The following is a 144179-nucleotide window of genomic DNA, read 5'->3' on the forward strand; positions in this document are numbered from 1 at the left end:
CAAAAAAAAAATCAGGAATGCCAAAATGGGGAAATGGGGCTTTGGGATGGAAGGAAGTTGCTACTTAAATTTTGATTTTAGTCCTTTTTTGGCCCTTTCCTTTATCCCTGGCTGTTTTTTACTCCTTCTAGACATAATCTTGCTAATTTGTCATCCAGTATCATTCCCCCGCATCACTGCTTCCTGGGTACCCATGATCTATTGTTCTCCCCTGCTCCACACACACACACATTTTCTGCCTAGGTGTTTTCTGTATTTGCCTATATCTTTCCTCTTCAATGGCTGAGGCTTCTTTCTCCCTCCTTGCATCTCCTCAGTGCTCTTACATTCTTTCTCTCTAGTAAGTGCTCCTTACCTTCTGTGAAAGACCCCCTATAGCCTTTTAATCTCCAACAGACATTCTTTTCCTTCCCTTCAGTATTTAAAATTCATTTCTGTTAAAAAAAAAAAAAAGTTGACAAATCCAGCAGACTGTGGGACCCAGGGGATTTCTCCTTCACAGCCCACTAAAGTCCAAGCCAATGCACTCTAAGACCCAAGAGGTCTCTGCATGCCAGTCTGATGGATGCTGCAGCTGTTCCCATTTGCAGATCTGACTAGTGCCAAGGCTGAACATGTATTCCAGAGACACACATGACACTAACACAGCTGTCCACACAGTGCCTTTACTGGCACCCACATAAACACCAACAGCACACACATAAAACAAGCGCTGACAGCCAAGCCTTATTCCTCCTCTCTGGCTGATCAGGATTGAAGTTCACTAGTGGAAATACAAACACCCTCACTCTCAATTCACAAGCACATCCACATTCACAGATCCCTTGAGTATTATCACAGGTTCTAAACCCATCTAATACCCATGCCCACACCCTGGTCCCCTTACCCATTTACTGTCTCAGACCTTGGGTCTTTCCAGATGCAGGCTGCCTCCTACTTGTTGGCTAGTCCAGCTTGACCTTTGCTAGAAAATTACACACACACACATACACAGAATTGAGGATCCTTAGGGAAACATATACACACTCTTGCCCCTCCAGGTGCTAACACAGACCTACAAGCCCTATGGCCCATGGTCCCTTCTCTGGTTGCTGCCACTTAGATCTCACACATAGACACACAGAAGAGAGAGTGATATTGCACAGAAAATAGTTAAGAAGAAGATAGGATAGGATATTTAATAAGAAGATAGGATAGACCGCAGTGATGAGAAGCAGAGTTCAGCCAGACAAACATACTGACCATCAGCTTACTTATACATAACCAGCCCCTTTTATCCCTCCTTCTCTCTATTTTTCTATGCTTGCACTTTCCTCCCCACCTCCCAGGGAAGATGATAAGAAGATTTTGAGTCCCTGAGTTTGGGGGTGGGGATAATGTAAATGAGTTAGTGTTCCAGATGGGCTCGGGATTCGTCAATAATCACGCCAGAATGAGGTGACTACATCGAGCATTTATTCAGGTGAAAGCACATCAAAGAGGGAAAGTATGGATAACTACTCACGAGGTGATACCTGCTGATCTGGGCCCGAACATCCTCTCGAGCTGGCAGATCAGAGAGAGAGAGTTGCTGACCGGCTCCCACGGAGACAGCGTAGGCCTCAGAGTTGGGAGTTTCTTCTCTCCCCCCGCTCTCTCCGCACTGTCCACTTTTATGCCCGGTGCATCCTGGCACGTAGGGTCAGTACGACCCAGGAGGCAGGCTGGGGGGCGGACGAATTCCGCCTCTATTTGCGCAACTCTCCCCCACTGGGTGCGCAGGCGCGCACACCAGTCGGGGGTCCCAGCCCTCAATTCGAGGGTCCTGCCTTCCTCCTCTTCTTCCTCATTTCCGGGTGTTTGACCTCCAAAGCTAGTTTGGAGGACGTCTGTGGTTAAGTTGACTACAAGCCCAGCCGAGCGGCCGGCTTCAACAGGTTTTTGGAGGGGGCTGCCTGTGAACTGGGCTGAGCAGCTGCATCCGTGCTCCTTATCGCTCAGCCTAGGCAGGCAAACATCTTCTTTCCCAAGGTCTGGCCTCTTCTTCTCACAGGAGATTTTTATGACTCTACAGATCACAGAAATTTCCATCTCCAATACAGTAAGGGAATTAGATCTTGTTTAGAGAAGATGTGACTTGGAGGACTCACCAACTCATCTAAGTTATAGGCAATGGAAAATTCCTACTACAACCCTATATATCTTATTCAGCAGTTGACAAGCCCTTGATAAAGCAATGGACTGCAAATCTTTTCTACATCTCATGGCTGTATGATTGTCTTTAATCATACTGTGCTGATTGAATGTCTGTTCTTTGTTGTGGTTCCCATGTAAACCTGCAGAGTTCTCTGCTTCTCAAATCTGTTGTCCATCCTTTGAGAAATGAGCTGCTCAGCTGCCTTTTGTCAGTGCCTCAGAATCCATTTTAGGACATGGTTTCTGTTCCTTTCTAACCTCATGGTTGTCTTAGCAGTTGCTTCTGTTGAACTTCAACCTGCTCCCACTGCCAAGCACTGGTTGTCTTTCTATGTTCTTACTGATTAGCGTTATTGCCCTTTATTTCCCCAGAGAAGCTCCTCACAGCTGTCACTGAGAACACTGACATTTATCAGCAAAACCAGTTTTAACTTAAGTTTCTGTCATCAAGGCAAGAACTCTTGTGGTTGCGGCAGCTTGTCTGGGCTACGTATAGTACACTCGGGAGGCTCCTGTCTTCATTTCCTTGATGGGCTGAAGCTTTATGGAGATGTGCATCAACAGGTACAGCTCTTGCTGATCAGCACTGGATCTATATCATTTGGGGTAGCATTTTGTCTGCTTTTGCTTTGCCTGAAATCTCATTCAGTGTTGAGCCTTTACATTGTATTAATGTGTCTCCTTGTCCTGAGGATAATAACCCAACCAGTCTTGAGAGAAGCACACCTATGTCAGAGTCCAGTATTCTCTGACCGGGTTCTTTTAGATATTCCACATATGGAGAGTTTAAAATATAATACAAAATTTACTTATTTGAAGTTGCACAGGATTTTGATTTAGCAGAGTGATACAACAACACACTTAAACAGATTACACTTAACGGAGTATAGCAACTGCAATATGCAGTTGAATCACAATATTAACATACTTTATGTTGGGCTGAGCCACGTATACACTCCCCAGGCTACTCTGGCTGACATTTATAGCTGTGAGGTCTCCAACGCTGAGTCTGTGCCCCATATCTTATCATCTTATGCCTATGTTCCTCTGTGCCGCATTCTGTGTCTTCATTTCTCAAGGCCCCTCCTATCATACCAGGCATGCATTTTGTCATGTTATAGCTGTAAATAATCTAATTCTACATAGCAATAATGAGAAGTCATTCTATCTACATAAACTATTCTCATATTATGTAAAGATAAACAAAAGTAAAACAAATTATTTGTAGACACATGGTCAATTCGAGAAATTGCTGTCACAGCTAAATCACATAAAACAAAGTTGCAGACAGGTCCAGAAAACTTTGGGCAGAGCAAGCCTGACAAGCCTCAGTCCTGAGGCCTTACAAACTCAGTACAAAGCCGACCCATTGCTTGGTTTATTAAGTGTTTCACATAATTCATATAAGAATAAAACTGTTATAATCGCAAAATTGCTTTTATAATGTGTAAAGCCTAGTTCGGAATTCTTGTAACTGAAGAAAAGTATCCAACAAATTCCATGACAAGGAATATGTTTGTTCCTTCATCACCCTTTGAATCCGATAGAGTGAGCCATACACACCTGTAGGTTATGGCTAGCACCACTACTGAGTGGTTGGACAATCTTCTGATTGTCTCAGGCTGTGACCCCTAAAGTCAATTCTCTTCTCTCCAAACCCTTCTCTACTTGCATAGTTACAAAGACCTTGGGTCTTGAAGTATATTAACTCAGGAAAACTGACCTGTTCTTTCAGCCTAAAATTCAGTCATTGAAAACAATTCTGTCCAAGAGACAATGGAGCTGAAAAGATGGTTTAAATCCAGTTTGCATTTTGGACTGGAAATTTTTCAAAGGTTTTGTTTGTTTTTTGCCTTGAAGTAGATATCTATTCTAGCACCTGACCTGTGACCTAAAATATCTGCTGGCAAGCAAGAAGTTTGGATGTTTGATGTTCTACATTTGACAAACAGAATACAGTGGCAAGCAGAATTTACTTCAGCCAAATAAATAAAAAACCTAGCTCCTAATGGTCTATAGAATGTTTGTGTGTTCTGAAGTAAGTGTGGCATGGTGAGTAAAGAGCTGTCACACACCTCCTTTCAAAGCAGAGTTTAAGGATGAGGAAAATGGGAATGGGACAAGCAAAAGTAAGTTGTTTGAAGTAGGCTTTTTGAGGAAAAATAAGTGTGAAATTGGTTTTAAGGTATTGCTTAGAAAACATTTAGTCTGCTTTATAAAATTGGTTCTTTGTGTTCATGGAAAGGCCCTCAGAAATAGTATCTGTGAGCCAGGTGTGGAAGTCTATTCTTCCAGCAGCACAGGCAGAAAAAAGGAACAACTTCCCAATGGTTTAAATAAACCTGCATTGATCATCTTCCCCCACAATATATCTTTCTGCAGGGTTCGCATAGGTGAACAGCCAGCTGAGGCGACATCTTGAAAAAGTACTGTCAAACATGGCTTGTGGGTATAGTCAAGTGAAATGGTGATCATCCCTGTTCCCCAGCTGCCTGCTCTTCTCTGCCACAGGTTACGGCCCCCTCAGCAGAGATGGCTGAGCAGGATGCATATTTATTACTGAGTCTCAGCAGATTGCTAACTATATTAATTTAAACTATAAAAGGGGCAGGGCAGTTGACAGTGCTGCATTTAAACTGTAAACTGCAGCAGTACAGGAGATGAGTATGAACACTTGTAGGTACCAGGTGTTGGTATACTCAGACCACTTTTTTTAGGAGAATAGATTTTTTTTAAAAACATCTTTTGCAAGATAGTAGAAAACCTTAAACCTTGTCTCGTACACACAAACAGAACTATTCCGAATCCAGAATTCTTGTGCATTTAAATGCTTTGAAGGATTACTGTTAAATTAAAAAAAGAGTGGGATTAAAAAGGAACTATAATGGTACCACCTTAAAAAAACAAACAAACAAAAACTCTTCCATCTCTAACATGTATTTACTGTTGTTGGAAGTAACTTGTCATTCCTTTTTTTAAAAAAAAAATAGTTTTCTTGATAGATAAACCGATACATTTCACAGAATTAAAGAATGGTTGTGATTGGAAAGGACCTCTGGAGATAATCGAGTCCAACTCCCTGGCTCAGAGTCACCTAGAGCATGTTGCCCAGGATAGTGTCCAAAAAGCTTTTAAATATCTCCAAGGATGGAGACTCCATAACCTCTCTGGGCAACCTGTGGCAGTGTTCAATTGCCCCCAAAGTAAATAATTTTTTCCTTAGGTTCAGATGGAACTGTGTTTCAGTTTGTGCCCATTGCTCCTTGTAGTGAGAAAATGTGCAAAAGATCTGGTGAGTCAGTGACTGGTAGAGTACATGGTAGCAGTCAACATCTAACTGCTTCACAGACAGTAGTTTCTCAAGGCTAGCACAGCTGAGATATAAGGAAATAATTCTAGTAGATTTAAGGGGCCCTTAGAATATAAGTCGAGTTCCACCTGGGCATCTGACTCCATCAATGACCCCTCTATGTGGTTCCTGGGGCTCCCAGTGCAGTTTGGAGTGCAAGACCTTTATCCAACACTCTCTTGCCCACCTTGTGGTCACGCCTCTCATCCTATCACTGGGTACCACCAAAAAGAGTCCAGTCCCATCCTCTTTATGCCCGCCCTTCAGTTATTTATACACACTGATAAAATTTCCTCCACAGTCTTTTCTTCTCCAGGCTGAACAGTCCCAGCTCTCTTAGCCTCTCTTCATATGAGAGATAGTTCATTCATCATCTTTGTAGCCCTTCGCTGGACTCGTTCCAGAAGCTCCATGTCTCTCTCGTATCGGGGAGTCAACTAGACACAGAACTCAAGATGTGGCCTCGCCAGGGCTGAGTAGATGAGAAGGATCACTTCCCTTGACCTGCTGACAATGCTCTGCCTAATGCACACCAACATACCATTGACCTTCTTGGCAACAAGGGCATATTGGTGGCTCACAGTCAACTTGTTGTCCACCAGGACTCGCAGCTCCTTCTCTGCAGAGATGCTGTCCAGCATCCCCTCATCTACCCAGCTAGTCATTCCATCATAGAAGGCTGTCAGGATGGTTAAACATGATTTCCCCTTGGAGAATCCATGCTGACTACTCCTGAGCACCTTCTTCTCCTTCACATACTTAGAGATGACATCCAGGATGAGCTGCTCCATCATCTTTCCAGGGATGGAGGTGAGGCTGACTGGCCTGCAGTGCCTGGATCCTCCTTCTTGCCCTTTTTGAAGACTGGCCTGACATTGGCTTTCTTCCAGTCCTCCGACACCTCCCCCGTTCTCCATGACCTTTCAAAGATGATTAAGAGCAGCCTAGCAATGACTCCTGTCAGCTCCCACAGCGCTCTTGGGTGCATCCCATCAGGGCCCATGGACTTGTGGATGTCCCATTTGCTTAAATGATCTCTAACCCAATCCTCCTCAACCAAGGGGAAGACTTTCTCCCTGGTCTCGAGGGTGGAGGATTCCTGAGGGCTGGTCTTAGCAGTAAAGACTGAAGCAAAGAAGGCATTCAGCATCTCTGCCTTCTCTGCACCATTTTTCACCAGGGCCCCTTCCCCATTCGGCAACAGGCCCACATTCTCCCTAGTCTTCCTTTTGTTACTGATGTATTTAAAGAAGCCCTTCTTGTTGGCCTTGACATCCCTTGCCAGATTCAATTTCAAATGGGCCTTGGCTTTCCTAGTCCTATCCCTGCATTTGACAGTCAGTAGCTATATTACCTTGCAGTAATCATCTAATTTCCCCCTTTCCTTGTGGAGAGAAGCATCTTGAGTTATGAGGAAGTTGAGAAAACACTTTCAGGTATGTGAACATGAAGCTGGTGTGGTTCCTGGCTCTACTCTCAACTCAGCAAGGACACACACGCACGCACACACACACACACACGGACATTTCAAATGATGTCATCAACCTTTCTTCTCAGAAGGGACAATTACTCATTAAAATGCTTTTAAGATGTTGGTGGATGGAATTGCTGTTTACCTGCTCACCGGCCTTGTAGAATTTTAAAGGAGACCAGAGTTTGTGTTAAAAAAAAAAAGTTTTGCTGCATCATAAAATAGTTTATATATTTATAGTAATATGTGGGATTCCTGAAGGCCAGTGGTCATGCTGTGAGCAAGCCAGATAAGGGCAGAAGGGCGCCAGACCTAGATGAAAGGGCAGAAGGGCGCCAGGCCTAGCTGAAAGGGTGGAAGGACTGCTGACTAAGAGATAAGGAGATCTTGCGGAGAGTCAGATAAGGAGGCAAAGAGTTGAGACAAACAAGTAGAGGGGGACGGTCGTTAAATGTGAGGACACGTGGGCACTGTTAGTTAGCCTCTGTTAGTTAGCCTATCACACTGTATAGTTAGACGCATGGACGCGGGGTCTTGACCAATCATTGTAAAGAAGCGCTCGCATGTACGGGGAAATCTTGCATAGAATTTCGTTGATGCAAATAAGAGCTAACCTATCCTGAGCTCAAGCTTTGCAATATGCATGAACCTAATTAAGCTATGTATAAAAGTGCACACTGAGTGTTCAATAAACGAGTCTTGTCGATGACCATATGGTGTCGCAGTCTCCCTTTCTCCTACAAATGGTGACCCCGACGTGATGCAACGAAGGGCAATCCTCTCTCGGACAGAAAAGAAATCGGGAGAAGGACGCACCACGGTGGAGAAAGTAGGAGTTGGGTCCTCTGCAGCCAGGACGGTGCAAATCCGCCGAGCAAACGCTGGAAGGACGGCACCCCCGAAGATCATATAGATGGTTTCGGGCCATACGCGCCACCGGAGCCTGGAGAGCTGCAACAGCGCGCTGACGTCAGGAATGGATAGGCAAGTGGCGTATGAATTATTTACCCGTACCTTACAACAATGTAACGTACAGGGAATTGACTTAAAGAAAGAATTACCGGGATTGTTAGCATGGAGGTACGCGAAGAGTTGCTTTATTGTCCCACATACAGTGCATGAATTATCGGAGTGGCGAAAACTGGGTGATAAGCTATGGGATGCAATGTTAGATGATGATAAGACCATGGTGAAGCAGGGATTGTGGAAGTCCTACGGAAATTTGGTGAATAGGCTTGTGCAATCCCTGGAGCAAGCTACTGATGAACAGGCCCTCTGCAAGCTTTTGATCTGGTGCAGAGAGAATGGGTTCAAAGCCGAGCCCCACCTAGTATTCAAATCCGATGTGAAAGCAAAAAGCAAAGTGGCCGCCGGAGTCACGGCAGCCTTTGCAAGCACTTCAGGACCGGGACCACCACGCCACCGACAACCGCTGGTGTTTGGAGATCCATCGCCAAAACCCCCCGACCTGCACCTGCAGCACCTGCACCATCTGCGCCCCCACTTCCGGACCCCCTGTCGAGCCTGAGGAACAGCCCGGCTGGGTCCAGGACTTGTTGAATCGCCTTGACAAATTAGAGAAGGGGGCCGGGGAAGAGAAGGCGAATGAGATCAAGGAGACTGACGTTGCTGAGGGCTTGACAACAGCCAGGGGGGAGGTGCAGGGGAATTTGATCTGTCTTTTAAAGTGGGGGTTGAAGAATTGTAATGCTTTAAGTGAGGACAGAAACCGTTATTAGGGCTATTATTTCTGTTTGCTATGTTCGTCTTTATTATGTGTTGTGTCCTTTGTATAATGATGCTGACACGAGGTATGGTTGAAAGGAGGAAATTTGTATGATCTGTAGAGTCATAATGGGATCTTGAGAAAGAAGATGTTTGCCTGCCCGGGAACTGCAAACATCCACTAAACTAGTTTGAAGGTCAAACACCCAAGAGGAAGATGAGAAAGGCAGGACCCTCAGACTGACGGCTGGGACCACTTACTGATATGCGCATTTGCGCACCCAGGAGGGAAGGTTATGTGACTGAAGGCGGAGTTTGTCCGCCCCCCAGTCTGCCTGCTGGCACGTACTGGCCCTACGTGGCAGGATGCACCGGGCTTAAACAGACAGTGCAGAGAGAGGGGGGGGGTGAGACTCCTAATACTGAGATCCACGTTGTCTCCGCGGGGACGCCCGCCGAGTTAGGAGCCTGTCAGCAACCCTCTAATCTGCCAACTCGAGAAGATGTTCAGTCTCAGTATCCTGCCGACAAGTATTACCTCAAGAGTAGTTATTCATACATTGCTTATTAAAGATGCTTTCACCTGAATAGAGGCTCGCAGTAGCCACATTGTTTTGGGTGATTATTGCCAAATCCCAAGCCCATTCGCACCTAATTGGCGACAAGGATCGGCTTTGGCAATTGAGACAGTGGAACTCACTAGTGAAGTGCACAGCTACGTGAGGTCGTGCCACTCGACAGAAACTATGTTTTTGCTGTTTGTATGTGTAGTCTTTAGATCTTTATTGTATAATATATATCAGCAGAGAGGACTGATTAAGTCCTATTATTAGCACACGGTCATGGTTGCGAGGAACTAGAGGGAATGTGCTGTATGAACCTTTCTGATCATTCAAATTCCATACATAAGCAATTGGAACAATTGCATGAATTGACTACACATTTACAGCACGATACAGGATTCGGCCTTGACAACTGGATAAAAGGTCTCGGTTTGGGCCCATGGCTAACATCAATTGTGCAACACTTAATTACCATAGGGATTGTGTTTATTGCAATTTTGCTTCTTGTACCATGTATCTTTAAATGCTTGCAAAACATGCTTACGCGAATAGTTAATCAAGAGTGGAATACAAGCTTAGTAGCCCAAAAAGAAAACGGGGGAAGTGTAGAGAGCATTGTTCAAACCTGGTTAATGGAAAAAGGACATAGCCAGGCAGAGCTGATACGGAGGGCTTAAGTAAGACAAAGGACAGAGTTTCCTTGAGATAAAGAAGTTGATGCAGCTGCACAAAACAAAGGCAAACAGGAACCGGTTTGATACCGGAAGAATGAAGAACCAAAAGCTGAAATACTGGCTACAAAACAAAAACAAAAACAAAAACAAAAACAAAAAACAAAAAAAAAGAGGGGGAGAATTGGGAATTTTTTAAATTTTTTGATTTATAGATATTGGAACCAGATGGGTGCCAGCGAAATGGGTGAGACCTTGGCTGGAAGCAAACGCGCCTAGATCAGATGTAGCAGGCAAGCAACCAGTACCCTAGCTGTGGAAAGTGTGAGCCTGCAGAAGGAAAACATGGGAGGAAGAAGTGTTACTGTTGTTATTAGCTGTATGTTGTAGCTTTTAGGAGGTAGTATTGCTTTTAACGCTATTATAGGGGTTAATGCTGCTTTTAGCGCTAATGGATATGTTATGCTTTTTAGGCAGATTGTTAATTATAACCAAATCAAGAGTTGTTGGCTTTGTGGAACAGCAGATCAACTCGATGCACCGGTGTTAGGTATTAAGTGTTGGGATGGTGTTGTTGATCCTATGTTGCATTCTACTAGTTGTGCCTTGCTTATTGAAATGTGTATCAAATATGATTGAGAATGCTGTAAAGAAGGTTTGGCTGGCTACAATCACTGAGCAAAACGGGTTTGATGATTCCACTAATCTTGTGCATTTTGGTGGTCGTTCCCTGCCTGATTAAGTGTCTGAGACAGACGGTAGACAAGGCGATCAAAGACATATTTTGGGTGAACCATCAAGAATCCTGGCTTGCTCAAAAACAAGAAGGGGGAATTGTGGGATTCCTGAAGGCCAGTGGTCATGCTGTGAGCAAGCCAGATAAGGGCAGAAGGGCGCCAGACCTAGATGAAAGGGCAGAAGGGCGCCAGGCCTAGCTGAAAGGGTGGAAGGACTGCTGACTAAGAGATAAGGAGATCTTGCGGAGAGTCAGATAAGGAGGCAAAGAGTTGAGACAAACAAGTAGAGGGGGACGGTCGTTAAATGTGAGGACACGTGGGCACTGTTAGTCAGCCTCTGTTAGTTAGCCTATCACACTGTATAGTTAGACGCATGGACGCGGGGTCTTGACCAATCATTGTAAAGAAGCGCTCGCATGTACGGGGAAATCTTGCATAGAATTTCGTTGACGCAAATAAGAGCTAACCTATCCTGAGCTCAAGCTTTGCAATATGCATGAACCTAATTAAGCTATGTATAAAAGTGCACACTGAGTGTTCAATAAACGAGTCTTGTCGATGACCATATGGTGTCGCAGTCTCCCTTTCTCCTACAGTAATAGTTTATATAGTTAATAGTTTTATTTTAAAATACTTTATTACCTGCTAAGTTTGGTATTTGGACTAAAATGGAAGGCTAGAGAATGATGCTGATTTGACTAGTAGGATTAACTTTCCCTTAAAGGACTAAGACTAGGTATCCTAAACTAGAACTCCCCTGGCTCCCTCTGTAATCCAGATTGTGGATGATTGTAGATTGATTCCCAAATTGTGTTATATTTCCTACCAGTGGCATGCAAGCTATTTTGACCCAACAGTCAGCGGCCTCCTTCATGCTATTTTGCTGGTATCTCATGAACATTTGGGAATCCTCAATCAAAACAGTGTGGTCTCGTCAAAAAAAAAAAAAAAAAAGTAAAAGATGAGTAATTGTTCTTTCTCCTCAGTTCCGTCAGGGAGGGAGAGACACACATGAAGTGACAGACCCAAAGTTACAGAGGAAATCTGTGGCAACACTGAAGTTTCAACTTGAGCCTATCTCAGATTCTGGTCAGGTTTCCTTCCCTGGGACAGATTGCCCTGTCTTCTTGCATATGTTGCAGCAGGGCTCTGACTCTGCAACCAGACTTTCCTGAAATGCAGGCTGTGAAGCATAGCTATGTCACCTCTCCAAAAAGCACTGCAAGTTTCTCCCTGCTTGTGCTGGTGAAACAGATTTCTCCTTGCACCCTGCCAAACTCCCAGAGTCCATTACGGGAAAGATCCAATTCAGCATGATTCTAGGTTGCAAATATGTACTTGTGAGGATTTATGGTGATGAGGGACGTCTGAGACCAATCCAGGAAGTCAATCTGCAGGTCAGATTCAGGTTCTGTGACTGCTGGATCATAACTTCTGGATTGATCGATGGGCTGAACTGTCTTTATCCCCTCGGGTCAGGATGCTGCCTACTTGTACTTGCAAAATTAATAACAACCCAACATGTGCCGGTCAAGACAGAGACCAAGTAATTCTTCCTTTTCTTTTCCAGGATATCATTACCCCAGAATGTTGGAAAATTTTAGCTGGAGCCAAGGAGTCTCCTATACTGAGCTCGAGCATCCACAAGGGTTGCTAGCTTTCTGCATAGTGTGTCTTGTAATCATAACTGAAATTGTTCTTGATTTGGGAAATTTCAGGACTTCATGAGTTTTACACCATTTGGCCCAGGATTTTCTTTCAGTTCAGTATCAAACAAGTCAGCCTTGTGGTATTGCCAAAATGTGATAAATTGCTCCAATTGGGAACAACACAATTGAGTCAGACACTATTGGCCAGTTTACATTTCCCTAAAAATAGGCTGTCTGTGCCATAATCACCGCATAAAATACACATCAGTAAGTGTAAACTTTGCACCTCGTGATGATTGCTGTATTGCCTCTGGTGACACTCTGGCTGGTTTGATTTGGGCCTGCAGTGATCGAAATATGTATGCCTCCTTATGGTCTGGATTACCTGAACTCCAGTGTACCTTGGGCCTTCCAACATTGTGCCCCATGTGGAGGAAGACTACCCTCTGACCCCACTGGATGGCTCGAGCAAAACGGGCAAAATCAGAACTGTCGGGACATGTAGAGGGGTGTCAGAACCCAGGAGCAGCTACCTGCATGGCCTGGGGAATTGAACGACTTTTTGGATTTGGGCGTGCTACTGTACGAATGCGATTATGGTTAAGTAAGCTAGCCTATCAAGTAGAAAAATTAGCTAATGCCACCGATACTAGTATACAGTTGCTCAACCATCAATTACAAGCCACATCAAAAATGACTCTTGAGAACTGCATGGCACTGGACTTGATGCTGTTAGACGAAAATGGACTTTGTGGCTACCTAAACCTCTCCAGAATCAACTGCTACATTTATATCCCTAATGTTACACAGGTCCTCAACATCCAACTAGACAAGATGCGACAGGTGGCTAAAGACATCCATGAACTCTGGGAATCAATGAACACTAGTTGGCTGATGGAGGTGTTTAGTTGGTTTGGATTTGGTGTCACTGATTGGATCCAAAGTTTAATAGAGTATGTGGCGATGATCGTTGTTATGATAATTATCATAACTATGGCAATATCCTGTGTAAAATCAGCTATAATGAAAGTTATTAACATAAAGGTAACTGGAGTCATGGAGTGGATACATAAAGTTTGTTACAACCATTACTTACTATTGCAATTGCAGTACTTGCTTTATGTATTCTTATTAAATGAAAATGGTAAAACTATACTCCCTCCCACCCCTTTGTAATTCTCCTCTTCTAATGTACCAATGTGCAATCGCTCGCTTAATTGCATCGTGTTTTAGCCATGTAATATTAACACCTAAATGCCCTCACGTGACGCTTGAGTGACTATAGTCACGGGACGGATTATGTGAAAAAATTACTCTAGAAAGGGGAAATTAGAAAAATAAATAGGGCCTAACAGAAGTTATGGCATTATAGAGGCTTGCTTGGGGTGAGAGACAGTTACCACTTCCAGGATGGTTGGTATGTATGGAATCTACCACTCCATGATTCCCTCAGCAACACAATCTGCCCTCCTAGCACATGCTAATAAGAGTAAATGAAGAGTGCAGCAGAATGGAGACACCATCGTCAAACTCTGTTGTACTCCCTGCAGAGGTGGCGACCTGCGCATTTGTACATTTGAAGCTAGCTAAAAACCCCACGCTGTAGTAGAGACTTTCCTGTATGGACATGCAAAACCTGCTTTGTAAATGTTGCATTTGAATAAATCATACTATTCACGAACTTGACTACTTGTTTTGAAGGCAGTCGGACCTACAGTCAACAGACTGTTTGTGAATCTGGTGCTGCCATTCGGGCCTATAGTTTTCACAGTATTTGGTATCCCTATTAAGAGATGTGTCCAGCCGCCCCCAGTCCCTCTAACCTCTGAGGATTGGCTGGAATGCAAGGGGATTCATCACATACTAAATTTGTCCCCCCTTCAAACCTAAACACCATGATGGCAAAGCATGTCTACAGTGAAGCCAAGCTGTAAATCAGGGTCTGGATCAACAGGGCCCACAACCAGACATGGGCACAGCTGTGCCCCTGAGCTAGAAACCAACACTGCTACAGCATAGTGGAGTCCAACACTGAAGGCCCATGGGCTATTTGGGGTGGAGGGGCACAGTTTGGAGTGGTGGAGTTCCAGATGAGGTTGGTCAGAGCCAGCAAACATGAGGGTATTTCTAGTTGTCTGTAGAAGACCTTATCTATTTCCTGATCAGGTGGCCTGTGCCCATGTTAGCCTGCCTCTTAATCCTTACCCATAAGATCTCAGACAGCCCATCGTCCACCTCTAGGTAAAGCTCCATGCATTCCAGCTGCTCTCTCACAGAAAGGGCCACTCCCCTTCCTCCCCTTCCTGATCTGTCCTTCTTAAAGAGACAGTAGCCATGCATTGCAGCATTCCAATCTTGTGAGCTATCCCACCACTTCTCTGTGATCCCAATGAGATCATACCCTTGCAACTGCACACAGCTCTACTTCCCCCTGTTTATTCCCCATGCTGCATGCATTGGTGTACAGGCACTTCAGAGAGGCACCCAAGTATGCCAATTGCCCAGAAAGGATGCAAAAGTTTTCTCCATACTCTTGTTTTGTAGGCACTTCCTTGCCTGCATGCAAATGTTTGAGGTAATCCCACACATTATGTCCACTTCCAAGATAAAATGTTACTTATCAGTAGCTGTAGCTTTCCGTGTGTCCCTTCCTTCTGCTATTGGGCTACTTATAAAACCCTGTCTGTGATACAATTGCATCAGAGTTTTGCTTTCAGAACTCAGGACTCTTTTCACTGACTGCGATAACTGATTGGTAGTGCTTTGTTAATCTCATGCAGATCTGACACTCACTGACTTTATAGAAGGTTCCAGAAGCTCAACGGGGCTGCTGAAGGGAGGCCCAACCTGAAAGGCAAACATGTAGGGTCAGCATTCCTGTGTTAGGTATTATTGCGGACCTGTTCTTCCCTCCCTCTCCTTTTTTGTCAAAGAGGATTTCCATCATGTACATGTCTGTTCTTGCAGTTAACATTGAATATAATTGAAGAATCTCTGACAATGCAAAAGAAGATAAGTATTCAAGTCACTCAGGAGCTTACCAGGTGACTTTGGCTCAATGTTCTGTCTGCTCTTTCATTTGTGACTGTTCATTTCAGCAGCTCTATTGCTAAAGAATGAAGTCTGAGATGTCTTCTAGTGTACACAATTGTAATAAAATGTATTTTACACTGCATGTCTGTTTGCACTCTACATTCTTTGTAAAGTAGGACCTAATTAGAATCCTTGATATTTCCTTCTGGAAGCAAGAAAAGATATTTTAAAGAGGATAACTAGATGCTAGATATTTGAATATGCCTCTGGTGATTTAACTTGACTCCCTCCTGGATGGTGCAATCCTTTTAAGAGCTGACTCCTGAAATTTCACTCACATGGTGATGTTAGGGATCAGTGAACAAGAAGTGACTCCTGTATTTGACAGATTTTGTCCCCAAATAGAGAAATGCAAATAATAAAAATCAGTGAAGCTCTACCCTAGGTTACTTTTGGCTAAGAGTGTCCAATATTCAGGGCAGAGGGACTAATGCATAGCTGATTAACGGAACCAGAATCAGAAATGGATGTTTATACAAAACCATCTGGGGAAGCAAGTGAACCACGAACTTCACACTGTCCTATATTCATTATTGTAGCTTGTAAAATATGATGAGGGTTGAAGCTGTGTATAGGACAATGTAATGACAGATGAAATATGAATACAGTGAAAATGGTACACAAGGCTTGGTACATAGCTGACATAAATGGGATGAGTTGCATCCATTTAATTTGGTTCCTAAGCTTGCAAGGATTGAGCACTGGACTCACGACAACCTCTTTGAAAATAAAGTCAGGAAATCTTGTAGTTAGCTAAAGAGGTGCGAGACAAGTGTTCCTTTGCCTAGTGTGCTTTGGTTCACCAAAACAGATAGGCAGCATTCTGACAAGTTTCATTATGGTATCCTTACATCTGGCATCTCAGTTTCATATCAAATTTGTAACTTATATTAAAAGAAAAAATATAGGAAAAGGGCACAAAGTACTGTATTCAACTAGCCTGGGGTTATCTGTTTATAAAACCTTCACTCCTACAACTGAGCATCAGTGCATATAGCTTTGTAAGTAATACAGGAGGAAATTTTTTAGAGCCCTTCTTTCCTGATGGCTTTATATTTCCCATGTAGTCTGCTCCCTCTTCCCAGTATTTGCTCTGCCTCTGATCTCTCCATTCTTGCCTTTGATTTTGTGCAGGTTACCTGTAGGTGTATCTGAAAACTGAATTGTTGGAACTAATTTGGTAGTGTGAATCATTTCTGCATCTGTAAGCATATTCATAATAAAAAAAATCTTACCTGTGTTATGTATATGCATATTCTGATATTTCATTAGATGAATGACAATTGATGGTCATAGAGAATATAAGCTCTCTAGCTGAATTGCACTAGTTTGGGAGGTAACTTCCTCCTTGGATTTAATGCAATATTTAATAATTTGGGTTTGAAGGGTCAGCAGGTTTATATGAGTAATGCAGTATGTTACAGACAGTTTTCCTCTTACTGGAATGGCTAAAAGTTGTGAGAAACAAATGTCCCAGATGCAGAACACATAGGAACAAGTGAACCTAGTGCTGATTTTTTCAGCAAAAATCTTATGAGCAGAGGTGCTAGTAAGGATAGGTGAATGTTCTTAGCAGATAAACCAGTTTCTCCATCTATAAAACAACACTATCCTAAAGCAGTATGATATTTTCTGATTACAAAGACTACATAAAGATATCAGTTGCCAACATGCCCTGCCTATAGTCTTTATTCATTCACCAAGGGAAAGTCATGTTTGACGAACCCAATAGTCTTCCACGATGGGATGACTGGCTGGATGGATGATGGGAGAGCCATGGATGTTGTCTACCTTGACTTCAGCAAGGCTTTCAACCCCATCTCCCATAACATCCTCATGGGGAAGCTCAGGAAGTGTGGGTTAGATGAGTGGACAGTGGGGTGGATTGAGAACTGGCTGGATGGCAGAGCTCGGAGGGTGGTGATAAATGGGGCCGAGTCTAGTTGGAGGCCTGTGGCCAGTGGTGTCCCGCAGGGGTCAGTACTGGGCCCAGTACTGTTCAACTTGTTCATCAATGACTTGGACGAGGGCACAGAGGGCACCCTCAGAAAGTTTGCAGATGGCACCAAACTGGGAGGAGTGGCCGACACTCCCCAGGGCTGTGCTGCCATTCAGAGAGCCCTAGACAGGTTGGAGAGTTGGGCAGAGAGGAACCTCATGAGGTTCAACAAGGACAAATGCAGGGTCCTGCACCTGGGGAGGAATAACCTCATGCATCAGTACAGATTAGGGGTTGACCTGCTGGAAAGCAGCTCTGCAGAGAGCTATTTGGGAATCCTGGTTGACAACAAGTTAACCATGAGTCAACAAGGTGCCTTCGTGGCCAAGAAGACCAATGGGATCCTGGCCTACATCAGGAGGAGAGTTGCCAGCAGGTCGAGGGAGGTGATCGTCCTCCTCTACTCAGCTCTGGTGAGGCTACACCTGGAGTATTGTGTGCAGTTCTGGGCTCCCCAGTAGAAGAAGGACATTGAGCTTCTAGAGAGGGTGCAGCGTAGAGCCACAAAGATGATTAAGGGACTGGCTCTTTTGAAGAAACTCGTAACCAGCGATTGTTCCAGCTGTTTCTACAAATCAAAAGAGCTGTGAGGTGGCGTTTGACGGCATTCTGTGTCATCCATGTCCGGAGTCATCAATGGACACTAGGTTTGGGAGAGGGTAACAATCGGGCTGACCAGTTAGTGAGCTTGGTGCGTGAACATGGGCCACTGAATCGTTTTGAAATCGCCCGAATTGCTCATGAACAGTTCCACGCTAATGCCAAAGGCCTGACCTGGATGTATGATATAACTGTATCCGATGCCTGTGGAATTGTGCAGGCCTGTCCCCAATGTAGTCATCATGGGCCAGGTCTGGGCATTGGTGTGAACCCCAGGGGGCCTGAAGGCATTAGAGATGTGGCAAATGGACATCACACATGTACCTGAATTTGGACGCCTCAAGTATGTCCACGTGTCCATAGACACCTACTCTAAGTTTGTGTGGGCCACAGCGCAGACCGGTGAAAGGGCCCTACATGTCTGCAGGCATCTAACCACATCTTTTGCAGTCATAGGCTCGCCCGAGCACATCAAGACGGATAACGGTCCGGCCTATGTCAGTGAGTCTGTCCGATGCTTTCTGATGCTTAACCTGATAGCCTTCTATGATGAAGTGACCGGTCAGGTGAGGGAGGCCCGAGTGAGGGGCCGAGAACCAATCGGAGCGACCGTTTGAAAAAACGCGCCTCCGTGAGTAGGAGGCGGGGCGGGCCAAGGAGGGGGGAAAGTAGGCGGGGCTGGAGCCCAACGAAAAAGTACCGGAGCCCGGAAGTGACCAGTCAGTCGAGTTCCGGCTCTGACTCCGGCTCCGGCTCCGGCTTGGACACTAATGAGGATGAGTGGCCCACAACTGATTCAAATTTAAGGAAGGAGAAAAAGAAGGTAAACAGAACTAAGAGCCAAAATATTTCCATTCGAATTAAAGAAAAACCGCGAAAGGAAGAAACCCCTCTCACGGACTGGAGGGAAATAAAGATCACGTGTGCTGAGTGGGCCCCATCGACCGCGCTAGCGTTCCCAGTCTGGGTGACGGAGGCGGGACAGAGGGTCTACTCGCCGATAAACCCTAAGGATGTGCAAACGATTGTTAAGGCAATTGCGGATAAAGGGATTAATTCTGCCATGGTCTCAACCCTCATAGATGGTATCTTCGGGGGGGGCGATATGCTCCCGTTTGATATAAAGCTAACTTGTAGGCTAATCTTTGATGGAGCAGGGATGATCGTTTTCAGACAAGAATGGGAAGACAACTGTACGAGGTATTTAGCCCAAGTAACTGGGGCAGATCATCCATTACACGGCTCCAGCCTGCAGCGGTTAATGGGTAAAGACCCAGCATTGATCACCCCCCAGGCGCAGGCCCATGGCCTGGGGGCCCATGAAGTTATGGCAACTACTCGTGCGGCCAGAGAAGCTATTCGCACAGCCTGTAGAGTCGTTGCCAGACCATCACCATGGTCCTCAATAAAGCAAAGTGAAAGTGAGAGCTTTACGCAATTTGTAGATCGTCTCCAAGCAGCGGTCGGCTCTTCGGCCCTGCCTGCGGAGGCAAAAAGCCCAGTCGTAGCGGAATGTTTACGCCAACAATGCAGTTCTGCAACCAAAGAAATCCTGCGATCATTGCCGGTAGGGGCAAGTATCGCAGACATGGTTAAGCATGTTGCAAAGGAAGAGCATCTGACCCCAATTCAGGTGGCTGTTCATGCCGCAATAGCCAACGTAATGACATGTTCTAAATGTGGCCAGGCAGGCCATGTTGCAGCAAACTGCCCTTGGCTGGGGGACTCGCTGGCAGCGCTCCCCGCATGCCAAGATCGACCCAAAGGTCACTGTCAGGAAAGATGGCAGAGTCAAGTGGTGCCCGCTTAAGTCTATTAAACCAGACCTTCAAAATAAAACTAATGAAAATTGTGAGTTTCTGTTCACAGGACCGGATCATCGGACGCCCTGGTGACAGGCGTCCCGCCCGAGCCTGTGAGTTCCACACCGACCGAATCCAGAAAACAACAAAACAGCCTTCACAAGAGGGGTCCGCGATGCCTTTGCGTGATCTTAATTTTGCAGCTTGTCACTATAGGACAGGTAGAATCACATCAGCCCTTTAAATGGGTACTTGAACAGATGGAACAATCTCGAGCAATTAGTACAAAAGTAACTACAGGGTCACCAATTTTCAGTGCCATGCCTTGCCAACCAGCACCCGTTGAACCCAAACGCAGCTGGTACGAAAATTGGTTCACCGGTTCGCTGTGGTTAACCACCCTGATATCCACCTTGATAGGGCCGATAGCAATGATCATGATGACACTAATCTTTGGACCCTGTATGTTGAATAAACTCATGCTGTTTGTCAAGAGTCATCTAGAGAAGGTTAACATCATGTTAGTGGAACGCCGACAATGGCTTTAAGAATATATCCACTCAGTATTACCCTCAAGTTATCCCAAGGTACACCCTATTCCTACACCCCCGGTATTACCTGTCATCCCCTACCTTCTACACTTTGTGCCTTATGTTTTTATGTCAAGTTTATGATACATAATTTTAAGATTGTTATAAACTATAAGAATAGAATAATATAATACTAAGAATAAGTAAGAGTAATATAATAATAAGAGTAAGTAATAAGAATAAGATAATAATGAGAATAAGTAATTAGAATAAGATAAGAATAAGTAAGAATAAGATAGTTATATTTTAGCTAGTTTTGTTATGCATAGGGAGGGGGGAGATGTTGCAGATAGTTAGGGTCCGGCGGCCGGAAGATATCGCGCTGTACGGAAAGATAGGGTCCCTAATAGCCAATAGTGTTTAGTCTATGATGTAAGCAGACGGATGTGACGTTGTAAACCTTAACTATATAACACCTTGTTACCCATCAAGAAACGCCATTTGCAGCATCCCCATATTGGTGTCTGTGCTCTTTGGCCCAGGTACGGGTTGGACGTGCCTGGCCGCCTCGGCGGACGGAGTCGATTGCCGTTGTCAGGCAAATGTGAAATGAGTGCATGGTGCTGCTAATGCCTGGGTCTTGTATGTGCTTCCCCTATTAAAAAGTTACCCAAATAACTAGTGTATGATAGATTGTATTGGGCATAAATTGCAGGGTTTCAGTAGCAGGGGACTGCAAGGGCGACCTCTGAGAGAGGAGATTATGAACTGCCCTGGTCCAGTCATAACCAGTTCCCGCCAGCTCTGAAACAGATGAAAATAACACATTGTGTGCTAAAACTTCAACCAGTTAGAAGAGGACACGGTGCCTCTGCTCAAATATATTTAAGAAAGAGCATCAGCTGCTGTCAGGGCCGTGAGAGCACTAATAGACCTTAATGGTCCTGACCAGTTTCCCTTGCCTCCACGCAGCCTATGGGCCCAGGAGTTCTATTTAAGCTCAGTCCTAGACCTTCACTCACTGCCTGAGCTATATTGGAGGGGTACTGATCCCTAGCTTAGGCACAGTCATGCCTATTCCTGGCCATGAGTGCCATTGAGCCAGGTCCCAATTGGTGGACTGATTTTCTGGCTTGACCTTGACCTTGGCCCTGCTTTGTTACTATGGACCTGCCTGGTGATCACTGGATCTGATCATACTCCTGACCTATGGATTGACTTCCTGGCCTGATCTTGGGCTTGCCTCATCACCATGAAATTGCCTTATGATCTAGCCTCTTGGTTGGACCTAGCTACCACTTCTGGACCTGCCCTGATTACCTCATTTGGGTACTGTGGGACTCGGTCCTGAACAGTGAGTCCTCTTCCCTTCTGGCTATTTCCTCTTTGGCTGCTAGCTTCCTTTCCCTTAAGGAACAACTGGCCCTTGATGCTCCCTGACAGTTATCTCAGGCGTTCTCAAGCCCTGAGCTGAGCATGATGGAACCTGGTCTGTGGCCATGCAGGACCTTGCCCCTACAAACCCTCTTTTGAGGGATTTTCCCCTGGGCTCTGAACTCCTCACACCACTGACTTTACTTAGCCCCAGGCTCCTAAGTGAATCTTCCTTGGGCCCACTCAGTCTCTGGGGCTTGTGAGGGGCAGACTGGATGCCTACATACCCAGCCCTAAGTTTTCTATGCCATGTTCCTTTCCCATTTCCCTGTCCCTGCCCTGGCTCTGTGTTCCCTGAAATAACCTGCTGATATTCCCACAGCAATCAAAACATTCTACAGCAAGTCCCTGTGAAATGTTGCAGTTTGAAAGCCGTAGTGGTAGTGGTGGTGGTGGTGGTGGGGGGGAAGGAGATATCAAATCAATATCGGATTCACAAACAGTCCATGGACCGTAGGTCCGATCGCCTTCCTAGGAGCGAATCGAGTTCCCAAATAGTGTCATCACCTATAAGCTTGACTCTGGCAGTATCGGATTCACGAACAGTCTGTCAACTGTAGGTCCGATTGCCTCCCCCCAAACAAGTACTCGAGTTCACAAACAGTGTGATTTATTCAAATGCAAAATTTACAAAGCAGGTTTCAGATGTCAGTACAGGAAATTCTCTACTACAGCATGGGGTTTTTCACTAGCTCTGATGTACAAATGTGCAATCATCACTCACCCCAGAAGATGGGAGAGGGCTCTCAGTCTCGAGTCTCCTCAGGAGGCACGCCAGTCCAAGGGGAGGAAAGGGAGATCAGCCCATCAACTGACCCAGGAGTTACGATGGTTTCTTCCCTCCTCCTTTTCATCCTTAGTTCACCTTTTATACTTTTCTTTACATTCAGGTGGAGCTTGAGTGACTAGAGTCATACTTAATATTGTTATTGATTGGTGAAAAAGTTTCTTGCTTTCATTTAAAGGTACAGTCAATAGAAAATCTAGAGTGCATGCTCAGTGAGGGGTGGTCGTACCTCGGAGGCAGGTAGCTTTTGGGATGGAGGTGTGGTTTTGACATTATAATGAGCAAAGTTCATCTGAAAGGAGTGATTTGCCACCTTTGCTGGCTTAGCACTGGACATGTTATCGTATATCTCCCATTAGACAGCCACTGTGCGGCTTATCAGCAGGCCCGCACTGGGAGTGCAACAGGGTTTGGCCGCAGTGTCTTCACTCCGCTCCATCCTCCATTACTCCTCTTTGCAACTGCGAGGAGGGCAGATTGTGTTGCCTAGGGAACTGTGGAGGAGCGGAGTCCGTGCGCTGCGCACCAGCCATCCTGGAAGTGGCAACTGTGTATCACCCCAAGCAAGCTTTGTAATGCCAAAACTTCTGTTAGGCCCTAGTTTTCCTCTCAGTTCCTGCTTTCAAACAATTCTTCCACAAACAATTCTTCCACAGTCCCTTCTGACCTTAGATCTCTGTAAGGTGTGAGGATGCACCTTGATGGGAGGGGAAACTGTTGTCAGAGTCCTGGGAGCACTAATAGACCTTACTGGCCTAGATAAGCCTCAGCCTGAACCTTTGCCCACGTCATCTGCCCATGGACCCAGGAGTTCTATTTAAATTCAGCCTTGGGCCTTCACTCCCTGCCTGAGCCAGGGGTCTCTAGTACTGGTCTCTAGCTTAGCCACAGTCATGGCTGTTCCTGTCTATGGTCCCTATTGATCCTGGGCTCCAAACTGTGGATTGATTTCCTGGCTTGACCTCAACCTTGTTTCATCACTGTAGATGACTTCATCACTGCCTGGTGATTGCTGGACCTACTTGTAAACTTGACCTGCGGATTGCTTTCTTGGCTTGACCTGCTGTGCATAGGCCAATTGATAGGCACTACTTATATGCTTCAACATGTTAACATTCTAGGTGGAGAATCTGGCTGTCCCAGTGACTCTGTCAGTCAGTTTTGCTGTAGGTTAAGGAATTGACTAAATTAGAAAATGATTCTGCACATGCAGGAATAGTCACATAGATGTTTTGTACGTAGCTGAGATTATAGTTAAATCATGTTTTATATATAATTTAAGATAATGAAGAGAAACTGCTGATCTGGAAACTGCACATGCTGGAGTGCTCACAGAGGACCATGAACTGGATTATAAGAATTCACCAAAACAGTTTCACCTGATCTAGTTGAAGACACTATTTCAAGGATCCTAGCTATAGATTCTGGACAGTCTTTTTTTCCAGGTATGCAGTGTTTGTCTCTGGAAACATTAGGGCTGAAAAGAAACAGGTGTACAGTTTCTAATTTCCACATATAGGCAAGTATATCTTGAATCCTAAGTCCAGAAGGTAGGCAGAAGGCCCCTCTTGCAAGGTAGCATATACCTCTATAAGCAAAGATTTTTGCAGTCATTCGTGATAAAACTGAGAACAGAATTTTGATATTTGACAGAAAGGACTCACCCACTTAGATGCACAGCCCTTGAAACTAAATACTACAAATCTATAGTGTTAACATATGTGTGTGTGTATATGTGTGTTTTTTTTTTCAACCATACCACAGACTTAGCATCTGGATAACTTCGTCCATAGCGCTGAGCACAGACGCTAAAGTACTGATATACGCTGTGTTTAAGACTCAGTGGATGGTGAAGCATCTTCTAGGGATGTGCCACATTGAACAGCCTATTTCGATTTACCTTCTTAGCCAAAATAGAAAACTGTATTGAGGCTTAGTCTTTGCGTGTGTGTGCGTATGAAGGTGGGGGCGGGGGGGGGGGGGAGGATGTGCAGATATGCAACTAGATTATATAGAAAACATGTATAATATGCATAATAGGAAAGGTAGATTGCTCTGGAAAGGTTAATTTTTGAGTACTTCACAGAATCACAGAATGGTTATGGTTGGGAGGGACCTCTAAAGATGATCTACTCCAACTTCCCCTGCTCAAGAAGGTCGCATCCAGGAGGGTTTTGAAGATCTCCAGAGAAGGAGACTCCACAACCTCTCTGGGCAGCCCGTTCCAGGGCTTGGTCACTCTCACAGGAAAGAAGTTCTTCCTCGCATGGACATGGAACCTCCTGTGTTTTAATTTGTACCCATTACCCCTTGTCTTGTCGCTGGCCACCATCGAGAAGAGTTTGGCCCCGTCCTCTTTACAATCTCCCCTCAGGCATTTGTACATATTGATCACATCCTCTCTCAATCTTCTCCAGGCTAAACAAACAAACTTGCCTAGTCTTTCCTCATAAGATAGATGCTCCAGTCCCTTAATCGTCTTTGTCACTCTACGCTGGAACTTCTCTAGAAGTTCCAGGTCCCTCTTGTACTGGGGAGCCCAGAACTGCATACAATATTACAGGTGCGGCCTCACCAGAGCTGAGTAGAGGAGGAGGATCACCTCCCTCGACCTGCTGGCAACTCTCCTCCTGATGTAGGCCAGGATCCCATTGGTCTTCTTGGCCACGAAGGCACCTTGTTGACTCATGGTTAACTTGTTGTCAACCAGGATTCCCAAATAGCTCTCTGCAGAGCTGCTTTCCAGCAGGTCAACCCCTAATCTGTACTGATGCATGAGGTTATTCCTCCCCAGGTGCAGGACCCTGCATTTGTCCTTGTTGAACCTCATGAGGTTCTTCTCTGCTCAACTCTCCAACCTGTCTAGGTCTCTCTGAATGGCAGCACAGCCCTGGGGAGTGTCGGCCACTCCTCCCAGTTTGGTGCCATCTGCAAACTTTCTGAGGGTGCCCTCTGTGCCCTCGTCCAAGTCATTGATGAACAAGTTGAACAGTACTGGGCCCAGTACTGACCCCTGCGGGACACCACTGGCCACAGGCCTCCAACTAGACTCGGCCCCATTTATCACCACCCTCTGAGCTCTGCCATCCAGCCAGTTCTCAATCCACCCCACTGTCCACTCATCTAACCCACACTTCCTGAGCTTCCCCATGAGGATGTTATGGGAGATGGGGTTGAAAGCCTTGCCAAAGTCAAGGTAGACAACATCCATGGCTCTCCCATCATCCATCCAGGCAGTCATTCCATTGTAGAAGGCCATCAGGTTGGTTAAATATGGCTTCCCCTTGATGAAGCCATGCTGACTACTCCTGATCAGCTTCTTTTCCTTGACATGCCTAAATATGGTCTCTAGGATGAGGTGCTCCATCACTTTTCCGGGAACGGAGGTGAGGCTGACCGGCCTGTGGTTTCCCAGCTCCTCCCTCTTGCCCTTTTTGAAGACTGGAGTGGTGTTGGCTTTCTTCCACTCCTCCGGCAGCTCCCCTGCTCTCCATGAACTCTCGAAGATAATGGAGAGTGGCTGAGCAATAACTCCCACCAGTCCTCTCAGCACTACTGGGTGCATCCCATCCAGGCCCATAGATTTATGGGTGTCCACTTTGGCTAAAGAATCTGTAACCCAATCCTCCTCGACCAGGGGAAAGTCTTCCTCTCTACCGGTTATATCCTTGTCTCCGGGCTCTGTAGTTCATGGGGACTAGCCTTAGCAATAAAGACAGAAGCAAAGTTGACATTTAGTAACTCTGACTTCTCTGCATTCTCTGTCACCAAGGCACCCTTCCCATTCGGCAGCGGACCAATGTTTTCCCTAGTATTCCTTTTGCTGTGGATGTATTTATAGAAGCCCTTCTTGTTGCCCCTGACATCTCTCGCTACCTCTAATTCCAAATGGGCCGTGGCCTTCCTCGCTGCATCCCTGCATTCTTTGACAATGTTCCTATATTCTTCCCATGTGGCTTGGTCTTTCTTCCACATTACGTATTCTCTCTTTTTCTCATTAAGGTTACCCAGCAGCTCCTTGGCCAACCACACAGGTCTCCTGCTCGCCTTGCTTGACTTCTTTTCTGTAGGAATGCACCAATCCTGAGCTTGGAGGAAGTGGTGCTTGAATATTAGCCAACTCTCCTGGACCCCCTTTCTTTCTAGGGCCCTGGCCCAGGGGATTCCTCCAAGGAGCTCCCTGAAGAGGACAAAGGTAGCTCTCTTGAAATGCAGAGTTCCAATCCGACTTCTTGCCCAGCTTCCTCCTCGCAGGATCGTGAATTCCACCATCTCATGGTTGCCGCAGCCAAGACTACCCCCAACCTTCACATTTCCCACTAGACCATCTCTGTCTGTTAGCATCAGGTCTAGCACTGCCCATCTCCTTGTTGCCTCATCAACCACCTGCATCAAGAAGTTATATGCAATGTTCTGCAGGAACCTCCCAGACTGTCTGCTCCTAGCTGTGTGATTCCATAGAATCATGGAATCATAAAATCCTTTAAGTTTGGAAGGGATCTCTAGAGATCATCTAGTCCAAGCCCCCTGCACACGCATGGTCACCTAGAACACGTTACACAGGATTGCATCCAAGCGGATTTTGAAGATCTCCAGAGAAGGAGATTCCACAACCTCTCTTGGCAAGCTGTTCCAGTGCTCCGTAACCCTCACTGTCAAGAAATTTTTCCTCAAGTTCCTGTGGAACTTTGGGTGCTTCATTTTGTGGCCATTACCTCTAGTTCTGTCGGTGGTCAACACTGAAAAGAGGCTGGCCCCATCCTCCTCACTCCCTCCCCTGAGATATTTATAGACACTGTTAAGATCCCCTCTCAGCTTTCTCTTCTTCAGGCTGAACAGGCCCAACTCTCTCAGCCTTCCCTCATATGGCAGATGTTCCAGGCCCCTGATCATCCTCGTGGCCCTGTGCTGGACTCTCTGCAGCAGCTCCACATCCCTCTTGTACTGTGCAGTCCAGAACTGGACACAATACTCCAGATGTGACCTCACCAGGGCTGAGCAGAGGAGCGGGATCACCTCCCTTGACCTGCTGGAGATACAACTTGTCAACTTGTCATCCACCATGACGCCCAGGTCCTTCTCTTCAGAGCTGCTCTCCAGAAGGTCAGTCCCCAGCCTGTACAGGTGTCTAGGGTTATTCCTCCCCAGGTGCAAGACCTTGCACTTGACCTTGTTGAATTTCATGAGGTTTTTCACCGCCCAGTTGTCCAGTCTGTCCAGGTCCCTCTGGATGACAGTGCAGCCCTCTGGGGTATCGGCTACTCCTCCCAGTTTCATATCATCAGCAAACTTGCTGAGGGAGCACTCTGTGCCTTCATCCAGGTCATTGATGAATAAATTGAGCAGGACTGGACCAAGGACTGACCCCTGGGGGACATCTCTAAATACAGGCCTATAACTAGACTCTGCGCCCCTGATCACCACCCTCTAGGCTCTGATTCAGCCAGTTCTTAATGCACGTCACCATCCACTCATCTAACCCACACTTCCGGAGCTTGCTCAGGACAATGATGTGAGGGACGGTGTCAAAAGCCTTGGTGAAGTACAGGTAGATGACATCCACCTCTCTCCCCTCATCTATCCAGCTAGTCATTCCATCATAGAAGGCTATCAGGTTAGCCAAGCATGACTTGCCTTTGGTGAATCCATGCTGACTACTCCTGAGAACTTTCTTGTCCTCCACATGTTTGGAGACAACAGCCAGGATGAGCTGTTCCATCACTTTTCCAGGGATGGAGGTGAGGCTGACTGGCCTGTAGTTGCCTGGGTCCTCCTTCTTGCCTTTTTTGAAGACTGGCCTGACATTGGCTTTCTTCCAGTCCTCTGGCACCTCCCCTGTTCTCCAGGATCTTTTGACGATAATGGAGAGCGGCTTAGCTATGACATCCGCCAGCTCCCACAGCGCTCTTGGGTGCATCCCATCAGGGCCCATGGATTTGTGGGTATCAATTCTCCCTAAGTGCTCTTTGACCCAATCATCCTCCTCTACCCAGGGCAAATCGTCTTCTCTCCAGGAATCTTTCCTTGTTTTTGGGGTCTGTGATTCTAGAGGGCTGTGCTTGGTAAACACTGAAGCAAAGGCGGCATTCAGTTACTCTGCTTTTTCTGTGTCTTTCGTGACCAGGGCACCCACCCCATTCACCAGCGGACCCACGTTTTCCCTAATCTTCCTTTTGCCATTGATATATCTGAAAAAGCTCTTGTTATGTTTAACATCCCTTGCCAGATTTAATTCCAATTGTGTCTTGGCTTTCCTTGTTGCATCTCTTCATTCCCTGACAACATTCCTATATTCCTCCCAAGGAGCCTGTCCTTTTTTCCACTTTCTCTATAATGCCTTTTTCTGTTTAAATTTTACCAGCAGCTCCTTGCTCATCCATGTAGGCCTCCTGCCCCCTCTGCCTGACTTCTTACACACAGGGATGCACTGTTGCTGAGCGTGGAGGAAGTGCTGCTTGAATACTGACCAGCTCTCTTCATCCCCCTTTCCTTCTAGAGCCCTAGCTCATGGGATTCTTCCAAGGAGGTCTCTGAAGAGACTAAAGTTGGCCCTCCTGAAGTCCGTGGTTGCAAGGCTACTTACAGCCCTGCCACCTCCTCGTTGGATCCTGAACTCCACCAACTCATGGTCACTGCAGCCGAGGCTACCCCTCACCTTCACATCTCCTACAAGTCCCTCTCTCTTTGTTAGTACGAGGTCCAGGAGCCCACCTCTCCTCGTTGGCTCCTTCACAATCTGCGTCAAAAAGTTATCATCAGTGCACTGCAGGAACCTCCAGGACTGTTTGTCCCTGGCTGTGTTGTCCTTCCAATTGATGTCAGGGTAGTTGAAGTCACCCCTGAGAACCAGGGCCTGTGACTGTGAGGCAATATCCAGTTGACTATAGAAGGCCTCATCAACTTCTTCATCCTGGTCAGGTGGCCTGTAGCAGACACCCACCACAGTGTCTCCCACATTAGCCTGCCCTCTAATCCTTACCCATAAACTCTCAACTCACTCATCCTCCACTCCCAGGTTGAGCTCCATGCATTCCAGTTGCTCTCTCACATGAAGAGCAACTCCACCACCTCGTCTTCCTAGCCTGTCCTTCCTAAAAAACACATAGCCTTCTGTGACAGCACTCCAGTCGTGTGAGCTATCCCATCATGTCTCTGTAATTGCGAGGAGATTATGATGCCAGGACAGCACACAGATCTCCAGTTCCTTCTGTTTATTCCCCATGCTTCGCGCATTGGTGTACAGGCATTTAAGGGAAGTAATGGAGCTTGCAGATTTCCCAGGAGGGGTGAAAGAGGACCCTCTATAATCATCTCCTATCCTCACTTCCCCACTCCCATGCTCTCGCTGGGCGTCTTCTGACTTTGGCTGCATGCCAATGTTTGCCCTGTCCGTGTAACATTCCCCCTCCCCCTTCTTGTCTAGTTTAAAGCCCTCCTAACCAGGCTGGCCAACCTCACATTTTCAACCTCGCATTTTCAACCAGACCATCTCTCTTTGTTAGTACCATGTCCACCAGTGCCCTCTCCTCATTAGCTCATCTATCACCTGCATCAGGAGGTTATCTGCAATGTTCTGCAGGAACCTCCCAGACTGTCTGCTGCTAGCTGTGTGATTATCCCAGACAGACTTCACGGTAGTTGAAGTCCCCCATAAACGGGGGGTTATAATCTTGCCTTTGTAATCTCAGTGTTCAGCTATGTGGTGTGAACTTAACTTCAGTTCCTGCTTTGCAAACTTGTCCTCATGCACTGTCTTTCAGCAAAGCTTTCAGTTGAAGCATTTGATTTAGACAACCCATTGAAAAATTGCTAATATCTTGTCACCAGCATTCTCGTCTCCTGTTTAAGTTTCACAGTAATTGGTGGACTTAAAGCTTCAATTTCTGGAGGCATGTCATTTTTTGGTTAAAACAACATGCTTCTGGAGAAATCTTCAAATATGATATAGCTTTAAACATTGAAATCTGAAGGTATATAAGCTATCGAGAATGTAAATCTTATTAATTATTCTCATTATTTTGAAAAGTTCAACTCATCTTTACAGTCTGGGAGATGTTAGTACTGTTGGGAATTGGACACCTGTTTTCTGAACTCATAGAGTGTGAGTGTTTTAGAGTAGATGTGGATGTGAGCCATTTCTGAAGTCTGCATATGTGGATGGGGGAGTATTTGGGTCCTGGAGAAGCTGCACAGAAGAAGTACAGAAATCGGAGGGTTGCATGCATGAGTTTAATGTTGGGAGATTGTTCTGGTGCCTTTTTGTATTGGGAATAGAGCACTAGGAGTGGTAAGTTCTCTGTATGAAGGTCATTGTTGATCAGAACAAAGGACCCCGTTTCTTTACAAATAAGGGAGTTAGTTACTCCACATTCTTTAGCCAGCAGGACCAGGGAGTACAGGCAGAGAGGTTGTGCTGTGCATATGAGATTGGGTACAGCTGACCTCAGGGGAGAACAGGAGGGGGGCAGAGAGTTACTTCTCAACAAATGACCAACCAGGGAGGGGGAACATATCAAGGAGCAACATATGTTAGGTAGGCCAGGAAGTCTGTAACTTCTGAGTACCTTAGCCAATGGGGAAAAGGAGAGGGCTTACCTCATTCAGGAAAATAGGATAAAAGGAGGCTGTGCCCTCCAGTAATTTGAGAGACCACATAGTGGTATGCCCTGGTGGACTCTCCCTTTATTTGAATAAAGTTTTAGGACTCCTCTCTCTCCTTTGTGGTCATTCATCTCTTGACAGCAAGATTTTCCGCACAACCAGTGCAAGATCTTTGTGATAACTACATCTGCCATTAACTGGTGTAATTGTTACAGGGATGAGCTGACCAATTAGCAATTAGCACTAATGATCCCATATTCAGGGGATGAATGGGGGAAATATTGCAAGATAAATATAGTAGGAAGCCCACAGAATCAGAAACTGAGTACCTGTGATTAGTCTCCTTACCCTTATTAGTCTCCTTATCGGGAGGAGACTGAATAATGTTAGATACACCTAGAGGGATCTATGTAACAAAAGGGAGAGGAATAAAAGGAAACAGGAATCTGAAGAAGGGTAAAAGAAAAAGGATAGGAAGGTGTGGGATGTCCTGCAGTACCTTCCCCCACCTTATCTTCAAAACCCAGAGGAGGAAGAAGACCCAGCAGGAGCTGCTGCTCCTGCCCCCTCTGCACCTCTTGCTTCTAGTGATAGTGAAGAACAGGAGGGACAGGACATTTTGTCCTCTTCAAAAACAAGAAAAGGAACCCAATATGAGGTGCCAAAAGCCCCCAGAGCTCAGACAAAAATTTGGCAAATGCCTCTAGGACAGGTTCCATTGCAGGGCAGGTGGGGCTCAGGACGCAGCGGGGGTGGGGGGGCGTTGGATTTGTGATTATGCCCCTGACCACCCTAGATATAAGGGGATTAAAGAAAGAACTGGCCCCTTATTTAGATGATCCTATAGGAGTGGGGAAAAAGGTAGATGAGTATCTAGGAAATGCAAATTATACTTGGAAAGATTGGGATTTTCTTTTAGGAATTCTATTTGTACTCTAGGAAAGGAGGATGATCTTGGAAAAAGCTCATCAATTATGGGAGGACAAGCACCCGCAGGTGGGCCAAAATGCAATAAAGGCACCCACTGTGGAAAAGACGGGCGAGTGCATTTCATCCAGACGAGTGCATCTCATCCAGACGTTATTAGTAAATGTGGGGGATAAATTTGAGATGCATGAATTTCTTTTTGCCCCAGATTGTGTGCAATCTCCTGGGAAGAGATTTCATGGCTAAATTGGGAATGCAAATCATTATTGCAGGGGATGATAAAGAAGCTAACATTATTGTAACTTTGTGCAAAATGTCTGATAAAGCTTATGCTGAAATGAACTCAGAAGTGTGGGCAGTTCCAGAAAAATACAGAAAAATGGACATGGCAATTACTTTAAAGCAACCAGGCCAGGTAGCCTTTAAATTAAAAAGCAGTATCCTATTTCATGAGAGGGAAGGAAAGGGTTACAACCTATTATCGAGTCCCTGCTGGGAGCAGGCCTTTGAATGGGAACAAGAGGAGGGAGGAAAAAACAATAAAACAACAGTTGACATGGACAGTCCTCCCTCAGGGATACACCGAGGCACTGGTCCTATTTGGACAAGCTTTGCAGAAAATATGGAAGAAATTTACCCTACCCCCAGGAGTTAGGTTATTGCAGTACATGAATGACTTGCTCCTATCAGGGGAACAGGAGGGGGTGGTGGAGCAAACCACTGTGAAGTTGCTCAATTTTGCAGGGGGCTCAAAAAGGGCTTAGGGTGTCTGAAAATAAAGCATAAATGGTGGAAAGAAGGGTCAAATATTTGGGGCACATTTTGATCAGAGGTTTATGATGTATTGACCCAGAAGGAATTTAGGGAATTTTAGAAGTACCGTCACCCAGGACTAAGAACTATAACAATTCCTATGGCTAGTAGGCAATGTGTGGCCAGAATAGTGTCTTGTAAAATCTGAAAGGAAGCCCAGTTGGTACAGAACCTGCCTGACTCCTCTGTCTCCTTTGTGGACATTCGGTTCTTGACAGTGAGATTTTGTGCACATTGTTGATGGAATGCTTTGGGGGGGTTGTGCTATTGTGTTATTCCTGTGTAAAGTAGGTAGGCTGTGGTAGGGAGAACTTTCCTTGTGTGTTGCAAAAGTGACTGGCTGTATGTGTGAGGAGGATGTTAGAAGGGCTATGCAGAGAATGTCTGTCCCTGTTTATGATGTTAGATTTGTGACAGGGATGAGTGTCCCTGTATGTGGAAAGGTGCACATTTGAGGAGGATTGTGCTGTGTGCTTGTCTTTGTATGTGAAGGCACAGGTTTGGAGCAGTGCCTGGGGTACTTGTCCCTGCATATGGAGAAGGCTAAGTGGGACAGGGAGAAAGCATGTATTGAACAAGGGCTGCAAAAGCTGCAGGTAGTTATTTCTGGGTAAATTCACCCCTCACTCATTCACTCCCATTTTGACAAAAAAGAGTGCACAGAGATGCAACTTAAAGAAAGCATGTACATGATGGAGCAACACAGGGTTGGGAGTCCCACAGGGGCCACCCTAGGGAGGAATGCAGAGTGCAGCAGAGAGGCATCCTTCTCCCCGACCCTCAGGGGCACCCGAGAAGACACTGACCCCCTTCAGCATGCACATAAAGGAGTGGGATTGGAGGAATGGCTAGCGCGCAACCAACCCCGTATGTCGAGGGAGGGAATATAGATCTGTGCATGTGAGTACACGCAGTGCGCATGCGCTGTATGCATGACTTTCATTCAGCCGCACTCGGCTATTTCCGTCTCTTTGTTTTAAACTCTGAGTTGGAACTTGAGTGGGGGAGGGGAGATAATTTTTTTACTCTTTTCCCCCATCCCCCGACAGGGGAAGGGAAAAAATAAAAGTGGAGCTGTAAAAAAAGAAGGGGAGGGGGCCGGAAATCAACCTTACCCCGAAGAAAAAAAGATCCCTTCCAGTGGCTGGATACAGTGTTGTTTTTCATTTTGCCTGTTGTCGTTGCTGTCAGGTTAGTCTGTCGCCCTCCGGACCTGGGGGCGGGGGGGGGGGGGGGGGCGGTGGCGACACCAGCTGTTTCTTCTTCGGATGTGGGTGTATGGGGCACGTGGGGAAGTGCTGTGCTTGAACTTTTCATATTGCAGAAAATGTTCGTCATTGTGTCGGTGGGTTCGGTGGTATTGTAATAGAGAGTAAAGTCCCCCTGGCCCTGAACACATGAGTCTTCTGCTGGCCGTAGGAGTTGGAAGGGCTGTGTATGCGCACCTCTGCATCTCTTTGTTTTCTATCCTTAAGGATAGTTTCTCTCCTGGCCCTTTATTTTATTTCCACCCTTCCCTTTTTCTCTTCCAAATGTTAAGCTTAAGCTTTCTGGGTTGTGGAGGGGTGGGATTGCTTCCTTTTTTTTTCTCGGTGCCTAGTCAGCATTCCACTGCACCCTGCCTAGATGTCCTCGTCCTTAAGTTTGCAGGGAGAAGCTCTTTCGCCACTATTAATGGATTTGCATGGATTAAAGCACCACTGCTGGGATGAGGGGAGGAAAGAAAATTGTCTCTAGTCAACTAAAGACTGGAGTGGTCTTATTCCTTGCTAAATGAGCTCAGTTGTATGGATGTGGTGCTTCAGTACTGTGTATAGCTTATAGATTTTAAAGCCCCATGAGAAATAGGAGCTGAAGTTGCACTAGTAGTTAAACCAAAGAATAGTAGTAGATTTATATATATATATATATATATATATATATATATATATATATTTGTGGTTTGCATCGAGGTTTCGTCCATTCCTGCCCCCAAATATTTGTTGAACCAGTGTAATTTTCTTCTACTGCCAAATTCTGGTTATTTTTCTACAAATGTTGAGTTCACCAGTGAATTGTAGTGCTATGGAATAATGTGGCAGTTGGTCTCTTGTTCAAGAGTAATTGATGTCACTTCAGACTGTTTTGTGAATAAGCTTCAGGAGGCTCAATACCCTAATACTGTACTTGTGTAATACTTGGAGTGTTCCTTTTAGAAGAGTTTTCTTTTGGTATTTTTCTGGACTCCTACATAATTATCTGCCTATGTTTCTTGGAGTTAAGGGAGTGGTGCGTGTGTGTTTTTCTGTGTATTTCTTTTTTGTTTGTTTTGTTTTTCTATCTAAATACAATGTTCATTTTAAAATCTAAATTTCATGTGTGTAACTTCAACTGTTCATGTTTTATAGAGTAAACCAATATACAATCTGACATATTTAATTGCCAGATAGCATGTGTATTTTTATTACTTGTTATTGATTAGGTTGTTAACTTCATTTTTTTTGTTAGTGGTAGGTTAGATAAGCATATGCACTGTGACACTATCATGTCAGGTATTTGCCTAGAAATAGAAACCTTGTACGCTTCTAGTAAAAAAATCTTTCAATTTAAGTGATTCGCGCATATTTTAAAATATGTGTAAGTTGATACAGTACCTGGGCAGAACCAGTTATATACACTGTGATCTTGTACGAACTGTTAGAAAAAGATCTTTTTCTTTTATTTGTGTCTGTAATAAATGTAAAATGAGAAAGGTGCACCTCTGTGCCATGGAGAAATTATTTTAGAAATACTGAAGGGCAGGTCAGAGAAGCATCCTGTTCTAAGACTGCTTTTAATTGCTCAACATAAAAATTTACACAGAATGATTAAGGTTGAAAGAGACCTTTGGCGATCGATTAAACCCTTGCCCCCCCACCCCGAACAAGCAGGGTCACCTACAACACATTGCATAGGATCGCATCCAGGCAGGTTTTGAAGATCTCCAGAGAAGGAGACTCCACAACCTCTCTGGGCAGCCTGTTCCAATGTTCTGTCACCCTCACAGTCAAAATTTTTCCTGAAATTCAGGCAGAACTACCTGTTGTTCAGTTTGTGGCTGTTGCCTCTTGTCCAACACTCTTCCTAATGCACCCCAGGAGACCATTGGCCTCCTTGGCCACAAGGGCACATTACTGACATATGGTTAACTTGTAGTCCACCAGAAATCCCAGGCCCTTCTCTGCAGAGCTGCTCTCCAGCAGGTCAACCCCCAGCCTGTATTTGTGCCTGGGCTTATTCCTCGCCAGACACAGGACTTGGCATTTCCCTTTGTTAAACAACATGAAGTTCCTCTCTGCCTACTTCTCCAGCCTGTCAAGGTCCCTCTGAATGGCAGCACATCCCTCTGGTGCCTCAGACACTCCTCCAAGTTTTGTACCATCATCAAACTTGCTGAGGGTGCACTCTGTCCCTTCATCCAGGTCAATGATGACTAAGTCGAACAATACTTTGTTGACTAAGTTGGGACCAGTATTCATCTCTGGGTGACACCACTAGCTACAGGCCTCCAACTAGATGTTATGGCACTGATCACAACACTCTGAGCTCTGCCACTCAGACAGTTCTCAATCCACCTCACTGTCCATTCATCTAGCCTGTACTTCCTCAGCTTCCTATCATGATGTCTTGGGAAACAGTGTAAAAAGCCTTGCTGAAGTCAAGGTAGACAACATCGACTGCTCTCCCCTCATCTACCCAGCTAGTCATTCCATCATAGAAGGCTGTCAGGATGGTTAAACATGATTTCCCCTTGGAGAATCCATGCTGACTACTCTTGAGCACCTTCTTCTCCTTCACATACTTAGAGATGACATCCAGGATGAGCTGCTCCATCATCTTTCCAGGGATGGAGGTGAGGCTGACTGGCCTGCAGTGCCTGGATCCTCCTTCTTGCCCTTTTTGAAGACTGGCCTGACATTGGCTTTCTTCCAGTCCTCCGACACCTCCCCCGTTCTCCATGACCTTTCAAAGATGATTAAGAGCAGCCTAGCAATGACTCCTGTCAGCTCCCACAGCGCTCTTGGGTGCATCCCATCAGGGCCCATGGACTTGTGGATGTCCCATTTGCTTAAATGATCTCTAACCCAATCCTCCTCAACCAAGGGGAAGACTTTCTCCCTGGTCTCGAGGGTGGAGGATTCCTGAGGGCTGGTCTTAGCAGTAAAGACTGAAGCAAAGAAGGCATTCAGCATCTCTGCCTTCTCTGCACCATTTTTCACCAGGGCCCCTTCCCCATTCGGCAACAGGCCCACATTCTCCCTAGTCTTCCTTTTGTTACTGATGTATTTAAAGAAGCCCTTCTTGTTGGCCTTGACATCCCTTGCCAGATTCAATTTCAAATGGGCCTTAGCCTTCCTCGTTGCATTCCTGCATACATTCCTACAAGGTGATGGAGCAACTAATCCTGGGTAGTATTTCCAGACATGTGAGGGACAGGAAAGAGACTGGGAGTTTTCAGCATGGATTCACCAAGGGAAAATCATGCTTAACCAAGCTGATAGGATTCTATGATGAGATGACTGTCTGGGTAGATGAGGGGAGAGCAGTGGATGTTGTTTATCTTGACTTGAGCAAGGCTTTTGACACTGTCTCTCGCAACATCTTCATAGGCAAGCTGATTGTGCAGAAAATCTCACTGTCAAGAAGCGAATGTCCTAAAACTTTATTTGAATAAAGGGAGAGTCCACCAGGCATACCCCTGTGGGGTCTCTCAAATTGCCGGAGGGCACATCTCCCTTTTATACTAATTTCCCGACCGAGAGACTTCCTGTCCTTTTCCCCATTGGCTAAGGTACCTGGAAGTTACAGACTTCCTGGCCTGCCTCCATGCCTCCTTCCACCTGTTCTCACCTGAGGTCACCTGACTCCTTTGTCCCCCTTGCCAAAGAATGAGAGCAATTCCCTCCTTTGTAAATGCATCCAACTCTTGGCTTAAGCTCCTTTGTCCCACTCAGTCATGGCTCCACTCAGTCCTCCCCCTGCATATGTTCCTTTGTCCCGCTCATCAGCCAAAGAATATGGCATAGCTCCCTTATTTGTAAAGACACGAATTTGTGTGTTCCACTCATGATGAAGTTTGAACTGGGTAAGTGAAGTGGATTGAAAACTGTGAATCACAAGACTCAGAGGGTTGTGATGGGTGGAAGTGTTGAGCTGTAAGCCACTCCCTAGTGGTGTCCCCCAGGGGTTGATAGTGGGGTCAATGCTGTTTAACTTCTTTAATCATAGAATCATTATGGTTAGAAAACACCTTTGAGATCATCCAGTCCAACCATAAGCCCTTCAACACCATACCTTTTAAATCATGTCCCTAAGTGCCTGATCTACATGTTTATTGAACACTATCAGAGATGGTGACTCCACCACTTCCTTGGGCAGCCTGTTCCAATGCTTGACTACTCTTTCTGTGTAGGAATTTTTCCTAATATCTAACCTGAACATCTCCTGGCACAACTTGAGGCTATTTCCTCTTGTCCTATCCGTAGTTATTCTGGAGAAGAGATTGACCCCCACCTCACTACAACCTCCTTTCAGGTAGTTGTGGAGAGCAATAAGGTCTCTCCTGAGCCTCCTCTTCTCCAGACTAAATAACCCCAGCTCCCTCAGCCGCTCCTCATAAGGTCTGTGCTCCAGACCCTTCACCAGCTTTGTTGTTGTTCTCTGGACACACTCCAGCACCTCCATGTCTTTCTTGTAATGAGGGGCCCAAAACAGAACACAGTATTTGAGGTGCAGCCTCACCAGCGCCAAGTACAGAGGGAAAATCACTTGCCTGGTCCTGCTGGCTACATTGTTCCTGATACAAGCCAGGAGGCTGTTGGCCTTCTTGGCTACCTGGACACACTGCTGGCTCATGTTGAGCCGGCTGTCAACAAACACTCTCAGATCCTTTTCTGGACCTCTCCAGCCAATCTGCCCCAAGCCTGCAGCACTGCATGGAGTTGTTGTGATCGAAGTGCAGGACCCGGCACTTAGCCTTGCTGAACCTCATACAGTTGATCTAAGCCCATTGATCCAGCCTGTCCAGAGCCCTCTGTAGAACCTTCCTACCCTCAAGGTGATCAACTCTTCCTCCCAGCTTGATGTCGTCTACAAATTTGCCGAGGGGGCCCTCAATCCCCTCATCCAGATTGTTGATAAAGATTTTAAAGAGGACCAGCCCCAACATTGACCCCTGGGGAACACCACTCGTGACCAGTCACCAGCTACATTTAACACCATTCACCACCAGTCTCTGGGCACGGCCATCCAGTCAGTTTCTCACCCAGTGAAGCGTACACCTGTCTAAGCCATGAGCTGCCAGCTTCTCCAGGAGAAGGCAGTGGGAGATGGTGTCAAAGGCCTTATTGAAGTCTAAGTAGACCACGTCCACAGCCTTTCCCTCATCCACTAGGCGGGTCATCTGGTCATAGAAGGAGATCAGGTTGGTGAGGCAGGACCTACCTTTCATGAACCCATATTGGCTGGGCCTGATCCTCTGCTTGTCCTGCACATGCTGTGTGTTCACCTTCAAGATAATCTGCTCCATAACTTTCCCTGATATCGAGGTCAGGCTGACAAGCCTGTAGTTCCCCGGATCCTCCATCTGACACTTCTTGTAGATGGGTGTTACACTGGCAAGTCACCAGTTGTCTGGGACCTCCCATGTTGATCAGGACCGCTGATAGATAATGGAGAGTGGCTTGGCGAGCACTTCTGCCAGCTCCCTCAGCACCCTCTGGTGGATCTCATCTGGCCCCATAGACTTGTGGGTGTCCAAGTGGAGTAGCAGGTCATTGACCATTTCCTCATGGATTATGGGGGGTTTATTTTGCTCTCCATAGGTGTCTTCCAGCTCTGGGGGCCAAGTACCTTGAGGATAACTGATCTGAATGTTAAAGACTGAGGCAAAGAAGGCATTAAGTACCTCAGCCTTATCCTCATCCTTGTTTTTACTTTCATGGAGACTTACCCTTTCAGTGCATGTCATCTTGCCGTGGAAGTAGGCCAAGATCATGTGCATGATCATCTAGTGCACTTCAGCTGATGTCCAGACACATGATCTCACATTTACTCATGTGTCCATACCCTTGCTGATTCTAAAATCAAGATCTTTCAAAGCTGAGATAGAAAAGTAAAAATAACTATAAGTGTCTGCAAAAAAACACCCAAGCACTCATGAGTAGGGTGTGCATGTATTTGTGTGTGTGCGTGGGTGACGGGGAATAGTCTTTTAAAAATGTATCTTCAAAGCAGAAATTTACCTGCTGGGTGCTCTCTAAACAATTTTCCTAGCATGTCAAAGGACAAAGCTGTCTTATCGTGAGAATTTTGAAGCACTTCTGCCAGCTCCCTCAGCACCCTTGGGTATATCCCATCTGGCCACATAGACTGTGAGTGTCTGAGTGGAATTGCAGGTCACTGACTGTTTCCTCCTGTATTATGGGGAGTTTTCGTCTGCACTCTATGGGTGTCTTCCAGCTCAGGGAGCCAAGTACCTTGAGCATAACTGATCTTAATTTTAAAGACTGAGGCAAAGAAGGCATTAAGTACCTCAGCCTTATCCTCATCCTTGGTGTCAATGTTCCCAGTTGCATCCAATAAAGAATGGAGATTCTCCTTGGCCCTCCTCTTCTTGTAGAAATTTTGAAATTTGTAGAAATATTTTTTGTATTAAACAATAATTTGTATTAATATATTAATGACCTGGGTGAAGGGACAGAGTACATCCTGAGCAAATTTGCTGATGATACAAAACTGAGGAGTGGAGTGATACCTTTTTTTTTTTTTTTTTTAACAGTTGGATTTTATCTTGAAGGTCTTTCCAAATGATTATGATTCTATACACCAGAGGGTTGTACTGCCATTCAGAGGGACCTTGACAGGCTGGAGAAGTGGACAGAGGGGAACCTTGTGAAGTTCAACAAAGGGAAATACTAAATACCTGGGGAAGAATAGTTCCATGCACCAGGGTAGGAGATGACCTGCTCGAAAGCAACTTTGCAAAAAGAACTTGGGTGTTCTGGTGGACAACAAATTGAACATTGGCCAGCAATGTACCCTTGTGGCAAAGAAGGCCAATTGCATCCTGTGCTGCAGTAGGAAGAATGCTGATAGAAGATCAAGGGAGGTGATCCTTCCCCTCTACTCAGCAGCAGTGAGGCCATACCCACAGTACTGTGTCCAGTTCTGGTGGAGCAAGTCCAGCCAAGAAATGCAAAGATGATGAAGGACCTGGAATATCTCCCATATGAGGAGAGGCTGAGAGAGCTGGCACTGTTTAGCGTGCAGAAGAGAAGGCCGAAGGGGGATTTTATCAATATTTTTAAATACCTGATGAGAGATTGTAAAGAGGACAGAACCAGACTTCAGTGATGCCCAGTGATAGGAGAAGAGGTGATGGGCAAACTGAAATACAGGAGGTTCCATCATTCCATATGAACGTATGAAAACACTTTTTCACTGTAAAGGTGGTTGAACCTAGGAATCCATTGCCAACAGAGGTTGTGGAATCGCCATCCTTGGTAATATTTAAACCCTGACTGGACATGGTCCTGGTCAGCCTACTCTATCTATACCTTGTTTGAGCAAAGGGGTTGGACCAGATAATCTTCAGCAGTCCCTTCAAACTCCAACTGCTCTGTGATTTTGTGATTCCCGAGACACACACATGACTCCTCTCCTCCCCCATACATGTATATGTACACCCCATCCTCCAGTTGCTGGCCTTAGGTATGCAGTCCATTCAGTATCTGGCCCCTGGATATTGTTTATCCTCCTTTGCATGCCCAGGTACCAGCAAGCCTCTGGGGCTTGCAGCCCTCTGATGCCAGCTACCCGCTTACTTGTCCAGACATACAGTGTGGCTCCCTTCATTAAGTGAGCTTAGAGACACAGTCCATTCAGTAGCTGGTCCCAGTTCCTTGCTCTCTCCTGTTGCCTCTTACACAGACATGCACGGGCACACATGCAAATGCCTATCTCAGTCAACCCATAAACATTATGGTCTCTCTGGCATTTGACCTGGACCTTCTGGTCCCTCCACTAGCCAACTACTCCAATTGTCTCACTCTGATACATACGCACCTACCTTGCTCCCAAGCTACCTACCTTACTTGTCAGTTAGTTCAGATTGATATTCGCTAGCGATCGTATGCTGACTTACCCTTGCTCATTCCAGTTGCTGGCACCACAGACAGGCAGGGCCCTATGACCCATGGTCTGACTCCACTTGCTGATACATAAAAACATGCACACACCCACATGTAGCATCACAGAACAGTTGAGGTTGGAAGGGACTTCTGGAGATCATCTAGTCCAACCCCCCTGCTCAAGCAGGGTCAACTAGAGTAGATTGCCCAGGATCCTGTCCTGATGGCTTTTGAATATCTCCAAGGATGGAGGCTCCACAACCTCTCTAGGCAACCTGTTCCAGTACTGTCACCCTCAAAGCAAAAAAAATTTTTCTCGTATTCAGGCAGACATTCCTGTATTTCAGTTTGTACTCATTGCTTCTTGTCCAACCTCCAATCAGGACATGGCACGTGGTGTAGATACTGTCTGTAGAGGGTTTCTGCTGATATCTTAATCTTTATTTTATGGGGTTTTCTTCTAAGAAAATCCTATAAAATAATAATTCTGTTAATCATTTCAGTTGTCAAAAAGGGATATTCACATGAGAACCTGTTGCTTCACTTTGAGATAAAGTCCAGGACACACAGGCGGTGTAGTCAGCAGTGCCAAGTGGGAGGTGCCTGCAGATGTGGTGTTTTTTTTTTTTTTTTTTTTAATTTAACAGCCAAGTTTACTCTGGGGCCAAGGGTTATATGCAGCACAGCACAGGCCTGAAGGCCAGCATAGCACAGCACAAGCTTATGTCTTCTCAGGTTAATTGTTATGTGGATCCCTAACTCCTCACTGTACGATGGGCTTTTGGTTAGGATCACTCCACTCTACCCCTTGATCCACATACAGTTAACCTTTCCTAATGATATTTTAATTCACAGATTACATCAGTAAGCTTTTAAGCTACTAGAAAGATTCCTACATACAACATGATTGCTATAATTAATAATACAAGTGTAGTGACAAATAAAACAAATATTGGTTGCCAGAATAGGTGTAGAATAGCAGTGGCACTAGAGCTAAGACCACTAAAGATGCCCCTCTGGGTTCTACCCCTAGTACCATGTCCCATATGATGATGATATCCAAATTTTACCGAACAATCCAGTTGCCTGTGTGATATAAACAAGGAGGAGCTTTAGTGTGGCTGGAGGAAAACAACATCTGGCACTTCATATTCACTGATATGAACGTGAAATCTCAGCAGCCCACCATTGGTCCATTTGGCCTGTAAAATGAGGCCCATTGTCTGACTGGATACAGACAGGTGGGCCTATATACTGGCTAAGTAATTGCAGACCTTTCAGTGTCCCTTTCTGGCTGCCATGTGCAGTTGGGGACACAGCAACGTAATTGGTATGTGTGTCCAACTTTACTAATGTGTACTGTAATCCCTGTGCTTTTGGTAAAGGTGCAGTATAATTCATTTGCCTAGTATGACTAGGAACAGGGCCCCCGTGAATCTGTCCATAAGGCTGCTCTGGTAGCTTTTTAGCTTTAACTATTTTACAAACTGTGTGCTGCTGTACTTTTTCCTGAATGGCTTTCCAGGCACACAAAATGCTCTAGCTTCAAGCCCATTTATACATGCCATCAACATCCAGTTATCGGAACTTCTCATGGGCCCATTTAGTGAAAGCTTCCTCATCAGGAGACAGAGTATCAAGAAATGGGGTAATACTATTAATTTGGGCTAACCAATCTGCTATGGTAATGTGCTCCCTCTCTTACCCCAAACCCTGGGTGAAATGAGCATCGACATGTCTAACCCACAAATTTGAATTCACACATCTCTTGGCTAACTGCTCTCATAAGTCCTGACTCCACAGTGTTTTCCCATGTATTGTCTAGCTGTCTGCTTGCTACTTACTAATCTACATGGGTAACCCTTTATACACTGCCCAAGAATCACTATGTACAAATTTGGAGTTGGGGGGGGGGGGTCTCCTCTAATATCATGAAAACGGCCATTAGCTTTGCATACTGACTGCCACTTGCCTTGCATTGCTGGGTCTAAGAGATTTATTTAGTGGGATTAAAGGCAGCAGCTTTCTACCACCTCTCCCCCTTAACATATTTCATTGATCCATCTGTGAACCAGGCATATTGTCTCTGTGCAGGGGTGAGATGTTCACACAGTGGGACTTCCTGAGGGAACCTGGTTTTGCCCACATGGAAATATACCATTTCCATTTTACAATGATGTATTATTATGCTCTTCTGATTCTGTAGTTCGTATTGTTAGATAAAACCCATTGCAATATAGGCAAGCCAACAATTAGAGTAACACTCTCCCTTAGGTGCTTCTTTGGTTTCTACCAAAGCCCAATATGCAGCCAGTAACTAATTTTAAAAAGGCATATAGTTCTGTGTGGAGGGAGGGAGAGGGTGTAACCAGAAGCCTAGTGGGGATTTGTCTCCCTTGGCCTCTTTGCCACAAACTCCAATGTGCTATATTGTCAACTGATACTAGGACTTTCAGTTCAGAAGGTTGCCTGGGACCTAAATTAACAAAATGGGAGATATGACATTTAGCCTGTTCATGAGCTGTTCGTCTCTTCCCCCCTACAAACTGATTCTTCTTTTTTGCTACATTATACAGGGGTCCTAAAATCTGTGCTGCGTGGGGAATAAACTGGCACCAGTACTCTAGCAGTCCCACAAAGTGCTGCATATCAGCTTTTTTGGGGGGCTATGAAATATCTGTTTTGCAGCTTTAGGCATGATCTGTCAGGGTCCTTGCCAGATGATGCCTAAAGACTTTACTTCAGTTGCTGGCCCTTGTACTTTCTGCAAATAAATTTCCCAACCATTCGTAGTGTCAATAACACTACTCTGTGTCTCTCCAACATCCTGTTCAGTAGGTCCAGTCAACAGAATGTCATCAATGTAATGGAACAGCTTACACTTTGGGGACAGATTGCACTTCTCCAAGTGCTGAGCCACAGTTCCATGACAATTCATGAGGCGGCGCAGCTATCCCTGAAGCAGCACAGTAAACATATACTAATGACCTTCCCAGGAAAAGGCAAGCTGTTCCTGTGACTCTCTAGCAATAGGGGTACTAAAGGTGGCATTTGCCAAGTCAATAACAGCATGCCAGGTGCTTGCCTTAGCCTCTAACCACTCTAACAGAGTGACAATATTGAAGCAACAGCAGCCCTGGGAGGGGTGACTCTTCAAAAGCCAGTAATCTATGGGCACACACCATTCACTTTCTTTACAGGCCAAATAGGGCTATTAAAAGGCAAATGCATCTGCCAGATAACCCCTGCTTCGCACAACTGTTTAATGGTCAGGAAGGTTTCAGCATGCTCCCCCCAAGGCAGCTGGTACTGCTCTGATGTGATAGGCTTGGGGGGGAGGGGGGCTGTCATACAATGGGAGCGTCCACAATTCTCACCATTATGAGTGCTTGTACCCGAGCTGATCGGATTCCAAAGGAATATTTTCCCCCAATGGTATTTAAAGTCTTTCCTAATAATAAATTGTGACTTATGATGTATTTGGGCACTCTCATAATCCATACTCAAGCTGTAAATGGTGGAGAGTTTTCTAGTTGCAAGGTTAGAAAAGCTTCTCAAGCTGGTTCTTCTGCCCCTGAATGTGTTAATACTCTTCACCTTATTCTTGGGGTAATGGGATGGATTTCTATGAATCATGTTTACCTCTTCTCTAGTAGCTATAAGAGCTGTAATCTGTTGCTTATTATGCCAGCTCCAGTGTATTACAAGGGGAACATATAGCTAGCTCCTTTTATTAGCTGTACTGGAGAGAGAATGCCTGTTCCCAAGTCTTGTTTCTAGGGAGAAAGGTTGGGGGGGGAGAGCAATTAAAGAAGACATATCATTAGTGTTAGAAAAAGTGAGTGTGGACAAGACTGATACTCCACTACCACACACTTTCCTTCACCCCTTTTCCTTTGCTATTACTTGTTTGTCCAGGCCCCATAAGTAAGGAGTTGGTTTGCCATCACAACCCTAGGTAATCACAGCCTTAGGCATTCCCACCTGTATTAGTTTAATGCCCTTGTAATGCCCTAAGTCTCCTTTCTTCTTCAGCTTGATGATCACAAAGATGGCCCAGTGATTTGGTTAGGTTGTGATTATTTCAAATAGACTTGTTGGAGATGAGGTCGTTTTCAATATTTTGCTTAATTAGTGAAACTTGTGCTTAAAACAAACTTGGTTATTTTATGGAGAACTTATTTATGAAATGTTTCAGCATGAAAAATATTGAGGTTTAAAGCTTTGAATAAAGTCCTCTTCCAGATGTCCTTGTCTTCTCATCCTCTCTCTTAATTGCATTACTATTAAAATATTTTCAAGAAGCAAGTTATAGGAAAAGTGTTCTTGATGCCAGTAGGCTGTACCTATGTTATGAACCTGCCTGAGTCGCATAAGATTATATTCTAGAAAAGTTCTTTTTTTCACTAAGGAACTGTGAAATGTATCCAAAATCATTTTGTGTTAAAATGTTTAAATATAATAGATAGCAGGTACATGGTTTATGTATGTATTTTTTAAAAAAATCTCTGTCCATTGTCACTTGCTTCCTCTAGGTGCTATGAATGTGCAAAGACATACTCACTTTCTAGTCCCTTTATGAAGAGGTAAGTATATTCTGATGGTGTGTATCATGTAGAGCTGGTAGTATACTTTTTTCCACCTTTAGCAAGAAAAAAATTGGAATCCTGCATCTTGGAATAGTGATTATGAAGGTCTTAAAATGAGGATGGAAATGAAGTAGATGGAAACCCGAATATTAGAGAACCTTTTTGTAGGCTTATTCAAGCTCTTAGGCTTATTGGAGTTAGGCTACTGTACAGAAAACACATATTTAATAAATTAGATGCATTGTTTGAGCTCAGTAATAATAAATAATCATTGGTGCTTAATAGTTGGCCAGTTTAAATCCAACTTTTCTGGTAGCAAAGAAGGCCAGTCTCAGTTATGCTCATAAGTGAAGACTCTTTAGTCAAAGTGCCATATTTCCTTAAAATGGGTAATAGTATTCATAAACTTTGAGAAACTGTGTTCTTCCTGCATTTCTCCCTCTCTTCCCAAAGTATAAGGGATGTCCGTGACTGATTTCTGCCTTTAAGTATCTCTCCATGACTACATTTGAATGGATTTGTTAGTTTTTCTATTATGTTTTTGAGTGGTGGATATTTAGTCTTTGTGATAAAGTAGGTTAAAATGGATTTTTAAACATTAGTGTAGTTTGAGGACTTCTAGATTTCATAAATATGTTTTTTAATTGGAATAAACTGTCAATATTAAGGGGATGTTGCTAAATATCTAACAAATCTTGCTCTGGATTTCCTTAGTGGATCTCCTGTGCTACCCTGGATCTAAGCTCTTACAAATAGGGTTAGACTGCTTGTGTGTGTGTGTGCTTGTCTCTCTCCTCTGATCTGCAACTGAAGTCTGTATCTATTTGCTGGCAATTTGCTTTGCTATCTATATATTTCATAAACATAGTGTAGGTGTAGGTTTCTCAGGCTCTCTCTAGGGTTATTGTACATGCTTTAATTAAAAAAAAGACAAAACCCTATAATAAATACATGTTCTATATTTTAGCAAATATTTTAACTTATCGCTTCAGAAGAGATCAGATGAACTTTGCAGTGGTTTGTAATTCTTGCAGGTGTTCACTCCTGTTCTGGACTCGTATCTGATAAGGGTAATGTCTTGCATTAAAAAAAGCATTCGGTACAGATGAGAACTACAGTTTGACAATTTATCAAGTTACTAAGAGCAATCCTTGCAGTATGAGTACTCCCTAAAATAAAATAAAATAAAATAAAATAAAATAAAATAAAATAAAATAAAATCCATGTTAAAATACTAGCACTTACTTGGACCAGAACATGCTTGTGTTAAGGGTTAGTATCTAGATAAAAAAGGAAGCGTACTTCACTCGTAGCTTTCATAATGCATCATTATTTTCCTGCATTCAGAGCAGGAACCATATGGTGATATAGGACCAGTCTTACTTTTTTTGTTTGCTTCCCTCTCAAGATGGATGCCACTCTGTCCTTCCATCGAAACTGCAGCATAACTATATCCTCTCAAAGTAAGGGGAGATATTTAATGCTCCCTAAAAAAAAAAATCATTGATTATAGGTTTGTACTGTGACATTTTCACCATGCTCTGGTGATAAGACTTTAGTTCAGTTTCTTCAGCCATAACATAAATTAATCCATATTTTGCTAAAGGCATAGATTCTGTTGCAGCAGGTGCCTCTTCAAGTCCATGCTCCTCTATTAGAGAATCACAGAATTTTTGAGGTTGGAAGGGACCCCTGGAGATCATCTAGTCCAACCCCCCTGCTCAAGCAGGGACACCTAGAGCACGTGGCACAGGGTTACATCCAGGCAGGTTTTGAAGATCTCCAGAGAAGGAGACTCCACAACCTCTCTGGGCAGCCTGTTCCAGGGCTCTGTCACCCTCACAGTAAAGAAGTTCTTCCTCACATGGAGATGGACCTTCCTGTGTTTCAATTTGTACCCATTACCCCTTGTCTGATCACTGGCCACCACCGAGAAGAGTTTGGCCCCATCCTCCCTACATTCTCCCCTCAGGTACTTATTGATCAGATAGATCAATAGATCTATCTGATAGATAGATAGATAGATCTGATAGATCAGGTAAATATCGATCAGATCCCTGCTCAGGATTCTCTTCTCTAGGCTAAACAGGCACAGCTAGCTTAGTATTTCCACATAAGATAGATGCTCCAGTCCCTTAATCGTCTTTGTCACTCTACGCTGGACCCTCTCTAGAAGTTCCAGGTCCCTCTTCAGCCCAGAACTGCATATAATATTACAGGTGCAGCCTCACCAGAGCAGGTGCATATAATATTACAGGTGCATATAATATTACAGGTGCAGCCTCACCAGAGCCGCTTTGCTTTTGGCTTTCACATCGGATTTGAATACTAGGTGGGGCTCGGCTTTGAACCCATTCTCTCTGCACCAGATCAAAAGCTTGCAGAGGGCCTGTTCATCAGTAGCTTGCTCCAGGGATTGCACGAGCCTATTCACCAAATTTCCATAGGACTTCTGCAATCCCTGCTTCGCCATCGTAAATGATGGGGCCTTTCGTTCTGACGGCACTAAAAACAGTGCCTGCTTCCGCGAAGCACTATGCATGGGCATCGAGTAGGTTAGCTGAGTCGTGGGGTCACCATAGAGATCCCGTCCCATAAGCATCCGCACAGTCACACCACACAACAGATCTCCCGAGATGTTACGTGCGTTCACCACCTTTTGGATTTGTTTCTCCCACTCCCGTTCCCATAACAGATATGGCGCGGGAGTGAGGAGGACCTTCGCTATCATTACTTCTCGCCACGTACAACCCAAGTCCTTAGCCGTTTTACTACCCCCAATGGTGGCATCGCAGAGAGAGTCCCCTATCTCCTGCCACTCAGTGGCACTAATCATAAGTTCCAGAGTTTGCAGATGTCCCATCTCTTGTGCCCATCGTAACAACTCATAGAGTTTCTTCATATTCACAGCCGCCTCTCGCTTGGCGAGAATATGCAATAGCAGCTGTGTTGCTGCCTCCCAGTCCATGGTTAAGGCGGTCTTCGCGGAGGGGCCCCGACGGCTCAACCGCCCCCGCCCTTGGACCCCGTGCCTAGCACCCGGTCCCGGCGGTGTGGGTACCTCACACCGGACGCCGCTTCCCAGCTCCTCAATCCTCCGTCACGCCGTAGTGACCCTGGATTTTCCGTGATCCTCCGTCAAGCCGTGGCGACCCGGGATCTTCCGCCCGCGGATCTTTCCCCGTCAGCCGTGGCTATCCAGGATCTCCGACCTGCCACAGCACCTTCCTGCCGCCAGGTCCCGACGACCCTGCCGTTGGGTCCCTGTTCGGGTGCCAGATGTTGGAACCAGGCGCAGGACAACTGCACAGGCCTTTACGGGAGCCGAGCCGGATTACAAGACACAATCCCAATATGAGTTTAGATCTTGCTCCGTTTATTAGCGGAAGCGCGCATATATTTATACCTACAAGCATCTGAGGGATATCCAGGTTAGCTACGATTGGTTGCTAGGGAGGTTGCTATGTCCCGGCCGCATAGGCTCTTTCCCAGCTCTGCAAAGTTGTTTACCCGAAACGGCTAACTACTCTTTCCCACATAGCTCCCCATTCCCAGCCGGCCAAGGACAACTCACTAACGCTCCTCAGTACATTATCAGCAAGGCGCAGGTGGTGCAGATTCTCAGCACAGTGCAGATTCCTAGCACAGTGCAGATTCTCAGCACAGCATTTCTGTGTTTCAGGGACTCTTCACTTAGTCAGGAAAAAGGGAAACCTACTTTGTTCCCTGATCCTGAGGTGGAGGTGGTGATGGTGGTGATGATGGGGGTGTATTGCTCTTTCAAAAACAGCTATAGGGAAGGTGAGTTTCCCCACTTTGTTTTTCCATTTGTATCTTTTTTCTTTGCCTGGGACAAGCAGGTATGAGTCCGCAGAGGCAAACTTCACCAGCTTATTATGTTCTAACTCAGTGTTAAGTCTTTCTGTGTTTATACCTATTAGCATCAGAGAGTGAAATGGAGCTTGTATTCAACTTTGACATTTGCAATTATGATCTGAATTAGAGTATATATGTTAAAAATATCTTTATATGCTATAAAAAGGGAAGCTTTAGAGATTTTTTATTTTTGGGGCTCCAAGATAATGGGAGATCAACTTGATTTCTTGAATTGGTTATATGAAAACGTTAATAGAAATGAACTGTAAGAAATAATGAGAATAGACTCCAGTATGTGTTTTGTAGTGGATGTTCTCTGTCAGTGGCAGCTGAGCTGCTCCAATACTTTTTAGCTGGTGAGGATACCACCCCCATCCACCCCAAAACTGCTGTTCAAGTGGTAAGGAGCACCACCTCTTCTTCAATGATTGTGGTACCATGTGTTGCTGCTAGCCAAGCTTAGTGCAAAGAAAAATAACTCAGAAAGACTTTATTGAGGTAACTCTCAGTAAAGTTCTGGAAGAACTCTAGTAATACTGTTGTTTCTAGACTAGAGTGGCTCCCATATTGTCTGTCCCTGTGCCATGCTCCTAGGACTTACAGTTCCAGGAGGACTTATTAATCTTGGCTTAACCATATGTAAAAAGAGCTGATCTAGGGGTGCTTTGGCTCTCTAAATAAACAATCATCTTAGCTGTATTTATATGGTTGCCATGCTTGGGCTGACCTGCCAGAACCTGAGCTGATCTATATTGTGTTCAGTTTAGGAGGGATCAATATCTGCTTATTTGAACTAGAGGATCAACTGATTGGAAGCTAATGGATTTAGAAGATAGGTTTGATTCTTCTTTTGTTTACTTGGTGTGAACAGGTGTTGTGGTTTGATGGGGGGGGGGGCAAATTTGGTAAGAGATGAATCCCCTTGCGTTCCAGCAGATCCTCAAAGGTTAGAGGGACTGGGGGCAGCTGGACTCATCTCTTAATAGGGATACCAAATACTATGGTAACTATAAGTTCGACTCTGGCAGTACCGGATTCACAGTCTGTCAACTGTAGGTCCGATCGCCTTCCAAACAGCGAATTGAGTTCACAAATAGTATGATCAGCTATAGGCCCGACTCTGGCAGTATCGGGTTCGCGAACAGTCTGTCATCTGTTTCATCAGATCGCCTTCAAAACAAGTAGTCAAGTTCACGAATAGCACAATTTATTCAAATGCAACATTTAGAGAAAGGTTGCAGATGTCAGTACAGGAAATCCTCTACTACAGTGTGGGGTTCTTAGCTAGTGCCTAGTGTACAAATGCACAATCATCACTCACCCAGAAAATAGGAAGAGGGCTCTCAGTCTTGAGGAGTCTCCTCAGGCAGTGTCCTGACCGGAGGGGAAGAAAGGGGTTCAGCCTGTCGACTGATCCAGAAGTTACAATGGAGTCTTCCCTCTCTCCTCTTCCTTCTTCCTTAGTTCCTCTTCCTCCTTTCCCTGTTCCTTCTTCCCCCTACATCCCTGCTTAGTTCACCTTTTATATATATTTTTTTACATTTAGGTGGAGCTTGAGTGGCTCTAGTCATACTTACTTTCATTATTGATTGGTTTAAAAAGTCTCTTGAAAATCTAGAGAGCATGCTCAGTGAGAAGTGGTTGTAACCTTGGAGAGGGAGAACTTTTGGGTTGGGGTTATGTATTGGTATTATAATGAGATTAGAATGAGGAGAAATTTGAGCAAAGTCCATCAGAAGGGACTGATCTGCCACCATTGTTGGCCCAGCACCAGACATCTTATCCTACTATGTGGCTTATCAGCTGCATGGTACGACCAGGTTGCCACCTCTGCAGGGAGTACAACAGAGTTTGGCCGCTGTGTCTTCACTCCGCTCCACCCTCCATTCACTCATCGTCTGCACAGCACCATCAGATTATCCCCTCCACAGGGAATCCAACAAAGTTTGGTCATGGTGTCTCCATTCTGTTCCCCTCTTCATTTACTCTTATTAATGTGTGCTAGGAGGGCAGATTGTGTTGCCAAGGGAATCGTGGAGAAGTAGATTCCACACATACTAACCATCCTGGAAGTGGTAACTGTCTCACCTCAAGCAAGCCTCTGTAATGCCATAACTTCTGTTAAGCCCTAGTTTTTCTCTAAGTTCCCCTTTCTCGAGCAATTCTCTCATAATAGGTTATGGCCTCATTCTTGCAACTGAATCTGCTAGTATGATATGGAGCAGACTGCAATGCAAGATCTGGGTTTAGTAGGTGAAACTGCTAGGATTGCTCCAATGATATGCTCACCGTTGTGAAGGTGGGCACCCCCAGTTACTGGGAAGGAACATGCAGGTTGAAGCCAGCTCAAGCCCATTGCTCCCTTCAATATTCCCTTGTTTGTTGTTCAGGTTTTATCCCCTATGTTGGGCTGAGCCACGTATACACTTCACTCATGCTGGTCTGACTAATCTCAGGGAGACATTCACATTGTTCTGATCAACTCAAGAAGGAATGTTTACATCAATCCACTCAACAGTTACAGCTGCTTATCTGTCAGGAAGGCCATCCTCTGGTGTCCTGTGTGTTGAGATAAGGTCACTTCTCTGTGCAACAGCTGTGATTAGTGAGTTGCATCCTACATGATTCCTGAACTTCAGGGGCATCTCACCTTTTGCCCATCTCCTCTGAGCCTTCCTATACTGTAGCTGTTATTGGTTGGTCACAGCAATTAAAATTTATATATACATACACACACACATATATAAAAGTAGCAGCAAAGCAAACATAATGACTTATTTGGCTTTAACTAGTGTTTATATAGTACAGTATCATGTTGTCTGATAGGTAGATGGCACTATAGCTACAGAAATTTTCTTACCTTAGACTTTAAGGACTATTGTAACACTACCTAAGATTAAAGGAATTGCTGTCGAAGGAAAATATTTTACTTTTTTTAATAGGAAAAAAAACAGTATAATTTAGGTAACTTTATCTTATATTCATTTCTGAATTTTGTGATGGAGTTCGTTTATTATTTCAGCTCAGGAAGTCACTTTATACTGTATATTTTATTATTATTTTCTGGAGAAATGGCAGTACTGTTTAAAAAAGGAGGTAAGTGGTTTCTTTTGAATCAAATGCATAGTTACATATAGACTTGGAAACAGTCCCAAAAGCATGCTGCTCTATCGTATCTGTTTAACAGAATCACAGAATGGTTGAGGTTGGAAGGGATCTCTAGAGATCATCTAGTCCAACCCCCCTGCTCAAGCAGGGACACCTAGAGCACGTGGCACAGGGTTACATCCAGGCAGGTTTTGAAGATCTCCAGAGAAGGAGACTCCACAACCTCTCTGGGCAGCCTGTTCCAGGGCTCTGTCACCCTCACAGTAGAGAAGTTCTTCCTCATATGGAGATGGACCTTCCTGTGTTTGAATTTGTATCCATTACCCCTTGTCCTGCCACTGGCCACCACTGAGAAGAGTTTGGCCCCATCCTCTTTACATCCTCCCCTCAGGTATTTGTACATGTTGATAAGATCCCCTCATAAGATAGATGCTCCCTTAATCATCTTTGTCACTCTATGCTGGACCCTCTCTAGAAGCTCCACGTCCCTCTTGTACTGGGGAGCCCAGGATTGCACACAACAATCCAGGTGCTGCCTCACCAGAGGCAACCAGAGTTGAGTAGAGGGGGAGGATCCCCTCCCTCTGCCTGCTGGCAACACTGCTCCTGATGCAGGCCAGGATCGCATTGGCCTTCTTAGCCATGAGGGCACATTGCTGGCTCATGGTTAACTTATCAATCAAAACTCCCAAATCCCTCTTCACGGAGCTGCTTTCCAGCAGGTCAACCCCTAATCTGTACTAGTGCCTGAGGTTATTCCTCCCCAGGTGCAGGACCCTGCATTTGCCCAAGTTGAACCTCATGAGGTTCCTTTCTGCCCAACTCTCCAACCTGTCTAGGTTCCTCTGAATGGCAGCACAGCTTTCTGGAGTATTAGCCACTCTGCCCTGCTTTGTATCATCCACAAACTTGCTGAGGGTGCACTCTGCCCCCTCATCCAGGTCATTGATGAACAAGCTGAACAGTACTGGGCCCAATAATGACCCCTGGGGGACACCACTGGCCACAGGCCTCCAACCAGACTCGGCCCCATTTATCATGACACTCTGAGCTCTGCCCTCCAACTAGTTCTCAATCCAGCCCACTGTCCACTCATCTAACCCACACTTCCTGAGCTTCCCTATGAGGATGTTATGGGAGACTGTGTCGGAAGCCTTGCTGAAGTCAAGATAGACAACATCCATGGCTCTCCCATCATCCATCCAGCCAGTCATCCCATCATGGAAGGCTGTCAGGTTGGTCAAACATGACTTCCCTTTGGTGAAACCATGCTGACTACTCCTGATCAGGTTCTTTTCCTTGACGTGCCTAGAGATGGCCTCATGGATGAGCTGCTCCATCAGCGTTCCAGGCACGGAGGTGAGGCTGACCAGTCTGTAGTTTTCTGGGTCCTCCCTCTCACCCTTTTTTAAGACTGGAGTGACGTAGGCTTTCTTCCACTCCTCCGGCACCTCCCCTGCTCTCCATGACCTCTGAAAGATGATGGAGAGTGGCTGAGCAATAACCCTCGCAAGTTCCCTCAGCACTTTTGGGTGCATCTCATCCGGGCCCATAGATATATGGGTGTCCAGTTTGCCTAAATAATCCCTAACCCAATCCTCCTCGACCAGCGGAAAGTCTTCCTCTCTCCCGCTTCTCTCTCTTGTCTCCAGGCTCTGTAGTTCATGGGGACTAGCCTTAGCAATAAAGACTGGAGCAAAGAAGGCATTTAGTAACTCTGCCTTTTCTGCATTCTCCTTCACCAAGGCACCCTCCCCATTCAGCAGCAGACCCATGTTTTTCCTAGTCTTCCTCTTGCTGATGATGTATTTGTAGAGGCCCTTCCTGTTGTCCCTGGCATCTCTCGCTAACTCTAATTCCAGATGGGCCTTGGCCTTCCTCGTTGCATCCCTGCATTCTCTGACAGTTTTCCTATATTCTTCCCATGTGGTCTGGCCCTTCTTCCACATTATGTATGCTTTGTTCTTCTGTTTAAGTTTTCCCAAGAACTCCTTGCCCATCCACGCAGGTCTCCTGCCCCCCATCTCATAGGGATGCACTGATCCTGAGCTCAGAGGAAGTGGTGCTTGAATTTTAGCCAACTCTCCTGGACCCCCTTTCCTTCTAGGGCCCTGGCCCAGGGGATTCCTCCAAGGAGCTCCCTGAAGAGGTCAGAGTTAGTTCTCTTGAAATCCAGAGTTCCAATCTGACTTCTTGTCCAGCTTCCTCCTCACAGGATTGTGAATTCCAACATCTCATGATCACTGCAGCCAAGACTGCCCCCAACCTTCACATTTCCAACCAGACCATCTCTGTTTGTTAGTACAAGGTCTAGCACTGCCCCTCCCCTTGTTGGCTCATCAACCACCTGCATCAAGAAGTTGTCTGCAATGTTCTGCAGGAACCTCCTGGACTGTTTGTTCCTAGCTGTGTGATTATCCCAGCAGACATTGGGGTGGTTGAATTCCCCCATAAGGATCAGGGCCTGTGATTGTTAGGCTTCCTGCAGCTGCCTGTAAAAGGCCTCATCCACTTCCTCTTCCTGGTCAGGAGGCCTGTAATAAACTCCCACGACAGTGTCAGCCCTGCTGGCCTGCCCTTTAATCCTCATCCACAGGCTCTTGACCTGCGCTTCATCCTCCCCGATGCTGAGCTCCATACATTCCAGTTGCTCTCTCACGTAAAGAGCAACTCCGCCACCTCACCTTCCTGGCCTGTCTTTCCTGAAAAGCCTAAAGCCATCCATGGCCACATTGCAGTCATGAGAGCTGTCCCACCATGTCTCAGTAATTACCATGAGATCATGGCCCTGCAATCGCACATCCATCTCCACTTCCCCTTGTTTATTCCCCATGCTGTGTGCATTTACATAGAGGCATTTGAGTTGGACTCCCAATGTGCCTCTCTTTCTAGCTGGGGCGGCTCTAACTTGACTATGTGGGCCTTTGGTATTTCTCATATTTTGCTGTTCTCCCTCTCCAGGCTTTGGGCATCCTTCTCTGTCTCTGGAGTTAGGCTGGTGTGAGTGGCATGGCACTGGGCATAACTGGGGTATTTTCTGTTCTCTATGTGAAGGTTGTTGTTGTTGACACCAACTCAAGGGCATTTAATGGCACTCCTCTTTGCTTTCAGTGTTGCAATGTTATTTTTTCTCTGAATACAATAAAAGCACTACCTTAAGGAGTTACTGAGAGATTGTTCAGTTGCATTTCATTCTGGTTCTTGCCTAGTCCTGTCGTGAAGTTTCATTGTACCATAGTGTTTATAATTTCCTCAGTGTAGCAGCCAAATTAATAATTGCAGGCTATTCCTTTGATTTTGAAGGAGCAAGTTAAAGAAGTAGTATTCATTATTTGTCTTTATAACAACTGGCTATTTCCTTTGTGAATTGCCTTCCTTTATCAAGCTAAAATGTTCATGTGATTTTTCTTTTGCTGTAAAGTGATGGAAAAATATTTTTTTCTTTTAGGTTGAAAAATATGCAAATATTTTGGAGATATGACAGATTTCCTTCTGAAAATATTTTGCAAACTCAGTGAAATGGAGAGCAGATACTTTTAAATATATTTTGAGAATAATACTGTTTGCTGTGAATTTTCAATCCCAAATCTTCTTTTTAAGAGACTAGTTATTTATCTATATAGTCCATAGCTCATGGTTCAAGTGAGCTATTTCTTCTGGCATTCTCATTTGTGCCGATAATTGATTTTTTGAAGTCTTTTTCCACCATATGGTACCAGAACTACTTGAATTTTTGAGTCTTTTTCCTTTTCTGTAGTAAGTGTGTCCTTTCGTAGAAGGATGTTACATTGGTCTTTCCTCAAGTTCCCTTTTCTTCTAATTCTTACAGGTTTTCCCTTTTTTCTTTATCAAAAATGAATGTTTCTTTTTCTTTTGAATTGTCTTGAATTAATAAATGTAGGTAGTGTTAGGAGAGCTTAGTAGGTTGATTTCTATGTGGTGGCTAGATTTTAAGGAGTTTTAGATGTTAACTTTCAGAATATTTTTCTGTTTTTTTTTTCCAGGTCTCTGGATGGCAGACTCTGAAAAGAAATGCAGTTTTAAGAGGTATGCCTGATGTAGCCCAAAATATTCCTGACCAGCATATACACTAATGGTAAAGTCACTCCATTGGCGGGTGCAGGGTGGGTCTCTGCTTGTCCTCTTTTTCTTTGAGTCTACTCTAATGAGTTTTCAGTATTGAAATCTCTGAAAGCTTCTTCAAACCTGTCTCCTCAGTGACACTACTGAGGAGGTCTATAACATACTCCTTACCCTTCTAGTTGATAGTTTTAACAGGACGTTACCTTAATAGAGAAAGTATAGCATACTTGACTACCTGACACACAGCTACCTCCTTCCACCTTCTCAAGATGTGGATTTTCTTTAAGTTGGGAGTATACTCCAAATACCTTTGTAGCTTCCCCTACTCCCTTGCTCCCTTGGCAGAACACTTGGGCTGTCAGATAGTCAGGCACTGATACTGTTCCAAACATCAGTGTAATATAACATGACATTTTATGGAACCAAAATGAAGAAATACTAATATCTGTCTAAACAATCATTTTGGCATATTGGTTGGATATTTGGATCTGATTGTATTTTGTTTTGCTTTTATATGCTATCTGTTCAGTGGTCTTCCTCTTTTCTTCTCCAGTGTTGATATGTTGTTTCGGAATAATTCACTGCTTTACAGATGCTAGCAAAAGCAGTCTCTAAAAATTAAATTTGCTATTTCTCTCCCTGTCAGTTTCAGGATTCATTCAAGAAATTGTAGGGAAGCTGTTCCCTTTCTTACAATTTGGAATAGATTCTAGAAAAATAGTTTTTGTTTCTCATTCTTGCAGAAATCTAGATCTCACCTAATCTTTTTAGTGCTCTTATTCTATTTTTTAATAAGAAAACTTTTCCTTTTCTTCAGAACTGATTCAGGTTGCTGAAACTTTAGGTCTCCTATTTTTAAGGCAGTCACACTGGTGTTTTTTTTGTTTGTTTGTTTTTGTTTTTGACTAAAGAATAGTTCCTAGTGACAAAAAAAAAATAGTACTTCTCTCTTGCATTAAGTGGCACTTCACTGAACTTCTGGTGTCACTGGCTTCTATGCTCTGTTTGTGAGAGTCCTAAAGAGTGCTCTACCCTGCAAAGGGCTGACTTCTCACATTTCTAGTTTCCTGCTTTCTTTTTCACTAACTGAGACTCAGATTAATTTTAAGAGGTACCCTCTATCTGAAAAAGGCTTTGTCATTTAAAAACCATGCAATTAGAGTGGAGAGTAGCTTCCTGTACTTCCAGTAACGGATTTGAGGATAGGGGATCATGTTATGACTCTGGTGCTCGCTTACTGTCTGGGTTAACAGTAATATTTTTCTGATCAAATGTCATTACTTAGTAGATAAATAATTTCAGACAGTTATGTAGAGTACTTCTCAGTTTAAGAGTTTCTGCTGTAGTAGGTTATTTAAACACGTAACTGAGTAGCAAAGCTAATATACCTTTGTATCCTACAGATTTGTCTTAATTGGCTATGACTGAATTTTTAAACAAGCTATGCTAAACTAAAATTTTTCTGTTCTTATCTGCTAATCACTAGAAAACAAATATTTTGGATAGAGGTTTCGTGGCAGCTGAAAGTTTATTGTATTCAGTTGTGGAAAACAGACATTTGAAATCTGAGGATGAAGTGCAAATGTTCAAATCCTGGACTCTCCTCCTTGGTTGTCTGCTTTTATTTAAGAACATAATTACCTCAAACATAATAATCTTACTTATCTTTGAGATTTCTTCCTCTGAACTTGGCTGCAATTGTGTGAAAGATTCAGAAATTCTTGGGCATGCATCTTGAGAACGCACTGACTGGTCATGTAAGCATTGTTACTAAAGGAAACCAAGCTAAAACCATCTTTGGTTAATATATAGGTGTGTGTTTGCCATATTAACTCCAGTGCAGTTTAGTGAGTTTATAAATCAGTGTCTAATCCAGAAGCCTGAATTTGGATATGTGATTTTTTAAAAAAATTAAAAATAGCAGTTTGATGCAAGAAGACTTCAACCTCGGTGATGCTTTGAAAAGGTTAATTTATACTCTCTCCTTGTTGTAACTTAAAGCTACAGTATCTGGCTTTAACCTCTAATCTTTTTATGCTAGTTGTCTTCTTAAAACAACCATGTTTTAAATGTTCTGATTGTGCTATCTTAATTAAGTAGAGTTGATTTCTATGCAATTATGATCAGATACTGTTTTCTTCAAGTACTCAGTGCAGCTTGAGAATAGTCCAAAGGGTAAGAAAATAGGCTTTCATATCACTTAAATAGACTAGCGCATGAGGTATTTGATTCCCTTCTTAATACGGAAAAAAGCATATGATTTCATTTGTTTTGCAATTTTAAATAGACTGAGCTTTACATGGGCACCATAATATGTTCAAATTCTCTCTCTTGTTTAACACAGGCCATAGGACTTCCCTCAGTTATAATTCTTGTTTGAACTATTGGATAGTGTAATAAGTTATGTTTGAATGTTGCAAGCCACCTTACAGTTTATGAATACTATAAATATATATTTACTATTCAGAGGTAGTTCTTTTTTTCTTTTTAATTTCAAAATTAGGTTGTATTGCTTGCTCTGGAAAAGTTTCTGGATTCACACTTGGCTTCTTTTAGAACAAGGTGCTTGCTGATTAAGAGGCAGGAAGATGGGATTTTTACAGAGCTTATTGCCTGAATTCCAAAATAGGAGGTGTAGGGGGGAATTACCTTCTATCTTGTCCCCTTTTTTGAAAGATTGTATGGTAAGAGTTGAGGAAAGCTTGGATTTGCCTAGAGAATAGGGTTACCAATCTGGCTAATATCAGTCTTTATAGTCAACTTTGTTTTGGACCTTGTATAAGCTTGCTGTACAATGCTGTTTCTTATCTATCTGTCATGTTAATTGTCTGTGCAGAAAGTGTCAGTAGCCTGAGCAGAAGAATGTTACTTCAAGAGGAATTATCCAGAGAAATCTAGCTTCAGGAAAACATGCTTTTATTCCACTCTTTCTGATAGACGTTAATGCTGGGTTAATTTAAGATTTTGAGACTCTTATCTAGACACTAAAAGAGGTTGCTGAAACCTTTTAAAGGGTATTGAAACTGTTGGAACATCTGTCTTGATGCTTTTATAGGAACCCATCAGTAGAAAAAGGATTAACTGTGGGTTTTTGTTTGTTTGTTTTGTTTTTGTTCATAAATTGATAATCCCAAAACTAAGTAATATTTCAGCTGGAATTTGTAAACTACTTACTTAGACTCATTAAAATCTTAGACTTCAATAAATATTGAATTCAGTATTGGTAACAGAAATAGCTTTCATTAAACATCAATACAAGAAGTCTGGGAGTATATTCATAACAGTATAAGTGAAATTAAGATTAACACTAGTGTTTTTAGGATTTATTTTTAGCATGTCTTTATGATGAGGTGCTGTCAAAATAGTTCAACCTTAATAGCTTTGTATTTTTGTATGTGCTAGGTTGCTTATAATTTTTAATTAGGCATAATTCAAAAGATTTTTCCTTACAACAATGTATTTCTCTGTTTATGCATAGTTACAGGAAAATACATTGGTAGCGATTTTATAAAATCTGGTTTGTTTTTAGATGTTTATTTGAACTTTTGTTGGACATTAGATCATAGAACACTTGAACTTTCTCACCGGAACAGACCTGTTGTTCAATTAACCCAGTGCCCTGTCTGAGGTGATAGCTGTTAACAGATGCCAGATAACAATGTGTAAGAAATTGCATGTTAGACATTTACTCATACAGAGTTTCTTCCTAAGTATTGTCAATGATAGCTTTATATCTTGAAGCATGACCATTTAAGTTTCATAAATGCATTAGTTAGGGTGAAAGAATGGTTAATGGGAGATGATCTAATTTGGTTTGCAATATGTACTTTCCTCTTATGCGATACAGAACAGATCTGAGAAATTACTAATTACATTTTTCGTAAGGATTTTTAAAATTGTTTGCTATTCTTATCTTTAACTTCTCATATAAGGTGGTAATTTGAGTCCTCTCATTTCTTCTTTATGTATCTATGTATCTCTTTTTTTTTAATAATTGGCTTCTCTTTTCCTCTCTAAACAAAACATCTCAACTCAAATGGGAATTGCCTCATGGTTGGCTTAGAACTTCCTGTTTCACATGTTACTTTAAAGATAATTGAAGAGTATTTTTGAGTGCTAAATCGATGTTTCCTCTGCAGGCTTAAAAAATATATATGTTGGGAAGCACAGTCTGTCTCCAGAATCTAGGTCAGTCAACATTTCTAGTCTAACCAAACTCTTTGTAATGTAAATTTTGCTACAAGCTTCTTCCTGCCTTTCTAGTTACAAGTATATCTGTCATTGCTTCTAATACAGCATTTTAAGGCATTTCACTGTTATGGTTTAACTATTTTGAAAAATGTTGATGCATCCAAATTCTTTGACTCTTCTGTGAGCAAAGGATAACCCATAACTTGAGTCATGTATGGCTCAAGCCTGCAAGATGAAAGCTAAACTGAAATCTGATGTTGCCAACTTACATATGGACCTTAAAAAATGGATTGCCTGTCAGAGATTCATCTTGTGCTGAAGGCTATATGTCAGGACCTCTGCACATGTTGTTTGTTCTGTGGTTTTAATAGCTGCATGTTGGCAGTATGGGTCAGACCTTCTAGGGAAATCTCTTATTGTGGCTTGCATCTTATTTTGAAGTTGAAGTGACTAATGTCCTGGAAGAAGTTGCTTCTGTACCTCTCCTTCCTGCTAATAGTTTCCAGTGTTCATTCCTTAAATATTTACTGAGTTTTCTGTTTGGCTTCTTAAAAGTTCTATAAAACCATCATCAGGTTTGTTTACTGCTTAAGGTGTAATCAGGGGATTCTACTGGATGTATATTTTTCCTTTACCAAAAATTATCTGTTTTTTATTTCTCATTCATTCAATGGATGTTTGTCTAGTTGTATATATTATCTTTGTTATCCTCTGTTTCTCTGACAAAATTTGCTTTAATTAGGCTGTCTATTTTTCAGCATTTTATCTTCTTTATAGTTATTTCACATCTTATTATATTTTGTCCTATCTGAACTCCTACAAGTTAGAGACTTTTTTTTTTTTTTAGTGGTACATAATATGATGCCTTGTTTGGCAGTGTTTCTCTACTACAGTAGGGGAAAAAAGGTCCAGTGTTCTCTAGAAAATAAATTATTTCATTATTTCAGTTCTCACCATAATTTCTTTAGCTTCTCATCTTAGTTAATGCTTGAATTCACTCCTTGGTAATCCCTGCACACCCATAACTTTTGTTGAATTCCTGCCTAGTCAAATAACTAGAGTTTGCATTTGTTTTTTGTGCCTGTATGTTTGCCATTTTAGGTATTCTTTTAGCCTTGCTAAATATTTTTACCTATTACAAAATATGCTCTGCATTGCTTTCAAAAGGTTTGACAGAAGGGTTGACAGAAGGGTAGCAGTTCAAACGACTGCTACAGTTTAAAGCCATCTCTTGAAGAATTTCTGAGGAACGGGCATAAATAGCTTTTCCCTGGTGCTTGAGAAATGTCTCCAATACATGCAGCTTTTTTTAACTGGAGACCTCATATACTATCTTGAAACTGTTAAATATGTGGCTGCTCTTCTTAATTATAAAATAAGGATTGGAAAAGAATGTAATCAAGTTATCTGGTATAGGTTCTGATCTATCGGATATACTGTGCAAACAAGTCAAATTTTCCTTCTTCCTTGACAGCTAGTTACGAGGTTAATGAAATCTCAACCATAAAACTAATTTGGGTTCTGTATCTTTTACTGCTTCACCCGAAGACCTGGATGTAAGTCTGCAGTTACTCTTATATCACACAGTGTAACTCTTCTTGCTCTCTTCTTGCCCCTTTCAGATTCTGCTTTCCCTCTTCTTCTGCCTTTTAGATTCGCCTTGTGCCTTTCAGATTCCTCTTGCTCCCTTCTTGCATTTTTCACATTTCTCTTGCTCGCTACTTGGGGTTGGACTAGATGACCTCTAGAGGTCCCTTCCAACCTTAAGCATTCTATGATTCTATGATACTTGTGCCTTTTGGATTACTTTTGGATTCTTCTTGCCCCTTCGGGATATTTCTTGCCCTCTTTTTGCCCCTTTGTGATTCTTCTTGCACTTTTCTTGCTCCTTTCGGACTCTTCCTGCTTTCTTCTTTCCCCTTTCAGACTCTTCTTGCCCCTTTGGGATTCTTCCTGCCCTCTTCTTGCTCCTTTTGGATGCTCTTTAGAGAACACTTAGGTAAACTTGATACCCACAAATACAGGGGCCCTGATGGGATGCACCCAAGAGTGCTGCGGGAGATGGCAGATGTTATTGCTCAGCCACTCTCCATCATCTTCGAAAGGTCCTGGAGAATGGGGGAGGTGCCGGAGGACTGGAAGAAAGCCGCGTCACACCAGTCTTCAAAAAAGGCAAGGAGGAGGACCCAGGCAACTACAGGGCAGTCAGCCTCACCTCCATCCCTGGAAAAGAGATGGAACAGCTCATCCTGGCTGTTGTCTCTAAGCATGTGGAGGACAAGAAGGTGCTTGGGAGTAGTCAGCATGGATTCACCAGGGGGAAATCATGCTTAACTAATCTGAAAGCCTTCTATAATGGAATGACTGTATGGGTAGATGAGGGGAGAGAGGTGGATGTCATCTCTCTCGACTTCAGCAAGGCTTTTGACACCGTCCCTCACAGCATCCTCTTGGGCAAGCTCCAGAAGTGTGGGTTAGATGAGTGGATGGTGAGGTGGATTGAGAACTGGCTGGATGGCAGAGCTCAGAGGGTTGTGATCGGTGGCACAGAGTCTAGTTGGAGGCCAGTAGTTAGCGATCTCCCCCAGGGGTCAGTCCACGGCCCGGTCCTGTGCCCCCTCAGCAAGTTTGCTGATGATATGAAACTGGGAGGAGTAGCTAATACCCCAGAGGGCTGCGCTGCCATCCAGAGGGACCTGGACAGACTGAACAACTGGGCGGTGAAAAACCTCATGCAATTCAATAAGGCCAAGTGCAAGGTCTTGCACCTGGGGAGGAATAACCCCAGACGCCAGTACAGGCTGGGGACTGACCTTCTGGAGAGCAGCTCTGCAGAGAAGGACCTGGGTGTCATGGTGGATGACAAGTTGACCATGAGGCAGCAGTGTGCCCTCGTGGCCAAGAAGGCCAATGGGATCCTGGGGATGCGTTAAGAAGAGCGTCTCCAGCAGGTCGAGGAAGGTGATCCTTCCCCTCTACTCAGCCCTGGTGAGGCCACATCTGGAGTATTGTGTCCAGTTCTGGGCTCTCCAGTGCAAGACAGATGTGGAACTGCTGCAGACAGTCCAGCGCAGGGCTACGAGGATGATCAGGGGCCTGGAACATCTGCCGTATGAGGGAAGGCTGAGAAAGCTGAGCCTATTCAGCCTGGAGAAGGCTGAGAGGGGACCTGATCAGGACCTGATCAGTGTCTATAAATACCTTAAGGGAGGGAGTGAGGAGGATGGGGCCAGCCTCTTTTCAGTGGTGGCCAGTGACAGGACAAGAGGAAATGGCCACAAACTGAAGCACCAGAAGTTCCACAGGAACTTAAGGAAAAATTTCTTGACAGTGCGGGTGACAGAGCACTGGGAGAGGTTGTGGAATCTCCTTCTCTGGAGATCTTCAAAACCTGCTTGGATTCAATCCTGTGTAACATGCTCTAGGTGACCCTACATGTACAGAGGGGTTGGACTAGTTGATCTCTAGAGGTCCCTTCCAACCTTAATGATTCTATGATTCTAATGATGATTGTAGAAAGCGGGCAGGGAAAGCTCATGTTTCTTAATAGAACAGGGTGTTGCTCCACTGATGGAACAACAGTTTTGGTTTGTCATGTTTTCTTTATTTAACTTGATTTTTAACTTTTAAAGAACCTATTTTATTTTACTTTTGAGCTCCATTTGTCATATATGGATTTAAAATCATGTTCTAGCCATAAAGAGATGTGAGGCTGATACTTAGTGCGGTTAGTCCAAATTTGTCAAATTACCCCTGCTCCCTTTGATTTTGTAATTTACCAACTGCTGAAGCATTAGATGAGTAAAATAGTAGGATTTGGTCTTAAATATTCATCCTTTGGTCGATAAGAGGATAGTATTAGTAGTGTGCTAGGATGACACTTTTTCACTCCAAAACCTTGGCATACAAAGTAGTATGGATTTCTCATTGTTTCACTATTGGTTTCTATCATCCTTTAAAAGTTTAGTACTCCATTAAAATATATGCATGAGTATAAAGATATGCTTATGTAGATAGATTCAGGCTCTTGTAAAGTGAATTGTAGTTATTTATTTCAAAACTACTTTTACTTGTTCAGTATATCTGAGTTACTGTGGGGGATTTGTTTTTTTACAGATACCGAAGATGCTGACTAGGAAGATTAAGCTTTGGGACATTAATGCCCATATAACCTGTCGTCTGTGCAATGGATACCTGATTGATGCCACCACTGTAACAGAATGCTTACATACTTGTAAGTAGAAATATAATTTTTGACTAAGGTATTTTGTTTGTTTGTTTTTTGTTTTTACTTGATGTGCTAGATGTTTTAATAATTTTTAGTTGAAGCTTAAAAATTTACTGTGTATCAGCCAAAATAATACAAGCTTTGCTATGCAATTATGATTTTTCAACAAAACAATATATTGTCTCATGTGACAAATAAGGAAAATAGTTGTGCTGCACAAACTTGAAAACATATATAATAAATTGGAAATGTATATGTTCAGGAATGTAGTCTTTCTGCTGAATGCTAGAAAGAATGTGGCATGCTTTACAGAGATGATAGGATGCTTAGGATTTGGTTGAGACCATTTTTTCCCCTGTGTTTGATTTTTAGGCACTGTTCATCAGTCTTAATTTATTTGCTTTCTTGTTCTTCCCATGCCTTTTTTGCTCATTCTTGAGTCCCTTCTCCATGTGCTCCAAATCTAAAGTTCCTTGGTGTTCAGTTTGGAGTGAAGCATTTAGAACCCTGATCTAGGCTTTTGCTGTGTTTTGTCCCAAATCCTGTAATGCTGCTCTTAACAACTATTAAAATTGTAATTGCATAAAGCTAAAGGTCATTTTTTCATTGTTCTAAAATGTATTTATTTATTTATCTGCTACCTTGAAACGTGCACTGCAAGGTGTGCTCAGTTTACATAGGTCATGCCATTTCTCAGGTTTGTATATAGCAATGCATTTTTAGATCAATCCAGGTCTCACTGCCAGCTTGTACTCTTTTTTGTCTTGTGGTGTGTCCCTTATTTAAGTTTATATTTTCAGAAAGTTTTATTTCTTCTGAGTGCATCCTTTGGCTTATGGTATTAATTCTGAGTGGAGACATGGCCCCATAGTCTTTAATAAATGTTACAGGTGTTGGTATTGTTTGTATCTTGTATCTCTTAATACTGACAATGTTATGGGTTTTGTAAAAGACATCCTGTTGGAATCAGGCGCAGGACAACTGCACAGGCCTTTACGGGAGCCGAGCCGGATTACAAGACACGATCCCAATATGAGTTTAGATCTTGTTCCGTTTATTAGCGGAAGTGCGCATATATTTATACCTACAAGCATCTGAGGGATATCCAGGTTAGCTACGATTGGTTGCTAGGGAGGTTGCTATGTCCCGGCCGCATAGGCTCTTTCCCAGCTCTGCAAAGTTGTTTACCCGAAACGGCTAACTACTCTTTCCCACATAGCTCCCCATTCCCAGCCGGCCAAGGACAACTCACTAACACTCCCCAGTACATTATCAGCAAGGCGCAGGTGGTGCAGATTCTCAGCACAGTGCAGATTCCCAGCACAGTGCAGATTCTCAGCACAGCATTTCTCTACAATTCCCCCTTTTTTTCTTTTGCACTAATCAAGCCTTGCTGGTAAGTGAGAATACCTTATGTCTAATACATGCAAAAACACAGCTAAAACTACAAGCATAAACAATAAAAAACTAGTAATATTAGCTGCGATTTACTAATACATGCACCCATCCCCAAGTCCGTGTTGGTCTGCAAAATCTTTCCAGTCAAGAGTCCGACGTCTTGCTGAGCAGCGTCCGTTGTCTATTGATCTGCTGATGGGCAGTTCAGGGACTCTCGATCATTTCAACGCCGGGGTTTTACCAACCGCCTGGAGCTGTAAGGTGCCCTTGATCTCCAAGCCATTCCTCTATAAGTCCTCCTTTTTTCTTTTGCATTAACCAGGCGTTATGAGTAAGGGAGGATAGCAGTCGTTTTAAGCATGCAAAGGCACAGCTGACTAAGCCTAGGATTAAAAGCAGAATAATCAAAAGCATCAAACTTCTTTTAAGCAAGGATTTCAGCCACCCACCAACACCCAATAAATTAGTTAACCCATCCAGTCCAAAGAAGCCCACATCTTTTTGTATCTTCTGGGTGTGTTCCATCAGCTGTTGGATTTGCTGGTGGATTGCCTTAGAGTGGTCTTGCAGATCCATACAGCACATTCCTTCAAAGTCTTCACATCCGTGCCCATGGGCTAGCAGCAGGAAGTCGATGGCCGCTCTCTTTTGTAGCACCGCGTGTTGCACCTGTGATAAATCTAGCGCAAGATTAGAGAGGACATGACTGGTGACATTTGCTTTTTAACCACCCAGCAGGATAGGGTGTCCAAGATTTTGTGAGCTCGCGCCGCTGCCGCCCCCGGTACAAAGAAGGATGTCAAAATTACTTCCCACTTGGGCCAGAGACGGACATTGTCATTACAGTCCTCCGTCTGGGTTATGCTACGCGCCATTTGCCAAGTTCTTCTTTTGACCCTGGTGCTGTTAGGATGGACCCAGGGCAAAGCCATACTTACTTGGCCTACTGTACATGGACCCCCTATGGGCTTTGATGGAATTCCGGACCAAGCCCGGTTGCCGCATATGAGAAAATATCCTGCAGGCAACGTCCGAGGGGTTACAGGGCTGGATCCCGGATGTGAGGAATTGTGGGACATCTTACCACACCATTTATTCCAATGACTCCCGTTGCCGATTGGGTACAACCAGGTGGGCGCCTGAGAGCTACTGCGACAATTATTACTATAACCCGAAGCACAACCCTTATGCGATGCATTAATATAAAGGCAAACAGAAGCATTAAGAGAATCTAGTAATTCTATCTCCTGTGGTTCAGGCCCTGCAGGCAGGTTGTGGCTCCAAAGATTGAAACGGTTGATTCCCGTTGCCAAGTTCTCGAGTGCTGTCAATCTTTTCAAAGTTTGGGGATTCCCCAACGATGGCATTGCCTTTACTGCATTCCAGAAATACTTCCACGTGGTCTCGTTTACAGGTACCCCAACTAGACATGTTACAAAGGGGGTACTAGGGGTGGCCAGACTAGCGCAGAAGCGCGTGGTATTTAGCTCTCGAGCTAAGGTCACCCAGATGTTCTGTCGAGGATCAAACAACCATGGATGGTACCCTGGAGCCCCTTCCGTTCCAGAGCCCAGTACCCAGAACATCAGCAACGCTGCTGCCCACCACTGTCCTGCATGTCCCTTTTGACAGGACACTCCCTCACGTCCACAACTCCTTTTGCTGGACGAGTCCATCTGCTGGGAACCCATAGCGGACCTGTGGGCATAGAAACACACATATGCCCTCGACCATTGAATATGACAGTGGCGAGGCCCTCCCAGATCCCCATTCTAGGGTTACAATAATTAAGCATCATTTCTTTAGTGGGAGTGCCTGCATTAACACAGGTGGCATGGATTACGACAGGCAGATCAACATTGTCCCCGAAGACACAGAGATGATTTAATACAAATAGAACCTTAACCAAACACTCTCTTGGGTCCACTATTGAATTGAACTTTTGCAAATAGTCCTTGAGTGTCCTGTTTGTGCGCTCCACTATAGCCTGACCAGTTGGAGAGTTTGGGAGCCCAGTGGTATTCTGTACTCCCCAGGTCATCAGAAAGCGTCGGACAGACTCACTGACATAGGCTGGACCGTTATCCGTCTTGATGTGCTCGGGTGAGCCCATGACCGCAAAACATGTGGTTAGATGCCTGCAGACATGTAGGGCCCTTTCGCCAGTCTGCGCTGTGGCCCACACAAACTTTGAGTAGGTGTCTATGGACACGTGGACATACTTGAGGCGTCCAAATTCAGGTACATGTGTGATGTCCATTTGCCACATCTCTAATGCCTTCAGGCCCCTGGGGTTCACACCAATGCCCAGACCTGGCCCATGATGACTACATTGGGGACAGGCCTGCACAATTCCGCAGGCATCGGATATAGTTATATCATACATCCAGGTCAGGCCTTTGGCATTAGTGCGGAACTGTTCATGAGCAATTCGGGCAATTTCAAAACGATTCAGTGGCCCATGCTCGCGTGTCAAGCTCACTAACTGGTCAGCCCGATTGTTATCCTCCCCCAAACCTAGTGTCCATTGATGGCTCCGGACGTGGATGACACAGAACGCTGTCGAACGCCACCTCCCCGCTCTTTTGATTCGTAGAAACAGCTGGAACAATCGTTGGTTAGAAGTTTCTTTCAAAAGAGCATCCTCAATTCGCTGTACTACGACGACAACGTACAGGGAGTCCGATCTGCAACGAGTCACCTTCCACTGCTTGTAGGGTGTGGGCCTTCCATAGGTCTTTCTCCTTTCCAGGTGATGGTCGCCCTTCTGGAGGATTTTCCTGCATCCGTGAATACCGTGAGGCCATCACACGGAGGTCTTTCTACACACTTTGGTCTTTCTACCCACGAATAGCTGGTGAGGAAGTGGCCAAGCTTTCCTGCAGGCCTTTCCGAAGTCACCTCCCCAGGGAACTCCAAGAGCGCTAACTGCAGCGCAGTGGAGTACCGCAAGGCCCATTCCAAATCCCTCCCCCTTTTTTCTTTTGCCACTGCATGATGAGGGCAAACACCGAGATTGGGTTGGAGATGACCATGAGGTGCATTGGGAGTTCAGGGCATTCCTTCCATTGCGACATTCTCCTGTGTGCACTGGTATGATGTATTGAGTAGGCTATATGGATTCAGGTCTGTACAGTTGCTCTGAGGAATACCTAACACCAGTGCATCAAATTGATCTGCTGTCCAACAAAGCCAACAACTCTTAATTTGGGTATAATTAACAATACGCCTAAGAAGCATAACATATCCATTAGTGTTAAAAGTAGCATCAGGTTCTATAATAGCGTTAAAAGCAACATTACCTCCTAAAAGCCACAATATACAGCTAATAATAACAGTAACACTTCTTCCTCCCATGTTGTTCTGCAGGCTCACACTTTCCACAGCTAGGGTACCAGCTGCTTACCTGCTACGTTTGATGTATGCGAGTTTGCTTCCAGCCAAGGTCTCACCCATTTTTCTGGCACCCATCTGGTTCCAGTATCTGTAACGACACAAGCATACCCTTTTCCCTAGGTTACCATTTCCAAGGGTCCCGTCCAGTTTCCCGTGTTCCAATCTCTCAGCATCACCTTACATGGACCCGACTTTACTTCTGTCAGGGCTCCCTTTAGCCCAGCCCTGTGTTTGACCATCAGAGGGACTAGGCTATCCTGGGGCAATCTCAAAAATTTAAAACATATACTGCTCTTGCCAATTTTTCATTTTTCGTAGCTGGCGTTTCAGCGTTTGGTTCATATGTTCCACTATGTCAGCGTCCTCAGGATACAATGGTATGGTGAAAAAACAATCTTTTAAATCAATTATTAAGTATTCCCCTAAGCTCTGTCCAAGGATATAAGTCAAGAGTACGGCTCCCAGTCCTCCATTGGTGGGGGGGGTGGGCGGGGGAGGTGGGTGGGGAACGCCGTAGTCTGAGTTATTCCTGGCTCTCCCGTTTTCAAATTCTGCACTTTCTTGTTGTGCTTATTTAGCCCTCTCTGCTGATATATATTACACAATAAAGATCTAAAGACCACACACACAAACAGCACAAACACAATTTCTGTCCAGTGGCACAACCTCACGTAGCTATGCACTCCACTAGTGAGTTCCACTGGTTGTCGGCAGGACGCTGAGACTGAACATTCTCTCCAGTTGGCAGATTAGAGAGTTGCTGACAGGCTCCTAACTCGGCGGGCGTCCCCGCAGAGACAACGTGGGTCTCAGTGTTAGGAGTCTCACCCCTCCTCTTTCTGCACTGTCTGTTTATGCCTGGTGCATCCTCCCACGTAGGACCAGTACGCGCCAGCAGGCAGACCGGGGGGGGCAGACAAACTCCGCCTTCAGTCACATAACCTTCCCCCCTGGCTGTGCAGGTGCGCATACCAGTAAGTGGTCCCAGCCGTCAGTCTGAGGGTCCTGCCTTTCTCATCTCCCTCCCTCTCGGGTGTTTGACCTTCAAATTAATTTAGAGGATGTTTGCAGTTAAGTTGGCTACAAGCCTGGTCGAGCAGCCGCCTTCAACTGCTTTTGGAGGAGGTCGGCTGTGAACCTGGCTGAGCAGCCGCCTCCGTGCTCCTTATCGCTCAGCCTGGGCAGGCAAACATCTTCTTTCTCAAGATCTTGGATTCTATTTCGCACAACAGTTTTATGACTCTACAGATCATACGAATTTCCAGCTTTCAACCATACCTCGTGACAGCATCAATATACAAAGGATACAACACATAATAGAGGTGAACATAGAAAATAGAAACAATAGCCCTAATAACGGTTTCTATCCTCACTTAAAGCATTACAATTCTTCAACCCCCATTTTTAAAAGATGGATCAAATTCCCCTGCACCTCCCTCCTGGCTTTCGTCAAGCCCTCAGCAACGTAAGTCTCCTTGATCTCATTCGCCTTCTCTTCGCCCCCCTTCTCCCCTTCTCCTTTTTCCTTTTTTTTTTTTTTTTTTTTTTCAAGGCGATCTAACAAGTCCTGGACCCAGCCAGGCCATTCTTCAGGCGCGACAGGGGGGGTCCGGAAGCGGGGGCACAGACGGTGTAGGCACCGCAGGTGCAGACACAGAGGCAGGCACGGGCGGGGGGGTTGGCGATGGATCTTCCGAACACCAGCAGTTTTCGGTGGCATGGCGGTCCCGGTCCTGAAGTGCTCGCAAAGGCGGACATGACTCCGGCGGCCGCTTTGCTTTTGGCTTTCACATCGGATTTGAATACTAGGTGGGGCTCGGCTTTGAACCCATTCTCTCTGCACCAGATCAAAAGCTTGCAGAGGGCCTGTTCATCAGTAGCTTGCTCCAGGGATTGCACGAGCCTATTCACCAAATTTCCATAGGACTTCTGCAATCCCTGCTTCGCCATCGTAAATGATGGGGCCTTTCGTTCTGACGGCACTAAAAACAGTGCCTGCTTCCGCGAAGCACTATACATGGGCATCGAGTAGGTTAGCTGAGTCGTGGGGTCACCATAGAGATCCCGTCCCATAAGCATCCGCACAGTCACACCACACAACAGATCTCCCGAGATGTTACGTGCGTTCACCACCTTTTGGATTTGTTTCTCCCACTCCCGTTCCCATAACAGATATTGCGCGGGAGTGAGGAGGACCTTCGCTATCATTACTTCTCGCCACGTACAACCCAAGTCCTTAGCCGTTTTACTACCCCCAATGGTGGCATCGCAGAGAGAGTCCCCTATCTCCTGCCACTCAGTGGCACTAATCATAAGTTCCAGAGTTTGCAGATGTCCCTTCTCTTGTGCCCATAATGGGAGATCAACTTGATTTCTTGAATTGGTTATATGAAAACGTTAATAGAAATGAACTGTAAGAAATAATGAGAATAGACTCCAGTATGTGTTTTGTAGTGGATGTTCTCTGTCAGTGGCAGCTGAGCTGCTCCAATACTTTTTAGCTGGTGAGGATACCACCCCCATCCACCCCAAAACTGCTGTTCAAGTGGTAAGCAGCACCACCTCTTCTTCAATGATTGTGGTACCATGTGTTGCTGCTAGCCAAGCTTAGTGCAAAGAAAAATAACTCAGAAAGACTTTATTGAGGTAACTCTCAGTAAAGTTCTGGAAGAACTCTAGTAATACTGTTGTTTCTAGACTAGAGTGGCTCCCATATTGTCTGTCCCTGTGCCATGCTCCTAGGACTTACAGTTCCAGGAGGACTTATTAATCTTGGCTTAACCATATGTAAAAAGAGCTGATCTAGGGGTGCTTTGGCTCTCTAAATAAACAATCATCTTAGCTGTATTTATATGGTTGCCATGCTTGGGCTGACCTGCCAGAACCTGAGCTGATCTATATTGTGTTCAGTTTAGGAGGGATCAATATCTGCTTATTTGAACTAGAGGATCAACTGATTGGAAGCTAATGGGTTTAGAAGATAGGTTTGATTCTTCTTTTGTTTACTTGGTGTGAACAGGTGTTGTGGTTTGATGGGGGGGGGGGCAAATTTGGTAAGAGATGAATCCCCTTGCGTTCCAGCAGATCCTCAAAGGTTAGAGGGACTGGGGGCAGCTGGACTCATCTCTTAATAGGGATACCAAATACTATGGTAACTATAAGTTCGACTCTGGCAGTACCGGATTCACAGTCTGTCAACTGTAGGTCCGATCGCCTTCCAAACAGCGAATTGAGTTCACAAATAGTATGATCAGCTATAGGCCCGACTCTGGCAGTATCGGGTTCGCGAACAGTCTGTCATCTGTTTCATCAGATCGCCTTCAAAACAAGTAGTCAAGTTCACGAATAGCACAATTTATTCAAATGCAACATTTAGAGAAAGGTTGCAGATGTCAGTACAGGAAATCCTCTACTACAGTGTGGGGTTCTTAGCTAGTGCCTAGTGTACAAATGCACAATCATCACTCACCCAGAAAATAGGAAGAGGGCTCTCAGTCTTGAGGAGTCTCCTCAGGCAGTGTCCTGACCGGAGGGGAAGAAAGGGGTTCAGCCTGTCGACTGATCCAGAAGTTACAATGGAGTCTTCCCTCTCTCCTCTTCCTTCTTCCTTAGTTCCTCTTCCTCCTTTCCCTGTTCCTTCTTCCCCCTACATCCCTGCTTAGTTCACCTTTTATATATATTTTTTTACATTTAGGTGGAGCTTGAGTGGCTCTAGTCATACTTACTTTCATTATTGATTGGTTTAAAAAGTCTCTTGAAAATCTAGAGAGCATGCTCAGTGAGAAGTGGTTGTAACCTTGGAGAGGGAGAACTTTTGGGTTGGGGTTATGTATTGGTATTATAATGAGATTAGAATGAGGAGAAATTTGAGCAAAGTCCATCAGAAGGGACTGATCTGCCACCATTGTTGGCCCAGCACCAGACATCTTATCCTACTATGTGGCTTATCAGCTGCATGGTACGACCAGGTTGCCACCTCTGCAGGGAGTACAACAGAGTTTGGCCGCTGTGTCTTCACTCCGCTCCACCCTCCATTCACTCATCGTCTGCACAGCACCATCAGATTATCCCCTCCACAGGGAATCCAACAAAGTTTGGTCATGGTGTCTCCATTCTGTTCCCCTCTTCATTTACTCTTATTAATGTGTGCTAGGAGGGCAGATTGTGTTGCCAAGGGAATCGTGGAGAAGTAGATTCCACACATACTAACCATCCTGGAAGTGGTAACTGTCTCACCTCAAGCAAGCCTCTGTAATGCCATAACTTCTGTTAAGCCCTAGTTTTTCTCTAAGTTCCCCTTTCTCGAGCAATTCTCTCATAATAGGTTATGGCCTCATTCTTGCAACTGAATCTGCTAGTATGATATGGAGCAGACTGCAATGCAAGATCTGGGTTTAGTAGGTGAAACTGCTAGGATTGCTCCAATGATATGCTCACCGTTGTGAAGGTGGGCACCCCCAGTTACTGGGAAGGAACATGCAGGTTGAAGCCAGCTCAAGCCCATTGCTCCCTTCAATATTCCCTTGTTTGTTGTTCAGGTTTTATCCCCTATGTTGGGCTGAGCCACGTATACACTTCACTCATGCTGGTCTGACTAATCTCAGGGAGACATTCACATTGTTCTGATCAACTCAAGAAGGAATGTTTACATCAATCCACTCAACAGTTACAGCTGCTTATCTGTCAGGAAGGCCATCCTCTGGTGTCCTGTGTGTTGAGATAAGGTCACTTCTCTGTGCAACAGCTGTGATTAGTGAGTTGCATCCTACATGATTCCTGAACTTCAGGGGCATCTCACCTTTTGCCCATCTCCTCTGAGCCTTCCTATACTGTAGCTGTTATTGGTTGGTCACAGCAATTAAAATTTATATATACATACACACACACATATATAAAAGTAGCAGCAAAGCAAACATAATGACTTATTTGGCTTTAACTAGTGTTTATATAGTACAGTATCATGTTGTCTGATAGGTAGATGGCACTATAGCTACAGAAATTTTCTTACCTTAGACTTTAAGGACTATTGTAACACTACCTAAGATTAAAGGAATTGCTGTCGAAGGAAAATATTTTACTTTTTTTAATAGGAAAAAAAACAGTATAATTTAGGTAACTTTATCTTATATTCATTTCTGAATTTTGTGATGGAGTTCGTTTATTATTTCAGCTCAGGAAGTCACTTTATACTGTATATTTTATTATTATTTTCTGGAGAAATGGCAGTACTGTTTAAAAAAGGAGGTAAGTGGTTTCTTTTGAATCAAATGCATAGTTACATATAGACTTGGAAACAGTCCCAAAAGCATGCTGCTCTATCGTATCTGTTTAACAGAATCACAGAATGGTTGAGGTTGGAAGGGATCTCTAGAGATCATCTAGTCCAACCCCCCTGCTCAAGCAGGGACACCTAGAGCACGTGGCACAGGGTTACATCCAGGCAGGTTTTGAAGATCTCCAGAGAAGGAGACTCCACAACCTCTCTGGGCAGCCTGTTCCAGGGCTCTGTCACCCTCACAGTAGAGAAGTTCTTCCTCATATGGAGATGGACCTTCCTGTGTTTGAATTTGTATCCATTACCCCTTGTCCTGCCACTGGCCACCACTGAGAAGAGTTTGGCCCCATCCTCTTTACATCCTCCCCTCAGGTATTTGTACATGTTGATAAGATCCCCTCATAAGATAGATGCTCCCTTAATCATCTTTGTCACTCTATGCTGGACCCTCTCTAGAAGCTCCACGTCCCTCTTGTACTGGGGAGCCCAGGATTGCACACAACAATCCAGGTGCTGCCTCACCAGAGGCAACCAGAGTTGAGTAGAGGGGGAGGATCCCCTCCCTCTGCCTGCTGGCAACACTGCTCCTGATGCAGGCCAGGATCGCATTGGCCTTCTTAGCCATGAGGGCACATTGCTGGCTCATGGTTAACTTATCAATCAAAACTCCCAAATCCCTCTTCACGGAGCTGCTTTCCAGCAGGTCAACCCCTAATCTGTACTAGTGCCTGAGGTTATTCCTCCCCAGGTGCAGGACCCTGCATTTGCCCAAGTTGAACCTCATGAGGTTCCTTTCTGCCCAACTCTCCAACCTGTCTAGGTTCCTCTGAATGGCAGCACAGCTTTCTGGAGTATTAGCCACTCTGCCCTGCTTTGTATCATCCACAAACTTGCTGAGGGTGCACTCTGCCCCCTCATCCAGGTCATTGATGAACAAGCTGAACAGTACTGGGCCCAATAATGACCCCTGGGGGACACCACTGGCCACAGGCCTCCAACCAGACTCGGCCCCATTTATCATGACACTCTGAGCTCTGCCCTCCAACTAGTTCTCAATCCAGCCCACTGTCCACTCATCTAACCCACACTTCCTGAGCTTCCCTATGAGGATGTTATGGGAGACTGTGTCGGAAGCCTTGCTGAAGTCAAGATAGACAACATCCATGGCTCTCCCATCATCCATCCAGCCAGTCATCCCATCATGGAAGGCTGTCAGGTTGGTCAAACATGACTTCCCTTTGGTGAAGCCATGCTGACTACTCCTGATCAGGTTCTTTTCCTTGACGTGCCTAGAGATGGCCTCATGGATGAGCTGCTCCATCAGCGTTCCAGGCACGGAGGTGAGGCTGACCAGTCTGTAGTTTTCTGGGTCCTCCCTCTCACCCTTTTTTAAGACTGGAGTGACGTAGGCTTTCTTCCACTCCTCCGGCACCTCCCCTGCTCTCCATGACCTCTGAAAGATGATGGAGAGTGGCTGAGCAATAACCCTCGCAAGTTCCCTCAGCACTTTTGGGTGCATCTCATCCGGGCCCATAGATATATGGGTGTCCAGTTTGCCTAAATAATCCCTAACCCAATCCTCCTCGACCAGCGGAAAGTCTTCCTCTCTCCCGCTTCTCTCTCTTGTCTCCAGGCTCTGTAGTTCATGGGGACTAGCCTTAGCAATAAAGACTGGAGCAAAGAAGGCATTTAGTAACTCTGCCTTTTCTGCATTCTCCTTCACCAAGGCACCCTCCCCATTCAGCAGCAGACCCATGTTTTTCCTAGTCTTCCTCTTGCTGATGATGTATTTGTAGAGGCCCTTCCTGTTGTCCCTGGCATCTCTCGCTAACTCTAATTCCAGATGGGCCTTGGCCTTCCTCGTTGCATCCCTGCATTCTCTGACAGTTTTCCTATATTCTTCCCATGTGGTCTGGCCCTTCTTCCACATTATGTATGCTTTGTTCTTCTGTTTAAGTTTTCCCAAGAACTCCTTGCCCATCCACGCAGGTCTCCTGCCCCCCATCTCATAGGGATGCACTGATCCTGAGCTCGGAGGAAGTGGTGCTTGAATTTTAGCCAACTCTCCTGGACCCCCTTTCCTTCTAGGGCCCTGGCCCAGGGGATTCCTCCAAGGAGCTCCCTGAAGAGGTCAGAGTTAGTTCTCTTGAAATCCAGAGTTCCAATCTGACTTCTTGTCCAGCTTCCTCCTCACAGGATTGTGAATTCCAACATCTCATGATCACTGCAGCCAAGACTGCCCCCAACCTTCACATTTCCAACCAGACCATCTCTGTTTGTTAGTACAAGGTCTAGCACTGCCCATCTCCTTGTTGCCTCATCAACCACCTGCATCAAGAAGTTATCCATAGTGTTCTATAGGAACCTCCTGGTCTGTTTGTTCCTAGAACAATTAACACTTTTTTTCCTATATAGTAACAACCTTTCCTTATTTTATTTTCTGATTAAATTTGTAGTGGATTTTTTGAAATTTAAAAGTAAAAATGCACCTGAATATCCATTTTATTCAAAGCTTTCCAGTCAACTAAAAAGCATCTGACTTGAGGAAAAAGAAATGATTCCTTTTGCGCAGGTTTATTATCATAGAACAGTTTTCTTCTGCATACCACCGTGATTCACAGCAAAATGGCTAGATATTTTAATAACATACAATGCCTGTAACATCCTTTGTGAAAGCTGAACAGTGCACTTAGGTATGGTGCTTACCTATTTGAAATGCTATTCTAGTGACTTTGGGACTGTATTCTAACAGTTTAATTGTGTTTTGTTAGGAAGACTGACTAGATATAACTTTCTCACTGTACTTCTATTGCATCACTTTTCTGTATTGAGAATGGTCATGAAAAATATTGGAAATTTTGTGTTAAAAATAACTATGAGTTTCAGCATCATGTGTTTTTATATATAGGCAAGCTTCTCTTTTTTTGGCTAAAAGAGAGCTACATACTTGTTTTATTTCTTTCTAATTATTAATGTTCTTGTTATTAGTCTGTAGAAGCTGCTTAGTGAAGCATTTGGAGGAAAACAACACTTGCCCAACATGTAGAATTGTTATACACCAGAGCCATCCATTACAGTATATTGGGTAAGTGTTTAGCATGAAAGGAAAAGCAGAACTAGTAACTCTCTGGACTGTATAATCCTCTCAAATCTCTCAAATACAGCACAATTTCTCTCTAGATTTTTTTTTTTCAATTTGCCTGTCAAAATTGATCCCCTTTATTCTCGGTTCTCTGATCTACTGCTTTAAAACATATGAGTCCAGTACTATCTGATCAGGTTCGTTCAGATATTCCACATACAGAGAGTGCAAAGTTTAATATCAAATTTTACTTTGAAGTCAATTTATGTTATACAGGACATTCACATTCTTCTGATCAGCTCAGGAAGAAATGTTTACACCCATTGATCCACTCAACAGTTACAGGCTGCTTATCTAAGAGGAAGGTCATCCTCTGGTGCCTCATGTGTTGAGATAAAGTCAGTTCTCTGTGCAACAGCTGTAACTAATGAGTCACATCCTATATGATTCCTGAGCTTCAGGGGCACCTGAACCTTTGCCCATTTCCTCTGAGCCTTCTTCCATGGTAGTTATTGGTTGGTCACAGTCATTGCTAATTGAACTACTTAGTCTAGGTGAAGGCAGACTAAACGCATGCATGAATTACTACAAAATAACTGAATCCATGTGAAAGAATTTAAATGTTTATTGTCTCTGTGAAGGAGTGATTATTAATTCATAGAACAATACAAAGTTATAGAACCATGGTTATCTCTACTTTCCCTTACCTTGCTAACAGGAGCAGTGGTTTTCAGAAGTTGGGAGGAGTAGGGGGTTAAGCGTGGTGGGTCTGACCATATGAGCTTGGTCCCAGGCATCCCTGGAGGTCCTCCACAGTAAGGTGTCCCCAAAGGTACAGTTGGCACGCCCTTCTTCTGGCTGAGGTGAATTAATTCTGTGAGGTGGAAAACAGCCTCCAGATTGTTTCATCTTTACTGGTTGGTGGTCTACTCCGAGTTGTTGCTCATTTTTTGGTGTAGTGAATTGCCGATCAAATATTCTTGTATAAATTTAGTTCTGCTGTTTCTGCCAGCTATGCATATTTCTTTTTCTCATAACAATTGCCTAATTATGCTTTAGCTAACAAAAGTTACCTAACAGCTACATAGCAACATACGTAAGCTGGAACTGTGGACCTCCTACATTAGCCTAATTGCTGCAATTATGTCAGCTCAGTAGGCCAAAACCCTATTCCAAGGATAACTTGCTTTTGGCATTTTTTAAAAGCTGAAGTGATCTAACTATTGCTATGACACACATGCCAAATATTTTGTTTTAAAACAGCAATGCAGGCTTTATAAGCACCTACAATTGCATAATCAACACTTATTAATTCCTCAGGCACCTCTTGCTACTCATTTGGCAGCAGCAGCATCATAAAGGAAGAGAAGCCATGGCCACACCAGGCCAGCTGCAACTGCTTTACACAGGGGTGTTCCTGACGTGTACAATTTCCTTCAACAAGCAAAAGGATTGGTGCATGACACATTTCCTTTGAACAGAGAAAGAGATAATTAGCAAGAATCAGTCAGCAGACTTGTAACATTTTTTTTTCACCCAAACACAAGTACTGTCTGTTTTTTAACCTATAGGATTTAAGGTGGATTAGGAACTGGCTGGACGGCAGAGCTCAGAGGGTGGTGATCAGTGGTGTAGAGTCTAGTTGGAGACCTGTAGCTAGTGGGGTCCCCCAGGGGTCAATCCTCGGTCCAGTCCTGTTCAATTTAATCATCAATGACCTGGATGAAGGCACAGAGTGCTCCCTCAGCAAGTTTGCTGATGATACGAAACTGGGAGGAGTAGCTGATACACCAGAGGGCTGCGCTGCCATCCAGAGGGACCTGGACAGACTGGACAACTGGGTGGTGAAAAACCTCATGCAATTCAACAAGGCCAAGTGCAAGGTCCTGCACCTGGGGAGGAATAACCCCAGACGCCAGTACAGGCTGGGGACTGACCTTCTGGAGAGCAGCTCTGCGGAGAAAGACCTGGGTGTCATGGTGGATGACAAGTTGACCATGAGGCAGCAGTGTGCCCTCGTGGCCAAGAAGGCCAATGGAATCCTGGGCTGCATTAAGAAGAGCATCTCCAGCAGGTCGAGGGAGGTGATCCTGCCCCTCTACTCAGCCCTGGTGAGGCCGCATCTGGAGTATTGTGTCCAGTTCTGGGCCCCACAGTACAAGAGGGATGTGGAGCTGCTGGAGAGAGTCCAGCGCAGGGCTACTGGGATGATCAGGGGCCTGGAACATCTGCCCTATGAGGAGAGGCTGAGGGAGCTGGGCCTGTTCAGCCTGGAGAAGAGAAGACTGAGAGGGGATCTAATCAGTGTCTACAAGTACCTCAAGGGAGGCAGTGAGGAGGATGCTGCTGGCCTCTTTTCACTGGTGGCCACTGACAGAACTAGAGGAAACATATAGAAACTGAAGCATCAAAAGTTCCACAGGAACTTAAGGAAAAATTTCTTAACAGTGAGGGTGACAGAGCACTGGAACAGGCTGCCCAGAGAGGTTGTGGAGTCTCCTTCTCTGGAGATCTTCAAAACCCGCTTGGATGCAGGCCTGTGCCACGTGCTCTAGGTGACCCTGCGTGTGCAGGGGGGTTGGACTAGATGACTTCTAGAGGTCCCTTCCAACCTTAAGCATTCTATGATTCTATGATTCTGTGATTTGTATGGGAAAATCTTAGCCTTATACTCCTGATGTTTTTATTCTGAGTTGCTACCAGAGAAGCGTAGCATGAACTACACAGAATATAACTGAAGCCACATCTTCTGAGAGCAAGTCTTCTAACAAACAAGCTAAGAACATACACTTTAGTCAGAGTGATATTTTAAAAGGGGGTGTCACTAAGAGCTCAGGGGAAATACAATACTAGTAACACTGCTCTATTAAAGAAATATACTTTGCTTCGGAATAATTCTTTAATAGCCACACACATATCAAATCTCTCCACAGGATTGCAATTAGAACCAGAACACAGCTCTTTTGTTTATCGTTGCAGGAAGCAAAACACAAAACAGTGTGCTATTTCAATTGTTACGTATGGGGTTCACAATCAATAGTCACTATTCTGTAAACATCAAAATGGTCGATCTAACTGCACATTTAGAAATAATTTTAATAAGCTGCTTTCAAATCACTGCATTCCATATAACTACACTATTAGAATACATTCAGAAGAAAAGAATACTTTTGAGCTGTACCTTTCATGCAAACTGTCAAATCGGTAACCGTGAACATTATAAATATATTTGTCTTAGTTACATAAATATGATCTAATTCTTCCCCATCCTTCTGGAAAATAGGTATACCAAGCACATCTCATATAATGACTAGGAATGCTATTAAATTCTTCTCTCTGCTCTCATGCTGGTGGCAAAAATCACTCATTTATATTGAAATGTTTTTGGATATGTTCCTGCAATCTGTAAATGACACTTAAAAATCTAAACCTGAGAGTAAAAGCTGGAATTTAGTGCTGTAAACTCTTCTGGGGTAATGCCCTTTTAGCAACAGAGGCTGACATTTTATGTTGTGTTGCATTTTATTTATAGTTTGGAAGTTGGGGTAATGTTCTGGTCTTTTCAGATCACTTATTTTAGAGTAATACAGAAAAAAAATTTGTTTGAAAACATCAGAGTGCTAGGTGAGTTGGAGAACAGAAATTTAGAATTTTAACCAGCCCTACTCCCCTAGGAGTTCCTGCCCTATGTCTAAGACAGATCAGTCTCTTTTTTGTTCCACCCTTTTTAGCTAGCTGAGATTCTGATCTACAGGATAATGTACTTGGATAAAATGTTGCATTAAAAGCAAAGTCAAATTTTCTTTCCTTTGTGCACTTCTGTTTTTTTTCTCTATACACTTTTTTTTTCCCCACATGTTCTTAAGAAAACATGATATGGATAACTGAACAACCCAGCAACATGAGATGTTAATCAAAAGGGATAAGAAACAGTCTAGCCACATTTGGTTTGAGCAAAAATGCCTTTGTCAAAATTGTCAAGGAATTTTGAGAGCACATTACTGATATATGTGCCTTGATGCAGGTGAAAGTCTCTCACACAGGGTGCCATCCTTTGCATCATAAAGACTGTCTAACCTAGCACTTCTGTTAATTTTTCTGTCAATTCCTGTCTTAACCTGAACCTTATCTGCATTCCTCTCTTTCCCATTTCATATTTCAGTTATCCAAGATCAATATTTTTTTCTTACAAGACTTTACAGGTTTGTAGAGTTGATTTAATTCTGAATCTCTTTAAGAGAAATGTTTTAAATCAAGATGACTAATTTAAACCTTCATTTTTCCCCACTAGTCATGATAGAACAATGCAAGATATTGTTTACAAGCTTGTGCCAGGCCTCCAAGAAGGTAAGTTTTCTGATATGACCTTTTTTTTTTTTTTTACTGAATGTTAGCTTTACACATACTTTATTTGAATTAAAGAAAAGGAGATGTGAGGGAAGTGTGTAGGGGTGAAAAATGCCATCTTCACTTGTTATAGTTCTAGCACTACTTCTCTATACTTCAGTGCTTGTTTTAATTTTAGACCAGTACTAGCAGCGTTGCTGAAAAAAAAAAGTAACGAAAATAGTACAGCTTTCTTATGTTGGCATTCTATAACTCGTATACATTCTTCTTTGTTAAACTGTGTATTTGTGCTTTTTTTGTCAGCATTGCAGAATTCTCAGAGGTAGAATACTAATGTAGAATTACTTTTCATTTCCATGAAGTTTTTTAAGATGTACTTAAAGCCTTTGCTAGCAAGTACCTTTGCATTTGTGTTCTCATATTCCTCTTTGACAATGGATGTGTTGAACTAAAGGAATGCTTTATTGCAACTGTTCAGTGTTATGTTTCAGCAGTGCGTCACTGCTTTTATTTAAGTAGAATATTTCAATCCAATTAAGCTGTCAAGTGAGGACATTTTCAGATGTTTATAAGCAAGATTAGGTAAAGAGATTATTTAAAAGATATTTCTAGGATATTGAAAATCAGAAATAGAGATACAAATTCAAAAACAATGTTTTGACAGAAATATCATAGGAGGAAAAATGCAAAGTATGGTATAGTATTTAAGATATTTCTTCTGTAATCACAGAATGGTGTAATAGTAGCTCTGCAAATTACTTCTGCCTCTGGAATATAAGATCTGGGATAACTCGACTATGGCAGAAAGGGTAGAAAAGTATCAAAAAGTGATAATACCACTTCTTGCCTAACAAACTGCTTCTAAAGGACAGAGGAGGCTTTTGAAATAATTTGATAAATATTGCACTAAAACTTTATTACAATGACAAATATTTACATTTTTAAACAGCGGAAATGAAAAAGCAGAGGGAATTCTACCACAAACTGGGTATGGAAGTACCAGGGGACATCAAAGGGGAGACATGCTCTACAAAGCAGCATCTAGATTCACATCGCAATGGTAAATGGTCTTCTGTTTGTTCTGTTGTGGGGAGGAGGGGTGCTGCCATTAAGCTGCTGAAAGGATCCGACAGAGGTAGGCATCTAGCTAATATTTATTAGCACTCATAATTGTTGTATAGTATTGTGCAATGCTTGCTTATGCTTGTATACTGGACTACCTAGAGCTTTGAACTCACCATCTGAGTGCAGTGCTGCTGTTCTGCATCACACTTGTTTACAAAATATGTTCTTTTAGCTGGCTGTAATGTGTTCTTGTTGACGGTCTTCAGTAGTTTCTATGTGGGAACTATGATGATATGGGAAGGGGAGTGGCACACTGACACGACAAGCAGTACCGCACAGCCCAGGTCAGATGGCGTCCAGCGGGAGTATGGTAGTGGGGAAGTGAGGATAGGAAATGATCACAGAGGGTCCTCTTTCACCCCTCCTGGGAAACCTGTGGCCTCTGTTGCTTCCCTGAAATGCCTGTATACCAATGCGCGAAGCATGGGGAATAAGCAGGATGAACTGGAGATCTGTGTGCGGTCCCAGCGTCATGATCTCATCGGAATCACAGAGACGTGGTGGGATAGCTCGCACGACTGGAGCGCTGCCATGGAAGGCTATGTGCTCTTTAGGAAGGACAGGCTGGGAAGGCGAGGTGGTGGAGTTGCTCTTTATGTGAGAGAGCAACTGGAATGCATGGAGCTCAACCTGGGAGTCGAGGATGAGCGAGTTGAGAGCTTGTGGGTAAGGATTAGAGGGCAGGCTAATGTGGGAGACACTGTGGTGGGTGTCTGCTACCGGCCACCTGACCAAGACGAGGAGGTTGATGAGGCCTTCTATAGGCAGCTGGATGTTGCCTCACGGTCACAGGCCCTGGTTCTCATGGGGGACTTCAACTACCCCGACATCAACTGGGAGGACAACACAGCCAGGCATAAGCAGTCCTGGAGGTTCCTGCAGAGCGTCGACGATAACTTTTTGACGCAGGTTGTGGTGGAGCCGACGAGGAGAGGTGGGCTACTGGACCTCGTGCTATCAAATAGGGAGGGCCTAGTAGGAGATGTTAAGGTGGGGGGTAGCCTCGGCTGCAGTGACCATGAGTTGGTGGAGTTCAGGATTCAACGAGGAGGAGGCAGGGCTGTAAGTAGCCTTGTGACGATGGACTTCAGGAGGGCCAACTTTAGCCTCTTCAGAGACCTCCTCGGTAGAATCCCATGGGCTAGTGCTCTAGAAGGCTGGGGGACCCAAGAGAGCTGGTTAGTTTTCAAGCGGCACTTCCTCCACGTCCAGCAACAGTGCATCCCTGTGTGTAGGAAGGGAGGCAGAGGGGGCAGGCGACCTGCGTGGATGAGCCGGGAGCTTGTGGCAATGCTCAAGCAGAAGGCAGCGGTATACAGAATGTGGAAAAAAGGACAAGCCCCCTGGGAGAAATACAGGAACATAGTCAGGGAGTGCAGAGATGCGACAAGGAAAGCTAAGGCACGTCTGGAAGGCAAGCTGGCAAGGGACGTTAAAAATAACAAAAAAAAAATTCTTCAAATACATTAACAGCAAAAGGAAGATCAGGGAAAACGTGGGTCCGCTGGAGGACGGGATGGGCACCTTGGTTACAAATAACACAGAAAAAGCAGAGTTGCTCAATGCCTTCTTTGCTTCGGTGTTTACCAAGGGCAGCCCTTTAGAGCCCCAGGCCCTAGAGGCAAGAGAAGAAGCTGGTGGAGAGGATGACTTGCCCTGGGTAGAGGAAGATTGGGTCAGAGAGCACCTAAGGAACCTCGATACCCACAAATCCATGGGCCCTGATGGGATGCACCCCAGAGTGCTGCGGGAGCTGGCAGATGCCATAGCTAAGCCGCTCTCCATCATCTTTGAAAGATCCTGGAGAACGGGGGAGGTGCCGGAAGACTGGAAGAAGGCCAATGTCACGCCAGTCTTCAAAAAAGGCAAGAAGGAGGACCCAGGCAACTACAGGCCAGTCAGCCTCACCTCCGTCCCCGGAAAAGTGATGGAACGGCTCATACTGGCTGTTGTCTCCAGGCACATGGAGGACAAGAAGGTGCTCAAGAGTAGTCAGCATGGATTCACCAAGGGAAAATCTTGCCTGACTAACCTGATAGCCTTCTATGATGAAATGACCGGCTGGATAGACGAGGGGAGAGCGGTGGATGTCGTCTATCTCGACTTCACCAAGGCTTTTGACACCGTCCCTCACAACATCCTCCTGGGCAAGCTCCGGAAGTGTGGGATAGATGAGTGGACAGTGAGATGGATTAGGAACTGGCTGGATGGCAGGGCCCAGAGAGTGGTGATCAGCGGTGCAGAGTCTAGTTGGAGGCCTGTGGCTAGTGGGGTCCCCCAGGGGTCAGTCCTTGGCCCAGTCCTGTTCAATTTATTCATCAATGACCTGGATGAAGGCACAGAGTGCTCCCTCAGCAAGTTTGCTGATGACACGAAACTGGGAGGAGTAGCCGATACCCCAGAGGGCTGTGCTGCCATCCAGAGGGACCTGGACAGACTGGACAACTGGGCGGTGAAAAACCTCATGCAATTCAACAAGGCCAAGTGCAAGGTTCTGCACCTGGGGAGGAATAACCCCAGACACCAGTACAGGCTGGGGACCGAGCTTGTGGAGAGCAGCTCTGCGGAGAAAGACCTGGGTGTCATGGTGGACGACAAGTTGACCATGAGGCAGCAGTGTGCCCTCGTGGCCAAGAAGGCCAATGGGATCCTGGGCTGCATTAAGAAGAGCGTCTCCAGCAGGTCGAGGGAGGTGATTCTGCCCCTCTACTCAGCCCTGGTGAGGCCGCATCTGGAGTACTGTGTCCAGTTCTGGGCTCCACAGTACAAGAGGGATGTGGAGCTGCTGGAGAGAGTCCAGCGCAGGGCTACTGGGATGATCAGGGGCCTGGAACATCTGCCCTATGAGGAGAGGCTGAGGGAGCTGGGCCTGTTCAGCCTGGAGAAGAGAAGGCTGAGAGGGGATCTAATCAGTGTATATAAATACCTCAAGGGAGGGAGTGCAGAGGACGGGGATGGTCTCTTTTCAGTGGTGGCCACTGATAGGACTAGAGGAAATGGCCGGAAACTGAAACATCAAAAATTCCATAGGAACTTAAGGAAAAATTTCTTAACAGTGAGGGTGACAGAGCACTGGAACAGGCTGCCCAGAGAGGTTGTGGAGTCTCCTTCTCTGGAGATCTTCAAAACCCGCTTGGATGCAGTCCTGTGCCACGTGCTTTAGGTGTCCCTGCGTATGCAGGGGGGTTGGACTAGATGATCTCTAGAGGTCCCTTCCAACCCTAAGCATTCTATGATTCTATGATTCTATGATTCTATGATCTTAGATATCTATCTATGATGATATCTTGCTTCTGGGTTGCTAACAGTTAGTTGTGTTGCGAGCTGTGCTCTATACTTGTTCCCACTTTTGACTGTGTGGGCCTGTTGGCAGCTGGTGTTTGCATGAGTGGACAGTCGTGACTTGGGGCTGGAAGAGGTTATTCTCTATCCCAGTTCTGAATGATACTGTTTTAATCATGTTAACTTCAGAAACTACTGTTGTTAAGTGTAATTTTGTGATAGAAATGGTGCAGTGGTTATACTTAAAGTGTGTGTGTGTATTCATTCTAGGGCAAAATAATTCTAAAATTAGTGACTGTCAGCAGAGTATACCAGTTTTACAGAACAGTGAATGTGCCCTGATAAATTTGTAGTAAGGTGTCTTGAACTGAAGGGAATTGTTATATCTTACTGATTTTTTGGGGGAATCTTTGGATTAGTGTCCAGGAAGGCAGGAAAGGTAAGCACAGCACAAGTATCTCTGCTACCAAATATTAAACTGTTTTCCAACTTTTGTCCTGGGTAGAAGAGAAACTGATCATGATGTGACGAGCCTAAATACTTTGAAAAACAAATCAAAACTCAATTGTTCTTAGTCTTAAATTTGTTTCAGGATCACCCATCATCTGATATGTCTAACTTATTGTAATTCTCTGCTTTCTTCTCAAAGGTGAAACTAAAACAGATGAAAATTTAAAGAGAGAAACTTCTGAGGAAAAACAGGAAGAAGATAATGACTATCATCGAAGCGATGAACAGGTGGGCATACTTCTGGTATAGTGCATTTCTTAGTATTATTTTTGTCTTTCAGCTTTGGTCCTGTTCCACTTTTTTAAAAAATGTTCATTTTTCTTTGATTATTTTTTCCCTCTGACAGAGACAAAATACAGGGTTCTTCCATGCTCTTGTGTAAACTTGAGTTTCATCTTTGTTTTTTTTTTGTTGTTGTTGTTGATGTTGTTTTTTTTTCCTTTTTAGGTATCTGTGGAGAAATTATTTTTTCAAAGTTAATTAAGGGCAGGAGCAGTGAGTTAATTAAGGGCAGGAGCAGTGACCTCACTGACAAGGGGAGCAGTCCCATAGCACCCAAACAAGGAGAACCGAGTAGGTCTGGTGACAGTGACCAAGGTTGTCCACAGCCTAGTTTTCACCAAGCAAATCTGTAGTGATGAGGCAGGCCCAAGGTTAAGCCAGAAAGTGAAGTCAGCAAGTTGGGGTCAGATTCAGAGATAGCAGTAGCTAGGGCCAGGCGCAGTGTAGGGATCACCAAGCCAATTCCATAATGACAAGGCAGGTTCAAGGTCAAGTCAGGAAGTCTAATCTGTGTATCTGGGTTTGGATCAATGGAGTACATGGCCAGGCACAGGCATGACTGCAACATAGCTCAAGCAGGGGGACCAAGGGCCTGAACTTTATTTTAAATGATACTGCCAAGTGGAGCAGAGGGAGCCCCCGCTGAGTATTCTTTCAGCTTTTTCTCAAACATCTCTTTCTTCACAACAGTTTCATGGCCGGACAGCTGCTTATCAAAGTTTGCCCTGAGCCCAGATAACCAAACCCCCAGGGGTGAGGGGAATGCATTCAGGACCCTGGGGGGTTTTCATATTAGATAACTCACTTTGGCTTGACCTAGGCTCGTTCTGAAGTATTTATAGCCTCTGCAGTTTGATTAAAGCTCTGGAATAAGGCAGACATAAAGTTTTACCTTGAACTTTTGTCCAGATCCCTTTTGTGTTGAATGGTGCTTAAAAGTAAACTGACAAAATGATAGATAACCTTTTCTTTAGGGGGACTGCATGCATTTCAGTTTAAAGAATACTGATATTATACATTTTCACATTTTTGTTGGACTAACAAAGGCTGCATGTGGACTTCATAATGAGGACTGCAGATAATCTTGTCAACCAACCCTGACTGTGTTTGATTTTTCTTAAAGGTAAGCATCTGCCTGGAATGCAATAGCAGCAAATTACGTGGATTGAAACGAAAATGGATCCGCTGCTCAGCACAAGCAACAGTCTTGCATCTAAAGAAGTTCATTGCTAAAAAACTTAACCTTTCTTCTTTTAATGAGGTAAAACTTTAAAGTTTAAAAATGATTTTACAAATGAAAATCTTATGGATTATGTTCAAAACAGTGTCTTCCTTTCTAAACAGATTTACGAAAGAACTGAGGCATGCACTATTTCCTGATATTTCCTGATATAAAGGAAGAGAAAATGGCTCTTCAGGTTAAAGAGCTGAATGCATACAAATATGTTTTTCTCCAAATTTAGCTTCCCTTCCCCCTTTTAATATAGGGATGCTGGTCATCTTCCCTTTTATCCCCCCCGCCTCCAAAAACAATGAAAAGAAAAAAGAAATATACAGAAGCAGTGCATCTCAGTGTGCTATTTTAAGTAATTGAGCCAAAAGGCTTGGTTATGTGCTTCCATCTGTGTTAAAACTGACTCCTGCAAAATGCTTCATTTGGTGGCTTAAATGAAGGGATATCCTGCCCTAGCAGAGTTTTCTCACTCAATGCATAAGATTGATAGTAACACCAATACTGAAAGGCCAATTTAATGGAAAGCAGCACATGGACTTTCTTCTGCTCTTCTACTCTGAGTGTAACTCAGCCTCAATAGTATCAGCTGCTGCTGCTTATTCTGAGCAGAAGGATAGCACGTAACTATTTTACCTTTCCTCTACAGAGAGTACATAATTCACAGAATCACAGAATAGTAGAGGTTGGAAGGGACCTCTAGAGATCATCTAGTCCAACCCCCCTGCTCAAGCAGAGACACCTAGAGCATGTGGCACAGGGTCACATCCAGGAGGGTTTTGAAGATCTCCAAAGAAGGAGACTCCACAACCTCTCTGGGCAGCATGTTCCAGGGCTCTGTCATCCTCACAGTAGAGAAGTTTTTCCTCACATGGAGATGGAACTTCCTGTGTTTCAATTCGTACCCATTACCCCTTGTCCTATTGCTGGCTACCACCAAGAAGAGTTTGGCCCCATCCTCTTTACATCCTCCCCTCAGATATTTGTACATGTTAAGATCCCCTCTCAATCTTCTTCAGACTAAACCGTCCCAGCTCACTTAGTCTTTCCTCATAAGATAGATGGTCCAGTCCCTTAATCATCTTTGTTGCTGGACCCTCTCTAGAAGTTCCGCATCCTCTTGTACTGGGGACCCCAGAACTGCACGCAGTGTTCCAGGTGCAGCCTCACTATGACTGAGTAGAGGGCACCAGAGCCGAGTAGAGGAAATAATTGGACTTTTTATGGGGAAAAAAAAAAACTTGGTGAAGGGTAAGGGAAGAGAGAGGCATTTCTATCCTCTGCAAGTTCTACCATTTCAGTTTTAAAAACTAGAACACATAGCGGCAGGCATCTGAAAATGCAGCCCTTGCTCACCTCTTTGTTGATATTCGTCACAGTCCTCCTCCATCCAGGCTGTCTCAAACTTCCATCTCTCCATCTTGAAAACCTCCAAGGATGGAGATGCCACAATCTCTCTGCAACTTGCTCTGTTGTTTAATTATCCTTGTAGTGAATTTTTCTCTTCTTATGCACAGTCAGAACCTCCCCTGCTTTCATGGTCTCTCATCCTCCCACCATGTACCTCCCTTAGGTATTGGAAGGCTGTAATTCAGTCCCCATCAAGTCCTCTCTTCTCCAGGCTAAACAAGCCCAGTTCCCTCAGCCTCTCCTCATAGGGCCTGTGCTCAAAACCTCTGACCATCTTGGCAGCCCTACACTGAACCTGCTTGAGTTTATCAGCATTTTTCTTGTACTAGAGGGGCCAAAACTCGATGCAGCAATCCAAATGTCGTCTAATGAATGCTGAGTAAAGGGGAATAATCACTTCCCTTGATATAACGGCTGTGCTTCTGTTGATATAGTCCAGGATGCTGTTAACCTTCATCACTGCCAGAGCACACTGCTGGCATACATTCAGCTTCCTGTCAATCAGGACCCCCATGTCCTTTTCATCAGAACTGCTACCCAGCCTGTACTATCTCATGACTTTGTCATTGTTTTTGTTGATTACCATGAGGCTCTTGTCAGCCCATCTTTCTAGCCTGACTCAGTCCCTCTGAACAGCAGCCTCATCCTCAAGCATATCAGCTGCACCCCGCTACTTTGGTGCCATCCAAAAACTTGATGAAGTAGATTCTTTCTCCTTCTCTGGGTTACCAGTAAAGATGTTAAATAGGATAGGTCCCAGGATAGACCCCTGCAATACTCCACTTGTTACTGGCCTCTGTGTAGAGAATGACTCATTAACCACTACCCTCTGAACCTGACAATCCAGCCAGTTTTTCACCTATTAGGTATTCCACACATTCAGATAATAATGTCCCATTTTGGATACAAAGATGCTGAGATTGTGCTGAAAGCCTTGCTGAAGTCAAGGTGAATGACACCCACTGCTCTCGCCTCATCCACAGATCTAGTTATTTGATTAAAAAAGGCGATAGGTTTGGTCAAGCATAATTTTCTCCTTGACGATTGGGAATAGCCAGAGTGGATTTACCTTTATGTGCCCAGAAATGGCTTCCAAGAGGACTTCATGACTTTCCCAAGGACCACCAAAGTGAGGCTGACTGGACTGTAGTTCCTTAAATAGTCCTTCTTGCTCTTTTTGAAGATGGGTGCAACGTTTCTTCAGTCATTGAGAACTTCCCTAATCTCTATGAACTTTCAACGATGATAGTGTGGCCTTGCAATAAAATCGGCCAGCTCTCTTGGCACCTTTGGATGCATTCCATCTAGTCCCATGGACTTGTATGAATCAAGCTTTCTTAACAGATTCCTGACAATCCTCCTCTGCTACTGGCAATTCCTCTCCTCCTTGAACACTGTCTCTAAGAACAAGGATCTAGGAGACTTTGTTGGTGAAAACAAGGCAAAGCCATTTGTCATTAAATTGCCCACCCAATGTAGCAGTGGGCCCGCATTTTCCATGTTTGTTCTTTTCCTGCTAATGTAGCAGTAGAAGCTCTTCATGTTGCCCTTGATATCCCTTGACAGTTTCAACTCCAGATGAGCTTTGGGTTTCCTAACTATATCCCTGTATACCCCCATTTATGAGGGGGGGAGTATACACCTTTGATTTTATCACTATATTATCACTATAGGGTGTAGTGCCAAGGTATACCCCTTCCTAACTATATCCCTGTATACCCGCTTTGTAGCTTGTTCCTGCTTCCACCTCTTGTATACATTTTTTTGAGTTGGAGCTCAGTTTCGAGCTCCCTGTTTTGCCAAGCTGATCTCCTGATATGTTTGCTCATTTTTCTGAGTATTAGGATGGACTATTCCTGTGCTTGGAGGAAGCTATCCTTAAACACCTGTCATCTCTCTTGAGCTCCTTCGCCCTTCAGAGCTGCTTCTCACAGGATCCCACCCATCAGCTCCCTGAATAAGCAGAAGTCTTCTGAAGTCCAGGGTCTGTACCTTACTACTTGATTTCCTCACTCCCTTCAGGATCTTGAACTACATTATATAATGGTTGCTACAGCCAAGGCTGACATTGATTATCATGTCCCCAAAAAGTTTTTCTTTGTTTGTGAGTAGTAAATCAAGGTGCTCATCACTTCTGGTTGGCCCATCTAGCATCTGTGTAAAAGTTGTCACCTTTTAGAAAACTCCTGGATTGCTTTCTTACTGATTACAGCTTCACTTTGGTGTTTAAATTCACTATTCCACTGCAGCAATGTCTGGTTTCACAGACTGCTTGGCTCTTATAGAAATGTAAGAATATTCATTCAATAGTACTTGTGTTTCAAGAGTCCTGCCTTACAAACACACCCTTTTCTTAAAGGACACATGGCATTTTCTGTGGAAACTCTGTGTTGGTGTTTCCAGTGAACAATATGTTTTAGGGAGGAAGGCCCTAAGGATGTGGACACTTGGTTGAATACTACAGAGAAATCCTGGTTTGAGTTAGCATGCACATCCTTAGCTTTCTCAGTTTGTGGTAAAGTTACATTAGCATATCATAGAATCATAATGGTTGCAAAAGACCTTCAGGATCATCCAGTCCCTCTGCAAGCCTGTCAACACCATGACTGTTAAACCATGTCCCTAAGTGGGAATGGACTCAAGGAGGAATGGACTCAAGGGGAATGGACTCAAGGAGGAGAAGGCGGATATGGCAGCTTAACAACTGGCTGCGCCGCTGGGCCTGGCAACAGGGTTTTGGCTTCTGTGACCATGGGACTCTGTTTGATGACCAACAGCTAGTGGGGAATGATGGGACTCATCTTAGCAAGAGGGGCACACGTCTCTTTGCAAAAAGGCTGGCCAACCTGGTTAGGAGGGCTTTAAACTAGGCAAGAAGGGGGAAGGGGAGTGGCACACTGACACGGCAAGCAGTACCGCACAGCCCAGGTCAGATGGCGTCCAGCGGGAGTATGGTAGTGGGGAAGTGAGGGTAGGAAATGATCACAGAGGGTCCTCTTTCACCCCTCCTGGGAAACCTGTGGCCTCTGTTGCTTCCCTGAAATGCCTGTATACCAATGCGCGAAGCATGGGGAATAAGCAGGATGAACTGGAGATCTGTGTGCGGTCCCAGCGTCATGATCTCATCGGAATCACAGAGACGTGGTGGGATAGCTCGCACGACTGGAGCGCTGCCATGGAAGGCTATGTGCTCTTTAGGAAGGACAGGCTGGGAAGGCGAGGTGGTGGAGTTGCTCTTTATGTGAGAGAGCAACTGGAATGCATGGAGCTCAACCTGGGAGTCGAGGATGAGCGAGTTGAGAGCTTGTGGGTAAGGATTAGAGGGCAGGCTAATGTGGGAGACACTGTGGTGGGTGTCTGCTACCGGCCACCTGACCAAGACGAGGAGGTTGATGAGGCCTTCTATAGGCAGCTGGATGTTGCCTCACGGTCACAGGCCCTGGTTCTCATGGGGGACTTCAACTACCCCGACATCAACTGGGAGGACAACACAGCCAGGCATAAGCAGTCCTGGAGGTTCCTGCAGAGCGTCGACGATAACTTTTTGACGCAGGTTGTGGTGGAGCCGACGAGGAGAGGTGGGCTACTGGACCTCATGCTATCAAATAGGGAGGGCCTAGTAGGAGATGTTAAGGTGGGGGGTAGCCTCGGCTGCAGTGACCATGAGTTGGTGGAGTTCACGATTCAGCGAGGAGGAGGCAGGGCTGTAAGTAGCCTTGCGACGATGGACTTCAGGAGGGCCAACTTTAGCCTCTTCAGAGACCTCCTCGGTAGAATCCCATGGGCTAGTGCTCTAGAAGGAAGGGGGGCCCAAGAGAGCTGGTTAGTTTTCAAGCGGCACTTCCTCCACGTCCAGCAACAGTGCATCCCTGTGTGTAGGAAGGGAGGCAGAGGGGGCAGGCGACCTGCGTGGATGAGCAAGGAGCTTGTGGCAATGCTCAAGCAGAAGGCAGCGGTATACAGAATGTGGAAAAAAGGACAGGCTCCCTGGGAGAAATACAGGAACGTAGTCAGGGAGTGCAGAGATGCGACAAGGAAAGCTAAGGCACGACTGGAAGGCAAGCTGGCAAGGGACGTTAAAAATAACAAAAAAAATTTCTTCAAATACATTAACAGCAAAAGGAAGATCAGGGAAAACGTGGGTCCGCTGGCGGACGGGATGGGCACCTTGGTTACAAATAACACAGAAAAAGCAGAGTTGCTCAATGCCTTCTTTGCTTCGGTGTTTACCAAGGGCAGCCCTTTAGAGCCCCAGGCCCTAGAGACAAGAGAAGAAGCTGGTGGAGAGGAAGACTTGCCCTGGGTAGAGGAAGATTGGGTCAGAGAGCACCTAAGGAACCTCGATACCCACAACTCCATGGGCCCTGATGGGATGCACCCCAGAGTGCTGCGGGAGCTGGCAGATGTCATAGCTAAGCCGCTCTCCATCATCTTTGAAAGATCCTGGAGAACGGGGGAGGTGCCGGAAGACTGGAAGAAGGCCAATGTCACGCCAGTCTTCAAAAAAGGCAAGAAGGAGGACCCAGGCAACTACAGGCCAGTCAGCCTCACCTCCGTCCCCGGAAAAGTGATGGAACGGCTCATACTGGCCGTTGTCTCCAGGCACATGGAGGACAAGAAGGTGCTCAAGAGTAGTCAGCATGGATTCACCAAGGGGAAATCTTGCCTGACTAACCTGATAGCCTTCTATGATGAAATGACCGGCTGGATAGACGAGGGGAGAGCGGTGGATGTCGTCTATCTCGACTTCACCAAGGCTTTTGACACCGTCCCTCACAACATCCTCCTGGGCAAGCTCCGGAAGTGTGGGATAGATGAGTGGACAGTGAGATGGATTAGGAACTGGCTGGATGGCAGGGCCCAGAGAGTGGTGATCAGCGGTGCAGAGTCTAGTTGGAGGCCTGTGGCTAGTGGGGTCCCCCAGGGGTCAGTCCTTGGTCCAGTCCTGTTCAATTTATTCATCAATGACCTGGATGAAGGCACAGAGTGCTCCCTCAGCAAGTTTGCTGATGACACGAAACTGGGAGGAGTAGCCGATACCCCAGAGGGCTGTGCTGCCATCCAGAGGGACCTGGACAGACTGGACAACTGGGCGGTGAAAAACCTCATGCAATTCAACAAGGCCAAGTGCAAGGTTCTGCACCTGGGGAGGAATAACCCCAGACACCAGTACAGGCTGGGGACCGAGCTTGTGGAGAGCAGCTCTGCGGAGAAAGACCTGGGTGTCATGGTGGACGACAAGTTGACCATGAGGCAGCAGTGTGCCCTCGTGGCCAAGAAGGCCAATGGGATCCTGGGCTGCATTAAGAAGAGCGTCTCCAGCAGGTCGAGGGAGGTGATTCTGCCCCTCTACTCAGCCCTGGTGAGGCCGCATCTGGAGTACTGTGTCCAGTTCTGGGCTCCACAGTACAAGAGGGATGTGGAGCTGCTGGAGAGAGTCCAGCGCAGGGCTACTGGGATGATCAGGGGCCTGGAACATCTGCCCTATGAGGAGAGGCTGAGGGAGCTGGGCCTGTTCAGCCTGGAGAAGAGAAGGCTGAGAGGGGATCTAATCAGTGTATATAAATACCTCAAGGGAGGGAGTGCAGAGGACGGGGATGGTCTCTTTTCAGTGGTGGCCACTGATAGGACTAGAGGAAATGGCCGGAAACTGAAACATCAAAAATTCCATAGGAACTTAAGGAAAAATTTCTTAACAGTGAGGGTGACAGAGCACTGGAACAGGCTGCCCAGAGAGGTTGTGGAGTCTCCTTCTCTGGAGATCTTCAAAACCCGTTTGGACGCAGTCCTGTGCCACGTGCTCTAGGTGTCCCTGTGTATGCAGGGGGGTTGGACTAGATGATCTCTAGAGGTCCCTTCCAACCCTAAGCATTCTATGATTCTATGATTCTATGCTTAAGTACCTCAGCCTTATCCTCATCCTTGTTTTTACTTTCATGGAGACTTACCCTTTCAGTGCATGTCATCTTGCCGTGGAAGTAGGCCAAGATCATGTGCATGGTCATCTAGTGCACTTCAGCTGATGGCCGGTCACATGATCTCACATTTACTCATGTGTCCATACCCTTGCTGATTCTAAAATCAAGATCTTTCAAAGATGAGATAGAAAAGTAAAAATAACTATAAGTTGTTAGGTCCGGTATCCGAACTGACAGGGAGAGAGACAACCACCATAGATATATTGTCTTTTATTAATAGAAGAAAGATAATAAGTATTACCAGCTAGCTGGGGTCCGGGCTTTCCCACGCAGGGGTCACACCACGGACCCCGACCACTTCGAGCGTCCCTCTTTTATACCGTTCTTACCCAAGAGTGTTCCCCCTCCCGTTTTCCTGTTTTGCATTCTTGTTAATGTTATCTATTTTGCTGAATTAAAACATCTGGATAAGCAGCCCCCCTATCATCCTGATTGAGGGCAGGGCACCCTAACCCCGCCACCTATCAAGGGTCCAGACCTTGCCATGAGCAGGGCATCCTGACCCTGCCATCTATCAAGGGTTCTGCCCCTGTCATGAGCAAGACATCCGGACTCTGCCAGTTATCATGGGTCCTTGTGCTCTAAGACTCAGCTTATTCTACATTAGCTATTTAACCCCTACCTTCCCTGCTAATGCACCCTACATTCCCCCCTTTTTCTTTTGCTAATATCAGAGAATCCTTTCTCGATCTTTCTGAGTTTGTCGCATGAACATTATGTGCATAGAATTAACTCGATTTGTAGCTTTTTCCATTACCCCCATTACACATTTCCACATTATACAGATACACAGTAACAGTAATAACAGAATTACAAATACGCGTAATCCTTCTTTTATCAGTCCTGATATCCACCCAGGTAACCCTCCAAACAATGACTCTAGCCATCCGTCCATCAGTCCTTCTTCCCGTGTTATCTTCTGAGTGTGTTCCTTGAGCCAGCGCAATTGTTGTTGAATCGATTGGCTATGGTCCGACAGGTTAAAACAACATAGTCCTTCAAACTCCTCACATCCCTGTCCATGGGCGAGGAGCAAGAAGTCTATAGCCGCTCTGTCCTGTAGTAGTGCGTGTCGCAGGCTGTTCTGATCGAGCAGGAGTTGTTCCAGTACCTTGGTTGTCACATTTGCTTGCTTCTCACTCCAACAGGCTAACTTCGAAAGCTCCCTTAATGCATTTCCTGCTGCAGCTCCTGGCACAAAGATAGCTAAGGCGACCCGCGCGGTTACAGATATTAATTGTACATTATCATCACATTCCGGTGTTAAACCAAGGGAACGCTTTTGCCTTCTTTGTTCCTGCTTCATAGTTAACAACTTAGCTTTAGACGGGGCTATCATTGCCAGTTGCCCTAAATAACACGGTCCCCCATAGGCATTCTTAGGTATTCCCTGCCATGCTCTATCCCCACAAATTAGAAACACTCCATCTGGCAAGGCCTTAGCAGTATCATTATTCCATAGTAAATCTGTCCTATTATGTACCTGTCCTGATGGATCCCCCCCATATGCTCCTAAGGGTAATCCCGCAGGGTACCGTTCTTGTAACCCATCGACTGTCCCATTTATCCCACAGAATGTCCCGTTTGCATATATGGGACCGAAGGTTCCATCTCCTCCTATGGTCTTATGCCAGTCGAATATTGGGTCGGGAGATACATCAGTCCAACCCGAAGCATTCCACCATTGGGGCCTAGGGCCTCCTTTAATTATAATGTTCCATTGTGCCAGGAGTCTCACTCCTCCCTTTTCTCCAAAAAACTTGTCCCCAAACATAAAACACGTTTGGGTCCAATTATTGGAACTATTTCCAATTGCTTGTGCCCCCATCAAATTGAGCTCTTGGGGGTCCCAAGGCAATGAGGTATTTAATCCCTTAATTAGCCTTGCGGCACATTCCGAGGCACTTACTACCCCTGAACAGTTTCCCGTAGATACCTTTTTAAAACTGTTGTCATCAAATCCCGGCTTCCCAAACAAGCAGGTTCTGAATGGATTACTAGCGGTGGTGAGGGACAGGCAGAATTCCTGATTCCCTGTGTTATTTGCCCAAGTCACCCACATATTACTTCTCTCTTCTATGTTGTATATCCCATTAGAACACCTCAGAATCATAATTAGCAGGACCATAATTACCCAAATTGTGTTACTGTACATTTTTCCTAATTAATTTCAATTTCAGAGGATTGTTACTATTCCTTCGGACCTCCCACTCCTCTGCTTTCTTCCGCTCTTCTTTGTTTAGCTTCCGGACGTGGGAATGGTGAATCCAATGTCCTATTCCATCGACCTTAACGGCAGTGGGTGTTACTAAAATTACTACATAAGGTCCCTTCCATCTGCTTTCTAATGTTTTTGGGTCATGCCTTTTTACGCACACCCAATCTCCAGGTTCGATATCCATTTCTGACCCCTTCTGATTTCTTTTATACCAGTTTTGTAGTAATGGGAATAACTCATCTTGTATTTCTTTTAAGATCTACATCTCTTTCCTCATTCCTGAGTTTTTAGTTATTCCCTTCCTTATCTCTAACGGATATACTGGGGGTAGGGTCCCAAACATTATTTCAAATGGTGTAAAGTCTAGTACATATGGAGTTATCCGGACCCGGTATAGGACAAAAGGTAGCATTGTTACCCAGTTCTCTTCAGTCTCTTTTACTAGCTTAGCAAGGGTTTCCTTTAAGGTTCTGTTCATCCTTTCCACCTGACCCGAACTTTGAGGATTATAGGCACAATGCAATTTCCAGTTGGTTCCCAGTGCTCGGGCTAATTCCTGTGTAACCCTTGCCACAAAAGCTGGTCCATTATCAGACCCGATGCTCACCGGTATCCCATATCTGGGGATTGGCCTCCACCCACCCTGAAAAGGTGTCTACTAATACCAACAGATATCTATATCCGTATTTACCTGGTTTTATTTCTGTAAAGTCTACTTCCCAATGCCTTCCAGGCTCACCACCCCTTTCCCTTATACCTTCATGTACCTTCCTGACCCTCGATGGTTTCATTTCCTGACATGCTTGACACCCCTCTATTATCCCTCTTAATATTTTCCTCTGATCTTGGAATCTCAACCCAAACTTTTCTATTAACAGTCCCATTTTTCTTTCCCCCAAGTGTGTGGTACTGTGTAACTGTTGCGCCATCTTCTGTCCCAACCGCTTAGGAATTAACATTCTTCCTTCTGTATCGTAATGTCCTTCTCCTGCACTTTGCTTTTATGCAACCTTTCGAATCCACTCCCTCTCCTCCAGGGTGTATTCATCCTTCCAATTTCCTCTTCCTCTCTTAAAGTGTTGTGAGTCAGGGCTAGTACCCTTTGTATTTGTCCTTCTAACACAGCTCGCCGGGCTGCAATATCTGCAGCTGCATTTCCTCTACTTATCGTATCGGTTTTCTTCTGATGTCCTAAGGTATGCACAATTGCCACTGCTTTTGGTTTCTGCAAAGCTGACAGCAAGTGCAAAACCTCTTCTTTGTTTCGGATTTCTTTTCCTGCGGAGGTAAGAAATCCTCTTTATATATAGCTCCGTGTATATGCACTGTCCCATATGCGTAGCGACTATCTGTATAAATCGTCACTCACTCTCCTTCTGCCATTTCTAATGCCTTAGCCAAGGCTATCTGTTCCGCTCTCTGAGCCGAAGTGCCGTCTGGTAAACGCTGGCTCCAAACTATTTCTCCCTTCTGATTTACCACTGCAGCTCCCGCCCTTCTTTTTCCTTGCTCGACCAAGCTACTTCCATCTGTAAACCACACTTTTCCTCCTTGCATCGGCTCATCCTTCAAATCTTCCCGCACTGTCGTAGTTTCAGCTAACACCTCCTGACAATTATGCATAGGTGTTTCATACTCTGGGTTAGGTAGGAGAGTGGCTGGATTTAAAGTCGTTGGGGACATATACATAATCCTTTCTGGGTTTAAAAGTAAGGCTTGGTAATGAGTCAGCCTAGCATTTGTTATCCATCTTTCAGGCGGTTGTTTGAGTAATGCCTCTACGTAATAGGGAGCTGTTACATACAGTTTTTGCCCAAACGTGAGTTTGTCTGCGTCCTTAACCATCATTGCCACGGCTGCAATGATTTTAAGGCACGAGGGCCACCCTGCGGCGACTGGGTCTAATTTCTTTGATAGGTACGCCACTATCCTTTTCCAAGGTCCTTGTTTTTGAGTTAGCACTCCCTTAGCAATTCCCGCTCTTTCGCTCACATATAAATGGAAATCCTTGGCTGGGTCCGGGAGTGCAAGTGCAGGGGCCTCTAGCAGGGCTAATCTCAGTTCCTCAAAAGATTTTCCCATAGTTTCTGTCCACTGCCAGTCTGGTTTCTCTAGACTCGCCTCATACAGAGGTTTCGCTTTTTCTGCAAATCCAGGTATCCACAAACGGCAGTATCCTACTGTCCCCAAGAATTCTCGAACCTCCCTTGGAGATCTGGGCTCCTGAATCCGAAGAACAGTCTCTTTCATGGCATCAGTTAGCCATCTCCTACCATCTCGTATCTTATATCCCAGATATGTTACTTCCGGACTACATAGCTGAGCTTTCTTAGCACTTACTCGGTAGCCTAGTTTATTTAATTCTTGCAACAACTTCCTCGTACCTTCCTCGCACTCCTCTTTCGTTCTTGCTGCTAGCAGCAGATCATCCACATACTGAAGCAATTTCACACTAGGATTCTGTCTCCTGAATTCACTCAAATTTTCCTGCAGTATTTCATTAAACAAAGTCGGTGAATTTTTGAACCCTTGTGGTAATCGGGTCCAAGTTAACTGACCCTTATATCCGCTCTCGGGATCTTCCCATTCAAAAGCAAACATTTCCTGGCTCTGTTTTGTCAGGGGGATGGTAAAGAAGGCATCCTTTAAGTCTAAAACTGTATACCATCCCATATCTGGTGGCATCGTACTTAACAGAGTGTATGGATTCGGGATTGTAGGATGCACATCCTCCACTCTTTTATTAACTTCTCTCAGATCTTGAACTGGCCTGAAATCTCCTCCGGGCTTCTTTACTGGCAGTAGAGGAGTATTCCAAGGAGATTTGCATTTACGCAGAATGCCAGCTTCCAGTAACCTTTTAATGTGCTTCGCTATCCCTTGTCGAGCTTCAGGGGTCATTGGGTACTGTTTAACCCTAATCGGGTGAGCTCCTGGTTTTAATTCCACGACCAGAGGAGTTTTCCCTTTAACCTCTCCTACCCCCGAATTCTCTGCCCATACTTCTGGGAGTTCCCTCATCCATTTTTGAGTTTCTGGTCCAATTTCTTCTTTCCTCTCTTTATACAGTCTATATTTGTCCTCTAATCTAACGGTCAGGACCTGTATCGGTCGTCCTTCCCGGTCATTGATTTTTATTCCATCATCCTCAAAATATATCCTTACCCCTAATTTAGGTAAGAGATCCCGGCCCATTAAGGGTATCGGACTCTCCGGTATATACAAGAAAGAGTGCGTGATCTGTCTATTAGCTACATCTACTTTCCTTTCTGATGTCCACCAATACACCTTACTCCCATTTACCCCTTGTACTCGAGTTTTCTTTGTCGATAGCTTCCCCGCTGCTTCATTTACCACCGAATATTCAGCCCCTGTATCTACCAGAAATTTTACACGTTTCCCTTCCATTTCTAATTCTATCCAAGACTCGGGGAAGGGTTCCGAGTCCCGGCCCCTTCAGTCACTATCTTCTTTTGCCACCAGTACTCTAGGTGGCCTCCTTTCTCCTTTTTCTGGACACTCATTTTTCCAGTGTCCTTTCTTTTTGCAAATTGCACATTGATCCTTTCCTAACCGTACCCCTGTTCCTCTGGGGGGTGGCGGTCCCCTTCTTTGCCTCTCTGATTTTTCTCCTGCTTCAAAAAATCTCCTAGCCATTTCCCTCTGGTGTTTCCAATCCTCCCTTCTTATTCTCTCCTGTTTTTCTTCTGGAATCTCCCTGTTGTTGTACACTTTCTCTGCTACCTTTAAAAGATCCTGTAAGGTTTGCTCCCCCAACCTCTCAATCTTTTGTAATTTCCTTCTTATATCTGGTGCAGCTTGATTTACAAATGCCAAGATGACAGCTGCCCGATTCTCCTCCTTCATAGGATCTAAAGGAGTGAATTGTCTAAACGCCTCTAATATTCTCTCTAAGAAAGCGGCAGGGCTTTCCTCGACTTCCTGCCTAACAGCATTTACTTTTGCTAAGTTAGTAGGTTTACGTGCCGCCGCCCGCAACCCTGCCATCAGCGTTTGCCGGTATGTTCGAAGACGCTCCCTACCTTCAGGTTGTTCAAAATCCCATGGTGGTCTTACCAATGGGAATCCTTCATCGATAAGGTTCTGCTGCCCGGTGGGTCTCCCGTCCTCTCCCGGCACCAACTTTCGTGCCTCGGTCAGGATCCTTTCACGCTCTTCGGTCGTAAACAGCACTTTTAAAAGCTGCTGACAGTCATCCCAGGTAGGGTTGTGCGTAAACAAGATGGATTCTAATAAATCAATTAACGCCCCCAGTTTCTCGGAAAAGGAGGGGTTTTGACTTTTCCAATTATACAAATCGCTAGAAGAGAATGGCCAGTATTGATACGTACGCTGTCCCTGTGGCCCAGTTGTTCCAATCGTTCTAACTGGGAAGGCATGGGTGGTACTTGATATTCCTTCTTCATCTTCTCTTTGATGAGATCGTGTCCTATATGCGGGACCCCTATCTTCCCTTCTCTCCCTTCTCCCCCTTCTTTGATCACTACTACTCGCCTCCCTTTGTGCCTCGGGCAGAGGTACGTAAGGGGGGGGGTTATGCCTGCTTTCTTCGTCTAATATTTCTGGATATAAGGTCGAATCTGGTAGTACTGCTTTTTTCCCTTCCTTTCTCACTACGTAAATATCAACTTTTCCGTCTTTTCTACCCTCCCCCAAAAGAGGTTTCAGCCATGGGGGTGGATACAGAACCAAATCCTCCCATGTGATTATATATGGAAATTGATCTGGGTGTCCTTCTGACCCAGGTCTCATTATTACCTCTTTTACTCTCCTTATTAATTCTAAATCAAAACTTCCCTCTCTCGGCCAGCCTACATCAAAACTTGGCCACTCACTTTTACAAAATGCCTCCCATCGGTTTTTATACACTTCTACAGACAAATTATGTGCCCGACGTTTAACATATCCAAAATGATTTAACATAAATGACAAAGGGGTGGATTTCCCTTGTCCCATTGTATCAAGCTCGTCGCTTAAAACCAAAGTTAATACAACTGCCAGTAAACCAGTAAGGGCGATTATTAACAGAATTCGCCCTTCCCACACCGGTCTCCTTTCGTCAAGGAGATACGGTGTACCCAAACAACCTAACCAACCACCCTTCCTTCTCGTGGGAGTCTGAGGGACGTCTCCCTCAGACTCCAGCCGACTATCCTTCGGTGCGTCCACCTGGATTTCTGTCGGCTCACTCTCACCCCCTGAGGCCTCCCTTGACTTATTATCTTTCTCTATCTCTTTCTCCTCCCCTGCATTCGGATCCCGGACGAGCCCCCAAATGTTAGGTCCGGTATCCGAACTGACAGGGAGAGAGACAACCACCATAGATATATTGTCTTTTATTAATAGAAGAAAGATAATAAGTATTACCAGCTAGCTGGGGTCCGGGCTTTCCCACGCAGGGGTCACACCACGGACCCCGACCACTTCGAGCGTCCCTCTTTTATACCGTTCTTACCCAAGAGTGTTCCCCCTCCCGTTTTCCTGTTTTGCATTCTTGTTAATGTTATCTATTTTGCTGAATTAAAACATCTGGATAAGCAGCCCCCCTATCATCCTGATTGAGGGCAGGGCACCCTAACCCCGCCACCTATCAAGGGTCCAGACCTTGCCATGAGCAGGGCATCCTGACCCTGCCATCTATCAAGGGTTCTGCCCCTGCCATGAGCAAGACATCCGGACTCTGCCAGTTATCATGGGTCCTTGTGCTCTAAGACTCAGCTTATTCTACATTAGCTATTTAACCCCTACCTTCCCTGCTAATGCACCCTACAAAGTGTCTGCAAAAAAACACCCAAGCACTCATGAGTAGGGTGTGCATGTATTTGTGTGTGTGCGTGGGTGACGGGGAATAGTCTTTTAAAAATGTATCTTCAAAGCAGAAATTTACCTGCTGGGTGCTCTCTAAACAATTTTCCTAGCATGTCAAAGGACAAAGCTGTCTTTACATGAGAATTTTGAATTTTGTTTCCTTGATCTTTTTATTGGGCCTTATCTTAAGTGTATTGTTTCATCGATGTTCAGTTTCTCAATGAATTAATTAGTTATTCTTTTTTTCTTCAGCTGGATATATTATGCAATGAAGAGATTCTTGGCAAGGATCATACACTCAAGTTTGTAGTTGTTACTAGATGGCGATTTAAGGTATGACACAGCTGCTTTTCAGCAATGTTTTCATCTTCCACGTAAGTCATTAGCTGACTAAAGAACCAAGTTCATAAAGCATCCATCATGCGGGCCTATACTGCAATAACTTGAAAATAGTTAGTTTATTAGAAATGTTTAAATATATATTCTATCTTTAAAAATATTTTTTCTTGATCCAAAGGGGGAAAAAGGGAGGCAAATTTTAAAATGTACCACTAATGAAATGGGACTTTTATGGCAGATGTCAAGTTGATAGTAATTAAAAATTTAGAAGGTAAAGGAGGCTGAAGCTATTGAAAGGGACATTTTGTTTAGCCATGTTGGTTATGCATCTAATATTACTCTGTGTAGGCTGTGAAAATGGTTATGATGCAGAAGAGACAGAAATACCCAATACATTTTTATTCTGTAATTTGGAGTAGAGAGGCTGAATATGCACATTTAAGGAGGAGGATGAATTAACTTTGCTTTCCAGTTCAAGAGACCTGTAGCAACATTTAGGCATAAACAAGTGTTTGAATGGGTCTCTGGGTTACTGATGTTAGTTTCTTAAAAAAAAATAAAATCCCAAAACATAATAGAGCTGAATATGAGGCATTCATATTGAGCTTAAATTATCACTAGTGATTTATGACCACCCAAATAAAATGGGTTTAAGTATCATGAAATGTCAAGTTGAACATCCATGATGCAAGTCACACTCAGAGAATCAGAGTGTATGCAGTTTGGGAGTGATAACTTTGAAGAGGGCAACACAAGCTCCCAGCATAATGCTGTAGTAGAAAGATAGAATAGCTTTGGATGCATAAATAGAAGGGATGAGAATAGGGAGACAATTTTTATCTGTATGAATAATCATTTTGAGATAAGAATATAGAGGGTAGGTGATAATGGTCAGTTATGACATATTCATGAATGACCTGGAAAAGAGTTTAAATAGTGAGGTGATACTAGCACCAATAAAGTTATTCAAGAAAGTGAAGATAAAAGTCGGTGATAAAAGGTTGCAGGAGGCCTTACAGTACTGGATGACCAAGTGATAAAATGATACCTAAAATTCAATGCAGGTAAATGTAGAGATACATGCTGGGGAAAACATGTATCTGAACTTTACATATAAGATGGTGGTCTCTGAGTTGACTGCTTTGGCATTAAACAAAGATATCAGCTCAGTGATGATCAAAAAAAAAATCACATGCTAGAAGTTATTAGGAAAAGAAGAGAGAGCTAAACAAGAGCATTGCTGTGCCTCTGTATAAATCCACTATTCACCTATACCATTAAGATCTGTACAGTGGCATATATACATACAATGTATACATACAATGGCATGGAAAAGGGAGCTAATAAAATTTCTTCAGTGAAAGAGATGAAGGGTGTCAAGTGAAAGTGGTGAGTGCGAGGCTTAGAATGAGCACAAGGAAAAGATTTTATTGTAGATTCCCTTTACCCTGATAGGAGATCAAGTTGGGGGAAGAAGCAGATGACAACCAATGCTGATTAATAACAGGTTTTATAAAGCTGTTATTAATAGAATCAAGCTATTATTAAGAGCACCTATCTTCATTCACTTATTCCCTCATACACTCACTCATAGTTACACAGTTGGAAAAACAGCAGGGAGATCAACCCCAGCCGTGTACTCAGAAGCAGTGAGTCATATTGACATGCAGGTGGCTTTGAGGTAGGTGTTCAATAAGTCTTTTGGAACACTACTCTCCCTGACAATACTGAAGTTAAACTTATGGCATTGTCAATTTTTATTCATAGTTTACATAATCACTAAATATTCCATTAGCTGTATAATCATTATAAGCATAAACATTTTGATTCTATAGTATTTTTTATCATAATTAATAAAACAATTCATTCAAGTATTATTAACCATACAACAGGGTGTCTTAAAGAGATACAGACTAATGTTTCCCTTAAGCTTTATCCCTTAAAATGTTTTCCCTAATATCCCCCCCATAACGTGTCGACAATGCTGATTTGCTAGTTGTCTATGATTAACACAGTTTATAAACATAACAAAACTACCACTATAGGGTGCAATGCCAAGTTAAGAGTTCCTGCAATTTTAGGAAAGCTCTGAGTCCAATAAGTTCCGATGTGTACAGCTCATTATAACTGAAGGTTAGTAACTGCTACTGAATGAGGCTCTTGTGACAGGCTGTGTATTTCAGCTCCTTGGTTTTGCCTTAAAGTTTACCTTGTTACATTATAACTTTGCCAGCCTTTGCTTATTGATGGAGTTAAATACAATTTTGTCTTGCAAAAATCAAAACATAAAACAATACTGTTAGTATATAAGGAATACACACAAGTTAAAATAACATGCAAAACATACCATCCCCCTTCCTTGCTTTTTAGAGATATGATTACATTTTGTCTTGCTGTGAGTAGGAAGGAGGGGGAGCTAGACTAAATAGCCTGTGGAGGTAAACCTTTCAGTAACTTCTGTATCCATATTCTTGGTAAATTCATAGAATCATAAAAAGGTTGAGGTTGGAAGATACCTCTGGACATCATGTAGTCCAACCCCCTGCTCAAGCAGAGTCACCTAGAGCAGGTTGCTCAGAACCATGTCTGTTGGGATTTGAATATCTCCAAGGATGGAGACTCCACAGTCTCTTTGGGCAATCTGGTCCAGTGCTCAGTCACCCTCTGTTGCCGGCCACTGTCTCCGGTCTCAGCTCGTAGCCGTCTCCGGGCTCCAGCAACAAAAGGTGTTCACTCAGAGGTCGGGCTCTCCGGGGCCATCCTACCCCGCTAGGGGACAAACCACGTAACACCAATATGGTTGGAGTGCCGTTTATTGTTTACTGCTCACTACATTTATACTCCTTTAGAATGCGGAAGCTTGCTCTGCCACCAATCAGCAACAATGCCACTCCACATGGCTAGGTACTGATTCTTCAAAGACAGCTGACTCGCCTTAATTTCTGTTAACCCTTTGCTTTCCGTAACATCACGAGATCTTCCGAGCGCCAGGCCCTAAGCCTAAGTCAGGCCAAGTCAGCTTATGTCAAGCACGAAGCCATACTGCTATATCTATATAACCGACCACACCCTCACAGTAAAGAAGTTTTTCCTTATGTTCAGATGGACCTTTCTGTGTTTCACTTTGTGCCCACTGACTCTTGTCCTATCACTGGGCATTAATGCAAAGAGTCTGGCTCTGTCTTCTTGACACCCTCCTATCAGGTATTTATACGCATTGCTAGGATTCCCCCCAAGCCTTCTCTTCTCCAGGCTGAACAATCCCAGCTCTGTCAGTCTCTCCTTGAAGGTCAGATGTTCCAATCCCTTCATCAGCTTTGTGGCTCTTCACCAAACTCACTCCAGTATGTCCATGTCTTTCTTGTACTGGGGAGCCCAGACCTGGACACAGGACTCCAGGGATGGCCTCCTCAGGGCTGAGGAGAATAACAACCTTTCTTGACCTGTTGGTTATGCTTTCTAAAGCAGTCCATAATGTTGTTGGTCTTCTTTGCAGAAAAGGACCCAGGGGTCCTGGTGGACAACAAGTTGGACATGAGCCAACAATGTGCTAATGTGGCAAAGTTGCTCTCAAGCAGGTCAGCACCTACCCTGGTGCATGGGGTTATTCCTCCCCAGGCACAAAACTTGGCATTTCCCTTTGTTGAACTTGAGATCCCTGTCTGCCCACTTCGTCAGTCTGTCAAGGTCCATCTGAATGGCAGTACAACCCTCTGGTGTATCAGCCACTCCTTCCAGTTTTGTATCACCTACAACTTCCTCAGGGTGCACTCTGTCCCATCATTCAGGAGACAAGTTAAACAGTATTGGCCCCAGTATTAATCCTTGTGGGACACCACTAGTGAGTGGTCTCCAGATGGACTTCATGCCACTGATCACAGTCCTCTGAGCCCAGCAGATTAGACAGTTTTCAACCCGTCTAACTGACCAGTTATCTAGTCATACTCCATCAGTTGACCTATGAGGCTGATACAGGAGATGAAAATATAGAATCATAATAGTTGGAAAAGACCTTCAAGATCGAGTCCAACTGTAAGCCTGTCAACACCATGACTGTTAAACCATGTCCCTAAGTGCCTGATCTACATGTTTCTTGAACACTGCCAGGGATGACGACTCCACCACTTCCCTGGGCAGCCTGTTCCAATGCTTCACCACTCCTTCCATGTAGAAATTTTTCCTAATATCTAACCTGAACCTCCCCTGGTGGAACTTGAGGCCATTTCCTCTTGTCCTATCCGTAGTTATTCTGGAGAAGAGATTGACCCCCACCTCACTACAACCTCCTTTCAGGTAGTTGTGGAGAGCAATAAGGTCTCCCCTGAGCCTCCTCTTCTCCAGACTAAATAACCCCAGCTCCCTCAACTGCTCCTCATAAGGTCTGTGCTCCAGGCCCTTCACCAGCTTCGTTGCCCTTCTTTGGACACACTCCAGCACCTCCATGTCCTTCTTGTAGTGAGGGGCCCAAAACAGAATACAGCATTCGAGGTGCAGCCTCACCAGCGCCGAGTACAGGGGGATGATCACTTGCCTGGTCCTGCTGGCTACATTGTTCCTGATACAAGCCAGGATGCTGTTGGCCTTCTTGGCCACCTGGACACACTGCTGACTCATGTTCAGCCGTCTGTCGACCAACACCCCCAGATCCTTTTCTGCTGCGCAGTTCTCCAGCCACTCTTCCCCAAGCCTGTAGCGCTGCATCGGGTTGTTGTGACCAAAGTGCAGGACCTGGCACTTGGCCTATCTTGAACCTCATACGGTTGGTCTCAGCCCATTGATCCAGCCTGTCCAGATCCCTCTGTAGAGCCTTCCTACCCTCTAGCAGATCAACTCTTCCTCCCAGATTGGTGTCATCTGCAAATCTGCTGAGGGTGCACTCCATCCCCTCATCCAGATCATCGATAAAGATATTAAAGAGGACCAGCCCCAACACCGACCCCTGGCACAACTTGAGGCCATTTCCTCTTATCTGTAGTTAGTCTGGAGAAGAGACCTCCTTTCAGGTAGTTGCAGAGAGCGATGATAGCACAGCTGGCAGCGTAGGGGACTTTCTGGTCAGGGCCCAGCTCTACAGTACCCAAACAAGGTGAACAAGGCAGGCACGGACATGGTAGCCAGGTTCAACCAAGCGTCCAGATCATTAGGCAAGTTAATGGCAATTAGTCAGGTCCAAGGTCGAGCCAGGAAGTGAATCTGCAGGTCAGGATCAGATCTGGTGAGGGTAGCCAGAGACAGGCACAGTCGGGTGATAATCAGGTAGGTCTCTATTGGCAAGGTGTGCCTGAGGTCAAGCTGGGAAGTCAATTCACAGGTCAGGATCATTGGGGTCCATGGCCAGGCACAGGTATGGCTCTGACTGAACTAGAAACCAATGCTCTTGCAACCTATTTTTTCTTATATTGCTTCCATCTGAGCCTTGATTTCTTCTTTATCCTGTTGTAATGTTTTTACTGATTCTTCAGGACCGTTCTGGTCTTGGGTATAAGGTCACCAAGGCATGGGTTGTCCAAATGTTAAATGATTGTAAACCAGTACTTAATCTATCATTATTCCTTAAAGCTGCTAATATGAAGGGTAATTTTCCAGACCATTGTTTTGGATATTTTCCTACAGTTTTCTTTAGACTATTTTTAATAGTCTGATTCATTCTTTCTACCATTCTGGAGGATTGTGGGTGATAGGATGTGGGAGTCATCGAAAGGAGCAGGGGCTTAAGGTTTAGGACCAGAAGCCATTTTATTGAGCATCAGACCAAACATATATTCTCCGAGTATGTGAGCATACACTGTCCACGCGCTCCCTCCCGCCGCCTTCAGCCAATTCCTTGACTCTATTGCTATCTGGGTCCAATCCTGCTAACGGACAACAGGTAAACAACCAGAGATCGGTGCGTCCAGCCTGTGTTTTAGCTTTCTCTGTCTGCTAATCTGTTATTCCTAACTTTCACAGTTTCTCACTCCTAACTTTCACCATTCCCACAGCTTCCCACAGTTTCTCATGGTTTCTCAGTTTCCCACATCTCCCCCTTTTTTGTTTTCTAGCACCAGGCATAGTTAAGGACCCAAAGCGCAATAGCCAAGGAGTTGGCTTTGGCAACGCTGTAAAACCTCCCAACAGTTCAGCAAGTTCTTCTTCTTCTTCTTTTCTTCAACGGTGGTGACTAAATTCACATTCTTCTTTAGAACAGTTGTTATCGTTCTTTCCACTAAGGCACGTATCCATTGTATGAGACATGGCAAATACATACAAGGGATTATGATTACAGTTAGCACTATACATCCCATTACAAATATTTGTTTGAGTCCAGTTCCCCAGGTGCGCCAAGGTTACCCACACATTCTCTTGAGGTTGAAGTGGTGGTGCTGGCATTGCAGTGATCGCTTTGGTTGCAGCAAGTCCATAGAGGATTAGTCCTCCGATGATTGTTGGAACTCTTCCTCGGGATCTTCTCTCTCCGCAGCCGTCAGTGTTGATAATGCCGGCTTTATCTAACGTGCTGGTACCCAACGGTTTTGTCCTGCAACATGAATACAAGCAGACCCTCGCCCCCAGGTTATTAGAGGTCTTCATTAATTTTACGTAGATCTTGTAGTAATCGCCATTTCCCGCTTTTCTTTTTAATGACAAACACAGGCGTGTTCCACGGGCTGGTGGATGGCTGAAGGTGCCCTTGATGTAGCTGGTCTGCGATAAGTTCGCGAAGGTGGTGCAGCTTCTCCGCAGGGAGGGGCCACTGATCCACCCACACTGGCTTGTCCGTGAGCCACGTGAGGGCGGGAGTCAGCTGCGCATCAGTGGCCGCTAGGTAAAATGCAGTGTTCTCACGCGAGCACCCCCCGCGATGTGCTTCCCGTTTCTCCCCCTTAGGCAAAATTCACCCATCTCCACGAGTTAAAGAGCGGCATAGATGCGTGTAATGCCTTCTCTTTTCACAGCGGGGGCAGGGTCCCGGTGCCGCAGGCGGTTTACGTCGGCCGCGGACAGTCTCGCTTAAAGTGACCCATCTGTCCGCACACATAGCAAGCCCCAGAACCTGCCGACCGAGTCGCAGCAAGAGACGCATAAGCACCGGCAAGCATCTGCAACGGATCGCCCGAGTTATCTTCCATTTCCTGTCCTGCTGCCTCTCCTATATCGAAATCACCATCCTGCAACGCCTCACGCCTAACCGTTGCCCACAGATTCTCGATTCTTTCCCTTTTACGATCTCCGCCTGGCTCCACTGGTGGTGGCACCACAACCTCCTGCAATCCCCGGTCCGAGGGGAGGGGAGGCTGTGTGTGAAGACCCAAGGCTGGAGGGGGCGGATAAGTATACGTTGGTGGATAGCGGTCTTCCACAAAGGTGGCAAAGATAACAAAGATGGCAAAAGTGGAGGTCTTGAATCGCTTGGAGGGGGTGGGGGAGGTGGGGGCCGCGCTCCCTTCTATCCCTGTTTCTGATGTAACCGCGTATTCTCGCAATGCCTCACATACAATACGCCACGAGCGCAACAGTGATGATGCCGCAAAGTCCCCTCGGGTAGCCCAGTCCCACAAAACTGCACTGAACTCCTCCCAGGCCCCGGGATCGCATATTGTTGTCTCACTTAAAATGTCACAATTGTCTAATCCCCATTTTAAAAGACAGATCAAATCCCCGGTTTGGATATCCTGACCTCTCCTGGATCTATCTAAAACATGCTGCATAGTCTGCAGCAATTTTTCCTGCTCCTTTGTCATGGATCCCCCCATCATCCTCGACAGCTAGGCTCCCACGTCCCAGTGCCAGAGCTTCCAATGCTCGCACTCCCCCATGGTTCAGAGCTTCATTACCGTTTATCAGTTGCAGCCGCGTAGATGTTGTCCTTTGTCTGTCCTGTCAAGTTTTCTCCACCTCACGATCTTCCCCGTTCGCCTATCTCGGTCCCTATTCAGGCGCCATTTGTGGGAGTCATCGAAAGGAGCAGGGGCTTAAGGTTTAGGACCAGAAGCCGTTTTATTGAGCATCAGACCAAACTTATATATTCTCCGAGTATGTGAGCATACACTGTCCACACGCTCCCTCCCCCTGCCTCCAGCCAATTCCTTGACTCTATTGCTATCTGGGTCCAATCCTGCTAACGGACAACAGGTAAACAACCAGAGACTGGTGCGTCCAGCCTGTGTTTTAGGTTTCTCTATCTGCTAATCTGTTATTCCTAACTTTCACAGTTTCTCACTCCTAACTTTCATCGTTCCCACAGCTTCCCACAGTTTCTCACGGTTTCTCAGTTTCCCACAGTAGGATGTATGCAGTCTTTGTTTAATCCCCAGGTTACTCATTAAGACGTGAGTTAATACACTTATGAAAGTGTATCCTTTATCTGATCCTATCTCCACTGGTGTTCCATACCTAAAGGTAATTTCCTTAAATGATATTTTTCCAGTTACAGTGGCTGTATTCTTTTTAGTGCGAAAAGCTTTAAACCATCCTGAAAAGATATCTATGATGACAACGAGATACTGACATCCTTCTTTAGTTCATGAAATCCATTTGCAGTATTTGCCAGGATTCGTGGCTTTTCTGATGTAATAGAGGTGGCAGCTTAGTTTTACTAGTTTGCTTTTGTATCATTGTGTATCATTGTGTATCGTATGCAGTTTTTAATTATGTGCTCACTTTCTTGCTTCATTTTTGGCCAAATATAAATTCTTTGCACTGTTTTGAGAGTGCTCTGTATTGCTTCATGTAGCATATTATGATAGTCTAAGATTATTTGTTCTCTTTCAGATGGCCCTTCTTATCTTTTACCTGTTTCCTGGTCTGAACTGCAGCACTTATTCTGAGTCAACTTGATTATTAAACTGTTTCTCAGTATTGTTTTCAGTCTTCTCCTGTGCTTTAACATGCTTAACATATGTTTTATTCCCACTGTCTGAGCTTGTAAAGTGAACCTCTGGTTTTCTTCAATCACTATTGGTCTTCCGTTGTCTGCTTTCCAATAGTGATTGAAAAAAATCTCTTTGGCCTGCTCTTTTCTGGTAACTATTTTTCCATCCACACATAAATGCCTATAGAAACTGTTCACACAAACTCAAACAGAAGAGGCTTTTATGACAATTCTTTACACAACATATAGCAGTTGAACTGTAGAACTCTGTGCTGCAGGATGTTGTGATGTTAGAAGTTTTCACAGCGATGGGTAACTTCACAGAAGAAGAACTGAGTGAAGAATATTAATACAAGGCCACATATCTGGCTTAGGAAATCCCTGAATTGTATGAGATGGGTAAGCATTCTGGAGACTACCACTTGCCCTGTTCTTAAGTTCTTCTCCAAACATCTGCAATCGGCCCTTGGTGGGAATAGCTACCTATTCTAGTGTGAAATGTTGCAGTTTGAAAGCCGTAGTGGTAGTGGCGGGGCGGGGGGGAAGGAGATATCAAATCAGTATCGGATTCAAGAGCAGTCCGTGGACCGTAGGTCCGATTGCCTTCCTAGGAGCGAATCGAGTTCCCAAATAGTGTGATCAACTATAACTTTTGGGATGGAGGTGTGTTTTTGACATTATAATGAGCAAAGTTCAAGTAAAGTTCATCCAAAAGGAGTGATTTGCCACCCTTGCTGGCTCAGCACCGGACATGTTATCGTATATCTCCCATTGGACAGCCACTGTGCAGCTTATCAGCAGCCCAGCACAGGGAGTACAACAGAGTTTGGCCACGGTGTCTTCACTCTGCTCCATCCTCCGTTACTCCTCTTTGCAGCTGTGAAGAGGGCAGATTGTGTTGCCTAGGGAACCGTGGAGGAGCTGAGTCCGTGCGTACCAACCATCCTGGAAGTGGCAACTGTGTATCACCCCAAGCAAGCTTTTGTAATGCCATAACTTCTATTAGGCCCTAGTTTTCCTCTCAGTTCCTGCTTTCACACAATTCTTCCACATCTAGATGTCCAGACCTAGCATAGCTACTCTTAGCTTGATCAGTTACTGAAACAAAAGTAGAAGGATTCATCATTTCTTGTTTTGGACTCCATAGGTGGGCCATCTTGGTGAAATTTTGGAAAGTCAAAATATAGCTACTCTGACAGACCCTTCAAGCTTTAGCTTATAAAAAAGATAAATTTTGTTTGCCAAGTAGATTAATTCATTTTGGTTTTGCTTGTTAACCCATCTGATGATTTTGTCTTGCAGAAAGCACCTCTACTTCTACATTACAGACCCAAAATGGACTTGCTGTAAGAAAATTTTATTGTCCTGGACACAGTTTTTTGCAGAGACGATCATCTGGCACCTTAGTGCAGCACTGTGATGCAAAGCAGCAGAATCACTTTGGAAGACTGTAGTGTTTTCATAGCAGAGTATCCTTCTGAATATTTCTTCTAGAACATGCTGCCCAGATTTTTGGACAAAAACATTTATACTTTTTTTTTGTACAAATTGAATAAATTACAACTCAACAAGATTCTATGAGTGCTAAGTTTACAGTGAAAACACTTCACAGTTCCATGGAGCTCAGCCTGATTCCTCTCTTTGTAGTTACACAACACAAAAATAAATTTAAAAATGTGGAAGTGATTGAAAATGTTACTTTTAACACCAAATTACTACATTTAGGTTGTCTTGAAACTTTAAAACTTATTTTTTTCAAAGATGTTCTTGTTTTATGTTTCTTGTTTGTGTAGTATACACAGTTATGCCAACTTCAATCAAGTCATCCTACAGAGCATTGAACATAGCTAATGATATAGTGATTGGTGATATTTATTATGCTGCATTAAAAACTTCCTAAAAACCTAGAGATCCAATAACTTCATTCATTTTGCACAATATTTGGTCTCCTTTATTTTGTATTTCAGTAATGTTTTGATACTCTCCTTTTTATGCTGATTTAACAGAAATTATTTTGCTTGATTTTTAATATGCCTTAATATTTTGCCTGGCATAAATTATATCAGATCATAACAAATACTCAGAAGTGATGAATTTGTGAAATTGTTTTAAAGTAATGGGTCATATAATTGGGGCTTTCAAAAATCTAATTTTACTTTATGGAGAATTTGCTATTTCATTAGATGTTGAAACAGTGACTGTTGGGCTTTTTTTTTTTTAATACAGCACAAGTTTCCATTTCACTAGCTAAAAATTCTTCAGTTATTTGCAAACCAATTCTGGGTTTCTTTTACTGGTTTCTTCATGAAACCACAGCTTTCTTTAGCACAATTACTAGTTATCTTGGAGGTCAGATTACATTAAATTACAGGGACACCTTCTGGTATTAACTGATAATTTTGCTCGTGTCAAGCCCTGAGAGATGCAAACTACCATATGTGTATGTGTGTTTGTGTACACATGTGCACACACCTTAGAGAATACACCTTCAGTAGTGCTTAGCAGGGTGTTGACTGTGTTGCTTGAAAGGCTTTTTAAAATAGTCAGCTTTATAAAAATGTGGTAGTAGTTGAAAGTGATTGCTGCACGCTGTAAAGTATTATATATAGCATGTACATGAGTGTGTCTGACAGGGGATCTCAAGTCACTGAAAAGAATATATGCAGTATTATTCGGAGTTGGAGGCTATTAATTTTCTAAATCTTAGAAGAGTTTTTCTGTCACCTGAAAATGGCAGTTGCTACATTGTTTTCTTCAATAAAATGTTAATGAATGGCTAAGAAAATCAGTATGCCTGTTAGCACTGTCCTGCTTTCTCCAGCTGTGTTCCCCTCCTCGGCAAGAAAGCCTTCAAGTATTGCATCTCCTGTTGCCTCTTCTTGAGTTCTTCAAGCACCACATTCCTCTGCATGTCTCCCATGCTTTTCTAAATTGGAATTTTCAGTACCCCATTCCTAGTTCTTCTGCCAGAGGGAAGTTTTAAGTTCACTTTGTCTTTGGGAACAGGCTTCCTTGTTTTAAGATATAGCCATAGATATGAATGGTGAGAAAAAAAATACAAAGAAAGAAAAAGAGCCTACTGAACTATGGGGATGGTTGAGAGAACCACAACAAGGTCAGTGAAGTACTGCCATCTCGGCGAATGAGGACATGAGACTACTACATTTGAACACCTAGGTTAGACAGGACTTTTTCACATCAAGGCTTAGTGTGTATTTGAGAGAGAGAATTTGTAGTTTGCTCTGATTTTGCTGTACTCTTTCTGTACACTCTTATCTACAATTTAGCTTTTATCTATTTTTAGCATTAATGGAAGTGGCAGAAGACAGGTGCGATCTTTTGAGTCTATACTTTTGGGGATAAGTTTTCACAGAACAGTGAATGCAGGTGATATGGATGTGTACACAAATTGTCATAATAGCCCTTTGTGACGCTGTTATTGTGGCTATCATTGCACATTTCTGAGTGTGAAAAAGGGGCTGATTCTAGTTGGTGAGTCTCCCAGAGAGTCCATCCTCCATGCACCCCAAATGTACAGATACTGAGCTATACCTGACATAGACATGGAAATCAAGCCCATGGACTATGTAAATGTCTAATTAATTGTTCAGCTGCAGTCTAAGGGTTTAAGAAATATATATAATATATATGTATTTGTGATTAGTCTACCTCAGAATATGTACACTGTGGAAACTTACTGTAACATCAGATGTTGATGCGGTGCTATTGAAATATATTGAGATTTTAATATTTCCCTGTGTAGTTGTACAACTGAAAAGAGGTTAGCAGTTATAAGCATGTAAATTCAGAAAGCTTTCTGCCAATCGGTTTGAAGTCTTGCTGTTACAATCTACAGTACAGAATATATATTCGCAAGTTTGTATCTACCTTTGGAATAAATTGGATTTGTTATGGTGCCATATCAATATATTTAAATCTGTTGATATCTGTATAGGTACACATCTGTAGCCAGTGTTGACACCTATAGCTGATTATTGCTCATAACTGTGTGCAACTGCTTTTGTAATGTGTTTAAACTTGATAAAACCTCACCAGTATTAAAAAACAAATGAACAAACAAACAGAACTCCAAACCTCTATTTTTCTAAATCATGTCACAATATCTTCATTACAAAACCTATTTCCCATGGGGAGGGTTGGAATGATATCTATCATCTGCACCATTTGTTTATTTTCTAGCTTTATAGAAAGACTAGACTACAACTCAAATCAAATCAGAGGTTTCACTTCTTTGAAGCTTAAGAAACAGTTGGTTTAATGTCCAGATTATATTAGGTAAAACAATACTGATTGTTTTACTTTTGTATATTTAAATCTGAAAGTTGGGCTTGGTATAGATATTGCTTGATTCCTGCTGAGGTTACATTCAATTTATTTTGGTTTTAATGAAGATAGCATTACTGTGAAGTAATTAAAACTTAAAACTTTAACTAACTTGTAAAATAATTGCAATAAAAGATATCTTGTTGCATTATCCTCAGCAGCAATGAGAGTGAATTACCCCAGGCTCAGAGTCTCACTAGATGTAGTTTTCATTAAAAATAGATAATTCAGATAAAATATATAATATTGAATTTAAATAAGATTTGGGAGATTTAAAAATTAAAATTTCTATAAATTATTTATTATATTAAGCATTCTGTCTTATTTTATCATCCAAATATTTTTGGTTTCAGTGGTCCAGATTTATTTACAGGCATATAAAATTATAAAATGTTTTTAAAGCTTCTTCTTTTAATATTGAGTTTGAATGACTTTTATTTGTATGTCGTTGTTATGTGTGGATAAAGAGCATTACTTAAGTTTTTGTGCAATGGATCCAAAACATAAAGCATATGTTTTAATTGTAAATGTAGCATCTACTTCTAAATTGAAAAGGAATGTAGATTTTTTTCATATGTGCATTCAATAGGTTTTTGTTTGGAACTTTCATTTGTTTGGGGGAGGGGGTGCCTTTTTTAAAAGAATGAAATTTGGGATTTTATGGGAACTTAAAATGTGTAACTGCAAGAATTACCCACTGCCAATATTTTAAAATAAATGATCTGGCAAGAAACTTCAATGTGAATTGTGGAAGTAATCTGTAAGAAATGGCAGCCTACTTGGAATTTGCTTGTGCCATTGTTATGTCCATTATATTTGTGTATCATCTAACAGGGGAATGTTTGTGTTTTATTGGTTGTGCAATAGTATACACAACGCTATCATCTCTGGGAATATGGGACTGCAAAAATATCAGACTACAGCTATGATAGTGCTATTTTTTTCAATGGACTATGAGCCTTTGAAAGCTTATCTGGCTCTTGTTATAACAACATAATTATTTTTAGGAGATTCACTGTTTTGCTTTGGTTTGTTCCTACTGGATTTTAAATGTAACTATACAGCTAGCCTATTTTACAATATTATTAATCTTACCATTGAGTTAAATATAATAGGAAAGAGCCAACTAGTTTGTACATTAGTAAATGTGTTTTGTCAGCAGTACTTAAGAAATATGTTTAGTACATAAGAGTGAATTGTACAGAAAAATCTAGTTTCTGTATTTCCTCGGGTAATCAATTCAGTTTGGATGTTTCACCAGAGATTTTAATGCAACCTACACTTCAGTCCCTCTGCCTGAAGACAAGAAAAAAATGTCATACACGCTAAAATCTTTGCATAAGATGCACTTAACTATAATTGAGAGACACTGACTTTAGTCAATGCCTTTTAAAAGTGCAGAGAGAGCATTAAGGTGTGTAACATTAACATGGGAAAATGGTTCAATGTCTGCTTTCATCAAAATCTACAATCAGGTACAGACACTCTCTAGGTACCTGCCTTTTGTGGCAAGCCAACAGTCACATTTTTACAATGGAGTTGTGATATACCTATATACAAATTTAAACTCCACTCTTGCTGTTTGATCTACTTGAGTGGATCCTTAAGTTTTCTTAGAAATCTTTTGAAGCCATAACAACTTGTTGAGATCAGATTTTAGGACAGGGACTAAAATCACAGTTCTACAAATTCCTAGAGTGGTAACTTTATTGCTAACTTGGATGGGTCCACTGAGACCAGTGGAATTATTCATGTGGACAAAGTTGCTTAAATGTGTGTCTGTAAGATGGAGTTCTAATTTTTGAAGGATAGACTGATGTTTCTGTATCTTTTTTAACTTAAAACATTAGTTTAATAGTGTCCTTTTATCCAAATAATATAAATAGGCAAAAGGAGAACTTGTTCTTTCTTTCTGCAACAATATTAAAGTTAATGGGACAAGAAGTCAGTGCGATCACTAAGCCTTTATCCTATATGGCATAATAAAGATACTGAAACTATCACAAGTGTAGGACGATATTTTTTACTTGGTTTCTCTTTAGAGTTTACATTTTTATGCTTTGTTTCCTGTGTGATTTTTGTACTATTGGTAGCTAGTTTTTGTCCAAATAATCTTTTTGTTATTATTGCTTAATGTTTTGATTTTATGATAGTGAAGCTTGTATCCAGTGTTTCGCCAAATAATATTATATGCTTGTTAATAAAAGTAAAAAAGCTAACTGAAATCCTGCCTGGCTGATGGTAGTTGTTCCTTTTTTTCCCTCCTCAAGAGCATAAAGAACTTTCTAGTGTAATACTAAACAAACAAACAATATTGACTGATTGACTGGAACAAGGACATATATGGTTCCATAATCAATCTTTATGCCCATCTTAGTTGAAATGCTGGCACAGGCCTAAAAGTATTTGCTAAATAGAATGCTGAAATGTGCCAAAAGTGTAGCAATATTTTCCCCTTAGTAAATAAAGTGTCTTCTACTGTATGGAGGGAAAAAATGTAGGTGCTTTACCATTTTCATGTTTTTCTGAGTACATACTTGTCCTACCTGATGGGTGAGTAAAGAGTTAACAACCGAAACCACTGAATTGCATGGAGGGATGGAGAAACTTTTGGCATTCTCCCCCCCCAAAAAAAGGGAAATAGGAAGTCTTATGGAGGCAGGGTGGTCTCCTTTGGCTAAAATTTGCAAACAGTACCCAACTCGCCAAAGAACAGATAGATACACTTGCAAAACACACTATACACTTGCAAAACACTTGATAAGGGACTAAAACTCGCCTGAAGATACTGGAAGGGTCACAAGGATGACCACATCACAGTCATGTAATCCTTTCCTAAGGGTATAAAAGACAGAGTCTAGCAGTGGCGAGTAGAGCAGGGATCGGGAACGACACCTGACCAACTCCTCTGGCTGGACTGTGCATATCCCTCTCCTCCCCTTACCTGGAATGCTGGGCTAAGGTGCGCTCAGGGTGAAGAAATATGCTAGTAGTTGTCAACTCCTTGCAAATTTGAGAGGCTCCTGCACGCTCTGGGTGAAGAAATGCTCTAGCATTTTCCTGGGGCAAGCAGTGTACTCCACTTAGTTGCGCTAATTGCCAATTGCTATTTTCTAATTGCAATGTATGCGTTTTTTTTTTTTTTTTAGCTGAAATGACTTTCAGTAGCCAATCTAGATAGCATAGAAAGCTGCAAAGCAGATAAAAATAGGTGAATTTCCTTACAGAATCTTTGTGCAGTATGGCAAATTTACAGAATATTCTAGTGCTCTCTTCATATTGAGAGATGCAGAAGGGTTCTTTTTCTGCTATTAAGTTAGGAATAACCAAGACTTCTGGATTGATTCCAAGTCACAGATTTCTTCTTGTACACACAATTCTCACACCAAGGATGTTCATGTGTAATCATCTCAAGGAGATCAAATGCTTTGCTACTATTTGTTTCCTTTAAATACTGGCATGGAACATCTATCTCAAAAAGGTCACTATTCATAAACAGTCACTTTAAAGTGGATAAGCATTAGCAGTAATTCTGCTGCCTGAACACACACTATAATTTGTTAATCTTACACATTGTTAGTGGTTGTGACACATCCCCTGTGCTTTGTACTACTGTCCTTCATCTGCCTGTGAACTAGTCATTAATAGACCTGGTTCAGCCTGTTTTTTCCCACTGTGCTGTGTTTTCAGTTGTTTTCAGAAATCCAGAAAAAATAGTGCTAGAATAGAACAGTATTTCATGGAATAGTGGGGAAAAAAAAAACATATAAAACATCTGCCATCTCACAGAATCACAGAATGGTTGAGGTTGGAAGGGACCTCTAGAGATCATCTAGTCCAACCTCCCTGCTCAAGCAGGGACACTTAGTGCATGTGGCACAGGGTTTCATCCAGGTGGGTTTGGCCCCATCCTCTTTACATTCTCCTCTCAGGTATTTATACATATTGATAAGACCCCTCTCAATCTTCTCTTCTCTAGGCTAAACAAGGCCAGCTCACTTCTTAGTCTTTCCTCATACGATAGATGCTCCAGTCCCTTAATCATCTTTGTTGCTCTGTGCTGGACCCTCTCTAGAAGTTCCACATCCCTCTTGTACTGGGGACCCCAGAACTGCACACAGTATTCCAGGTGTAGCCTCACCAGAGCTGAGTAGAGGGGGAGGGTCACCTCCCTCGACCTGCTGGCAACACTCCTCCTATAGCAGGCCAGGATCCTGTTGGTCTTCTTGTGGTCTTCTTGGCCACAAGGGCACATTGCTGGCTCATGGTTAACGTTGTCAACAAGGACTCTCAAATCCCTCTCCATGGAGCTGCTTTCCAGCATCTGTGACCCAACTTGGAACAGAGGTACATAATTCTTTACAGTATATAAGCTATGGGTTCTTAATTGGCATATATGTCACAGAATGGTTGAAGTTTGAAGGAACCTCTGGAGATCATCTATTCTAGCCCCACTATACAAAGCACTGTCACCTGAAGCAGGTTGCTCAGGACCATATCCAGTCAGATTTTGAATAACTCCAAGGATGGAGGCTTCACAACCTCTCTGGGCAACCTCTTCCACTGTTTGACCGCCCTCACAGTAAAAAAGACTTTTTTTTTTTTATGTTTAAGTGGACTTTCAATTTGCGCCCATTACCATGCATCCTTTCACTGGGTGTCACCGAAAAGGTCCTCTCTCAGCCTTCTCTTCTCCAGGCTAAACAATCCCAGCTCTCTCAACCTTTCTTCATATGAGAGATGCTCCATCATCTCTGTGACCCTTTGCTGGACTCATTCTAGTATGTACATGTCTTCCTTGTACTGGGGAGCACAAAACTGGACACCGCTCCAAATGGCATTTCATCAGTGCTGAGTAGAGGGGAATAATCACCTCCTTTGACCTGCTGGCAATGCTCTGCCTAACGCAGGCAAGGATACTGCTGTCCAGCATTGCTGCAAGGGCACACTGCTGGCTCACGTTAAACTTGGTGAGCAGTATAAGGACAAATTTTATCCACATTAAGAAGTGACAGGTGTCCTATTCACAACTCCTGGTAGCTCCTACTGGTAATCATCCCACTTGTCTCTGAAGTCCCTCCCCTCTTCTGGTTGCATAGTCTAGCTATTCCACCTCTTTTTGCCCTGGAGAACACCATTTTGTAAAATGTCATTTATTTACACATAGATACACATATTTATATATGTGTATATAATACAGATTTATAATATGCATTTAAAAAGTTATGTAAATTAAATACATATTATAATGAGAACTGCTGCAGAAGACCTGGCGAGGACTCTTCTTGCCCCTTTTGGACTCTTCTTGCTCCTCTCAGATGCTTGCTCCTTTTGGATTCTTCTTGCTCTCCTCTTGCACCTTTCGTGTTAGTCTTGCTCTCTTCTTATCCCTTTTGGATTCTTCCTGCCCTGTTTTTGCCAATTGTGGACTCTTCTTGCCGCTTTGGGATTCTTCTTGCACCTTTCGGACTCTTCCTGCTCTCTTCTTGTTCCTTTCAGACATTTCCTGCTCTTTTTGCCTGTTATGAACTCTTCTTGCCCCTTTCAGACTCTTCTTGCTCTCTTCTTGCTCCTTTCGTACTTTTCCTGCTCTCTTATTGCTCATTTCAGACTATTCTTGCTCTCTTCCTGTCCCTTTTGGATTCCTCCTGCTCTCTTCTTTCTCCTGTCAGTTTCTTCTTGCTTTATTCCTGCTCCTTTCTGATGCTTCTTGCTCTCTTCTTGCTCCTTTTGGATGCTTCTTTCTCCTTTTGTACTCCTCCTGCTCTCTTCTTGCTCTTTAAGGATTCTCCCTGCCCTCTTCTCACTCCTTTTGGATTCTTCCTCCCCTCTTCTTGCTCCTTTCAGATTCTTCTTGCCTTCTTCTTGCCCGGCATTCTGGGCAGTTGCCTAATTCAGGCACAGACAGACTATAAACTGAGAAATTGAAAATAGATTATCAGAATAAGGACTCAGAAATTTAATGCTTGAAGCATGAATTACAGAAAGAAAATCAACGTACCCAATTACTGGAGTAGCAAATTGAAACAATACTAATGCAGGCACCCCAATGCCCAATGGCACACCCTCTAATGTGTGACAAATCATAAAGTTAATTACTAACACTGAGCCTGAGGATTGGGACGGGGACATATGGGGAGATTCAGATAAGGAAGATAGGAAGGAGATAGATAGAAGAAGAATCCTCAGAGCCAGTGGCTGTTTGGCCACTGATCAAGACGGAAAAATCTGAAGGGCCACAAGGTCGGAATCCCCGCACTACAATTCGGACTACTCCTTATTCAGGTTCAGAATTAGGAGAATTGCAGAGTACATTTTCAAGAAAACCTGGGGGAAATGAAACCAAATGTTTGTGGAGAGTTTCTCTATCAGGTGGTGACAGAATACTGTTAGACAGAGAAGAATCATTAGGTTTCTGGGGACCAGGAGTGTTTCTAGATGAGAAGTTCCCAGATGATAATCGATCTATTACTGCTCCAGTTGCTTATTGGGCAGGGGGAATAGACCCCAGAGAAAGAGACGAACCACTAGTAATCAAAATTAGATGATTGTCTGGTTTATCGGAAGCAATGCAAAAAGCAGCTTGCATTCAGGCAATGTATGACCAAGGATGTTTTGATGTTCTGTTAATGGTTCCAGTAGACCCAGTCCATCTAAAGAAAGGGTCGTTAGGGCCTGATGACATAATGATCAGAACCCTCAGGCCCCCCCTTTAAACATCCCTACTTGGGCAGATCTGTTACATGACATGATGAGTCATGGACAACAGATGGCGAGGTGAGGTCGGACCTTGAACCTCCGCCAGAACAATTAGGGAGAAGTAGGAAGGTGTTTCACAAGATAAAATTAGAAGGTCAACGTACCCAAAATATGACCCTCTAGGGGTCCACCGGGATCTGTAAATCAAATTTACAATCCTCTGCACAATAACTTATGGCGGCAAGCATTTGCTTTGGGAGTGCCCCACTCTATGTTGCATGGGCAATCCACTGGCTGTATCAAGAAATTGGTTGAAATCCTGGAACATAAAGTGACTGAACCTCCTCCTTCAAGCGGACAGGACAAAAACCCCCCCTCTGCCCCCAGCTCCAACAAACAATCCATTTGTGCCTCAAAGGGAGGAGTTGAGGAGATCAAAATACTAAACACTGTGGAGTGGGACTTGGGCCACCCAAGCCGCATGATAATTGTTTTTCAGTGGTCTAAGAACAAAGAACCCTATATATCAATTCCTGCTGGTCCAAAAAAACTTAGTTTAGAATTTTTGATTGATACTGGAGCACAGATTAGTATTCTGAACAAGTTGCAAGCAGAATCCTTAGGAATTAAGCCTTCTCAAAAATTTATTGTCATTAGTGGAGTTGCAGGTGTTAAACACCCTCTTGCTAGGACACAATTATGGTTGCCCAGAGAAAAGAGGATGACAGCTGTGGATGTGGTACTAAGTTTACACCCAGGGAATATTCTAGGATATGATGTGCTTAGAGGAAAGCAATGGTGTCTGCCTACTGGTAACAGCATCTTTCATAAAGGAGCTTCAAGTCCTTCATGACTCCTGCTTTTCTTATCTCCCTCCTTTAAAGAAACAGAGCAATGTTACTCTGAGTGGGAAAAGGGACTCCTCTCCTTAGTACAAGCAGTGAAAGAGGCAGAAAAGCTATGAACACCAGAGAATATCAGTGTTCAGGGACCTTTTCCCTTGTTAAGTCCTATCCTTAAAGGCACACCCCTTCCCCCTCCCAAAGGTTTTGCACAAAAAGGAACTATCTGCAAATGGTATGTATATATAGAAGGATTAAGCCACTTGTTATCATTAAAAGAAGGATCAACTCCAAATTACAACAGCCACTAAGCTCAGACACTATGACATTATGTCTCCTTTATAAGCCTTCACCTATTAAGGTAGCTCCAGAATTCGCTGTGACCTCTAAAAAGGACAGGATATGATTTACTGATGTCTCTGCCCAAAGAACAAGCACAGGGTGGCATTATAAGGCAGCAGCCCTGGAAATAAGTTTAGGATGGTCAATAACCAAGAAAGGTGAGGGTAGCACTAAGGTGGGGGTTCATAGCCAGCTATCTTATAGGGGACTATCAGGATTTTTTGGATTTGGTGGTACTACTGTATGAATGTGATTATGGTTTGTCGAGGGTCACTCGAATGCTGAGGCTCACTCCACAAATCAGAGTGAGCAGCACTTTAATATGAAGGGGGTTTAACTCGTGGCGAGTGCCAAAGCCTTCTCCACGAGCTGGAGTGAACAACACCTCCACACAAAGTGAAGTCAACTCCACTCTGCTGTTGTCTGCAGCAGAGCTTTATACCGGTGCAGGTGGGCATGCGCTAAGGAGCAGCGTTCTCATTGGCCAGCTACAGATTCCCAGCTGGTTAGTGCTCCTCCAGGTGCTTGGTTGCTAGGTGTTGGTCCAGTTCCCCACAAACTCCAGTTTCTTATATATTCTTACTAAGGCCCCAACATCTCCCCCTCTTTTTTCCAAAAAACAAAAATTAGCAATAAACATTGCAACATTTACAAAAAACAAAGTAACATAGCTGTAAGCCTCAGCATTTCCCCTCTTTTTACAAAAAACAAGAATTGGCAATACCATGCATCAAAATATTATGAACAAAAACAAAGTAACATAGTTGCAAGCACAAATATAATCATTCTGGTTACACATAAGTGTAACAATTTCTATAATTCATGGTCCATTAATTGTTTCTGTCCTTTCGCAACCACGGCCGTACCCACTTGGCTGGTACCCAGGTCGCTCCGTCTCCTCCAAGTACGCAAGCATATCCTCGTCCCCATGTAACTAACTCAACTGGACCTTCCCAGATCTGTTTCTGTGGACAAAAGACTCCCACCTGTACCTTCTTTCCCGAAAGGTCAGCTGAATTTTTTGAAAAATGAGTGAAAATAGGTACGTTGTCATCATTTCTAGGGTTGAGCTAATTCAAAACGTAGCATGCTTTACTGGTTAACTCATAGGGACTCATCTCCCCCTCTTTTTTCAAAGCAGACAATAATTGTTTTAAATTTCGATGGTGTCGCTCGATGATGGCCTGACCACCCGAATTATACGGGATACCCATCTGATGGGTTATTCCCCATTGCTGAAAAAAGTTTACAGATGTTGCTCTTATACGCCGGTGCATTATCTGTTTTTATGATGTCCAGTTTTCCTAAGACAGCAATTACCTGAGCCCAATGTTTGCAGGCTGACTTAGCATTTGTAGAAGTGGCTGGGGTCGCCCAGAGAGCCTTTGAACAGGTATCCACCGTAACATGTAGATATTTTAGTCGGCCAAAGGGAGCGAATTCCGTAACATCTGTCTGCCATATCTGCCTCGGTTGTAGTCCTCTTGGATTGGTACCCATTTCCTGTAAAGGGGTCAGTCTTGTGCAATCCGGACAGGCAGCTATGATAGCATGAGCTGCTGCTCAGGAAATTTTAAATTCACGTTGTAACACTCGAGCAGATTGGTGGAAAAATGAATGAGACGTTGATGCCTGTTGTTCCGCCAAACAAGACATACCCGCTGCTGATACGGCACTATCTATGACTGCATTACCTTCTGTTAAAGGGCCAGGTAATGCAGTATGACTACGAATATGCGATACCCAAAAGGCATGCTTTCTTTGTTGAATGATGTTCCATAGCTGAACGAACAAAGCTTGAAGATTATGGTTATTTACATGTCCTATAATTGCCCTATGAATTCTTTGAACAATGCCTACTACATATAGGGAGTCAATAACTATATTCATGGGCCGATCATGAAAAGTTAGAAATGCCCAAATTACCGCTTTTAATTCTAGAACCTGCACGGATGCAGTTTCCCTTCGAATCTGAGTTTTCCAGTGATCTGACTCCCGGAAAGCGTACCCATATTTCCCAGTTTTGCTGCTAGCATCCGTGAATACAGTAATCGCATTCGATAATGGTCTTGAACTCTGGATTTCTCGTTCTTCCAGCTCCAACGAGGTGTGGAAGAGAGGATGCTTAGGATAATGATTGTCCACTCTAATGCCCTGAATAGCTAGGGCAAATTCTGCACTTTTCAAACACCATTCTTCAACTAACTCCAGAGTCTTTAGAGGCAGGATAATACTATCAGGCTCTCTGCCGGCAATTGTTCGTACGCGTTGCCGGGCTTTCAAAATTCCCATTCCAATTGCTTCATGCCTTTGAGTTAGGGTGCGTCGCAAGTGGCTTGGGAGAAAAACCCATTCCAGTACAAACAGGATTCCTTTTTCATCTATCTGGGCGATAATTATCGCCACCTCCCTTTCCCGATTATAGACCACCAGGGATATTGGTAATCTTTCCTGGAACCTGTAGGCCGCTGTTTCAGCTATCTTTTCCTCGATTCGTTCTAAAGCTGCGACAGCCTTTGGGGTTAAGCTCCGCTTTTCTGCAGGCTCTTTAGCTCCCCTAAGCAGTTGAAGCAACGGCTCCATTTCCGCATTTGTAATGCCGCAAAAATTCCTAATCCATTGGATGTCTCCCACCAATTTTTGTACACAGTTAACGGTGTCAATTTTCGTCTGCAATTTAAGCTTCTGGGGTCTAATTCTGGCTTCCGTGATAACCATACCCAGATAATTCCAAGGAGCTTGCCTTTGAATCTTTTCAGGGGCAATGACCAGGCCAAATTCCTTTAAACAGTTAATTAGTTCCTCTTCCTGCTCAGCTGGCAAAACTTCAGGGCTTGCTATTAGAATATCATCCATATAGTGGTATGTGATCAAGTCAGGGTGCTTTTTCCTCCAGGGTTTCAGGGCCAAATTCACAAACCATTGACAGATGGTTGGTGAATTTTTCATTCCTTGGGGAAGAACTACCCACTGGTATCGCTCCGATGGGCCTTCCCTGTTAATTGTAGGCACTGTAAATGCAAATTTTTCACTGTCTTCTGGGTCAAGCGGTATATTAAAGAAACAATCTTTTAGATCAATTACCAACAAACTCCATGCCTGTGGGAGCATAACAGGTGAGGGCAACCCTGGTTGTAGAGCTCCCATGTTTTCCATGCATGCATTAACGGCTCTGAGATCCTGTAACAACCTCCACTTTCCAGATTTTTTCCTGATGGTGAAAATAGGAGTGTTCCAGGGACTTGTTGACGGCTTAATATGACCCTGATCTAACTGTTCTTTAACTAATTCCCTTAGATGATGCAGCTTTTCCTCCGGTAGCGGCCATTGGTCCACCCATACAGGGTCCTTTGTAATCCATTTTAGCTTTAAAGTAGGGCGGAAGCTGCCCCCAATGGCCGCTAGGGAAAATGTAACTGCAAAGTGACACCCCACTGGGCTAAAACATCCCTGCCCAGCAACCACAGTGAGGTACACATCACATACGGTTTTACCTTGGCCCTGTTTCCTTCGTCATCTATAACAGTCACGAAATATTGACTAACCTGCATAGGAGATTGATACCCCTGTGACAGGTATTGGGGGGCAGTCTCCTGCAGATCCCACTGTGGTGGCCACGCAAATTTAGGGATGATAGTAATGTCAGACCCTGTATCAAGCATCATGGCCACATCGGTAAGACGAGTGCCATCCGGTCCTTCCATGTTCACAATTTTTGTCGGCCGCTGAGCAGTTATTTTTTCGCAAAAAGCAACCTGAGGGGATCCGGAAGATCCAAAGCCCTTATTTCCCCGTCAGGCCTGTCCAGGATTGGGGATTGCAGCTCGAAAAGGTATTAGTTGAGCTATCCTGCTCAATGCCGGAATAGTAATGGGAGGATTGAATATTTTCACCATTATGCCAATATCGCCGGAATAATCAGCGTCAATGCACCCTGGCAACACAAAAATACCCATTTTTGAGGCTGATGAACGGCCAATTACCAGAGCGGATAGGCCCCTCCCCAGAGGACCAGTGCATGTTGATTCTAAAATATGCACGTCAGAGTCTCTAATCACTGTGGATCTTGCCACAGAGAGGTCGACTCCTGCACTTCCGCGGGTTGCGGCAGAGAGTTCACAGAGGCAGCCATCGTCTGGGGATACTTGTTCGTCGCGTCCCTCACAACGCGGCGGCTCCCGTTTCCCTGTATCGGCATGCCGTTCTTGCGGAACCGTGATCGACACTCCGCTGCCTTGTGCCCGAACCTCTGGCATCTTGCACAGGTCCCATTGAATCCTCTCAGGCCCATACCTTCCATCCTGAACCTGTTAGGACACTTCCTCCTCATGTGTCCTAATCAACCACATAGGAAACATGTTCCATGGAATCTCTTGTCTCCCTTTCTAGACATTCTTTCTCCTTTAATTGCTGCGGCCAAAGCCGCACCATGTATTCTTGCCTTCTGTTCTTCCTCCATCATTGGCGCTCGGGCACAGGTCTCTATCATTTGGACAATTGAAGCTCCTGGTGGCAAAGTAGCTAATAGTTGCTTGCAAGTTTGGTTTGTGTTTTGAACTGCTAAATCTTTTGCCAATATTGCTTTCATTTCCAAAGGCACATTAGGTGCCATATCCAGGGCTTCCTTCAGCCGATCAACAAAGTTGAAAAAAGACTCATTCGGCTTTTGTATTATTTTGGTGTATGGTAACTGTGGCGTTCCTATTTGTGGTAGTGCAAGAAAAGTGGCTAGCGCTGCATTTTTTGATTGCTGTAGTATCCTGGGGTGGAGCGCTGCCTGGGCCTCGGTTGCCCGGTAACGCCCATTCCCCATCAGTTGATCAAGGGTGGCAACCCTTAATGGATCATCCATACTGCGATTTAAGTTCTCCAATTGTTTTTCCTCTAATCTTTCCTGCCATTTTGCTAACCAAAGCATATAAGCGGTAGAGGAAAGCAGGAGCTCCATTATCGCTCTGCTATCTGCAGGCACCATATGGGAATATTTAAACAGAGCAGAGACCTGATTTCTCACCAACTTATTGTCGTGCCCATACTGCATTATTGTTTTTTGTAAGCCTTGAACCAGTTTCCAATCGAGAGGTTCCCACCTAGGGCTCCCATTACTACAGGAGCTGCTAGTGGTGTTAATACAAATTCTCCTTGTAACTGAGCATTCTCTACAAGTCCTTTATACCATGCTCCCGCATTAAATGTTGGATCAACAGGTGGCATTCCCTCATCATTACTTCCACCTGCAGTGGCTGGGAGCTCCAGCAACAATCCTTCTTCAGCTGGGTCACTTCCTCCAGCTGCTTTCTTTTGAATCTTAGGAGCATCTTTTCATGCCTCCCACTGCTCCAATTGTTTGTCTACATTTTCCAACCCTTCCACTATAGCCCTGTGGGCAGCCTTATATGCTGCCTTCACATCTCTGGCCTTGGACCCGCAGTCTAATCGCCGCATTTGTTCTAATAATTCTGTCATTCTCTCTGCCTGTCCCCGAAGTTCTTGTCGCATTTTTTGAACCACGGCATTATCATCATCCGATCCATCTGGGATCGGTACTTTAATTGGGTCCACTTCCATTTTGGGCGCTGTGGGGGTTGGTCGCTTTTCCCCCTCCCATTCGGGCGCTGTGGGAGGTGGTCGCTTTTCCCATTCGGGTGCTGTGGGAGGTGGTCGCTCCTCCCCCTCCCATGGGGGGGAGATACTCATCCACTCCCCCCCATACTTCTCATTCGGCCAAAGTTACCGGACACGCCTGTTTAGGTGAGGTTACCTTTTTCTTATTATCTATTTTCTCACACTGATTTGGCTCAGTATTGTTAGTACACTCAGAACTTTCAGACCCATTTTCCTCTTCTTCTCCATGGAGCGCTTCCCAGAAGGTGATAGCGACTAACCGCTCAAACATAGGCCATATGAGACGAAATGTCTTGGTGAGGCGCCACGCTTCCTCTGAGCCTAATTGTACACCGTCCCATAGTTCTTTTCCTACTCGCTTCCATGATTCAAATTTATATGCTTGGGAGGCTTCTTCTATGATTTTTCTCTTCTTACAAAATAGCAACAAATCAGTTAACTCGGTTTTCGAGACCTCAATCTTAGTTTTTTGAGCAAGCCTTATGAAGCGTTCAACAGTATCATGTTCCATTGCTGTTGCAGCAACTTCCACTCTAGATGCAGCAATTCCCATTCTGACTCACCAGGTTGTAGTCACAATCCGCTTTTCTCCAGTAAGATCCCTCGCATTCTCGCACGATCACGTCACCCACGATCACGTCGGGGTCACCAGATGTCGAGGGTCACTCAAATGCTGAGGCTCACTCCACGAATCAGAGTGAGCAGCACTTTAATATGAAGGGGGTTTAACTCGTGGCGAGTGCCAAAGCCTTCTCCACAAGCTGGAGTGAACAACACCTCCACACAAAGTGAAGTCAACTCCACTCTGCTGTTGTCTGCAGCAGAGCTTTATACCGGTGCAGGTGGGCATGCGCTAAGGAGCGGCGTTCTCATTGGCCAGCTACAGATTCCCAGCTGGTTAGTGCTCCTCCAGGTGCTTGGTTGCTAGGCGTTGGTCCAGTTCCCCACAAACTCCAGTTTCTTATATATTCTTACTAAGGCCCCAACAATGGTTAAGCAAGTTAGCCTATCAAGTAGAAAAATTAGCTGATGCCACTGATGCTAGTATACAGTTGCTCAACCATCAATCACAAGCTATGCCAAAAATGACTCCTCAGAACCGCATGGCACTGGACTTGATGCTGTTAGACCAAAATGGACTTTGTGGCTACCTAAACCTCTCCAGTATCAACTGATGTGTTTATATTCCTAATGTTACACAGGTCCTCAACATCCAACTAGAGAAGATATGACAGGTTCTGAAAGACATCTGTGAACTCTGGGAATCATTGAACACTAGTTGGCTGGTGTTCCAGATGGGCTCAGGATTTGGCAATAAGCATGCCAGAACAAGGTAACTACATCAAGCATTTATTCAGGTGAAAGCACATAAAAGAAGCAAAGTATGGATAACTACTCACGAGGTGATACCTGCCGATCTGGACCTGAACATCCTCTCGAGCTGGCAGATCAGAGAGAGAGAGTTGCTGACCAGCTCCCGTGGAGACAGCATTTCTTATTCCCCGCCCCAGCTCTCTCCGCACTGTCCTCTTTTATGCATGGCACATCCTGGCACGTAGGGTCAGTACGACCCAGGAGGCAGGCCGGGGGACGGACAAACTCCGCCTCTAGTTGTGCAACTCTCCCTGGGTGCGCAGACACGTATACCAGTCAGGGGTCCCAGCCCTCAATTCGAGGGTCCTGCCTTCCTCCTCTTCTTCCTCATTTCCGGGTGTTTGGTCTCCAAAGCTAGTTTGGAGGACGTCTGTGGTTAAGTTGGGTACAAGCCCGGCTGAGCGGACGCCTTCAACAGGTTTCCGGGGGTGTGTGGGGGGGGGCGGGGCGCTGCCTGTGAACCGGGCTGAGCAGTTGCATCTGTGCTCCTTATCGCTCAGCCTAGGCAGGAAAACATCTTTTTCCTCAAGGTCTGGCCTCTGCTTCCCATGGGAGATTGTTATGACTCTACAGATCACAGAAATTTCCATCTCCAATACATGCCACCCCGTGATCTGTAGAGATCATAAACAATCATAAAGATTCCCACCTCCTATACATGCCACTCCGCGTTCTGTAGAGGTCAATCTATCGTAGCCAAGCAGAACAGATAATGTTTTCATAGCAGTCTCAACCATGCCTCGCGTCAGCATCATTATGCAAGGGATACAGCATATGATAATATTACAAATAGAAATAACAGACATAATAGTTTCTGTAGCCATGGCCAACCCCACAACCATCGTCCGAATGGAGTCACCATCCACTCTCAATGGATGAGTTAGATCCTGTAATGTCCGGACCCGGGCATGCATAGATGTGGCGTGGTCGCTTAGAGTCAGGCAGCACATGCCCCCTGCCTCCTCACACCTGTGGCTATGCATACGCAGAAGCATAGCCAGCGCAGCAAGGTTGCATGCCGAGCCGAGTCCACATCTACCAACAATGATGGCAAAGCTGTCATTGTAGCATTGCAGGATTTTGCTAGCCAGCATCCCAGTCTGCGTAGCGTGGTCAGTGCTTGCGCGGCAGCGATCCCTGGAGTCAGTGCCTTTGAGCAATGACGTTCTTGCATCTCTCTTCTTTTTTCAGGCAAGTTCTGTGTACTTAGCCACAAGTTAATTACGTTAATTGTCACTCATGCCAGCAGCAGGCCGCTTGGCCTACATTCACCTCCTAGATGGCCCTCAGAGACAGAGGTGGCCATCACTCACATCAAGGTCTGGCATGGCATGTGTCCCCACCGCTCAATGCCTAATGGGTTGCAGCCAACAGCGGAGCTCAAGGTTCTTCTTGGTGGCGAACACAGAGGCCAACCCAGTCTTGCCCTTGACTATGGGAGGAGGCGCTTAGCCATTTAAGCTGGTCATCAAGGTAGTGTCTCATTTGCCTCATGCAGGAGCAAGCCGCTATTATGGCAACGCACACACAGATTCTCATTAAACATGGGTAACATACACAAAGTCACAGCCTCTAGTAAAAACTACATAGTGAGCACACAGAGTCATTAAACACAGTCTGGTTATAAATTTCATTACTTAGCACGTATTTACATGTTGTTTTAGAACAGATGCATCCTTTCCCTACACAAGCTAATGTGGTTTTACTATTACTCTGTGGATTAATCCCAAAATGGCATATGCCCTCTTTGGTATCAAAGGAAATATTGCTCACCTTAAGGGCATCATTTCGGGGGTGGGTGTGGGGGCGGGGGAGGGTAGAGCACAGATAAACCTTCTCAATGGTGACATTTGCCAGGGTCAGTACATAGGTGATGACTGCACGGAGGCCCTGGTCATGGGTGAAGTTCGCAGGTCTCCATCACACTTGAAGCTGTCGCTCTTTCTCTGTGGTCGCATCCCACACAATTTTTTCAGGTCTCGGTGGGGAGGACTCCGTTGTCTCCGTCTCTCAATATACTTGCAACGACACTCTGCACCCACGTCTGGGCCTGGGTGCAACTAAGAACAAAGGACACGTTATTTTGTTCAATTCCCAGTGCTTGTAGCACACTTAATGATCTCTACACGGGGTCGCTGGCCCCTCCATGCCCCTCATACTGGAGCTTGGCTGTCGCTTCATTCTTGTATTCTACACTGAAGTTATGTCCCTAGTCTCTCTGCAAGGATACAAGTCAGAGTACGGCTCTCAATCTTCCTCCTCCCCCGGAACATCTGGTCGACTCACGGGGAAGGCGGGGTGGGGGGTGCATTTGCCTTAATTTTCGAGAAATCCTCCCCCGGGGTCCCATTCAAGTAGTCCTCTATGGTTTAATACCAACCCTTCCCTAGCAGGGAAGATACTAGAGTTCGCTCCAGATTCATATGCTACAGTCAAGGTGGCTACCGCACAATTCACACAGGGTATCCCTCTCATCAGGGTAAGGGACGTCCACTCTTTGGTCAACCCTCGATTGTTGAGCACTCTGATTGGATCACCTGGACCTTAACTGACCTTAAGCTGGCTACAAGCCCAGCCAAGCAGACACTTTCAACAGTTTTCCAGTGGGGGGCTGCCTGTGGGCCGAGCAGCTGCCTTATCACTCAGCCTAGGCAGGCAAACATCCTTTTTTCTCAAGGTCTGGCCTCTGTTTCCCATAGGAGATTGTTATGACTCTACAGATCACAGAAATTTTCATCTCCAATACACAGATACAACTTATATGCTGCACTATCCCAGATATAATAACTTATTTGCCAAAGGCACGTGAAGCGCGGTTGCTAAATAAGACAATGGTCTAACTGATTATGCGCAAGATTATCCAATCACCTATGGATTCATGGCCTTGCAGATGCCAGTAATCAGCTGGCTCTGTGCTGTCTCCAATTACTCTCTGAAGTAAGTTTCGCATGGGAACAGCGAAGGGAGGACCACTATGCACTGGTCCTTCAAGGTCATGGGAGAGTGCTGTTGCATCTCAAGCTGTACCGTCTGCCACAATTCACCTTTTTTAAGACTAAGTAGAACAGATGTCCCCTGTATCTTGTTGGAATAGGACAGGAGGAAACTTATCAGTATAACAGAAATTTAGCATTATTGGCAGAGCAGACAGTTAGCATTCTTTAACCAAGGACAAGCTGGAGTTGCTCGTTAAAATCAGAATGTTTTTTACACATTGCAGACTTGACAGGAAAACCCAAGGTCCATGCATCCTTAATTAATTGAACTGCCTTCATTATAATACTAAAAATCATGCCCATAGGTCAAAAAGACCCTCGTCCAGGTGAAGACCCTTCCCCTGAGCATGCATAGTACTGGGCACAATGAGTAAGCAATATTATAATTATGTGTCAAATTATGAACCAATCAGTGTGAGAGGGATGTACTTGGGATCATTGCTGAGTGTGTAAATACGGTTTGGAAAGTCAGGAGAGCGTGCTTGATTTGTGGGAAACCATCAAGCACCCAGGCTTGCACAACTCTGAAATAACTGAGCAAATGTCTCTTCTGTGTGTGTGATTACTGGCTCGTGGCACACTGGGCAGTGAAGCTGCTTTTCAGACAACAGCTTTTGGTGACCAAGGTGGGACCACTGTAAAAGCCTTGCCCATATCATCTTGCCAGTTCCTGGCAGGGACATGCTGCTTTCTGGACTCCAACGTGCACCAACCTTTTGTTTTGGGACTCTGTGAACATCCTTCCCAGCCAGAGTGGGTAAGCGACTCAAAGGTGCAACACAACAATTAATGAGACGTTGCATATGGGAAATGTTCTAAGGGTAATGATTGACCTAGACGGTATAATCCAAGGGCAATAATTATTTTTTGTAATATATTTCAAGCTTTGTGCACATTTGGACAGTGACGACTTGCTCTCCTTCAATGTACATCCTGAAACATTGGGAAAAGTTTGGTGGCGATCCCCTAATGTGTGGGAGGATGTCTAAGTAACAGAGGTTTCCCGATAGAAGACGGATACGATGAGCTGGACTAAGACCAAGGCGAAAAGATCGTGGGAAAGTCACCAGCTGCCAGAACACAGAAGTAGGAGAGGAAGAACCTGTAAACAAGCTTATCAGTGCAGAGTAGAGGACTGTGTGCGGGCCAATCATGTAAACGTGTGCCCCGATATCTACAGCCAACCTAGTACAATAGAAGACGCGTGGACAGTAGTATGTAACCAATCGCAATGTAAGTGTACACGTGGCTAGATGACTTAGCAGAAATGTAGTAGATAAATAGAGTGCTGTAACGCAAATAAAGTGATTTCTGTTAGACTCATATTGAAGCCTTCAGGAGTCGTGCCTGGCCTCCCGCAGCTGGTGACCCCGACTTGATGCGATTTCAGTACAATTGAAGAGGGACACCCCAACGGGAGCACCTGGCTGGGGAATGGCTTGATGGGACCAAGGTCCGGGACGGATTGGGTGGCAATCCGTGAAGATTTGAAGATTCGTTGCAACGGTCACCTGGTGGAGGCGAGCAGCTGGGGCAGGAGATGAGGCAGTCAGTAACTAAGGAAGAAAGTGCAATTGTTAAGCTCCTCCTGCATATTCTCTCTAAGAGAGGAATTAAGTATGATGAACAGACCCTCTGCAAGCTTTTGATCTGGTGCAGAGAGAATGGGTTCAAAGCTGAGCCCCACCTAGCATTCGATGTGGAGACGTGGGAGGATGTAGGGTGACAGCTCTGGGATCATAACGCTGATGGGGATAAGCAGGCCAGGGACCTTGCTACTACATGGCAGCTGGTCCTATCTACCTTATCCGATATGAAAGCAGAAAAAAAAGTGGCCGCCAGAGCCACGGCAGCCTTTGCAAGCACTTCAGGACCGGGACCGCCATGTCACCGAAAACTGCTGGTGTTTGGAGATCCATCCCCAAACCCTCCGCCCGCGCTGGCATCTACGCCATCTGTGCCCCTGCTTCTGGACCCCCCCGGCGAGCCTGAGGAACAGCCTGACTGGGTCCAGGACTTGTTGGATCGCCTTGAAAACTTAGAGAAGGGGGCCGGGGAAGGAAAGGCGAATGAGACCAAGGAGCCTTATGTTGCTAAGGGTTTGACAAAACCCAGAGGGGTGGTGCAGGGAAAAGTGGATTGCAATCCCCAAACTCACTGGAGGGAGATAAGACTATCACTAGCGGAGCAAGGAGCGTTGTCAGCATGCCCTGTGATAGCGGGCCCCCCGGGGCAGCCAAATCAGTGGACACCTTTGCCGTTTGATTTAGTGAAAGAAGCACGTAAATCGGTACAGCAGTACGGCTTACATGGTCCACAGACTGTTTGTGAATCCGATATTGAGAAAGAGATTTGATCCATCCTTTAAAGTGGGCGTTGGAGAATTGTAATGCTTTAATAGAGGACAGAAACCGTTATTAGGGCTATCGTTTCTATTTGCTATGTTCATCTCTATTATGTGTTGTGTCCTTTGTATAATGATGCTGACACGAGGTATGGTTTGAGCGGAATGCTCAAGTTTCTCTATTCATCAATAAGGGGGTTTCTCCACAGTTTGGCTGAAGAGCAGGACAAAGGGAGGGGAGACTGAGTGGAGCCATGAGCGAGTGGGACAAAAAGAGCCATCTGCTACGAGATGGGGGCCTTTACAAAGGAGGGAAATAGGGGAATTCCCCACATTCTTCAGCAAGGGGGAGAAAGGAGTTGGTGATCTCAGGTGAGAACAGATGGCGGGAGGCCGGAGTTTGGTGTAGGCGGGCCGGGAAGGCTGTAACTTCTGAGTACCTTGGCCAATGGGGAAAAGGAGAGGGCGTTCCCTCAGTCGGGAAATTAGGATAAAAGGGGGGCTGCGTCCCCCAGCAATTTGAGAGACCCCACAGGGATATGCCTGGTGGACTCTTCCTTTATTCGAATAAAGTTTTAGGACTCCTCTGTCTCCTTTTGGACATTCAGTTCTTGAAAGCGAGATTTTCCACACAGGTTGAAACTGCTATGAAAGCGTTATCTTTTCGGGTCCTTCGCTACAATACATTGACCTCTACAGATCACAGGGTGGCATGTATAGGAGGTGGAAATTTGTATGATCTGCAGAGTCATAAAACTATTGTGCGAAATAGAATCCAGATCTTGAGAAAGAAGATGTTTGCCTGTCCAGGCTGAGCGATAAGGAGCACAGAGGCGACTGCTTAGCCAGGTTCACAGCCGACCTCCTCCAAAAGCAGTTGAAGGCGGCCGCTCGACCGGTCTTGTAGCCAACTTAACTGCAAACATCCTCTAAACTAGTTTGAAGGTCACACACTGGAGAGGGAGGAAGATGAGAAAGGCAGGACCCTCAGACTGACAGCTAGGACCACTTACTGGTATGCGCACCTGTGCATCCAGGAGGGAAGGTTATGTGACTGAAGGCAGAGTTTTTCTGCCCCCCGGTCTGCCTGCTGGCACGTACTGGCCCTATGTGGCAGGATGCACCGGTCATAAAAAGACAGCGCGGGGAGAGCAGGGGGGCGAGGCTCCTAACATCAGGGCCTGCGTTGTCTCCGCGGGGACGCCCGCCGAGTTAGGAGCCTGTCAGCAACCCTCTAATCTGCCACCTCAAGAGAATGTTCAGTCTCAGTGTCCTGCCAACAAGTATTACCTCAAGAGTAATTATTCATACTTCGCTTCTTTAATGTGCTTTCACCTGAATAGCCGTAGCCACCTTGTTCTGTGTGATTATTGCCAAATCCCAAGCCCATTCGCAACCTAATTGGCAACGAGGATGGGATTTGGCAATTGAGACAGTAGAACTCACTAGTGGAGTGCACAGCTACGTGAGGTCGTGCCACTGGATAGAAACTGTGTTTGTGCTGTTTGTGTGTGTGGTCTTTAGATCTTTATTGTGTAAAGATATATCAGCAGAGAGGGCTGAATAAGCACAACAAGAAAGTGCAGAATTTGAAAGCGGGAAACCCAGGAATAACTCAGACTGTGCCCCGCCCCCCCACCACCACCACCAGTGGAGGAGCCGTACTCTGACTCGTATCCTTGTAAAGAGACTAGGGAAATACTTCAGCATGGGAAACAAGAATGAAGCGATAGCCAAGCTCCAGTGCGACTGATACGGAAGGACCAGCAGCGGTCCTTACAAATTCTAAAAGCCTCAATTGCTACTGGAGCGGAGGCCTCCTTAATATACGGAAATCCCAAGCAATTTTTGGGGAGGAAACCAAATTGAAGCTGTGCAAACATAAATAGAAATGGAAATAGAGAACCTCCCAAAAAGACTGGGACATCTTAATAATCGATTTAAAAGATTGTTTCTTTACCATACCATTGCATCCTGAGGACCACGAAAAATTTGTGTTCTCTGTACCTTCCGTTAACAAACAAGCCCCTATGCAGCGATATCATTGGGTAGTGCTTCCCCAGGGTATGAAAAATTCGCCCACCCTGTGCCAGCTCTATGTCTCGTGGCCATTAACTCCCATCCGTCAGATACACCCTGAACTAATGATCTACCATTATATGGATGATGTCTTAGTAGCCAGAAAGCATCTGGAGGCAGAAAGTCTGCTGACAGAGATGGAAAAGATCCTAGGAGCGGGAGGTCTACAGATAGCGCCAGAGAAAGTACAATGGCAGCCAGCTTGGCGGTACCTGGGCTGGGAGATTACCAGAACAGTTGTTAGGCCACAAAAGCTCTTTCTACGAACAGAAGTCACTACCCTAAACGATGTGCAGAAGCTCCTGGGCAATATTAATTGGGTACGCTCGGTCTGTGGTATTTCCAACGCGGATATAGAACCCCTCATACAACTCCTTCGTGGGGGAGGCGGAGTTGATGCCCCACGTGAGCTTTCCCCCAAAGCAAAACTAGCACTACAAAGGGTATCCGAAAGGGTATCAACCGTATATGCCAGTCGCTGGGACCCTGATAAACCGGTGGGTTTGCTCTTGCTAAAACACAACCACCCCCCGCTGCTGCTATTAATGCAATGGTTTGAGGATAGAGATCCCCTTCATAAACTCGAGTGGATATTTTTGCCTATTCAAACCAAGCATACGGTGACAACACTTTTAGAAGCTTTTGCACAGCTGATAATGAAAGGCCAATCTCGGGCAGTGGAAATAGCAGGATTTGAACCCAGTTTTATCGTTGTGCCATTGGCTGCAGAATACCTACAGTGAGCTTTACAGAACTCTGTGCCACTTCAAGTTGCCCTCTTGGACTATCCAGGGCAGGTTAGAGTCCACCTGCCACCCCATTGTTTTATGGCCACGGTCAAACTTGGACAGTTCGAGGAGCGCCCTCCTCGGCGATCCCCAACGCCGGTTAAGGGAGTGCCTGTGTTTACGGACGCCGAAGGGAGATCACAGAAGTCAGCATTCACCTGGAAAGAGGGAGACGTCTGGAAGGAGGTGGTGCTATCGGATTTTAGTGGTTCCACTCAACAACTAGAATTACGTGCTGTCGTCATGACTTTTCAGCGCTGGCCGGATCAGGCCCTGAATGTGGTCTGTGACTCCCTGTATGTAGTAGGTATTGTTCAATGCATGGAACGCGCAATTCTGAAAGAAGTTGGCGATGCAGCTCTGTTTGCCCTCTTTAAAACACTCTGGCTATCGCTCAACATACGCGAGGCGCCATATTTTTTTACACATATTCGGAGTCACACAAATTTGCCTGGTGATCTGTCGGAGGGAAAACAATGGGCAGATCGGCTGGTAGCCCCAGCATGGACAGGCCCCATGCCGGATAAGTTTCAACAGGCTCAGCATTCCCATCAATTTTTCCATCAGTCTGCCAAGGCACTACGACGACAGTTTAACCTGACAGACGCTGCAGCACGAGGGATTGTACAAACTTGCCCTGATTGTCAGCAATTCACGGGTAGCCGCCCAACTGGGGTGAATCCCAGAGGTACCGGTCCATTGGAACTGTGGCAAATGGACGTTACCCATATACCGGAGTTCGGCAGACTAAAATATGTCCATGTGTCGGTCAACTGCTTTTCTATGGCCGTCTGGGCCACAGCACAGATGGGTGAATCCAGCAAATATGTCCAGTGCCACATGCAGGCGGCTATGGCAGCATTGGGAGTCCCACAAAGGGTAAAAACTGATAATGGGTCTGGCTATGTCACATGAGAGACAGAAGAGTTTTTCCATCTTTGGGGCATAGAGCATGTTACGGGCATTCCACACTCCCCTACTGGGCAGGCCATAGTGGAACGTATGAACCAAACGCTGAAATGCCAGCTGCAAAAACAAAAAGGGGGAGAATTGGGAATTATGCCTGCAGAGAGATTGGCAAAAGCAGTATATGTTTTAAATTTTTTGAGATTACCCCAGGACAGCCTAGTCCCTCCGATGGTCAAACACGGGACTGGGCTAAAGGGAGCCCTGACAGAAGGAAAATCGGGCCCGTGTAAGGTGATGCTGAGAGACTGGAACATGGGAAAATGGACGGGACCTTTGGACTTGATAACCTGGGGAAAAGGGTATGCTTGTGTTGTTACAGATGCTGGAACCAGGTGGGTACCAGCAAAATGGGTGAGACCTTGGCTGGAAGCAGACTCGCATACATCAGACGTAGCAGGCAAGCAACCGGTACCCTAGCTGTGGAAAGTGTGAGCCTGCAGAAGACAAACATGGGAGGAAGAGGTGTTACTGTTACTATTATTAGCTGTATATTGTGGCTTTTAGGAGGTAATGTTGCTTTTAATGCTATTATAGGAGCTGATGCTGCTTTTAACGCTAATGGATATGTTATGCTTCTTAGGCGGATTGTTAATTATATCCAAATCAAGAGTTGTTGGCTTTGTGGGACAGCAGATCAATTTAATGCACTGGTGTTAGGTATTCCTCTAAGCAACTGGACAGACCTGAATCCGTATAGCCTACTCAATATGTCATATCAATGTACACAGGAGAATGTAGCAATGGAAGGAAAGCCCTTTATACTTCAATTGGTTAGTAACACAGTGCCTTATATATATTATAACTTATCAGGCCCGAATCTAGGCACCTTTCAAAACAAAACAGGCCATTGGACGACCATAAAGCTTAAATTGACCCATAGCGGGGATATAAATTCTGCAAGTAGCTATTCTGTGGGAGTAGGAGACCAACACTGGAAGAGCCACCACAAATACATATCTAATATTGATCAGTCTGGCAAAATACTTACGGATGTCCAAGACATTTGGGATCACGCAAAGATTTTGCATAAAGTAAACAGAGGATGAGGGTCTGTCATGGTTGGACAATTCATTA

At 44.6% G+C, this 144179-nt stretch overlaps 2 protein-coding genes across 2 annotated transcripts; one reads left to right on the plus strand and one right to left on the minus strand.

The window, feature by feature from the left end:
- Positions 1 to 46573: 46573 nt before the first annotated feature.
- LOC104567771 (polycomb group RING finger protein 3) lies at positions 46574 to 116119 on the plus strand. The gene is made up of 10 exons (XM_088532770.1): positions 46574 to 46661; positions 57653 to 57695; positions 66039 to 66156; positions 79208 to 79304; positions 83593 to 83648; positions 84598 to 84708; positions 88705 to 88793; positions 89971 to 90108; positions 105766 to 105846; positions 116006 to 116119. Exons 3-10 carry the CDS (start codon positions 66048 to 66050, stop codon positions 116051 to 116053), a joined length of 729 nt encoding a protein of 242 aa, XP_088388896.1. The 5' UTR covers positions 46574 to 46661; positions 57653 to 57695; positions 66039 to 66047; the 3' UTR covers positions 116054 to 116119.
- Positions 97519 to 99017, minus strand: LOC148593015 (syncytin-A-like). The gene is made up of 3 exons (XM_088532772.1): positions 99002 to 99017; positions 98224 to 98954; positions 97519 to 97563 (listed from the first exon to the last, which is right to left on the minus strand). Exons 1-3 carry the CDS (start codon positions 99015 to 99017, stop codon positions 97519 to 97521), a joined length of 792 nt encoding a protein of 263 aa, XP_088388898.1.
- Positions 116120 to 144179: the final 28060 nt, after the last annotated feature.

This window comes from Tinamus guttatus, unplaced genomic scaffold (assembly GCF_059628265.1).
Source record: "Tinamus guttatus ecotype Peru unplaced genomic scaffold, ASM5962826v1 Tinamus_guttatus_pri_ptg000471l, whole genome shotgun sequence".
Classification (NCBI taxonomy): domain Eukaryota; kingdom Metazoa; phylum Chordata; class Aves; order Tinamiformes; family Tinamidae; genus Tinamus; species Tinamus guttatus.

Excerpts from the sequence above, each read along its gene's own strand:
- LOC104567771 (XM_088532770.1), top strand. The coding sequence starts at position 66,048 with ATGCTGACTAGGAAGATTAAGCTTTGGGACATTAATGCCCATATAACC. Across the intron at positions 79,305-83,592 it reads CATCCATTACAGTATATTGG|TCATGATAGAACAATGCAAG; the intron begins GTAAGTGTTTAG and ends TTTCCCCACTAG. Across the intron at positions 84,709-88,704 it reads TCTAGATTCACATCGCAATG|GTGAAACTAAAACAGATGAA; the intron begins GTAAATGGTCTT and ends TTCTTCTCAAAG.
- LOC148593015 (XM_088532772.1), bottom strand. Across the intron at positions 97,564-98,223 it reads TGTGGAAATGTGTAATGGGG|AATCAGCAAGGGTATGGACA; the intron begins GTAATGGAAAAA and ends TCTTGATTTTAG.